Genomic DNA, 144,179 nt, shown 5'->3' on the forward strand with positions numbered 1-144,179 from the left:
AATTGTTCTCTAACTGCATTTCACACATAACTCAAATCCCCACTTAGCCAGGAAGCTTGCTAGATGACTTTGAGCCTACTCCATAGGGTTGTTTTGAGAATAAAAAACAGGGAGGAAAGAACATCACCTTGAGCTCATTGGAAGAAAGGGAGGATATAAATGCAATAAATAAATATGTATATGAAAAGATACAATAACTATATGTAAAATGCCTATCAGTATTATGAGGAAAGTGGGGTGCCACAGCAGTTCTGCGGGCTGGTCCAAGACCTTGCAAGATCCTGGGCTGGCAACACAGCAAGAAGGGGCAGTGCCGTCCAACCTGATGCCTGCGCTCATAAAGAGCCAGGTAGCCATTGGGAGAGGTTGCTCCTCTCCTAGCAGCTGAAGTTCTGGGAGGACAGCCACACAGGGCAGTAGCCTCATCCCGCCCTTACCCACCCCTTTCCCGCCCCACCCTTACCAAAGAGGCCCCGAGCCAGGGCATTGGGAACTGGACCAAGGAGATCACGGGACCTAAGGACAAGTTGGCCAGAGTGCAGCAGGTACAATAGAGACCAATGGGTTAGATGTTGGGTGGTCAAGGGCTACAGAGTCAAAATGGTGACTTGAGGCAGCGGAGAAAAACCCTCACCTTCCTTTCAGGATTTTCTATGCTGCTTTGACAACCAGCTGTATAGAAGCACATGCTTGACACATTAAATTGGTATTGATCATTTGTCCATGTGTTGTTGTGAATCAATTTTAGTAAGACCAAACTCAATCTAAGGAAAGAATGACTATTAGGCACAGGGTCTTATCTTGAAACATCCCTTATTATACCATACTGTGACCGTCAGAAGCAAAATGGTGTCATTCATCCTCTGATCTAATGAAGGTTCCCCCCATGATTTGAATTCATGCAGGATTGTCAATGGTAAAACTCCACAGAGCTGTGCTCCCCCCAAGAAAGAAGCAGCGAAGTTGCTAGGATTGCTAGATCAATTTTTTTCAGATAAAGGCTACTATGGAGATCTGGCATGTCCTTTGAGGCTGCAATGTTCAGGAATAAGGGACAATCCTTTAAAACAAGAAAGGTCAGACAACACTGGCAGCTGAACAATGGTTCTTTTGTCGTGTGTGTTCGTGATGCCACTAACCTGCCTGCACTTTGCCATGCCATCTGCTTAATTAGGATATTTTTATCTTCCCTAGGGAGTTCCTCAAAGGCTTAACTGAAAAGCCTTGCCTAGATAGAAAGTGCTACATGAATGCAAAGTCTTTATTATTTTCTCATCATTAAAGCAACGAAACTCAAGGGAATCTACCAATATTCCTAATCATCAAGGTAATGAAATCATTAGTCTGGACAGTTGTGGAGACTTGTAAGGCAATTTTGCTCACTCTGATATTACACGGTGTGATCAGACTCCTTAAATCTGTTTCATTTGGACGTTGCTTTCATAATTTTTCATAGAAAATGTTTCATATGAAAATTAATTAGGGAAGAAGGCTTCATATATCAACAGGAGCCCTGCCCAGAACTGTGGTACAGACACAGCCACAAGCTTCAATGGGCTGTACTAATGCTCCATGACAGCACCATCACAGACCACTGATACATGATGACACACTACTTCACTGGCATGGGTGCTACCACTTCTGTGGCTCTTATGCCTCTCCAGTGAGGCATACAACCTGCACACATGTGCTGCCTGATGAGGTTTGACAACACATTCAGACTCCATACAGGTTTTGATATCATAGCAGCAATGTTGATGAATTGGATTAGACCACTTCCTGGTAGGCCCTAACCATGGGCCTGCAGCAGCTTTCTCTTAGTCTAAGGTAGGGATTTTCAACCTTTTTCAACTCACAGTACACAAATGGTCAATGCACACCACCAGTTTTTTTAAAATTGCATTATTATATTACGTTACAATTAATAAATACAATTAATTTGATTGATATTAAATTATTTGATGTAATTAAATGATTCATCTAACTTTGGTTTTTTAATTACAAATCTATCTCTGCTCTCAGGCCTCCAAGTGGTTGCTACAAGAACTGCAGTGCTTCTGGGGAGGACAGTAGGAATGGGAAGCAGGTACATGCCAAGCGCAGCACTAAGCCCAGCATGAGGCTCAAAGCAGCTTCCAGCTGCCTCTTCTAAGCATGCCACAGCATGAGGCACAAAGCTGCCACTTCCGGCCCGTTTGCTGGCTGCTTCTTTCACTTGTGCGGCTGCATGAAGCTCCAGGCAGCCACTTCTTCCCCCATGTGGCTTCTCTCTGTCTCCTCTGGCCCCAGGGCACACCTGAGGCCTATTTGCAGCATACCAATATGCCATGGCACACTGGTTTGCCACACATGGCAAAACGGCTGGTCTAAGGAAAGAGAGGATGGGGAAGCCCAGAGGGTGGGTTAAACTTAAGGGGGCAGTGTACATTTCATTCAATGTATTGAACACAAAATAACTCACACAGTTAGGATGGATTGTATGGTTACATACCACACAATGCTCCCCTGTTTTCTCAGTGAACACTAGGTATATTCAGACTCAACTATTGTGAGCAACCAAATGAGGCATAGCAAACACACCATTTACGTAACATGTGTAAAGCAACCTGAATTTCCCTCATGCAGTCTCTCCCTTCCTTTCTAGTTTGAAATATCATGAAGTTTTTGTCCAAGAAGCAGGATACAAAAGTTTAAAACTAAAGGATTTAGAAGGGGAGATAAACTAAGCAGGCAGCCAAGTTATTGAGCCAGCAGGGCACCAAATCTTCTGTCTCTTGTGGCATTGTACTGTGCCATAACGGGTACAGGTGTTGAGGAAGAGATGCATCAGGTCTGTACGTTTTGTGATTCCTCAGACTGAACACAGCCCACAACTGTGTCCAAATCCCCTTTTCCCAGCTCCAGATAGGCCACAAAAATATGGGCTTCATGATATGGTTGATGGGGCTGACTTCCCAGTGATGAATCACCAGTTGTGCAGACCTGAGTTACAACACCCCCTGCATAACTTCACCTTAGCATTCTTGAGATGTCAACAAACCTGGCTGAGTAAATACATGGAAAGCCTGGCTACACAGTAACCTTTAATGGTACATATTGGGGTTTGCTCCAGATTGCAGGGGCAGTCTTGGTCTGGCTGCCCATGGTTTACATGCAAATGACTCACACGATTTTAAGTATGCATGCCCAGACCCTACAAAAAGACACACAAAAAAACAATAGTTTAAATAGGGCTGGTGACTTCACCTGCCATTCCGCTTATTCTGTTTATTCAAAGCAAGCCTGAAATGGGAGAATGAAGCTGGTGTTCCCTCAGTGTTCCTGCGCTTTTAGTTCTTAAAGGGAGAGCAAGCATTTATTGACTTTAAGAGAGTTTTGACAACATGTGACTTTGGCTTTAGGCTGTGACCTCAGAACGTAACCCTCGCATAAGATATGGGCTGCCTGTATACTATTAATGAGGGTGGATTAGAAATAATTCTAGGAATTTGTGGGATCTGTTAGATTTTAGCACATTTTACTTCACATACAGTTATTCTCCTAGGTGTGCATTTCCCAGCCCGTATTTTCAGCTTTGTTTCAAATGTCACAAACAAAGAGTCCTTTAGAAGCAATTTTAAAAAACCCAAAAAATAAAATATTGCAAATAGAAACTTTGCTGAGCCTTCCATAAAAAGGCCTTTATCAAAGTTCACTGGAGTTAGGCAGACTATATTGGCATTTGAGAGGTGAAACTATAGTCTGTACCCTTTAGAAAAGCAGCATTCTTCTCTGCTGATGGTTGTAATTGTTCCTCTCCGAGTTTCAGCATCTCTGTTTATAAAAGGTCTTCTGATTGAGCTTCAGTGGCAAAGTGTTCCAAACAAGCAAGATAAAAGAGGTTCTTAACTTCACATGGCATTTTTCTTTTGATATATGTATCTTCCAGAATGCAGCTTTAAAAAAAAAAAAAGACACCCTTCCGTCAGATTTTATTTAAAAAAATTGCTGTCAGATGCTATTTTTATATAGACGGCTGTCATCACATTCAATCTAGAGAATAAAGTGATGCTTTGGTGTGCTCCAAAGCTGAATATTTGTCTTTCTAAAAGGCATTGTATTTAGACAAGATTCAAGTATACCAGCCAGTGGGTAGGGAAGGGCCTGTGCCTCAATGATAGGCTGCATGTTTTGCATGCAGAAGGTCCTGGATTCAATCCCTGATATCTCCAAGGATAGCTGAGAAAGATACCTGAAGTGGCTGAAGAGCTGCTGCCAGCCACTGATCTAGATACTGTAGAAGGCCATTTGAAATGCTCACCAAGACTTTAAGCAAGTCTAACTTTGCAGTTGAAATGACAGTTCTCCCAATTATAGAATTTGAATCTTTCCTTTCAAATGCTGGTTCTGAAATTTCAGCTTGAGGACTACTGCACAATGTACTCCCGTATCCGCAGTTTCAGTAATCTGCAGTTCCACAGATACCAGGAACGCACTTGCAAAAGGTAGGGAAAGTAAAGTAAATAGCTCTGCCTACCCTTGTGTAGAGAAACTGCTGCATTTGGAGGACTCCAGGTAGTCTTCGCAGCTGCCAGCAGCCTCTTCCTGGTCATGCGATGCTCCACCATTCAGCCAGTGTCACCAGAATGCATTGCGTGATCCAGACCACACCTGCTGCACTTCCCGAGTACACAGAAATGCCAAAGATGATACAGTACTTACATAAGCTAAAAACCCAGTTTTTTAAAAAGTCTGAAAAATAGAACTTTTTCCTTCAAACTGCACAAAGCAGGTCAAATGCTGAGTTTGGGCTGTTCGAAACCACCTTGAAAGGTGGGAAGAGAGGCTGAAGGGGGCAAGCCATATAACATAGAACATCCCCCTTTTTTTGCCCTTCACTGTGGTCAAAAAGTTCCATGACAAGACGCACTCATTCCAGGTCATTCGTGCGGACCCTCCCTACTGATGTGAGCCCATTTCTTTCTGCACAAACGAAGAGACAAGGAACATTGCGACTGGATATTATACAGCACTGCAGCAATGAGAATGGCTGTCTTGGCTGATTCTACCACCAGGAGTCGGTTCTATAAAAACTCTTGGCAATTTATCTTTGCTTTCCTTTGCAGCAATGAATTCAACCAGGAATGTATTTGCATAACACTGTCTGGCAGTCAGAAAGATGCATGGCTGTACATTCAGAAATGCAAATCAGCAAGTTCCACAAAAAAAAAAAAAGTCTTACAGAAATGATGCTGCGTAATTACTGGCAAATTTTACTCTCTAGTAGTGTGTACTTCCAAATCTGGCAATTTTCAATGGAGATACATTGTCATAGGAACATAGCAAGCCTCCTGGCAGTACAATCTTATGCATATCTACCGTAAACTAAACCTACTGAGTTGAATGGAACTGTCACATGAGTGTGTATAGGACTGCAGCCTTAGACTATGTCAGATCTTTGACCCTTTGACTGCAATCCTATCCACACTTTTCTGGGAGTAAGACTTATTGAACACAGTGGAACTTACTTCTGAGTAGACATACACAGGCTTGCACTGTTAGTTTGTGTCTAGTCCAGTATTTTCTGCTCTGACTGGCCAGGGTTCTTTAGCATTTCAGGGAATGGTCTTTTCTAACCCTACTACCTGAGATTCTTCAACTGAAGATGCCAGGAATTAAATCTGGACCAGATGCACATTAAAAATATGCCCTGTTGTTGGACAACAGCCCTTCCCCAATAGATTCTTGTCCTCTAGAAACAAAATAAGTCTGGCCATCTCAGTAATTCAGCTTCATGGTTTATGACACTTCAAATGCAAGGGGGATGGAATTGGTGCCTAAACCAAAGCTTTCAATTTCCTGATGTACTGAGTCACCCGGTGCACCCTGAAATGTCATGCCTCTTGCCTTTTCTGCCCTGTTTGTTCTAGAGACAAGTGACATGTGATAATGGACAAGGAAGGGGAAAACTGCAGCACATCAAGCATCACTGAAAAATCCCTCAAAGCTTTTCAGGATATTAGCTGATGTTATCTTTGATTGTGGGGGTTGCATGTCCTTTTATCTAGGAATCATTCAAGTTAATTAACACAGCTTAAGGAATATGGAAGATGCAAATCTCTTTCCTTCCCAGATGATGAGTAAATATATATTGATGTATGCCCTGTTTTCCAAGACACTGCAGGCCAGGCCAGCATTTTAGTGAAGAACAAAAAAAAAAAAAAAAAAAAACACAGTAGGCCATTTTTGCACATTATCAGAAGTTGTTTTTATTTTTAAAGCACCAACATTCACTAGGTATAATAGAAAAATTGAAATCAAGACAGACCCTTCCTCAGGCTTACAATGGTATTGATCTGTTTTAGATCAGCTTGTACTAGCCTTTATTTAGGATTATTGTTTTATGACATGAATATTGCTATATTTCATAATGCTCCCATTCACCACCTTATCTCACTGGAAAGGTGGGGTATAAATATATGAATGAATGAATGAAAGAATGAATGAATGAAAGGTTGATTTGGTGACAGCTGTCACCTAGCTGTCAACTAGCTGCTCATGACACATGCACATCCTGGCCCCTCCCTTTGCTTCCCTGTCAGCCTTTTTAGTTGCATGGGAGGAACATGGTTCATCTAAATCATTCTTCTACATGTGCTGCTAAATCTAAATTTGTAGTAAGTTTAGCAGTGCATGTACAGTAGTGGAACTGTTCACACAACCACCACCCCCAACCCGGTGGTTAAAGAAACTATCCCACAAGCACAGGGAGGGACAAGGATACATATGTGTCACAAGCACACTCACATCCATAATCACATAAAGTTGGTCAGACAGGTGGAGAGAAAATGCATATGAGTTACATCAATTTGACAATGCTAGAACAAGCAGGAGAGTTTAACAAGCAATTAATAGTGCAGTCCGATGAATGATTACGATAACCGTTGAGAATACAGTGGAACCTCTGTATCCGCAGATTTGACTTACTGTGGATTTGACTTACCGTGGATGCCGGTGGATACCAGGGTCCCAATATAAAGGGGTTCAAAAATAAAAAAGGACCAAAACCAACATTCCTACCTTGGCGTGGCGAAACTGAAATTTGAGACCGAAACTTAAATTATTCCATTACATTCAGCCTCAACTGGTAGCTGAACGTGGTACAGCATCTATACTGATGCATTCTGGGGTGATGATGGGAGAAGAGAAGACACTCCATGTGACCCAGAAGTGGGTCTTTAAAGCTATTTTCAGCCTTGAGAGCCTGGGAAATGGAGTGGTTTTGCCATGCCAATGTAGGAACACCTGTTTTGGCGCTTTAAAAAAAAATAATAACATTTTCACTGTGTATCCATGGTTTTCAGTATCTGCAGGGGATTCTGGAATGGATCTCATATGAATACCAAGGTCCCATTGAATTTATAAACCCCTTTTCAACAAAAAATATCACAAACAGCCCAATCCTATCCTGTGCTGGCCCATGGCAGGTAGCCCTTTCACTACTCGGACCCTTGACTGGGTGTTTTTCTTCCTGTAACTTCAACGAAACATCAGCGTTTTCATGGGCAAGCATGAGGGATTCCTGGCACTGCTCCTTCTCCAGTTAATGACTAAGCCCAGACAGGATGATCTCCCTGCTAGTGTAAATAGGCAATTCAGAAGGTAACTTTTTATGCAAAAAAAAAAAAAAAAAAATGCCTGTAATGTTTTCAAGGTCTGGCGGTCAATCCTGGGGGGTGGGGGGGGGTCAAAAGGAATGGTGGTGGCAAGTTGCAAACTTGGGCTCTCCTCTTCTGACAATGGACAACAGAGGGGAGGAACATCTCTACCCTCTTTCCTCCTCCTCCTCTTCAGGCAGAGAAATCCTCAGATCAGCACTCTTGACTTCTGCTACCAACTGTCTAGGGTCAGCCTCCTCACACTGGCAATCGTGTTGCCATTCTTAAAGCCCTTGCATCAGTGCTTTCATCCCTTCTGCTGCATTTTCTGCATTGTTGTGCAGAAAATTCTGATTAGGCTGCCTCCCAGTATTCCACTACAGGGGCTGTTGACTTGACCCGCTGGTCCTGGAACTGATCAAGTGGGGTGGACATTCACGCACTATGTTGGTCCCTGACAATGCTCCTTTGCCTCACACCTGTGCGGCTTACTGAACAACCAATCTTCTTTCTATCAGTCAGAATTTATGAGGGTTCTGTTACTGCACTGGCAGGAAACCACAACAATAGCAAAGACATTGAAGGAGGAGGAGGCAGTTTGTTTACAATTCATATTGCCTCTTGGCACTGATCATTCCATGGACAAAAATACCAACCATGCAACTTAACATAATGGACCATTAGCTTTTTGTCCTGTTATGCCATGTAGTGTGGAGTGGCACTCACTTAAAGATAGCTCAGATCATAGTACAGGCATGCGCCGCTTAACAACTGCCCTCTCAATGACGGACCGCATATTCAACAGTGGTCAAAGCACAATGAAGAGGCTCTTAATGAGACAGTCAGGACTGCCATAGCCTGCAGCAGAGTGTCTGTTTACACAACAAAGGCACTAAATTGAGTTGAATGTTCAATGACCTCATCACAGAACAACATGGATTAGGGAACATATCCCCATCTTTAAGTGATGCACACCTGTATACAAGTTTAGCTCAACTGGAGCCCACAGTGATGGTCCAAGGTGTCCACTGCAAATCTGGCCCAAATGAGGAATTCAGTACACACGTCGGAGGACCAGTTGCAAGCAGAGATATGAATGAATATTTAAACAACACAAATATTAACTTGCAGTGTTTTCTTGACAAACACAGCCAATAACAGGAAAAGTTAATTATTTTATTTACTTCTCTCTGCAGATTGCAGAAACTGTGTATACACCCCTCTCCAATACCCCTACCCAGATAAGCATAGAATGGAAAGCAGCATCTCCCTCTTAGGGGGGAGGAGAAGAGCTTTTTTAATGAGTCTGAACCTTTTTGCTACAGGGGTCAGCTGATATTACTGGAAGAGACTGTATACTTCCATGAATGGAACTCCACTAATCTTGGGCATTTCATTCTCAGTTCACAGTAATATTACGGCCTTTAGGTTTTTGTTTTTTTTTAATATATTTGCATCTGCACAATTGGAAGAACTATTTTCACATCCCTCTTTGACCATCACTATGCCATTCCAGTATTTTACACTCTCTAAACACATAGAGATGTCCTGATCTTCAAAGAACTTTTAAGCAGAAGACTGGGTGACTAGCATCTGGTCTGTATTGCATCTGGTGAAAGTTAACGATCTCATGAGATTTTGCAAAGACATAGTGCTTATAATAGGAGGCCTTATTTTAAGAACTGGAAAAGTTCTATAGCCACTACTGGAATGAATTAAACTGCCTTTTGATATATTGTCATTCTGATATATTAGAATTTCTAGTTAACAAAGGTTTTGATGTCCCTTATCTCTCTTTCCTTGTGGTTGTAACATGAACTCTTGTTGTCATCTGCTTTTTTTTCCTTTTTAAAAAATCCAAAGCAAAACTCACTAACACATTTTAAATATGTGCCTCACGTGGTACCAGCTGAAGTGATGCATATGGCTGCAACTATCCAATGGTACCCAAAGTTGGCTAGGATGTGTGGGAGAACATTCTACAAGGCGGTGCCAAGGATGTGGAACTCCCTGCTCCAGGAGATTGTGAATAAGAACCAGACACTGGTTGAAGATCTGGTTGTTTCACCAAGTCTCTGGCCTTGCTAGCTAAGGGTGTTATCCCTCTTAAGATTTCATTCTGTTTTATCACAGGTATTTTTATTTATTGTTTTAATTTTCATGATTTTATAACTGTATAGTCAGGCCACATTTTATGCACTACTTGCTCATACAAATTTAAGTATATGCACTCACCCCCCTCACAAAAAAAGGACAAAGGAAAGCAATAATACTGGCGACTCACTCACCACTCCACTTTCACTATTTATCTCCTGCAGAGAGCAGGGAATGAGAGAATCAAGTTGCTGTTCCCTTGGTCCCCACATGACTCTCAGACTGTGCTTTTAGTTCTTAAAGAATCAGTATGCATTTGTTGGCTCTAATTGATTGTTGACTCTATAGCACATGGTTTTGGCTTTAGGCTCTGACTTCAGAATGTAACCCTTTCATTTCAGATGTGTAAGATGTGAGGCGACAATATAAAATATATTTCAGTAACACGGCATCATTGTTGTATGGCCCAATCCTATCCCCCACTAGTTTACGCTATGGAGCTGGATCACACACTGCATGTTATGATAGGAGGCACGACCCTGGCTATTTGAACGGCCTGAGCTGCCCCTGCTACTAACATACCTTCCCTGGCTGAGCGACCACAATCTGCTGGCAGGCCCATGTAGTCCATGGCCATTTGCACTGGTGGCTCTGGAATACACTACAGTGGAGGTATCCTACCTTGGGCACCTAGCAAATAAAGTGCAAAGGTGGGATATATTTTGAAAAATAAACATTGGCTATAATACTCTAAATAGCATAACAGTGAGAAAGCAGCTTGAAGGAGTTCAATGGGATTTATACATCAGCAGGTAAAAGAGAGGGATAAAAATGGATATAAAAAAATACAGGGAATATCATAAAACTCTATTTAAAAAAAACCAAAAACTAGTGTTCACAACTCGAGGCAAGAAATGTAAAGTACAACTGGAAATCATTGCCATAAGATGGGGCCAATTGTTAAGGCCTGGAACAGACTTTCCTCCAAACGTCTTTAATTGGTTGTTGTTGGAGACAGGATATTTGGCTATATCGACAATTGGTCTGAGGCAAGGCAGCTACTCTTAAAGTTCTTGTTTGTTCCTTAGTAGGTCATGTGAAACTACGTATATGAAATACTTGATTATGTCAAGATATATTACATTGGCATGGTGAACATGAGCCATTTCAACAGAGTCAGAAGATTCTATTCACTTCTTTCCTGATTGTATGCCTGAAACATTTTGAATAGTGAATAGTCATTGACAGACACTTAGTTACATGAATGGGATCCCAGGGGATCTCATGAACTGAGTAAAGAACTTTGTTTTGCTAACAGAGATAATCAATCACTGTTTTACGATTTTTTAATGATTTCTCAAGGTTCACTTTCTTTCCTAGGATATTTATCTTTTTTTTACTCCGAGTTTCAGATGGATGCTTTACTATACATCTAAATGAATAAAACAAAAAAATATCTATCCTTAGATTTTGATGCATCTCCAGAGGCTGACACAGGTACTATGGAAATGACTTATCAGACAGATACAGGAAGTAAAATGCCACAATAGCCTATGTTGATTTGTGTGCACAACAGAAAATTGCTACATGATGCAAGGCATGATTGTATTTATGTTAAACTACTGTACACTGTACACTCCAGAGATGCCTATTACTATAGACCAGGAGTCTTCAAACTTTTTGGCAAGAGGGCCACATCAAATATCTGGCGTAGTGTGGAGGGCCGGAAAAAAAATTGAAATATAAAATTGAAATAAATAAATAAGAGATGGAACTTGTGTGAATAAATGAATGAATGGGCTCATTCATTCAACCTCTCTGGCCCTCAGAACACCCTCCAGACACAATCAGAGCACAGTTCTGGTCATGTTCAGTTGAGCGGGCCAGAGGCTTTCAGGGGACAAGAGGTTGGCCGTGGGCCGGAAAGAGGCTTGCTGCAGGCCGCATCTGGCCCCCAGGCCAGGGTTTGGAGACCCCTACTATAGACCATTACAATATTTTGGCCCCCGTCCCTGGGAGAATACTGGCCCTATTTTGTTTCTCATTTGTCTTTTGGGCGTGTCTAGAAATTCCAAAAATGCTGCTTTAAAATGTTGCTATCTGATATTTATCATGCCCTTCCTCCTAAGGGTTCAAGGCAGTTTAGCAAGTCTTTCCTTATCCTTACAACAACCCTGTGAGATAGATTAGGCTGCCCTAAGCTCACCCACAATGCTTTGTGAGTGTTCATATATACCTATATGAACCCAGCTCTTTCCAATCAAACACTCTAACCACAATACCACACAGGACCTCTAGAGTTACTGTTCTTCATATTTAAGCCCTGCTTTCCCGTATTTCACAAAATTAAAAGGAGATATTTTTGTCTCTAGGGCAGTGATTTTCAACCTTTTTCATCTCATGGCACACTGACAAGGTGTTTAAATGGTCAAGGCACACTATCAGCTTTTTGACCACTGACAAGGTACACCATGCTGTTGGAAGGGAGCTCACATCCCCCAATGGCCCTACTAATAAATGACCCTCCCCTAAACTCCCATAGCACACCTGCAGACCTTTTGCAGCACACCAGTGAGCCACGGCACAGTGGTTGAAAATGGCTGCTCTAGGCATACATAGGTGTATTTTCATGGGTATTTAAAACACCATGCAGTGCACCTTCTACCATGTCAACTGTCTAGCTGCTGAACTTAATTGGGAACTACTGCTAATGTATTACAGGATGGATTTGTTTCCCAAATGATATATTTACTCCACAATATAGGCAGCTATTTGGCTTTTAAATAAATACGTTATACAAGAGACAGCTTCACCAATCTGTAATGATGCCTGGTGTGTTTCACACTCAATGTGGTAGTGGCAGTTCTTGTGTGTTCATACATGGAACTTTTCCAGACATGTCAAAAAAGAGTGATCCAGTCTTTAAAAAAAGGGGGGGGTGCACAGGTGAGGAGCGAAAAAGACTCCTTTGATCTCCGCTTTTTTCTTGTATTGTCTTTCTCCAGGTTGTGACCCTCCCCAGCTGAGACTCCAATACACAAAGTTAAAAATAGACAAACTGTTAAATAAGCGGTTCTCAAACTCTCCCCAAATTTGAGAACTGTGATAAGTCTTTGCGGGGGCAATAGAATGGCAGCAACATGATAGCCAGGATCGCACCACCACCGGGGACAGAGGGCTTTTGTTTTACTTACCTCTGTCTGCACTGGCCTCTAGGGGGTGCAGGGAGCCCCATGGACCCTTCTGTGGGACTCCCTGTGCTTCAAAACACTGAAAAAATGTGATCCTGACCCACTTCCTGTTTTGCAACTGCAACCCAAAAGTGGGTAGTGATTGCATTTAAGGGGGCAGAGACAAGTCTTCTTGGACTGGAGGGTCACAGCCCACCAGTTTGAGAACCACTGTGTTAAATGCATCACTGCATTTCCATCTGAGCAGTTGAGTTAACATCTGTGGTCCCTTCCAATTAACATTGTATAATTCTATGATTTTGTGTGTTTTCAAATTGGACCAGCTCCAGCCGCCTGAAGTGGTGTAGTCGCCCATGAAATACTGCTCTTTCACTGTCTCTTTAAGGCAGGAACATCTTTGCCCTGTCTCCTCTACATGCAAAGTAGGGGCAGGCTATTGGAGGCATTGGGGTGGAGCTAAGGCAGCCATTCACTCTGCTTGCCTGTACTAGGCTCAGTCTGCCCAAAGACTGGTTTGGCCTTGAGATGTCAGGCTTGTAGGGATCTTGCTATCCTTCAGGAATGGATTCCAGGAGTTTGGGATATAGGGTCCAATCTCTTGTAGGTAGGCTAGTAGTGGGACTGGATAAGGTGCATAGAGCTAGGAGAAAAGTAAGCTGCCTGAAGCCTGGGGAGGGTGGTAGTTGAGTCTGGTAAGGCAGACGTTGCCCACCCTATCACGTTTTCAGACCCCACATTGTTTCATGGGGATGGGGTCCAATGTTTGCCCTGGATGTTGACATTTATTCAAGGGACTTGCACTGGGGCAGCTAAGCTACAGGCTAGTCCCCTGTCTGGCAGGTGTATTATTGGACAGAGAGTAAGAATAGAGAATACTGGTGTGCAACCTAAGGTAAGCAAGAGTCAGTGGGGGAGTCAAGGTTATCTGGCTCAGAGATGCTCAGGCTTAGATTGCAAAGTGCCTCAAAGGGAGGTGGTGCAGTTTAACTACCTCAGTCCCTTCAGGGATTTGTGTTGAGAATCAGAGATCATCAACAGAGAGTCCCCAGCTGTGAGTTAGGGTAGGAAATCTCCAAGTGTGGGCACTGTAGTTTGCTTAGGTGGGGAAAGGAGTGTACTGCAGGGTTTTGACAGTCCATTGTTAATTGGCATTGATTGAATAAATATGGCTCAGTTTTAATCCATAACCCAGTCTCATATGCTTATTGGGGAGCACTGGGGCAAGCTCTTTTTGTCCCAGGAGAGAAATTGCAAGGTCTCATCAGGCTCAGCCCATTCATGAGTTCAGCAGACAGGCCACTGGTGCAGTTGTAGTAGCAGTGGGGATTGATCAGGCCAGGCTGAGGGCAGAAATCAGGGGCAGTGGATGGGGCAAATCTCAGCAGCCACAACATCCATCAGGTCAGGAATACCTGTCCCAGGCCTGACTTGCCACCTATGGCGGAACAGATCTACACAAGCAAAAGAGCTGACAGAGATCTGGGCAGGCCCGTAGAAAACTAGACAGCAGCAGAAGAGGTAAGTAAAATTAAAGTTAGACATGGCATCTCCCACCTCCAGATTCAGTGGCCAGATGCCTCTGAATGTCAATTGCAGGGAGCAAGGTTTGCCTTTCTCTTCTGCTTGTGGGCCTCCCAGAGGCAGCTGGTGGGCAATAGTGGGAAACAGAATGCTGAACTAGATGGGCCTTTGGCCTGATCGAGCAGGGCTTTTCTTATGTTCTTCTGCCATAAGATGAAAGGTAGCACATAAGTAAACAAATTATTGAAACTTAGTTCAAATGTGATTTTGTGAATCAGTCCAGCTATTGGCTGAGGATGCATTTCCCATTGCTCATTTCTAAGCGTAAGGGGCTTTTTTGTTATGATCAAGAGTCTGTGCTTCTGCCAAAACCTTGGACTAGGCAAAGCAGGCTGGAGTGTGATTTTCTAATTTACAATGAGCAGGCTGGGGCCTATTCCCCCAAGACAGAATGTAAAATAATTGCCAAGTCTGGAAGAGAAGGAAATCACACTGCCTTGTAATCGTGGACCACTCCAGCTAGGCTAGATAAAACCAGAAACAAAAGTAAACTTGAGTTGCAATCACAGTAGCCTAACAGCTGCAATTTGTCAGCTGGTGTCACATTGGGAGATCCATTCCCACCAACACCTGCAGAAAAAGCTGTCAGGGAATACAGAAAGACTCTTTCTCCTGCAAAATCCACTGCACTGACTTGCAAAAACATCTGAATAAGTTGCCTTTCTCTTCTTCCTTTCATTTAAGGCGCATGCAGTGGTCTTAGTTGAGTGGGGACAGAGGGAAATGATGATGGGGTGGAAGAAGAAAAATAGATGAATTTCTAGCCCATCTCCAATTTTATATGTCTTCATGGTCCTTCTTAGTAATGGTCTAAATTGGAAACATGTATAAAATATTAACCACTACTTAAAATCAATCTTAAAGTGATGTGGCTCAGGAAAAATGAACGTGAAATATTGGCTAGAGCAGGGGTGTCCAAACTTCTTGGCAGGAGGGCCACATCATCTCTGGGCCAGAAAAAAACAGATTTACTTTCAAAATTTGAATAAATTTACATAAATGAATTTATTAGAGATGGAACTTATATGAATGGATGAAGGTCTCATGATAGCTCAAGGTGTGTAAAAGGACTTGCTCAAAACAAGGCCGGCCCCTCCTTTGCTGCCGCTGCTGCTTCACAGACATGAAACAGCAAGCAGCGGAGGGAGCCCTTGGCTTGCAGCTCACATGAGAGGTCAAGCAGTTGGCCCTCATGCTGAGTGTAGTCACATTGAACCAGCATGGGCTCCAGCAAGTCTCCAGTGGGCCAGAGGCTCCCTGCGGGCCGGATTGGGGGTCCCTGAGGGCCACAAATGGTCTCAGGCCGGGGTTTGGGCACCCCTGGGCTAAGTAACATCTAGCATCCCCCATGTTCCTTCTCTCATTCAAATAATGGCTGCTTCTCACATGCATGATTTCGTGACACCTGATTATTGTACACTGGGAGCCATATGGACTCCCTGTCCCAGGCCTGACTTGCCACCTATAACCAGATCTGCCCTCTTATGCATTGTGGGAAGCAAGTGCATAATTTCTCGTCCTGCCCATCCAGCACCCCTATTCTACTGTCAGCACTATCATAAGATCTGCCTCTATAAGTCCTTGGCAGAATTGGGCCATTAGCCCACTAAGTTAATTGTTCATCCCTGTATGTGCAGCCACTGTACATAAATGGAATGTAAGTTAGTCACACTTGGATTGTACACATGTGTGAACTGGACCTTTTTTTTTTTTTAAAGACTGATGATATTCTCATTGGTGACAACAGTATTGGGACAGGACTTAGGGTCAGTATTATCACTGCATTTCTTTATTTCAGTTTACCCACCCTTCCTCCAAGGAGCTCTGGCTGTGTTATTTGGGTTGTATCACGTGAGTAAAATAAGGTGTAAGAAAAGACATGTTCAAACACAGCCGGAGTCAGTTAAAAATTATCACAACAGATGCAGCGTTTTATGTGTGCAGAAATTTGAAAACAGATTGGAATGTATGGGAAGGTGATACGGCTGTAATAATATGTTTATAGTGCTGCCTGTGACTTTATTGGCACAGCATAAAAAAAAAAAAGAAATTGGCCACATGTAAATAGACTCATCATCATCATCATCATTTCCTCCAAGCATGTGAAAAAATATGGCCTTCACTGTCTGCACAGGCAATCTGAAACACAAAAGGAATCACAGGGCTTGTCTCTATGCTCTCAAGCAACAGAAGTCCTATCTTCAAAACCACAGGACTGAGAATGATGCTAAACCAGGCTGCCCAGTCCTCCAGACCAGCTTTAGCTGTCACAGTACAAGTGCCTATTTGCAGTGTGGTTAAATCATTAATTGAAACATAGGCCACAGACATCTTGCTTTATCCCACTTGTCTTAAAATGTACTTCATAAAGGAAAATAGTGGATTAAGGGCCATATCCTATCAGACTGATGTAGCTGTGCCAATGGGTTGGGTGCTGCATTCTGCTGTGGGGGGACAGCCATGGAGACCTCCTCAAGGTGCAGGAATATTTGTTTGCTGCATTGAGGTTGCATTGGGGCTGCATTGAGGCTGCATCCGCACTGGAAAGTTGGATAGGATTGGGCCCTAAGTTGGCACAGATGTTTTTGACTCCTATTCTACCCACAGAATTAAAGGATGCCTTTGGTCCTTCCACAAGAGCCATGGATGTGCTGCCTGATGGAAGCAATCATTTTTCTAGGTATAGTTTTCTGTAAGATGAGTGCTGGAAAGATGTGATGCCCCCCTCAATAGAAATGAATTCTTGAGAATAGATGCCAGGCCTGGCAGAATGAATGGGGTGCAAGTGTTATTTCCTTACACAACAAGCTGATAATGCGGGACAGTCTGAGATACAATAAACAGGTTAGTATTACATGCCTTACAAGGTGGAGGGGGCAGGATATAAACCTTTAAAATTAGTAAATAACTATTATTAGCTCACTGTTGCAGAGACCAAGCAAGGAAGGAATGAACACTTCCTGCAGAAATGCAATGCAAATTTGTGGTCAGGCTGGTGCCAGATGTGGATTTAGAGCCTAAAGCAGAGGCAGGAAACGGAAAAGAATGAAATCTGAGCAAAGTAGGAACATGGAACCTCAGGGTATTGGGATTCTAGGCAGGTGGGAGGCACCTGACAGTTGGCTTTCCACCACTAATCATACACTGTGCATGCTGGTGAAGTGCTTAGAAGAGATCGCTGTACACTCTGTTTTGCCTTAACAGGTCACTCTAGTGGCAGGACAAAGTTCCTAACAACACAGTCCTGGAACGTGCTGGAATCCCTAGCATGTATGCACTGCTGAAACAGAGACGCCTGCGTTGGCTTGGTCATGTCGTGAGAATGGATGGTGGCCTGATCCCAAAGGATCTCCTCTATGGAGAATTCGTGCAAGGAAAGTGCCCTACAGGTAGACCACAGCTGCGATACAAGGACATCTGCAAGAGGGATCTGAAGGCCTTAGGAGTGGACCTCAACAAGTGGGAAACCCTGGCCTCTGAGCGGCCCACTTGGAGGCAGGCTGTGCAGCATGGCCTCTTTTGAAGAGACACTTGGCCAACAGTCTGAGGCAAAGAGGCAAAGAAGGAAGGCCCATAGCCAGGGAGACAGACCAGGGACAGACTGCACTTGCTCCCGGTGTGGAAGGGATTGTCACTCCCGGATTGGCCTTTTCAGCCACACTAGACGCTGTGCCAGAACCACCTTTCAGAGCGAGATACCATAGTCTTTCGAGACTGAAGGTTGCCAATACAAAAAAAGTGGGTTTGAAAGGATTCCCGGTAGCCAATGATATTAGACAGATCTTATTATGAAGTAACCTTGCCTCACATGTTTTTGGCATGCATCTCTTGCTTGACTTGGGTGCACATCCACACGAAGCATTCATGTGCCACAATGGAAACCATGTTGCCCAATGTGGTCAATCAGCTCTTATAGGAGTTCTGCTGGCAGGTCTAAGTTTTGGAAGGATTTCTTTAAGGTGGGGTTTTCTTTATTAAGATCCACATCACATCAGCATCACACTTCTAATCTTGAGTTGTCTTTTCTTTCAGAATTGCTTGGAATCCAGTAAAATTTAAAATAAGCAAGACCTTTTCAGGAGTGGGGAGGGAGAAAGAAGGGGGGGCTGTCTCCTAATGTGGAGATGGCAGCTGTTCTTTTTATAAACATTGGTCTCCACTGCCTGGCACAATATTCTTCCAGGACTGCTGTAAATGGATACTGCACATGTAGTTCTGAAAAAAGACATACTCCCAACTGAGAGTGTTTTACCACTGTTTAATGGGTTTATAATTGGATTCTGGGTTCCAACTGGAAAGCAAGATCAGAAAGTGTGACATTTCCCCTTTGGGAATTATTAAGCAGCATTATGCAGAGAACAAGAGAGAGAGGTGGGCATTTGAAAAGGAGTGTGTGAAGGGGGTGGGGGTGAGCAACCAAATACCTAGAGAAATACGTATGGGGGGAATCACAGTACAGTAATTCTGTGGAACAAAAATTCAGGCACATTTTCTGCATATTAAAAACATTGCTCTTTCCACCTATGGTCAAGTCATTATATTGTCATTAACGTAAAAATATTACAAGTTGTTGTGATGTCGTCTATGGCTGTAAAGGGATAAATGGCAACCCCATGTCCTTGATTGGCAGGAGCTCCTACTTGCCTCCCAAAGAAAAGAGCCACGATCTGGAGGAAAATGCAGATCTGTACAGCAGGTTGCAGGTGCATGTCTCAGAGGCCACACCACATTCTCTGCAAGGACAGAGAAGGACTAGACATGATGGCAGGGGTAAGAAATCGTTGCCCCTCAGATATGCAGCAGATGTGTTCAACATCTTAGAGATTTGGGGGAGCGGGTTGGAGGGTCAGAAGCCCTGCTAGGGTGTATCTGAAGCACACAATGTGCATGTACAGGTTGATGCAACCCACACTGGTTCTTGCCATTCATTTCATCCCCTTTCCTCCTCATCCATAATATTATGTCTGAGCCATAATCTCTACAGTGGTAATGGGCACAATTATAAGACCATCCAGGCTTTGCAATCTGCTTAGCTGTGTTTTTACTTTCTGCATGGTTTCCAGAATCCCAGGAGATAAGATGCTTTGTGTTTCTTAGAAGGCTTATCGTGGTCTGGATGCAAAGACCAGCAGAACTTAGGTTCAGAGGAAGAGAGAGTCCTATACATCCTATACATCCTATAAAGCAACGATGTACTGTACCTATCACACATCTGAATTCTGTTCTTTTCCAGGCACAAATGCAACCTAGAACATGGGTCCAGTTTTGTAGTAATTCCTATGCATTAAAACGTCCTATCTCTGTTCCCATTCCCCTCCTCTATCTCTTGTCATGTCAATCACTGTAAACAGCTTGGGGCAGAAATCTCTCCTCTCATCCCTTGCAAAGCATCATATTCATGAATTGTGCCATATAAATAATTGCAGACAGACATTATTGTATGTGCATAGCTGCATTAAAGTCAGCAGGCAAACCTCCAAATCAGTGGTATAACTAGGGTTTGCATCATCTAGTGCAAAAACTCACTGCATCACCCCCATGATGGATCTCTTCCTGTATCATAAAGTTAGGCCTGCAGCCTAAGTTAGGCTGCAGTCCCAACCAACGTTCCAGCACTGACATAAGGGCAATGCAACTCTGAGGTAAGGGAACAAATATTACCTTCCCTCAGTGGTTCTCGAACTTTTCCGGCCCGCAGCTCCCCTGATCCTTGTGGACATTGGCCATGGCTCCCCATTACATCACCTCACATCAGTTACCCCCAAAATGGGGATGAAGATGTTAGAATTATACACTAGAAACAAACAAACAAAAAAAGAGGTCAAATCTTGCAGCACACCTGGAAAGTGATGAAATCTGCTGTGGGAGGGAAAGACTTCGTTTTGTGTGTATCTGCTAATTGCAAACTGATGTGAAACTGAGACCCAGAGACTGTTTGGCTGCAATCCTAACCTCACTTTCCTGGGAGTAAGTCCCATTGAACACAATAGGACTTACTTCTGAGTAGACCTAGCTAGGGTTGTGTTTTTTGTCTTATAATAGCAGCCAATGTGGGAAGTACCCCCCCCCCAAAGGAGGCAGGAGGAAAAAGGAATGGGTACTTTTATTTTTTAATCAATTTTTTGAGACAAAGCTTGACTGATCAAGAGCGACTTTTTTTTCTTTTTGAAGGGGGAGGAAAAAGAGAAAGGTGAAGATCCTTGGTTAAGCTGACACAGACCCCAAGCCTACGTAGGTCTACTCACAAATAAGTCCCATTTGAGGCAATGGGGCTTACTACCAGGAAAGTGTGGCTAGGACTGCAGCCACACAGAGCAAGATTACAACTCACCCCCAAAGTAGATGGGTGTCTGTGCTCACACACAGACACCCCAACATGCAGATGCCACCCCTGTTCCCCCCAGGCAAGACGGAGGAATGCAGGCTGGGGCATTTGGATACCCCTCCCCCCAAGAGCAGACTGGGCTCCCTCCTGCCCAAGCGGAGGAAAGCGATGCGCTGCTCTCTCTAGGTCAGGCTTGCCTCCCAGTTTGAAGCCTGCCTGGAGTGCACCCTGTGCTGATGAGATGCAGCACCTCTGCTGCTGCCCAGCTAGCCTTCTCTCCCACTTCTCCCCACCATGTTTCACAGCCCTCCCCACCTCACACTGCCCCACCCACCTCGTTCTCAGCCACAGAAAAGCAGCAAGTAGGGAGGCAGCCAGTGCAGCTGAGCTGAGAAGAGCAGCTGTGGCCACCTCTCTCCCCAAGATGCCTCATGACACCCCTGGAGGCCAGCCACAACTCCCTAGGGAAGCCCAACACACAGATTGAATACCTCAGCCTTACCTTGAGAAGGCCTCCATGACTGCTCACCAACTGCAGAATGCAGCACATGCCCCATTGGCACAGCTCTGTCAGTGCTGGAAAGTTGGTTAGGATTGCGCCCTTAATCTTATAACAACCTGACAAGGTACATAAGAAAATAAGAAAAGCCCTATTAGATCAAGCCAAAGGTTCATCGTGTCCAGTATCCTGTTTCTCATCATTGTGGCCCACCTGCTCCTCTGAGAAACCCACAAGCAGAAGAGAAAGGCTTACTTCTCTTCTACCACTGAGTCCCTGCAGAGGCAAGGTACCTTAGTTCAGTATTTTTGTCCACGTATCGCACTGAGGCAAGGCTGAAGCTGACAGAATGGTGACTTGCCTGTGGCCAGCTAATAAGGTCACGACAGGGCCAACATTTTAAAAAAGGCTTTCCGAGCTCCCAGAATGCTGTCCGGTGCCCCACACAACACCCTCTCCACATTGACTAGAAACAGGAAGAACAACAACTTCAGTCTGCCAGAAACTTAATTAGAAGTGGCAGGGAGAGAGAAACACATAAGCTATGATGAAGGTGTTTTTCAGTGGTGTTTGGGTTGTACAATCCTTGTCAAAAACCCTCTGCAGTCTACAAGATCAATTGCTACCTCACAATACTTCGCAAAAGAAGATTAATTATCGTCAGTCCACTGGCTCAGCAATCGGCACAAGCAGATTCAGGGAGTGACCTAGAAGAAATCTTTGCTCAGATGGTAGTGAGGGGAGGGGGCGAGTGGGGGGAGACAGAGAGAGTGTTGGCAGAGGCTCCGGGCATTCGGTGGTCTGTTTTCTTTTCCGTAGCCATTCCCTCCCTGCATGTGTCAGATGCATGTCATGACACGGCAGATGCAAGGTGTTTTCCTCATTGGTGCTGAGTGTGCGCAGCTGCTCCGTAGCGGACTGAGCTCCTAACAAACACATTCTCCAGCCAGACAAAACAGAAATCCAGGAAGAAGCTTGCCTAATTCTTTGAGTCTCACATTTGCACTAAATGTAACCATGCGGCCTTTGCGAGGTGAGAATTGAGCTGAGAGGACGGGTTGCCTCTTTAAGAGCTTGCTTGATGGCTCTGCTTCCCGTTCCCCAGAGAGACTTCTTGCCCCCAGCCTGGATGTTCCTTCTTTGTGAGCTATAAGGTGATACATTTTGAATGAAGTGAGAAAGGTAGCAGGTTCTTCTTTCTCTCTCTCCTTTTCATAGTGGTGGCCCTCATAATACATGAGAAATGCTTAGCGTTTCTCTTCAACGGAGAGCGGTTGAAGAACGAGGGGAGGTATTGCCAGATTTTTGTAGGTTACTTTTTTTCAGTGAACCATTTATCTGTTTCTAGGTGGCTGGTTTTATTTTATTTTACTTTATTGTTTTATACCCATTCATGCTATTTTACTGTTAGAAACCACCTTGTGCTTGTTTTACAGGGAAAGGCAGGGTGTATGTTTTAGAAAATAAATAATAAAATAATGAAGTGCCCCCCTTCCCGGATCCTGAGGATTGTTTGGATCTGGAGAAAGTGACTGACAGCCCAGTCCTAACTTGCACTGTTCAGTCTAACTTTTATAGACTGAAACTTTTATAGACTTTTTTAGTCCTGGCTCAACACCCAGATCATTAGTGTAGCTAGAGGGGGGCAGTGCGGTAAGTACTGCAGGCATTGCAAAGCACTGTGTAAGCAGCCTCTTCCACTTACGGTCAGAACCATTCTGGGCAGTAATGGCAAGTTGGAGGGACCCATTGCACAGTGTGGCACCTGCAGTAATTACTATGCCGAACCCTTCCAGCTATGCTACTGACCAGGACTGGAATAGTTAGCAGAGCTAAGGGCCCAATCCTATCCAATTTTCCAGGACCGGTGTAGCTATGCCAATGGGGTGTGCACTGCAGTCACAGTGGGCACTGTGGGGAGGCAGTCACAGAGGTCTCCTCAAAGTATAGGGACATTTGTTCTCTAACCTCGGGGCTGCATTTCAGTACTGGAAAGTCGGATAGGATTGGACCTTCAGAGATTAAAGCAGAACTAAAGAAACCGACTTTAATAAGATCTTTACTGGGCAAAGAAAGAACTGCAGCCATTGATAAAAACAGGCAGAAACAACAAAACAGTCAAAGGAGAGGTCTAGCAGGAGAGAGACCCCACAAGTTTTTAAACAACAAACTCCATCTTCTGCTGGAGGCCAACACTGACACACTTGCTGATCCTCAGCTCACATGTTGTTGCTCCTCAAACAGGCATAATGGCTCCAGATTCTGGTAAATAACACCTACTGGAAAAACAAAATGCCTACTCATTACTGCCTGCACAATTAGTGAGACACCAGCAGCAAGCCAAGTGCAGCCTGCAGCAATGCAGAAGTCTCCCCAAAGTGTAATGTCTTAGGTCCTCTTAGGACCTCTTAGGTTCTCCTTTTTTTTTTTTTTTTTTGTCATGGCACAAACTGTGGCAGGTAGCAGTCTACTTGATGCACTCAGGAACAGAATGCTTGCATGGGTTTATTCATTTGAATGCCCTCATATTTTTACACATAGCTTGTGCGTGCGCATGTATGCACGTGTACAGCACTGATTATAGGAAAATTCCAGTAGGTTCACTGGAAGTACTGGCTAAGAGAAGAATCATGTTTAAACAGCTATCTTCAATTGCGGTGTAATTACTGGAATCCCAGTAATGGCAGTGCCACTTGGTGGAAGGGTGCCATAGCCCTAGACACCAAAGTGTTATGGTTCCTTGCTAATTTTTTCAAAATACAAGTACGTAATATGTAGGCAGGGTTACTAAAATTTCTCACTGAGTGCTACTTTGTATGTCACCAAGATTAATCAATGGACTGGTGTAACATTATGATAGCAAGGACTTTGGTTGCTGAACAGCTCCAAACCAAGCAAGTGCAGATGGAGCATCTGCTGCTATGTGCATGTAGCCATTTAAAACTGAAAACACACCATCAGATTTGGTGGAGTGGGAGAACTGATTCCATACCCCCACTTCTTCCAAATAGGGGACTGGTGGGATTGAAGCTGTTAGATAAGGCTTAAGAATCACTCACACAGAATCTGTTGACACAGCATTACACACACAGCATGAGATTCCCCACAAAGCTATCTTCATGGGGAAATGGTCCCATGCTCATATGGCTCCCAGCTGGATCTGGGTGAGTATGTTCACAAGCCTGCTAATGTTATACAACCAAATAAAAAATAAAGTTTAAAACACTTGTAAGTCGAGTCAATACTGTATAGCAGTGGTTCCCAAACTTTTAAGCACCGGGACCCACTTTTTAAAAAGACAATATATCAGAACCCACCTAGGTTTACCAGACTTTAAAAAAGAGATCTAGAAAGAAATAATATTTATAAGTAATAATAACCAGAAAAAGACCCTCCAGTATTTATCTCTGTATATTTACACATGCTTGCAAAGTGCAGGAGCTGAACTCTTTGCAGGGTGATCAGCAGCTGTAGTAACTGATCATTCTGTCGTTTGGCAACCCTCCAAAAATCAGGTCCTGACCCACAGTTTGGGAACCACTGCTGTATAGGCATTACCTACCCAAGTCATACCCATGTATTGGAAAAGATACAAGTGTTATCTATCCTGGGTACAATATGCATGCTCTTTTCCTATGTAGAAAAAAGGCAATCTTGAAGTGGTCTTTAGGGAATTATTTATATTAAGTGATTTTTTTTTTCCCCACTGTCCAAGGCAGTGGCTTTTGCATCATGTCTTCAAGCACTGAAGTAATCACATTATTATTTTTATTTTAAAGATTTACCTTGCAATTTCCATAACTAGGCATGATGACTTACACTGTAGCTTTAAAGCAACAAAACCTTCAGAACCACTTGGTTAGCTGGAAGTAACCAGAGCATGTTCAGTTCTGGTAAGATCAAGCTTTCCCCCAAAAGACAAACTGGTGTACCAGCCAAAGTGGGGCAAAAGCCCTCCTCATGGACTTATCTGTCTCCTTTCAGGAACAGGATTCTAATATGTGCAGAGATAAACAGAAGGTTTTTCTGCAGTACAGTGAGAATGTGTGTCTCTGTATGTGGGTGAACCTCAGGATAACAAGACAGTGTAAGAACCACAGGTCTATCACAAAACATAAGGCAAACAATTTAAGGTTAATATTGCTGGTGTATTGAACATAAGAACAGCCCCACTGGATCAGGCAATAGGCGCATCTAGTCCAGCTTCCTGTATCTCAAAGCGGCCCACCAAATGCCCCAGGGAGCACCCCAGATAACAAGAGACCTGTATCCTGGTGCCCTCCCTTGCATCTGACATAGCCCATTTCTAAAATCAAAAATAAAATAAAATAATTAAAATAAAATAAAATTGAAAACATCTGATACTTTTGATACAACATCTGATACTTCTTGTAGCTCATATTTGATTCTCTCTTGTTATTTCATTGAAAAAAAATGTTGGTTATTGTAACTTCTATTTTTTAAGTGTGAAGGCCCCGGTTTTAAATGAAAATTACTAAATGCATAGAGACATTCAGTTAAATCACAAGTTTTTATTCAGGGAGCCAGAGAGAAGTTAGGAAGCTGAAACTTGTCCCGAAACCCCCTTGAGCACTACAGGAAACACAATTTTTTTTTTCAACAAACTGGATCTGTGTGTTTTGTGGGGGAAGGCTAAGTATGCCTAGAGGGGTAACTGTAGCCAACACACTCCTGAAGTGCATCCTCCTTGTTCTTGTAACGTTTAGATCAGTGATTTTCAGCACTTTTCATCTCACATCACACTGAGAAAGTGCTAAAATCATCAAGACACACCATCAGGTTTTTGACAATTGACAGGGCACATCACACTGCTGACAGGGGGCTCATATCCCCCAATGGCCCTACTAATATGTAGCCCTTCCCCAAACTCCCGCGGCACACCTGCTGACCATTCGCAGCACAGCAGTGTGCCGCAGCACAGTGGTTGAAAATAGCTGGTTTAGAAAAACACGTTTCTAGTTACCTCAATTATTGCTAAGTGATTTCTTTCGTTTCATAGGCATGAAGAACACAGTTTGATAAATTGTGGTGACCTGTCAAGACATAAGAACAGCCCCACTGGATCAGGCCATAGGCCCATCAAGTCCAGGTTCCTGTATCTCACAGCAGCCCACTAAATGTCCCAGGGAGCACACCTGATAACAAGAGACCTCATCCTGATACCCTCCCTTGCATCTGGCATTCTGACATAGCCCATTTCTAAAATCAGGAGGTTGCACATCCACATCATGGCTTGTAACCTGTAATGGATTTTTCCTCCAGAAACTTGTCCAATCCCCTTTTAAAGGCGTCCAGGCCAGATGCCGTCACCACATCCTGTGGCAAGGAGTTCCACAGACCAACCACACGCCGCAAGGAGTTCCACAGACCAACCACATGCCCAATGAGTCCAAAGACGAGCGCAAAGACGAGCTCGTCGCCCAAAGACGAGCACAATGAGTCCATGCTAGAGGTGGGTTGAGAAAAATTTGCTACCCATCCAATCAGTGGTTTTAAAACTGTGTTCCAGGAAATGGTGGCATTCTCCAAAGCTTCCCAAGCATTATTCTAAAAGACCTAAACCAGTCAACAAGCTTCTGAGGAAAATAGTTTGTCTGCCATTAGTGATCTGATCCTGCAATGTTGATGGAGGAAGAGAGTTAGATGTATTCTAGGGCAAACTTTTAAATTTATGTGGGGTCACAATGGGGCCACAGGATCAAAACACATGCTTTTGGAAACATAAGAAGAGCCCTGCTGGATCAGGTCAAAGGCCCATCTAGTCCAGCTTCCTGAATCACACCGTGGCCTACCACATGTCTCAGGGAGCACACAAAACATCAAGATACCTGTATCCTGTTGCCACTCCCTTGCATCTGGCATTCAGAGATAGGCTACTTCTAAATCCAGGAGGCTGCGTATACCGATTTTGGCGTGTAATCTGTGACAAACATTTCATCCACAAATCTGTCCAATCCCCTTTTAAAAGCATCTAGGCCAGATGCCAGCACCACATCTTGTGGTGAGGAGCAGTGGCATCACTAGCATTTGCATCACCCGGTGCGGGAGGCCAGCATGTCAACCCCTAGCAGTGGGCGGGGCAGCACTCTAGGTGGTGGGCGTGATCTACCATCGCCCCGCCCCCACTGGTTTTTTTGGCTGCACCTATTGATAGAATAAAGATATTTCAATGTAGTTTGTTTCATCGCATTCTGCATGAAATTACACATTGATATATAACATGATGGTATTATTCCTCCAAAGTCTGATTTTAGTGATTTTGGTCACTAGTGGTGTCACCTCCCCCCAGGGTGTCAACTTACTTATTGGAACAGTTCTCAGACTTTTAGCACTGGGACCCACTTCTCAGAATGACAATCTGTCCAGGACCCATCATAAAGCAAATTAAAATAAATAATTATAAATAAATTAAAGTAAAATCAATAAATAAGGGAAAGCCAGCCCTGTTCCACCAAGTGAATTTTCTCTGTAGCCTGCCTGCAATAACACCCCCCCCCCCCCAAAAAAAAAGAATCAGTAAGATTTTCACCCCTACCCAGTACCCAGTTCAATTTAAGTTCTTATATTTCAAGCATATCACTATCAGGACCCACCTGGCTTTGCAAGAGCCCAATCCTATGCCTGTCTACTCAAAAGTAAGTCACATTATAGTCAGTGGGGCTTACTCCTAGGAAAGTGTGGATAGGACTGCAGCCTAAAACATTTCACCTTACCCTGTTAAGCCTGTTTCATTCTTTTTATGGGGGGGGGGGAGCTGCCTTCTGGAGCATTTGTTGAGCTCCAGTTGCATCAAATCAGGACCATCCTGCTGGCCTCACATTTCCCTTTGCCTGACCTGCCCAGGAGCCAAGGCATATTTGCTTACTCACGAGTAAATGTGACCATGTGGCTTAGTTTTGCTTTCCATAGGGCTCAATACATTCGCCAGCTTGTAGGGAGGGACCTCCTTCTCGAGTGTTTTTGGGGGGCTACATTCACTGGATCAGGACCATTCTGATGTTGTTGGATTCCTCTCAGCCTGCCCTTTCAGATGGACTAAGGCATGTTCACCTACTCACGAGTAAACGTGCAATACCCCTTGGTTTCTCTTTCCATTGGACTCCATGCATTTTTTGTTTTCTGGTTTTTTGCCAATAACTTTTGATAGAAATGAGATATTTCACTCCTATTTTTCTGCTCAAAATTCCACAACCAACGGTATATAACATGCTGGTATTACTCCTAACCACCACAATTTTAGTGCGTCACCCTCCCAGTGCACGTCACCCCCCTCTTGTGCATCACCCGGTGCAGCCCGCACCCCCCGCACCTCCTAGCGACGCCACTGGTGAGAAGTCCCACAGATTAATTACACACTGGGTAAAGAAATATTTTCTTTGTTCTAACTCTCTCGCCACTTAATTAATTGGATGTCGCACTAAAGAGAGAGAATATTTGAAAACAACAATGGCTTATATATATCATAGATACACGAGATCCTTATAGACATAACTACTATCATAAACGACCATTAAAAAGTATCATTGATTTACTGCTGAGTGCATTACTTTCAGCAGTCACAATGATGGTGACTCTGTTCCTTTGAATATGAATGTACTGAGGAATGTACACCTTCTGGTATTCCTCTCTGGCACCAATCCAACACCTATGTTAGTACATTGCTTCATCACAAATCTGCAGATATAAAATCAGGAAGAGGCTGCCTTCTCACCACAGAGACTACTCATCCTGTACTAATATCACATTTCTCCAAAGAAGGTGGCTGCAGTTAAATATTATAGCTACTGGAAAGGCAACAGATAAGATGGTACCTTTTATTGGACCATCATCTGCTTCTGAAGGAGAGCAATATTTGGAGCTTCACAAAGTTAAGAAAGCATTAAGGAAAGGACATTTTGGTTTCTGTCAGGCACTGCTCAGGTATTGTGGGAAATGTACAGAAGAACAGAATCATTTCCACAGACTCCTTTCACTTAGTTTCTGTCTCTCTGGGCCTTTTAACTATGTTCCCATATACTGCTCGCTAACAGTCAAGAAGGAAGCCATTTTCTGTCACTGAGTGGCTGCCTACGTATAATATTTTAATCTAATCAAGGCAAGTCCTCTTTAAACTTTAGAATATATTTGCACATTTTCTAAAACAATAGTTTTAGGAGGTTAATGTGACATTTACTGATAAATAATGACTCATTACCTTATGCAACTGAAGGGAGTCTGTTTGGAACTAAGGGAGCACTGATTAAAGAATGTTTAATTTGATTAATCATCTGCCTTTAAACAGATTAATTGATTAGCCAATTAAATTTTAATAAATCTGCATATCACCCAAAGGATATAGGTATCCTTTCAAACTATTGAAGGATGCTCAATAAATAGCACTGAAAAAACAAAAGCTGCCTCTCATAGTTAAGCCATCTTTTACTCTTTTCTTTTGTATTCCCTTTGAGAGGAATACACAAGAACCAGAATAGCCTCAGAGAATTAAAAAATACACCTTTAACTTGCCAGTCCTACTAGTTAAAATGGTTCTACCTTGGTGGTTGGGGAGAGACAGTGGCTCAGAGATACAGTCCCTGTTCTGTTGGTAAAGGTCCTGGGTTCGGTCCCCTGGCATCTGCTATTAAAAAGGGTCTCAGTTACACTGGAGTATAGCCATGCCTGCAGCCTTGGAGAATCACTGTCACAGCAGATAATATAGGGCTAGATGGACAAATAGTTTGGCCTAGTATGAGGCAGCTTCCTATGTTTCTAATCAGCTAAAGCTTTCGTTGATTCATCTCCCAATTAAAGCTTGAAGTGCTAATTAAACAGAGGATACTTATTAGTTATATGATCATTTAAATTAAGACATCATTAGTGTCAACAGTGTTTTACACAGAGTTCTGTGTAAAATTTAAAAAATGTCTTCAGACATGATGGCATAATTCCCCTCTTGCCCTTGCTAAGGTTGCCAACACTCTTGGAGTCTAAGACTCAGCAGTGCTCCCCCCCCCCCAGACCAATCAGAGCAATGCAAGAGACTTTCAAGCCGCCCCCAGTGCCTGCATTTCATTCCCGAGATTCAGTCCTGAGTCTTCTGTCCATCTCTCTCTCTGCAGATGGTTTTAGAGACAGAGGGAAGTGAACATCAGCTCCACACCTGCACCTCTTCCCCAGCACCTGGGACACTGAGCAGGCAGGGACCATAAGGCACAGAAAACAGCAGCAAGATTGGAGGGGAGTGAGTTGGAAACTGGATATCTGGCTGAGTGGGGAGGGTTAAGGGAGCTCACAGGCACCATCAAGGATGAAAGAGGAAGAATTTCAACAATAAGTTAAGTCAACTGAAAAATCTACAAGTTGCTACTACACTAAACAGCCCGAAAGGGATGCAAAAATGCCTGGAACTACACCCCATTCCATCTCCTTGCCCCAGGCTTCATCGCTATGCCCCCAATTCTTTTTTTCTTTTTTTAACTGGTGTTCTGGCACAGATTTTAAAAAATGGAGCTGCCCCTCCCATGTATTAAAAATGCATGAAGCAGTCCCCCCTCCCTGCAAGCTTGGCACTCACTGATCTTTTAAAGAATATTTTAAAAAACTGAGGTACATAAGCAATAAATGTTACCATGTAGAGAGGTTTAAAGGATGTCATCGTATTTTAAAAAAAAAACAGGATTCCATTCTGTGATCAAGGGTTTAAGAAAAAATATAACAGTGAAACTTTAGTCTCACTATGTTCACGATTCCAACCTTAATTAATTAATTTACATTGAAGGGAAAAATATCTCTGGAAATCATTTTCATCAGGTTTGGCAACCCTGAGAGTTTTGAGCAACAAAGGGCCCAATCCTATCCAGCTTTCCAGCACTGATGCAGCCATGCCAATGGGGTGTGCACTGCATCCTGTGGTGGGAGGGCAGTCACAGAGGCCTCTTCATGAAAAAGCAACATCAGCATAAGCCCTGTTCTGGTGCTGCAAAAGCCACTCTGCCATCATATACTTCACAACTGCCACTGCAAACTTCTGGAGGCCTTGTGAGCGTGTCAGCAGCTTTTTGGACACCCCACTGGAGCAGGTAAGTTGGCAACAGGGGTGGTTTGGGGCAGGATTGAGGTGGGAAAATACCCTGGTCAAATCAGGAGCAATTCTGGGAGACAGGGGGGTCTCCCTGGGGCAGCAGTGCACACCAATATCCTATCTGCCTTTTATCCGAGGAGACCCTTTGGAGGTCAAGTGGTCTATGGGAAGGTTAGTAAAAAAGATTTCTATTTATCTCTTCCACCCCCTGGCTATCCTTCCCCACCAGAGCATGCAGGCTATACAATTCACTGAAGGTCCATGTTGAATGTTTACTCAGGATTGATTCTGTGTACACAGGTCCCCCCATATCCAAGGATCCCACATCCACAGATTCACTTATCCACCCCCGCATGCCCATTCCTTATCTATTTTCCTTTGCCGTGGCAACTAGCACTTTTGTCTCTTCCTTTGCAGCCTGTTATAGCATGCTGGAAGAGGAATGAAAGAAGCACTAAGCTGAAATGCTAGGGGAGACAGCCAGAATGCTAACAGGAAGCTTCCAGTTAGCATTCTCTTAGTCTACTTCCTCTAGTGACCCGGATGGCTACTTCTTTAGTTCCTCTTCCAGCATTCTATAACAGGCTGTAAAAGAAGAGACAGGAGTGCTTGATGCCACAGTAAGTGCAGGGCTCCCTTTTATCTGAGGTTTCAGTATTCTGTGGAGAGGGGGCAGGGACATATCCCCCTCTGGGGATGGGGGGGGCACCTGTATCATATGACATAAACCTGTGTTACCTTCACTGCGCTTCCACTTTTCAGGTTTGTTGTGAGCAAGATCTAAACAGGCATTGCAGGAAACAGACACTGCAAACTTGAAGTGAAAAGGCCAGGGCATCTGTTCATATGGTCAGCACCTCAGGCTATTGTTACAAGTGAAAGCTGTGGTGCTCAGCCAGAAGTGAATCTATGCCCAAGGTACGTACCCACCTGCCTCAAACAGATCCAGAGATATTCCAGAGATTATTCCAGGCTACCTCTTGCTCTTGGAGCCCTTTCTGCCAGTGTAACTCTGTGTGTGAGCACCCTGGCTAGTCAAAGGCTAGTCAAAGGCACAGCAGGTTGGTAGATTTCCTCCCAGATCATTCCTGGGCTCCTGTCTTCCTTTTGGTCTCAGATGCTCTAGAACAGGGGTCTCCAAACCCCAGCCCGGGGGCCAGATGTGGCCCATGGTGAGCCTCTATCTGGCCCATGGCCAGCCTCTTGTCCCCTGAAAGTCCCTGGCCCACTTTGCCAAACATGACTGGAACTATGCTCTGGTTGCATCTGGAGGGTGTTCTAAGGGCCAGAGAGGTTGACTGAATGAGCCCATTCATTCATTTATTCACACATCTAAGTTCCATCTCTAATTTATTTATATAAATTTTATATTTAAAATTTTTTTCTGGCTCTCAAAACCATGCCAGACATTTGATGTGGCCCTCTGGCCAAAACGTTTGGAGACCCCCTGCTCTAGAACAAGGAAGGGACAGTTCTCTTTGTTTCAGGAACAATGCCATTGTTTTGGAGACAACCAGGGCTGGCCTAGCGATCAGTCACTTGCTTCAAGCAGTGATTTGGCAGGAACGGGACAGCACACCCCACATCTGCTTGCCGTCACTCATGATGCCACTTTAGTGAGCTCTCAAATTCCCTTCCAACTCAGTGAGAGCCAGCAGGAAAAAGAATGGGACAGCTCCAGCTCTGCACATTGCTCCAGCATGCCTGGAGCTCCTGGAGAAGGAGGTGGTGACAGTGATGGTGGGGTGCTGTGAAAGATTTTTTCCCGAATATTTTTGTTGCGGGGGTAGCAGAGTTGGCATCTTTGCTGCCCCCAAATCAAACAGTGCTCAGGTGGCTCCTGGTCGCAGCCTGCCTAATAAGGAAATAGCCATTTCATTGCGTGTGTGCCAAATATGATCAGTTATTAAATTACTCAAGAGCATACATAACACTGAAAACAGGAGTCGGTAGAAATTACAAAAATAATTCATATCACCAGGAAAATTCTGAGATATCCCAGAGTAAAACCTCTCTCCCATCAACCCCCACCTTTCCATTTACCTCTACTTAGTTTCATCCTATCTGAACAGGGGCGTGGCAAAACTATCTTTACCTTGTGCTTAAAATTCAGGATACAAACTTTTAAGTTACACAACATTCTCCCACATTTTCTTTACTTTATTTCACTTAGAAGTAGTCCTTAACAGACAGATTTGGTGTAACTTTTTTCTTGAATATCAGCTAATTACCTGCTGTTTCATGACATTCCCTTTTTCTTTTCCTCATATGATTTCACCCTAGGATCCTATTGAAACAAACAGTTCCTTGTTCAGGTTTTTACGTGTAGCTTTCTAGAATATGTGGATGACTGCAATAAAGTTTCAATACAAAGGTGGCTCTTGTTCTCAGCGGATGCAGTCATTGCTGCAGCCGCAATTAATACTGATTTGGAGCACACTAATGGGACTAAAGTGGGTAAACCTGAAATTATCCACTTGTAGCCCTACTCATAATGATGGTGTGTGTGTGTGTGTGTGTGAGAGAGAGAGGCAGGCAGGCAGGCAGGCAGGCGCGGGGGCTTTCACCAGGGTTCATGATGAATGAAAAGGTGGGATGGCAACAATGAACCATTTCTGAGGAAATATTCGAATAATTTTCAAGTCAATTTCAGCTGCAGAGCTATGGAATTTTTTTCTTCTTCAACCCAACATTTTATTTTACAATTGCCAGGCAGGGCAAAATAAGCATGAATTAACTTCAACTTCAACTTCAACTTCTTCTTCTTCTTTTTTAAAAAAAGGATTTCAATAAAATATTTTAACATATTTTTAAAGGAAAAATATACTCTGGCTTTTATTAGCAATCTGTTTCAATCAAATATTTACAATAGGACTTTTCCATTTAAATTGAATTGGAAAACAGAAATATATACAACAGCATGTGCAGCATAGAATAATTCCTTGGTTCCTAAGATTATAAAAAGCCCTATCTCTGGTTCATTTTCAGCACAATCTTATTCATGTCTACTCAGAAGTGAGCACCACTGAGTTCAATGGAAAATACTTCCAGAGAGGTGTGTGTAGGATTGCAGCCTTATCATCCAATCCTGGTGTGGTATAGAAGTACAGCAAGGTCCCCTGGTGAACCACAGCCTGTCAGCTGCTCTATGGAAAGCCACATGCCATCAACAGCACTAGGTGGACCAGCCACCAGCAGGATTCTGCCCGCAGAGGGGAGGGAATCAGGCGGGATGGAGGTTTATCAGGATAGGATGGGGGGGTGGGATGGGAAAGGTCATGGCAGTACTCGTGTCTGCCAAACCCGATACCCACATCTGGGCCCAGAAAAGGTCCACCCCCTGCAGGATCCTTAGAGCTATGGCAGCAAAAGAGCTAGTGTCGATCAGAGCGATCCCGTTGGGGACCATTGGGCAGCTGGGAAGGTAAGCAAAGTTCTTCATTTCTTACTTCTCCTGTCTGGCTGATCAGTATTATGGATGCAGTGGATGCTGCACCAGTGGCCTTGCGGCAAGTACACTAGCTAAGGATAGGATTGGGCCCTTACAGCATAAGCCTATGCATGTCTACTCAGATGTCAGTTCCATTATGCTCAATGGCACTTACTCCCAGGAAAGTGTGTATAGCATTGCAGCCTTAAAGCTCAATCCTATCCTCAGCAGGGTTGCTGGATGCAATGGCACCAGTGACCCCATGGAGACCGCCAGAGGTTATTTCACTAGTGCAGACTTGAGAACCTCTGTGTCAGGCTTTGCAACCCACCACTGACAATAGGATCCGGCACAGTGTGGAATACATGATAGGGGAGGGGCAGGTTTTACTCCCCTCTTTTCTGTGTTCCTCTGGCATAAAATTAGACCCTCGACTTTATAACTGATGGGAACAAGGATGCCCCTAATGTCTAATTTGGCCCTTAATGATGGCTCCATAGTTCAGAATTGAAGAATTAAAAAAATGAACTCCCCTAGTTCAAAAGAAGTAGCCATTACAAGCTGAGCCCAAACTTCTTGCCTCCCTCTCCCATGCCACTATTTTCTGCCACCACACATGCCAAGAGACATGAATGGGTTGGAAGCTCTATTTCTCAGGCTCCCTGGAAGCAACAGAAGCATGAACATCCAGTTCTTAAAGCTGCAGTCTCTGCTGTCATTGATGCCATCTATATCATCTCCAGTCTTCACAGTGATAAGTTCTGAGCAGGGAGTAACCACTAGGGAAAGTTAGCAGGGCACCCCAGACCTTGGACTTTCCAAGAGTTCTTCAAGAAAACTTTCACCAGGTGCTCTCCAAGAAAGCTCAGAAAGACCGAGTTAATTTTGAAACAATCCAGTCTGAGGGAAGGAGTTGGGAAGAAACTTGTCCATCACTAGCTACAACCTGTTTTCCATTTGCATGCAGTCACTCTGGGGCAAGAAAGCAGCTCCCATCACAGGCACTGCAAATAATATACTACTGGTATATACTAATGATATACTATTGGCGGTCCACTCTGTGGGTCTGTGAACCAATGGGAAGCCTGCAAAAGTGGGCAGAGGCCTGATAGTGAAAGATCAGGATCAGAGCCATGCGAACGACTACTTGATTTGACTTTTATACACAAAGAATATGATTCACACAGAAAAAGAACTCTCCACATTTCAAGAATATAGGCCCTGGGGGCTTGTGTACATTGAGCTCTCTTTACAGCTCTCTATGCCGGCATTGTTTCTGGAAGATCAATTGCATATCTTGTCAGTTCAACATTCACATACCAATCCAATCTTCAAAATTATACTTCCCAAATGTCTTCATTTTCCCTTATTAAATATATTAATTACACCAATCACTGGATGACATGGAGACTTTCTATAGGTAAAAAAAAAAAAAATGCATGAGCTGTCAAACATCTGTGAATTGTGGGATAATACACCTGCAGGAAATTTTAAGAATAATTTAATGTGATAGAAAAAAAGAATAAAATAAGATCACCCTGCAAACCAGTTCCTTTTTTCAGTCTCCTCAATTTAAATTGTAAATTTGAAAATGAAGACACCATTCCATACCATTTCCATTGATTTTTCTAACAGGTGTGCTGAAATCTAAATTGTAGTTCATTGTTTTTGCCTAGCATGTGTTTTCATTTTTTAAAGATCATTTTTGAAGAAGACATTTCTCATTGATTTTTTTCTTCCCATTTTTTTTGTTTCCTATGCTACAACTTTGATAGCTTTACATGTCTACAAATAAACCACACAAGACAAATAAACAAACAGAAAAGTTGGGGGAATTAACACAAACCCCATGGAGAAAATAATGCTTCATTTCATCTCTACATTGTAACTGACATAGCTACTATTGATTTTACGAGGCAGGGAAGGGGTTGGTAGCTGTTGTTGGTGGTTTGTTTTCTGGCAGTTAATGAAATGAGATGCTGAAGCAAAGAAGAGAAAATCATTGAGTTTCAGTGTATCTTATTGACTCAGCTAAGAAAGCCTTGGAAAAAATTAAGAGAGTCACTGTGCACGCACCCAAACCTTTTATTGTGTACATGCAACACCACAGGCATATCTTGTCCATGTGCTTGAAAGGGAATTAATGCACACCCAGATTAATGCACACCTAGAATCAATGCACACTGAAAGCAGTGATGAAGGTGAGGAAAGGGGACTGTGACATTACCAGGAAGAAGAAGTGCATTGCATACCCTCAAGGTGCTTGCACATAGGGGGACAGTCAAGTAGGTGGTGCAGGATCTCAAAGGTAGATTTTTCTGTGGGTCTCTAATATATCATTACATTTATTTAGGTGTCTGCATGAAGGGAAGGTGGCTGGAGAATTAGACAGTGACCCTTTTGGGGGGGCAAGGAGTCATTCACTTATCTGATTTTCTCTGAAACCCACTTGTGAACTTTATTGTTGAAAAGAGGTGTATAAATATTTGTCCTCCACCTCTATTGTCGTAAGACAGCAATGGGCTGATTTTGGGGAAGAAAAATCTCTTTGAGGTCTCCAAGGCCTTTACAAATTGGTGAGGAGCAAACACGAAAACACTGAAGATGTCTCCCAAAGACACTGAATGTGTGGAGAAAGGAAGAACAGTTGTGCATGTTACCCCTAATGTCCCTGCATTCAGCTTAATTGTGCATTGACCCTATGCGTGCACAACTGTGCATGTGTATAGAGCTCTTTCTAAGTGATCAGGAATCCTGGGAGAGAGATCTAGCCTTCCACAGGAGTATGTACATAGCAGCTTTGCACATATTATTCTACCTGTAATGCATAAAGGTTGCAAGTGGGAAAGCTACACATGACTGTGACCTTCCCTCCACAAATTCAGTGTAATATATGCAAAGTGTTAAAGTATGGGCACAAACAATGTTAAATATAGATTAGAAAAGCATTGTAGTACCATTTCCATGGCCACAGATGGGGATTCCGAATTGGGGGGGGGGGGGAACTGAGGTCAGAAGGTCTGATATATAACTAGAGGGAGCCTGAATATAAATAACCAGGCCCAGATCCTGTTATCAGCCCATATTGAATCCACGTCGTCAGTGAGGACATGCATTCCAAAACTTGGACTGGGTATCATCCACATAAAGACTGGTTCTGCAACTGAATTTTTAATTTTTCTGTAACTGCACACTATCCAAATGTCATTTTCTCAGCAGACAGATAGGCAAAGAACATCTCAAGAGGAAATGGACACAGCTCCTTCAGACTTTAAAAAGAGGAGAAGATGAAGAAAAGAGATCAGGTCTACTGGCGTCACTAGCAGGGTGCGGGCCTCACCGGTGACGCGCCCTGGAGGAGTGATGCTCCCGGGGGGAGGACGTGTGAACATCACGGCGTTAGGTGCTACCCTGTCATGCCATACATTGTTGGATGCGGAATGGCCAGCAGAATGCAAAGCAAGAAACAGAACTGAAATAGCTCCTTTCCTTCAAAAGTTATAGCTGGAAAACCAGAAGGAAAAAATGCATGGAGCCCTATGGAAAGTGATAGTGAGCTGTATCGCATGTTTACTCGTGAGTAGGCATACTTGCCATAGTCTATCGGAAAGGGCAGGCTGTGAGGAATCCAACAACACCACAATGGTCCAGATCCAATGAATGCAGCCTGCAAAAAACACCCGAGAAACTCCCCCCTCCCAGCTGCGAGTCTGAGCCCGAAAGGAAGCCACACGGCCACGGTTACTTGCAAGTAGGTGAACTTGACTTAGTCGAGGCAGGCTGAGAGGACTTCAAAGATGTCAGAATGGTCCTGATTCAATGAATGCACCCCCAAAAAACACTGAGAAGGAGGTCCCCCCTCCCAGCTGCGAGTCTATGGAGCTCTATGGAAAGTGAAGCAGCCTCTTGTCGCATTAACTCACGAGTAGGCAGATGTGCCTTGGCTGGTGGTCAGGCCAGGCAAAGGGGAATGTGAGGACACCAGAATGGTCCCAATCCGATGGAGCTGGAGTGCAACAAATGCTCCAGAAGGCAGCCCCCCCCCCCACTAAAAAGACAAAAAAAGAGGCTTCAACTGGTAAGGGGGAGTTTTCTATTTTGCACTTGCAAAGCCAGGTGGGTCTTTATCTTGATATGCTTGAAGTAGAAGAACTTCAAACTGGGCACTGGGAGGTCTGGAAATCTCACTGATTCTTTTTGGGGGGTTGTTATTGCAGGCAGACTACAGAGTCAGCTCCATTGACCACTATGGGACTTACTTCAGAGTAGACATGCATAGGATTGGGCTCACAGGCTGCAATCCTACCCACACTTTCCTGAGAGTAAGCCCCATTGACCACTATTGGACTTACTTCAGAGTAGTCATGCATAGGATTGGGCTCACAGGCTGCAATCCTACCCACACTTTCCTGGAGTAAGCCCCATTGACCACTATGGGACTTACTTCAGAGTAGATTCACTTGGTGGAACATGACTGGCTCCCCCTTCTTTAATTATTTTATTTTAATTTAATTATTTATAATTATTTATTTTAATTTGCTTGATGATGTCACTTCTGGCCATGACATCACTTCGAATGGGTCCTGAACAAATTGACATTCTAAAAAGTGGGTCCCAGTGCTAAAAGTTTGAGAACTGCTGCAGTAAGGTGTTAGTAAGTTGACACAGGGGTGTGAGAGAGAGAGACTCTACAAGTTTTCAAAATCACTAAAATCAGAATTTGGAGGAATAAGCCCATCATGTTATATATCAATCAATGTGTACTTTCATGCAGAATGCAATGAAACAAACAACATTGAAATATCTGTGTTATAACAAAAGGCACAGCCAAAAAACCAGTGGGGGCGAGGTGATGGTACACCACCACGCCCACCTGGGGCATTGCCCTGCCCACTACATGGGGTGATGCACAGGCCTCCCGCACCAGGTGATGCGAATCCTAGTGACACCACTGGTCAGGTTCCAATGAATCAAGAGGTAGTGGGTTTCTCATTCATGGTGAATCAAGCTTCAAATTTCAGATTCACCAAATTGGCTGGGTTGGCTGGGTTGAAACAGAAAGACTGGGTTAGTTTGACCTTGTGGTCCTTAGATCTCTAAGGACCTGGGAAGTTTCAAAGTTTAACGTGCAGTTTTGCTACCAAAGAAATTATTCTGCAGACTTGAATCTTAAGCAGTTCCGTACAGAAATGGAGTTCACCCAGTTTACCCAAGAGCAAGGGTGAACTGGGTGCCCAGTTCCCCCAAGGGCAAGGGTAGTATCAGTGGTCAGCCATATCAGGCACTGTTTGAGGACCCTTGCCCATCAGAGAGTCCACCAAGTGGACCCCTGAACTCTCAGGTGACAGTGACATTGCACCATAGGGGGCAGCAGGGGAGTGGGGGGGGGGTTCAGGGCTCTACCCCAGAGTCCCCAGTGACTACAGCTGTATTTTCTAGCTCAATTCTGTCTTAAATTGGAAACATGTTAACAATCACTTAGAGTTTTTATAGCATTTTAGGCTACAATCCTAACCACACTTTCCTGAGAGTAAGATCCATTGAACAAAATAGGACTTACTTCTGAGTAGACCTGGTTAGGATTATGTCCTTAGAGTACTCAAAGTACTTTACATACAAAGTTTTGTTGTAATCAAGAAGCAGCAAGGGAAGAAATCTCAGATATGCCCTGGAAACATGATTGAAATATACCCATCTTGTTTTGAGTTAGGGACTTGCCGCAAAAGGCACTGGTTCAACAAAGCAGTCTCAATAACACCTCAGAGTAAGAAAAAGAGAAGACACTATAGAAGATTGTGGGACAAATGGTGGAGAAAGTAGGGCTGACTTGAGGGAAGCCATTTTGAATTGGTGGTGATGTCATGTTCTCCTATTTAGTTGTTACCTGTTTGAACCTACTTGAATCTATTTAAGCTAGGTTGCGTTGGTGTGACTGACTTAGCTCTCCTTGGTGATATGTGCTGTAAGAAGCAGACTGGCTGAGTGATGTGAAGGGAGGAGGAAGTGATTGGTAAACATTAGTGTCATAAAAGGATTACATGAAAACTTGTCAGACCCCATACTGAGGTGTGGGCTCTGTCCGAGAGCTCAATAAACCTGACTCAATTCCAGTTTCAGTCCCACGTACGTGTGTGTGTGTGTATTTTATGCTACATTTTAATTATTTATGATATTGATTTATATTTTAAGCCGTCTTAGGTGCAGTGTGATTGAGTGGATACAAATTAAATTGTTATATTTATTATTTTCAACAACGAAGTCCATCACAGATTACAAGCCATGATGACTGTAAGCAGCCTCCAGGTTGTAGCCTATCTCTGAATGCCAGATGCAAGGGAGTGGAAACAGGTATCTTGTTGTCTGTGTGCTTCCTGAGGCATCTCATGGACCACTGGGAGATACAGGAAGCTGGATCAGATGAGCCTTTGGCCTGATTCAGCAGGGCTCTTCTCATGTCCTTTTAGGTATCCAGAAGCCTGTCCCTCTCCAAACGCCGACATGCAGGCTACTCATGCTCTGTGTGCAAGCAGACTCTTCTACACTGTCACTGAAAAGCGCAAGGAGAAAATGAACAAATAGGAATAGGGAACCTGGATCGGTTCCCCCTCTCTCCAGAAAATGTCTCTGAAAGTGAAATCCTTACAAACGGCTTCCCTCTCTTTTGTTGTGTATAAGGCTTAGTCGCGTGTATTTTTCAAGGGTCAAATCTTGTAAGACCCTGGGGTTGCCATTAGTCAAGCAAATGCCTGATTGCAGGATATTAAATGGAAAAGAGGTGACAATAGTTATTAGCACCACATTGTCGCAATGTTGATTCTCCTCTGTGCAGATTTACTGCAATTTGAGGCCTGATAAAAATCTTGGATACTTGTGCACTGCCTTAGCGCTTGTCAAGGCAGACTTTGTCAACACTGCCAGTTGCATCTAGCATGCTAATGGAGTTTTCCTTTGCTAGCTTAGGATTTTTTTATTCTTATTATTTTACTTGTCACTTGCCTGCATCTTTTTTTTTCTTCCTTTTGTCCATTCTCATCATGTGAAGAGGATAACGCCACAGAAGAATGTAACTTGTCATCTCTGATGCTGGGTTTTATGTCTCAGCATAATGAGATGCCATATTGTTACATTTTAATGAGACTGTCTATGATTTTACATCTGTTCCTTTCAAATCTTTGGGGGAAATGGAGCCACCACAGAGGCAGATAGAGTTATTTTTCCTAGGAAAACATCATTTCTCTCAAAGCTGCACTGCACTTTAATGCTGCCAGTTCGACCTGGAAATGCATCGGCGTACAAATTTCCTAAATGTTAACCAGGTGCTAAATATAGCTGCTCTTCATCAGGGAATGGGTTCTCTTTGGCTTCCCACCACTTTATGTCAAAACAATCCACCTCTTCTTCATTGGGTTCCTCCCCCCCAACCATAATTTCACCTTCTAAATTATAACTATATCAGGAAGTTTGGAAAGGAATTCTGCCAATTTGACAAATAAGGTGTACTATGAAGAGCCAATTCCAAACACCTGTTCTCTACATAGCTACATTTTTAAAAAGTCTCATTTTAAAAAAAAAATCTGCAGTCACCTTTTCAGAAGTGGTTGCCCAACTTGATGTACGATGAAGCACTATGCAACTATGCACTATGCAACAACAGTGCATGAGTGATGTGTAAAATAAAAAACACTATAGCAAAGCAAAATAGAAGAAAAAGAACAAACCACCAAAGCAGGTAGCAGCTCAGTTTATAAGCCAAAAGTCAGCTTGAAAAGAAAACAGTGTTTATTCTTTGAACATCACCTAAAAATCACAGGAAGAGGCACAGTAAGATAGTCACTCAGTAAGAATGCCACTCGTATTGACAAAATTTGGGAAATAATTCCAGAAGATAGTTGCCACAATGGAGGAAGTCACTGAAACCTGCTTGATCAGATCCTCATTTGGTATCAATCATCTCAGATGTATGTATCATGTTTCATTTGCCAAATGCAGCCTAAAGTCACAGCCAAGAGCTGCTTAGGCAGTGGTGGACCTCCCATTATATTCAATGGGGCAAATGCCCTGCGCACAAGCCTTTAGGACCCCACAGAAGCCTCTCTGAGGCCCCCAACAGAGTCGGAAACTGTGCTTCTGTTTTTCTGGAAGCATGGTTTATAGCAGGGGTGCTCAATAGGTGGATTGCGATCTACCGGTAGGTCGCGAGGCAAAATGAGTAGATCGCGGAGCCCTGTCTCTCCAAACTGTTAATATGTCAGTTTCGTCTAGTGACTAGACGAAACTGACATATTTAGCTGACACTAAACTGACACTGAAACTGACACTTTAGCTGCTCTTCAGGCATGCAGCAACAAAACTGACGAAACTGACTAGACTCCAGCAGGGGCTCCATACATTAAAGGGGGTGTCTGTCAGACACTTCCTTCCCCCCTGGTAGATCTCCGGGCCTTGCTGGGTTTCAAAGTAGCTCTCGAGCCAAAAAAAGTGTGAGCACCCCTGGTTTATAGTGTCGGAGAAGCCTCAGGAAGCTTCCCTGATTAGCCTGCGGTCGCGCAAGGCTCTGTGAGTCTCAGGTGAGTGGGGAGAGGCGACAGCCCGCAGGTGGTGCCATTATGGACCTTTGCCCTAGGGAAAGGATAGGATTGGACTGTTAATCAGCTGTTGTTAGCTAGGTGGAGTGCTGGAGGCCACCACTGTTAGTTTAGTGGTTGCTAAAACTCATGTGCTGTCAACAGTTGCCTCCAATCCCAGTTACACAGGCAAGTTACTGATTTGTCATCACAATACAAATGGAAATAATATATATGGGCCCATGGCAGTGCCATTGGTCATAAAATATTGGCTCAGTTCTGAGGTCCTTGCATGTGGCATGAGTCTCTCCTCCTCCCCCCCAATAAAACTTGTAAGACCCATGTTCAGCCTCTCTCAAATAATTTTCAGAGAAAGCGCATACAGTGTACATTTATTCATTGACCTGCTCTCACCATAACAGCTTTTCTCTTACTCAAATGATTATTTGCAAAATGCACCTTGTAGCTCTCCACTTCTGCTGGACGATGAGCACTGCACACTCTGACAAAGCACTTTAAAAAGCTGCCCCTCAACATATGCAGAAAGAACTGCACATGTGGCTCGAAAAAAAGCCCACCTTTATACTGGGTGCCTGTGACAAACCAGATAATAAACTGTGCACTTTCGGTCAAATTCTGCTCTCACTCATGCCTGTAAGTGGTAGGTGATGAGTGTGAATAGCATGTGGCTTTTGATTTCAAGCTGCACTTCAGCTCCTGCTATATCCATCACCAAAACAACCAGAAGAGATTTGCACCTGTTGAATATTAGCGCTTAACTGTGTCACTTAGCTGAGCGGTGTTACCATGTTGCTAGGGCTACGATACATTATTTAAAGCGGTTTGCTAAAGAATCCCAGAACATAATCATTCAGCTACTGAGCAGCTTTACCAGCCTGTGAAAATTACGTTTCTACAAGTTGTTAATGAATGGGAGCCCTATCCTATCCAATTTTCCAGTGCTGGTGTCGTTGTGCTAGTGGGGTGTGCACTGTATCCTGTGGTGGAGGGGCAGTCACTGGTACCTGCTCAAGGTATGGGAACATGTGTTCCCTTACCATGAGGTTGCACTGTGGCTACACCGGAGTTGGAAAGTTGGATAGGATTGGGCCCTGAATAGATAACTGGAATTTAAGGATCTATTCTGCAGCATTGTTTTAGGATTAGTCCCTCCCTTAAGAGCTGCCAACTAATGTTTGCAACAATTCTGTTCCCTGGATGGGCTCCTACGGGTGGAGCTTGAAAAGTCAGAGGCCTGAGCCTGGTGCACTCTGGCAAGCATTCAACAGCAAAGCCTTGTTGTTTCTCCTTAGGACTAGTAGCTGCTCATACAATGGGCTGAGCCAGGACTTAGGTTCTACTATGGAGTGCATGAGTGAACTGCACAGGAAAAGGGGCTTAAGTGCATTGTCGTGGCTGCTGCCAAACCACCACATTGCTCTGCTCCCCATCTCGCCGCCTTCTGCTCAACAGAGCCTGCTGGGGGCAGTTTGGAAAGAAACACATACCCAGAAACCTCTCATGCAGCAACAATACCTGAGTTTAAAAGCCTTGCTGTGTATACTTCGGCTACACTATCTAAGGAAAATTACACTGCTGACTTTTGCTCAACAACTGCCAGCTTTGCTCAAGAAATCTGAGCAGCTGCCCCCAAATTCAGGTGCTTGCCAATAAAATGCTGGCAACTGCCTTCAAGGCCCAACCTACCTTACAGGGTTGTTGTGAGGATAAAACAGGGAAAACAAGGTACAGCCTCTAAAATTCTCAAGGGAAGAGCAGGATATAAAGGTGCTAAAAGTACCTCAGACAATAAATTTTCTAATGATTGATGATGGCAAATGGTGGAGCTACCTGGTGCCTGGATGTAATAGAAATTCTACATTTTAGTTATGACTCATACATTTTTCCTATATAATTTTGGCACATAATGCTTCTTCGTTATAGCATTGTTTAAAAGGTGCTTTAAGAGGATAACTGCAGGGGTCTGATTCTGTGTTCATAGTTCTGTGTGCCCAAGGGGGTCTCTTGACTCGTGTACAGTATCCTAACCACCACGGCTATGTTTGTCCACCCCTTTGGGCACACTATATTAAAATGGAAGAGTCTGAAGCAGTTTGTAATGCAGTAGGTGGGGGAGATCTCGTCTTCAAAGAAAAAGAAAAGAAAAGGTCACATGACAAGCACAATTCTAAAGCACTTCTTGGATTCCTTTTGGAGTTCATGTAGCATAACTGCATGAAATATTTCAGTCTTGGTAAAAATATTTAAATACAAATGATTTTTTTCTCAAATCTAACCACCAATGCTCTTTAAAAAAAAAAAATCAAGAACTTCTTTTCTTTGGATGCATGATATACACCAGCTCCACACTCTGGCTTGTACCTACCAATTATTACCCAATTATAATCTGTGCTGTCTCATCAGGCCAGCTGTCTCTTGCTAGTTAGCCAGCAGAAACAACCACAGCCTGAGCATATAACCCCAGGTCAAAAGGTGTTGTCACAACCTACAGACATTTCAATATATGCCCATTACCTTGTACCAGGATGGAACCGGAGCAGAGCAGAGAGTGGGGTGTCCTTACTCGTTTAAGAAAGAAGAATTCATCAGTCAGAAAAAGGAAACAATTTTATTTTGTTTTATTGAGTTTAACAACATATTCCCAATTCAGTGCCTTAACTTCTGGTCAAACCAAACGTGAGTCCACTAGCTTGCCAATGATATGGACACAATAAATGAAGGCCTCCAACACTCCATCTCCCTAACATAGCTTCTGCATCCTGGCTCTTCCATTGGCACCCAGGCACAAACACCACACTCAAATACAAATGGTTTGCACCTTTGAACTCAACCAGCCTTCTTTTCTCTGATTCACAAAGCCATTCTGTCCCAGTAAGCTCTTTGATGCCTGCTCCCAAAGAGAGGAGAACCCTTTGAAAATAACTTCTTCCTGGAGCAAGCACATTGGGGGTTTAATATTTGCCCCTAACGACGGGTTCACTTGGCTAAGCACCACTGAGCATCAATGTATAAATTGGGCACTGTCTTTTGAGAGCTGCTGTATTTCTACACTGTGAGCGCATGGGACCATATGCTGACATTCTTCACAAAAGTCACTTGTTATTTAAATCAGAGCTGCAAAGCTACTCCTGCACTGCTCCCCTACCTCAATAGCCCCTGACAGAGCTTATTCTCATTTACATAATGTTAATTGGAATTACATGTGCACATCAAAAAGTGAATATATCTCCAGATGTGATATTTGCAAGCTTTGTATTAAAGCAGCTTTGCATTCAAATAAAAACATGTCTCTTAATGGATCTTATTAAATCTATACCGCATTAAAAAGAAAATATTGACCTATCTATCATATAGCCAAGCAAACAGCACCATGCTGATGTATTCAGAGATTTTATTCTGACTTATGAAATACTCAGGACAGGTTATGAAAATTTAAAAAGCAGAAATATAAATCAGGCAATTCAAATTCTGCCAAATTGATGGGAATGTCACCATGGACTTCAGTGGAATATAGATTGCACCCAAAAACAAAAATATGACTATGTACTGGGTGCAATCTACTAGCACATTTTAATCCTGCCCTTCCACAAAAAAGCACAGAGTAGTATGTGTGTCCTCCTCCCGCTTGAGCCTCATAATAAGCTGATGAGACAAGTTTGGCTGAGATATGCTGACTGACCCAAGGTAAATGTTGTGGCAAAGCAGAGATTTGAACTTGGTCTCCCCAGTCTAAGTTCAACACTTTACCCACAACATCACATGGATTTTCTAGCAGAGCTCTTTACATGCATTTTTTTTTAAAAAAAGGAGCTCATGCATCCTATGCAACTTCTTTCTTACTGGTTGAAGACCAGGAAACAAATCATTGCTGTCAATGGGCAATTTTCACAATGGAGAAAGGTGAAAAGTGATGTGCCCCAAAGATCTGTGGTGGGACCAGTGTTTTTCAACTTGTTCATAAATTACCTGGAGACAGGGTTAAGCGGTGAGGTGGCCAAGTTTGTAGATGACACTAAACTTTTCTGGGTATTGAACACCAGAAGGGATTGTGAAGAGCTCCAGAAGGGACTGTGAAGGATTTCTCCAAACTGGGAGAATGGGCAGCAAAATGGCAGATGCATTTCAATGTAAGTAAGTGCAAAGTTAATGCACACTGGGGCAAAAATTCAAAACTTCATATATAGGCTAATCCATGGTTCTGAGCTGTCTCTGATGGATCAGGAGAGAGATTATGGGGTGCTGATGGACAGCTTGATGAAAGTATCAACCCAGTGTGTGGCAGAGGTGAAGGCCAATTCGATGCTCAGGATCAATAAAAAAGGGATTGAGAATAAAACAGCCAATATTATAAAGTCATTGCGTAAAGTTTTGGACGTCACCTCTCAAAAGGGATATAGTGGAACTAGAAAAGGTGCAGAAGAGAGTGACCAAAATGATTACTGGGCTGGGGCACCTCTCTTATAAGGAAAGGCTATGGTGTTTGGGGCTCTCAGTCTAAAAAAAAAGGCAGCTGAGAAGACATGAATGAGACAATCAAAATTATTCTAGGGATGGACAGAGGGATGTTCTTTTCCCTCTCACACAACACGAGAACCAGGGAACATCCACTAAAATTGAATGTTGGGAGAGTTAGAACAAACACAAGAAAATATTTCTTTACCCAGCGTGTCATTAATCTGTAGAACTTCCTGCTACATGATGTGGTGATTGTGTCCGGCCTAAGTACCTTTAAAAGGGAATTGGACAGATTTCTGGAGGAAATTCTATCACAGGTTACAAGACATGATGGGAATGTGCAACCTCTTGATTTTAGAAGTAGGCAATCTCAGAATGCCAGATGCAAGGGAGTGGCAACAGGATGCAGTTATCTGTTGTCTTGTTGTGCTCCCTGAGGTATCTGGTGGGTCACTGTGAGATACAGGAAGTTGGACTATAAGGCCCTTTGGCCTGATCCTGCAGGGCTCTTCTTATCTTCTTATAAGGAAGTTATCCAGTGCTGTCCAAGACTATTCAAATAAATGGGAACTGTGGAAAGGTGGAATGGCTCTCTTGGGTTTAAAAAGTCATGCAGCTCGGTCAGCTACAAAGACACTGTCACAAAAAAAAAGTAAAATAAAATGGGAGGAGACCCATCAGTACACCTATAATACTCATTTAACCCATTTTTGCCCAGCCCACATGGGATCCCTATTGTGCATATGCAACTTTGGGCAGAAATGGCTTAATGGAGTGGGTAAAATTATGATTTCAACAGGATGTAAAGACAGATTGCTGTTTTCCATTAAAAACGATGAGACTGAAGAAGCCTTCTCTCTGGCTAGAGGCGTTCTGTGGCTTGGAATGGTTGTATCAAGGAAAGATTACTGGATCAGGGTGCTGATGCATAGATGTTTGGTATAAAATTGAAGGACAAATTCTACTCAGGGCCTGAGCCAGCAGAATGTGTGTTCCACTGGCGCATGCTGTCACAAAAGCACTTCCTGCCCACACCAGCAGTCATTGCAAAGCCCACCAGACCAAGTAGGTCTGGTGCAAGGACGGGGGAGGGGAGAGAGCAGATGGAACAGGGAGAAGATGGGGTGGAGGATGGGCAAATCAGCCCAGGAGGTGGGGGGATTGGCAGCTCTACGTATCCCATCCCCTTTCCCAGGAATGATCTGCCTGCACGGATTGACTGCACAAATCTATTAGAACTTGTGCCAGCAATATGCCAGGTATGAGTTGACCCATAGTCATTAGACATAGTAAATGTCCCCTTATCCCAAGGAGACTTCAAGTAGCCAAAAATCCCTGGCAGGATGCTGTGTAGCTGCATCGCTGCACAGGGATTTCGTTAGGATTGGGCTATAACACATTTAAATGCAAGAAGCTCCCCAAACCAATTTAATCTCAACCACCAAAAACTAACAAAATCTTTTCTGCCTACTTTTAGAAACTGGTTATGCTCAAATATGACTGTACCATTAGAGCTGACCTACACATTCAGAATACTCATATGGTACAATCCTTTTGAGACTGTGTAACTTGAGATGGGATTATGAAATGTCTGGAGTAAAGAAAAACACTTCTATGCTGCCTCTTCCCAGGGAGTGTTAAATTACAATCTTTCTCCCTGATGTGCTAGATGTAGATTTAAACCTGGAATCCCCACCTGCAGCCTGAAGTTGTAAGGCCCAAACAGGATTGTACCATATGAGAATGTTGAAGGTTGGCTTTTCAGTCATGCACACTGCCCGCACATGATTTTTAAGCTTAATTTTTTAAAATCTCATTAACAAAAATAAATAATATTTATATATTATCAGCAAAAAGTAGTTCACAAAGTGGTCACAATTAAGGTGTCAAGATAGTAACAGAAAAGAAGAACATCACCAAACATTTTCCTTTAGGGTTCAGGAAAGGCTTAGGGTGGAAGGCAACTTGCATCAAGTTCTTGTGCCCATCCAAAATGCGGTGGGGAGACAAACTCTTATTGTTTGATGTATCTAACGTCAGTAGAAACAGGTGGCTTCCACAACACTGAATTTAAAATACTCTGGCCCAACCCTTTTTATTCTTTGCCATTTTAGAATGTTTTAGAATTTCAGAATCAGGTAGCAAGTCACTCATATAATCACATGACTCATCTGTGTCTGAAACGTACCACATCAGAATTCAGGGGTGGGATCACAGGAGGAAATAAAAACATGTTAATTACAGATACCACAAGAATAATAATCTCTAGTGAGTTGTGATGCTAACCTCTGCCACATTGGAAATACATATGCATTGAAATAAGCCATTTTATTCAGTCATAATGGGGAATTATTTTTTATCGATAGGGTTTTATTTTTAAAATGCTTCATAATGACACAAAAACGCTGATTACACACACGCACACACACACACAAATTCACAGTTATCAGATAATTCCTTCAAATTACGTATGCAAATTAAAAAAGAAACAAAGTCGGCCATCTGCTCCACTTCTCTGCTACATTTCCTAGGCACTCCCTTTTTCTATTTTTACATTTCTTTTTTGCATCTGCTCCCCAACTCTGCTGATTTTTGTCCTTTAGACTTCAAAGAGCAGTCAGCGAAACATTACTATGATTTTTTCTGAGCAGCAAAATCATCATTTCTTCACATTTTTTTTTTTACCTACAAAACTGCAAACATTCTTGAGGATACATTTGCTTAGAATAATCTGCTCTAATGTCACAGAATAGAATAATCACAGTCTAATGCATCATCCCCCCCCCCCAAAAGAAAACACCACTGTGGGCTCCACAAGCACTACCCACCTCTTTGCATAGGAATAGATGGGTCATGCTCAGAGCAGAATGTTTTAGGCCCGTCAAACAATGCAAATATGCCCGTCAAACAATGCTGGCAAATGCCGAACCCAAGTCGCCTAATTTTTGGAAAAGTCGCTTATCTGACCACAATTACATAACAGGCAGAAAACTCCAAAGTGCTAAAACTTAAACAATTCTATTAGGTATAATCGTTATTTTATTAGCATTATTCTCCAAGGATTTTTCCCTTCTGATTATGAGCACTTTGCAATTTTTCGACAGTATGATGGATGCGCCTCTCCTATGACAAGAATTTTAACAGCCCTTCTTCAGCACTCAATGCACACCCAATTATGCATCTGAGCTAGTAACCTTGAATTTATGTTGCCATGGCGACAAACTGGTCATGCATTATGGATTATCATTGAAATTCTACACTCCTACCTAGCATAATGAGAGTTGGGGACTTAATCAAATCAGCCATTCTGTGTGACACAAAGTGAAGAACTCGCTCTTATTGTTCCACGTCTAGAAAGGGAAGCAGGCCTGATCGAGTGGCAGCTGCAGGACTGCAAGTCTGATAGATTGCCCTTATATACATTTGTGAATGTATAGACAGATGGTTTTCAATGCCTGGAATTTCTAGCTTAGGAAGCAGCTGTTCAGATAACCTCTGCCGTCTCACCTTGTTGTCATGGAACATTGAGCAGAGACTGAGAATGTGGATGGGATACATTGACAATCTGACATGAATTTACTCCTTGCATGGTACCCTTCTTTTATCATACAACTGCAGGGCTGCAATGAAGATGGGGTTAAGGTGATATCAGGGGGGGAGGGGGAGAATAGCTCCTGAAAGCTGGAAGTGGATCTTTGAGCGACTCTCATTCCTGTTTCTACATGAATGAGAGAGGAGTGGGGGTTGGGGAGATAGGTATGGTAAATCATCCCCTTTGATTAATATGGTTTGCATTTTCTCCACAGTTTAAAAAATGAGAGCTATAAAACTGCTGCCCAGTCTCCAGCAATTCAGACACCTCGAAAGGCACCCAGGATTCCGCTTATCCATACAGGCATCTTTCTCATGTCCTTCAGCCTCTGTGAGACAAAATGCTGGCTTTGCTGAAGGTCACAGTGAAAGATTGTTTGGATAAAACCAAGCCAATTAGTAATCACCACCCATTGTACACATGCGAGTCCTTTTCTAAATGTTCATTCCAACATTCTAAGGTCTAAAGAGATTCTTACCGCAAAATGCTGGCAAAGGAAAGGTGTAAACAATCTAGAAATCATCGTGGACTAAAAGGGTTGCAGGTCCCAGGAAAACTGCAATGGAATAGAAGCCATATTAAACACAGTTATTGATGAAATCGAAACAGCTGCACAAATAACGCCTGAGCATCATGCTATATCAAAACATGCATTACAGACCCATCTGTGATTAAGACACATGACCGATGACGAGTTCTAGAGTAATATAATTTCATTGTACACGTTATGAATTTGGTCTGTGGTGCGCAACCTTGGCTCTGGGATTTGGATTTTAACCCCAAGTCATACACACAGAGCACCCATTCAATTGTGCATTTCCTTCTCTTGAATAGGGACAAATGCCTGACCATTTTTACTGCTCATCAGCATTCAAAATTGTTGACAGCTTTTCCAAAATTGTTAGTATATTTATTTATGCACTAATTGCAGACCAAAGCAGATGACAATAAAAACAGAAACCACAAACTACAGCAAAAGCAATATTTTGGATTTCTTATGCCTTGACACTACAGTTTTTTTCAGCTATTAAAAAATTTTCTATATGCAATTTATCCCTTAGCTGTCAAATACTGAAAAAGAGAGAGGAGAGATAAGAGAACTCTTTTTTTTCCAGTACTCAATCATTATAATTAGCCAGCCTTCAGTCATCAAACCTGTGCTTGCAAGACCTTCTAAGATTCTCCAGTCAGTATACAATAATTTCTATCAGGCCATATGCATTATTTCTGAACTCTAATTCTCCATAAATAGTAATTCACATGCAGAATTGAGATAAATAATTCTGTAATATAGAATTCTATTGAAACGTTTGTTTAAAACACACACACACACACACACACACACACACACACACACACACACACACACACACACACACACACACACAGGCTCTTTCATGGTGCAAACTTTCTGCACCCAGAAAATTGACACTGTTTTGGTACATATACACCAGTCCTAATAATGGCAGCTTTGGAATGCCAAGCCCAAACTGAACTGGCACCAGGGTCCTCCGACATGCTTTGAAGAAGTAGATGCAGCTACACTAAGGGGTGCTGCCAAAATTTTCTCTTGGTAGGAGAATGACTGGAGGTGTGATTGTAGCAGCCCCTTCAAGTCTTGGCAGTGGCACTGCAGGAGGAAGAGGAGGAGGAGGAATAAGAAGATTGCTGCTTCCCTAAAGGAGACCAAGCAAGAACTGAACTGGGTGGTAGCAGGGTGAAATGGGCATGCTGGTCTAATAATAATAATAATAAAAATAATAAAAATAAAAATAATAATAACAACTCAGTATTTATATACCGCCTTTCTGGTCATTGGATTACTCCTCTGACTTTATTCAAAGCGGTTTACATAGGCAGGCATTTCTAAACCCCTCAAGGGGATTTTTACAATCATAGAGGTTATTTCTTTCAAGAACCAACAACATTTCAGAATGGATCTTTCTGGTTTGGTCTCACTTCTGGCCTCCGGTTCTCCCACGCAGGCTGGCAAGCAGCTCCGTCTCTCACGTGGAGGGCAGCCAAGACGCTTCTTGCTCACCCCAAGAGCAGGTGGAATCACTCAGCTGGGCTTGTCAGCTGCTTCAAGGTCTCGCCATTCTCAGCCATTCAGGGAGCTGCTGGTGTCCTCAAACTGGCAACCTTCTGATGTTATCTTCAGGCTAACGGAGGCTCTACCCTCTAGACCAGACCTCCTGCCCTGGTCTACTGCACCTCCTTTCATGGCCTGCCTCTCAAAGCCTCTTAGGTGGGCCAGCCCTAATTCTGAAGGTCTTCCCAGTGTATTAGAAACATTGTGTCTGGAGGTGCCACATCAGATGCAGCCACAAATCTGAGATTGCAGAGGCAAGGCCTGGTGATGTCACAAAGTGGGCCCAGAGAGTAGCACAAGATGGCCAACGTCTAAAACATAAGAGAAAAGGTCTGATGCCAAGGTGAAGCCAAGCAGTAGAAGGGAAAGACCCAGTTATTAAAAGGGAGAGGTCTTCTGTGAAGGAGAGAAACTGACCAGTGGTCTGAGATTTGTTTGTTTTAAAAATTATAGCCTGCTTTTCCCATGCTGAAGCAAATGCCCAAGGTGGTTTATAATTTCTTTACTAAAATGTACAATATGTAAAAACAATGAATAAAATCACTAATAAAAATAATAAAAACCATTGGAGGGAGGGCAACTATGTGGACCAAAGCATTATTATTACATTATTACAAATATTCCTGCCCATCTGGCTGACAAATAGAAAAGAGCTTGAGAAACGGTTATTTTTTGTTCTTTACAAACTGGCAACCCTAATAGCTTTACTGGTGCATTCCATGTCAGCAGGATTACACTTGTAGTAGGCTCCTAGTTATAACACGTACATTTTGTAGCAAGTGTAAACAGAACTCATCTGTGCAAGCAGAAAACTTTCACTGACACAGACGACTGGGCCCATTCTCTCACCCCACGATGAATGGGTCATACAAAACGGCCTCTGCAAAACGGGAAGCAGAGCGTGATCATCCCACTCTCACTTTCCCTGACTTGAGGAGCCCTGCAGGCGCTTGCGCCTGGCTCCCTGCAGCCAGGAACGGCTGCTGCAGGAACTGGAGGGTGCACCCCAGCCCCTGCAGCCCGGTTAAAAAGGGAAGTGGGGCGATCGCGCACCGCTTCCGGTTTAGCGGAGCAGGCGCGATCGCTCCTCTGTCACCTTCCCTGACCCGGGGAGCCATGCAGAAGGTCGTGCAGGGCTCCCTGCACCCCCGGGGGGCTGCAGGGGGCTTGGGCAAGTGCACCAAGCCCCTGCAGCCCCCTTGAGCAGCGCAATCCTGGGGATCGCGCCGCTGCCTCCTCCCTGCCTCCTGCCTGCCCCCGCCCCTTAAGGGGAAAGGGACCAAGACCCTCATGCTGGGGCGTCACAACGCCCCAGTTTGAATACCACTGGCATAAGGAGTAGAATGGTCATTGTCTTTGAACTCCTGTAGGCTTTGAGGGTTGATGAAGCTTCCTCCCAGGCCCTGAGGTTGTGGTGTTCTCATATCCTATCATCTAGCCATCTGAATGCTTAGGAGTCTGTATTTTTTAAAGCCTGTCTGCTACAGTATTTCGAATTTCCTTGGGTTCACAGGTTTACTTGGAAATAACAAAACTGATTGCACTGGAGCTACAGCAATGTGGACTAAAGTTATATCACATTAGCCAAAGAAAATAATGGTACATGACTTGCATTTAAAAGCTATTTTTAAAAGCTAATAAACTAGGGAAAATGTTTGGTGTTTTGTTTTTTTCTTTCCTTTTTGAAAAAAGCATCTGTGAGAAAAATTTGTAAATTGAAATCAGGGTAGTACTTACTTGGCACTTACATTTCTTTGATTCACAGTGAGTCAAATACACCTTTATTAACATCATTGGGACCATTTTGCTCACTTATTTGAATTGATCTCAGGATGAATTCAGGGAACAGAGTTTTGGATAATGGAGAATCCAGAAGCAGAGAATTATGTAATAAGGATGTTTTAAAAAAAAAAAATAGTTCCTGATTCGTTTGGTTGACTTAGTCCAACAATTTGATTCATTTTGTGCCTGATTTGGATAACAGCTTCATTTCAACTTTGATTTTTTTTCTTTAATTGCTTCCCATTGATTTCAATAGCTGGCTTTCTTCACTGAATTAGATGGCATTTACAGAGATGGAAGTCCTCCACAAGAAAACAAAACCAGCTAAATTTCATCCAAATAGGTCTTGAAGTTTTCGTTCTAGGGGCAATTGAAGTTTGATAATTTTCAAAGGTTTCCATTGGTTCTGCCATGTACTTTTGTGCGAATTTAAATTCGCAAGAAATTCACAGGGAATGAAGGTATGTCTCTGATAAATTTCAAAAAGATAGGTGCAAGTGTTCAAGAGTTATATACATTTAAAAAAAAAACAGTACTAAAGGTTTAAGTATATAATTATTTTTACCCCTGGGGGCTGGGGATAAGAATAGGCCCTCAGTTTGGCTGTACTTGTCGTAAGAGGCGACTAAACAGCCACCGGGTAGATGGGACTCGTCAGCCTGGGAAGGCAGCTCATCTGAGAGAAGGAAAACTCTGATCCCAAACCTCCACTGCCTTGTGGCTACATCCAGTTATGAAAAAGGCTTCAGGAGACAACCTCGAGGCAAAATCCGGAGCCGGAGTCCCTGAGGCAGTTCATGGCTGAACACAGTCACGTTCTGGCAACTCCTGCGATGCTGCTGGAACCAACTGTATTGGCTTCTGCCTTTCCATTGAACCATTTCAGCGACGTGGAGAGGGGGGATTTGCTGCATGGGTAACAGCCTATCCTCCATACCTACTTTACCCAGGCTTCGCGCTCTGGAGAGGACACTCTGTTCCAGAACCACCATTCAGAGCGTGATACCATAGTCTTTCGAGACTGAAGGATGCCAACAACAACAATTATTTGTTTTGTGCCCAATATGCTCCAAAGTCACAGGAAATGGAGAACTGACCCTATGAAAATTCTTTGAAATTTTTTGGGAAGATTGGTGCTTGAGTTTGCAAGGAAATTCATTACTTTTGTGCACTGTACTTCAAGGGCTGGGCCTAAACAAAACCAATATAGGCACAGAGATGAGGAATAATCTGGGGTGGTTAGGTTGAACAAACTATTTGAAGAATGACAGCCCAATCCTCTCCCACACCACCAGCACTGACACAGCTGTGGCAAAAAGTTGCATGCTGCATCCTATGGTGGAGAGGGGGCAATCAGCTGGCAGGAGGTAGGTGAAAACATTTTGCACATACTTCCTGATAGGCTGCCCAATCCCCACTGTGTCTCCTTAGTCACACACTACTATTTTGTCCAAGAAGGATGTCCTTGGACAGTATGCCCAAAAAGAGAAGAGGACCTAGGAGGAGGAGGAGGAGGAGAAGAATGTATGTATGTATGTATGTATGTATGTATGTCCAAGAAGAGAAAAGGGGCAGGGAAGATTAAAAAGAGGGGATAAGATCCAGTGTGTGTCACTGCTCTCAGATCCAACCCCTTCCTCCTCACTCCAAGTTCCTCCACTTTCCCCACTCAGAAACACCGACATTCCTCCCACTCCCTCTCCATGCATTGCTTGTCTAATCTCAACCCGCTTCTCCTTAGCCCTAGTCCAACATGCTAACAGATGTCCCACACTGGCTTTCATGATGAAAGATAGATGATGAAGTATAGTCTTCATACGTATGATCTCTAGCTGGGTGCAGGGGTCCACAGAGTTGTAGCAGAGATTCCACCAATACCAAGCCAGTTTATGGCTGGCAGTGAAGGGGTGGGACTGGGACTGGCCTTTTTACATCAGCCCCCCCCCCCCCCAAGCAGGGAAAAATGAGGGCTGAAGGAAAGGACAGAGGGAAAACTAGTAAAGGAGGAAAAGGAAGAGAGGAGAAACTAAGAGAGAGAGAGAGAGAGAGAGAGAGAGAGAGAGAGAACTGGGGAGAATTAAGAAGGAGAAGGCAACAGTTCCACTGGAGCAGTGGGGTGGCAGGCTGCCAGGAGAGTCAGAGGCAGCCAGCTTAGGCACCTTTCCAACAGGGAGATACTAAGGGAGGGGGTCAATCCAGAGGGAGCAGCAATCTAGCCCCTGTAAGGCCTTGGCAGATCTGTAAGTGAGCAGGTAACTTGGGGCCTTCAATATCCTCAGAGGCCACACTCCAGCTTGCCTTTTGAGAGAGGGCCTCTAAATAACCCTGGGATCAAGGAAATACCTCCAAAGTGGGTAAGAGTAACCTTGCAGGAAGGCATACCTGCCTGACGTTTTTTGTTGACCTTTTTGTTGGATTAAAGACCCAAGACTTGGTCATCTTGTTCATGGAGTGCAAAAATCCCTGGAGATAGAATTACCTCCCTGGGAAAAGATGACAACATGTCCCAAAATCATTCCAAAATAGATCATAATAGGACATTGTTCAGTACAGGATACACATTGTAGAATCCTCATCGAGAATGTTAGTGACAGACAGTTGCTCTTGCGATGAAACTACATTTGGAGGGGTTATGGGAAAGGCACTGAAAGCAACTCAGATCATCTACCAACCTAAACTTGCATAAAATCATCAATTTAAAAAGTCACCAACAGACCATATACAGTGTGAACCCAATCCAGGATATGCTGCTTGAGGTGTGTGCAAGAGCTTCTACATACCAAGTGGGGATTTTTAGTTTTGTAAAAGGTCCTCTAGGCAAATGGAGATAATAGTCACATCATGGTACTCTGAGACTGTGGCTGTTGATGTTATCAGATAACTAGGTACGTTCACATTATGAATGACAGCCAAATTGTTACCTTTCAAATGTAAGAAATTAAATGCCTTGAAAGCTTAGAAGAAGTTTCAGTTAAATTGCAGAAAACAAAACACATGCATTTTAGCTGTCTCATACCAAAAGGATTAAAAGAGTACTGTGTATATAACACGACTGAAGAAAATTTCTGTGATATTTCTAGGATCCATGAAAATTAGTGCAATAATTAAGAGAGAGCTTTCCAAGGATGCAACCTTAATCTGCAGAAAACCTGCCTGACCTCTCTCTTTTGGACACAGAAAATCCACCCATGGCATCACTGCTGTTGCAAGGACCAGGTAATATTCCGGTTGTCTTCTGGTGCAAAGTTAATTTAATTCTACAGGTAAAATGTCTGAAGACTCATAAGTATGTTGCTATAATCTGACATACCCAGCTCTTTACATCCAGATTTTGGCTTTTTAGCTAATCCATTTGCTGCCATACTGGGTTGATATTTCTTTTCTGAATTAGAGAGCCGATTGTCAGTACCTTCAAAATGGTTATTAAAATGCTCTAACACTGTTAATACTAATAAAATGATGCGTTTGGTGGGGCGAGGATGAGATTGTAAAACAAAAATGATTACAATTGGATGAAGACTCTGTGTTCAGGCTGATCATCTTAAAAATAGGACTAAAGTTTTTTAATCTGATTGGTAGATGAATTACTAATTAGTAACTGCTCATTGATTGGTCAATGGGGACCAATTTTGAATGAAGGGGCTACAAATGAAAGACATGCTTGTGTATTTTTTGAGGCTATTTTATAAAGTTGTGTTCCTGTAACTAGAGAGAGAAAATGTATATTAAAACAGGTATTTCCTTCTAACTATAAGGAACAGCTTGTTCCTTATAAGTTGTAAGTTATTTCCCACTTCCTTCAATGTAGCAAAAAGACCCCTACATTGAGGCTTTTGTAATATAATATTTACAGAGTTGAAATCAATTAACTGATTAAAAAGCAGATGATGAATCAACCTAATGGTTTAATAGGAATGACAGCTCTGCTAAGAGCACTATTTTCTATCATCTTGAATATAGTAGCAGGCCTCCCATTTACTGAACAGGGTTAATGCCCTGGGCGCAGAACTTGTGTGCCTCCAGGACCACGCAGGAGCCTTAATGAGACTCCCGACATGGTTGAAAACTGTGCTTCCAGTTTGCTGGAAGCACAGTTGAAGACCATGGGGAAGCCTCAGACAGCTTCTCTAGTCGGTCCTGGAGCCGCGTGAGGTTCCGTGTCGCTCCAGGTGAGGGGGGGTGGCTTCACGCGGGGGGATGGCTTCACAGACCTTTGTCCCACGGTGCCTTGAGAGGAGGTCTGCCATTGCTTGAATACAATTATACTTCCATTTCTAGGAACAAATTCCAGAACGGTTGGCCAGGTTAGTCTGCTGATTCATCATGAGCTTTAAGAAGGCTACAAATATACAGCCCAATCTTATACATGCAGCAAGGAACCATGTGTCCTCGGCTGATGGCACTGACTGCTGTAAAGCAGACAGCACCTATCGCAAAAGGCACTCCAACAGCACTTGACTTAGCCCACTGACAGCAGATCTGGTGGGAAGGCCTCTGCCTTCCTGCTTGCATTATTGTCCATTCCCCCTGTTGCTGGAGGACGTAGGATGACATGGGAGGCAGGAGGGGGTGGCAGAAGAGTGGAACAGGGGTGGGGAGGGGGGAAATGGGTATATCAGGTCCCAGGACAGAAGATCCGTGCTGCCAGCACCACCTACATCCTAACCCCCTTCTGGGGTTCAATCATGGAGCGTGGGTCAAGGCAGACCTGTGCCAGCAAAATAATTGTTGTAGGTCTGAGTAGACTGCCCCCCCATGCCATGGAGGCTTGTTTCCTTACCTAGAGGAGACCTGTGCAGCCAAACCCCCACCTGAGGATGCAGCAGTTGGCAGTCGCCATTTGGGCACCACTGCATTGACAGGTGGCAGAAAGGATAGGATTGTGCTCTTATTGTGACCAGTACTTGTGCTGGGTTACTGGGGCAAAGGACTGCACTTGATGATGCATTGGCTGCTACAACAGCAATCTATACTGAGGGTTCAGGGGTTGATCCAGCCAGGTAAACCCTCTAATAGGCACACACCATCAGGCAGTATCCAACCTGGCTGATCCCTGATTGTGACATAATAATTTTGTGGGTGACAGTCCAGTATGGGCCCACCAGCGCGCACGGTTGCAAATGTGCCACTGGCGGCGGATCCGACACCACCATAGAATCGCTGTAGGCTAAATTACCAGGCCTGTGGAGCGACGTAATACTGAGGGCATGCTATTGTCCTCCAGACCAGAAACCAGAAGGGGACATTGACATGAGGAAACAGATCAGGGAGGTGTCGAGGAGGGACAGGGTTGTAATCATGGAGGACTTCAATTATCCTCACATCGACTGGATCGATTTGTGTTCTGGTCACAAAAAAGAGACCAGATTTCTTGACATGCTAAATGACTGTGCTTTAGAGCAGCTAGTCATGGAGCCCACCAGAGGACAGGTGACTCTGGATTTAATATTATGCGGTACTCAGGACTTGGTTAGAGATGTCAATGTTACTGAGCTATTGGGGAACAGTGATCATGCTGCAATCCGTTTCAACATGCACATCGGGGGAAGAATACCGGGCAAATCTGTCACAAAAACTCTTGACTTCCAACAAGCGGACTTCCCTCAAATGAGGAGGCTGGTTAGAAGGAGGTTGAAAGGTAGGGTAACAAGAGTCCAATCTCTCCAGAGTGCATGGAGGCTGCTTAAAACAACAGTAATAGAGGCCCAGCAGAAGCATATACCACAAAGGAAGAAGGGCTCGACTAAGTCCAGGAGGGTGCCTGCATGGCTAACCAGCCAAGTTAGAGAGGTTGTAAAGGGCAAGGAAGCTTCCCTCCATAAATGGAAGTCTTGCCCTAATGAGGAGAATAAAAAGGAACATAAACTGTGGCAAAAGAAATGTAAGAAGGTGATACGGGAGGCCAAGCGAGACTATGAGGAACGCATGGTCAGCAACATTAAGGGGAATAATAAAAGCTTCTTCAAATATGTTAGAAGCAGGAACCCGCCAGAGAAGCGGTTGGCTCTCTGGATGGTGAGGGAGGGAAAGGGGAAATAAAAGGAGACTTAGAGATGGCAGAGAAATTGATTGAGTTCTTTGCATCTGTTCTCATGGCAGAAGACCTTGGGCAGATACTACTGCCCGAACGGCCCCTCCTGACCAAGGAATTAAGTAGGATAGAGGTGAAAAGAGAAGATGTTTCAGACCTCATTGATAAAGATCAATAAGTTGCTGATCTCTTGACTAGAATATGCAACTTGTCTCTTATAATGGCCATGGTACCAAAGGATTGGAGGGTAGAGAATGTCACACCGATCTTTAAAAGGGAAGGAGAGGGGACCCAGGAAACTATAGGCCAGTAAGCCTAACGTCTATTCCAGGTAAGATGGTGGAATGCCTCATCAAAGATAGAATCTCAAAACACATAGAAGAACAAGTCTTTGTGAGGGAGAATCAGCATGGCTTCTGTATGGGTAAGTCCTGCCTCATGAACCTTTTAGAATTCTTTGAAAAGGTCAACAGGCATATGGATGCAGGAGAACCAGTGGACATTATATATCTGGACTTTCAGAAGGCGTTTTACACAGTCCCTCATCAAAGGCTGCTGAGAAAACTCCACAGTCAGGAAATTAGAGGGCAGGTCATCTCATGGATTGTGAACTGGTTAAGACCAGGAAACAGAGAGTTGGTGTCAATGGGCAATTTTCACAACGGAGAGAGGTGAAAGTGGTGTGCCCCAAGGATCTGTCCTGGGACCAGTGCTTTTCAACCTGTTCAGAAATGACCTGGAGAAAGGGCTGAGTAGCAAGATGGCTAAGTTTGCAGACGACACCAAACTTTTCCAAGTGGTGAAGACCAAAAGCGATTGTGAGGAGCTCCAGAAGGATCTCTCCAAACTGGGACAATGGGCAGAAAAATGGCAGATGCATTTCAGTGTAAGTAAGTGTAACGTAATGCACATTGGAGCAAAAAAATCAAAACTTCATATATAGGCTAATGGGTTCTGAGCTGTCTGTGAAAGATCAGGAGAGAGATCTTGGGGTGGTGGCGGAAATCTCGATGAAAGTGTCGACCCATTGTGCAGCGGCAGTGAAGAAGGCCAATTCTATGCTTGGGATCATTAGAAAAGGTATTGAGAACAAAACGGCTAATATTATAATACCATTGTACAAATCGATGGTAAAGCCACACCTGGAGTATTGTGTCCAGCTCTGGTCACCACATCTCAAAAAGGACATAGTGGAAATGGAAAAGGTGCAAAAGAGAGCGACTAAAATGATTACTGGGCTGGGGCACCTTCCTTATGAGGAAAGGCTATGGCGTTTGGGCCTCATCAACCTAGAAAAGAGGCGCCTGAGGGAGGACATCATTGAGACATACAAAATTATGCAGGGGATGGACAGAGTGGATAGAGAGATGCTCTTTACACTCTCACATAACACCAGAACTAGGGGACATCCACTAAAATTGAATGTTGGGAGAGTTAGGACAGACAAAAGAAAGTATTTCTTTACTCAGCATGTGGTTGGTCTGTGGAACTCCTTGCCACAGGATGTGGTGACGGCATCTGGCCTGGACGCCTTTAAAAGGGGATTGAACAAGTTTCTGGAGGAAAAATCCATTATGGGTTACAAGCCATGATGCGTATGTGCAACCTCCTGATTTTAGAAATGGGCTGTGTCAGAATGCCAGATGCAAGGGAGGGCACCAGGATGAGGTCTCTTGTTTGCTCCCTGGGGCATTTGGTGGGGCTGCTGTGAGATACAGGAAGCTGGACTAGATGGGCCTATGGCCTGATCCAGTGGGGCTGTAATAATAATAATAATAATAATAATAATAATAATAATAATAATAATAATAATAATAATAATAATAACAGGTATTTATATACTGCCTTTCTTGGTCTTTATTCAAGACTTTATTCAAGGCGGTTTACATAGGCAGGCTTATTTAAATCCCTTATTAAATAGGGATTTTTACAATTGAAGAAGGTTCTTTCTTTCAAGAACCACAACATTTCAGATGGATCTTTTATGATCTGGCATCACATTCTGGCCTCCATCCTCCCACGCTCAGAGCAGATGGAACAGCTCAGCTGCAGCTTGCCAGCTGCTTCAAGGTCGCACGGTGCTGGTGGCCTCGAACTGGCGACCTTGTGGATGTTATCTTCAGGCAGACGGAGGCTCTACCCTCTAGACCAGACCTCCTGTTCTTATGTTCTTATGTACCGTAAGGCACGTTTGCGGGCCCTAGCGCAAATGTTCTGCTGGTGCTAGCCCAGTGCTGGCTGGTGCTGGGCTAGTGCCAGTGGAGCACTGGAGTTCCACTGCTCGGCAGTTGCGCGGACCGCTGAGCAGCAGAGAGGTAGGTGGGTGTGTGGGGGAAGGCAGGGAGGAGGTGTTTCAGGGTGGGGGGAGGCAGAGGGAGGACAGGGAAAGGGTGGGGAGGAGGTATTCTAGGGGGAGGGAGTGGGGCAGGAGCCATTGCAGGGCTACTTGCTTTACCTGGGCGTAGGGGACGAAAGTCCCCTTCTCCCGAAGAGGAGGCGGCTGCCTGGAGCAGCAGGATGCAGCTGGCAGCCATTTTCAGCGCTGCTGCAGCCCTGTGCGCTGGATAGCTCACAATTGGGCTATATGTCAGATGCAACATGAAGACATGGGTTGAATTATCAGGATTGCTTGCCTCTTGGTTTGTTGCTTAAGAAGTAGCCATCAGTGATATTAATCTGTCCTCAAGTCATCCCGTCATTTATTGATATAAAGTGGTATACAATTAGGTTACCATCGGAAGCAGGCATAAACCTAATGAGTATGAAAATGCACATCATATGCATGCAGATCGAAAGGATACACATTTCACCAAATATAGCTGGATGCTTGGTGGCGATGCCCTCATTGTGCGTGCTCTTTCAGGCATTAGACTTATGCAATTATTTGGAAATAAGGCAAGATACCTTCCAGTATGCGCAAGAGTGAAAGAAAAATGCAGTTAATGTTTGTCTTGGTAATCAAAAATGTTGCTTTCCGTCCCTGTGTAATACCTGTTCTTCCAGTAGGGGGTGCCTAGTAAATGCATAGCAGAGCAAACAAAATAAAGCATGCAGCCCAAGTCAGTTTTAACACGGTGATAGCTATTTTGCATTTTTTCTTGGAAGACAAGAAAGAAGTCATAAACTCAGACTGTTGGAGAGCAGGCCAGAGGAATGTAACACACGTTCATTGCACAAGTTCATACCTAATAGACTTCTGTTTTTTTTATAAAAAAAAAAACAACAGATCAGATCACTATGAAGCATCACCTAGGCTGAAATAAATGTTACTGGTCCCTTGCATAAGCAAGAGGAGACCAGGTGTCCAACTATGAACCCAGGAGTTACTGAAACTGTGGAGAAAGGGAAAAAATAGTACATTTTATATTTGTGCTACTGCAACCACTTTCTACTGAAAGCGGTTGCAGTAGCACAAATATAAAATGTACTGTTTTTCCCCTTGCTCCACAATTGCAGTAACTCCTGGGTTACCTTATCATCAGTTGGATTATGAGGAAAAAATTTAGGCATACACTCAGAAAATATTGGACTTTGTTTTTTGCATAACACTAGTCAACATGACAATTTATGCCATGAAAAGAACATTTTCAATGATTCAGAGAAACTCTTCTGAATCTTGACTAAAGTTCCCAATATTTAGTTTATTTTCACTACTTTTATATCTTATATATATTCTCGCACACGTGTTCTCTCTCTCTCACACACACACATACACAAATGTATAATCTTATCCAATCATAGCACTAATGGGCTGTCTTAAGGTAAGAAATAACTTGTACTAGACTTCTGATTAAAATGCAGTCATAAGAAAATGCAGTGTTCAGATATTTACCTTTACTTGGGGAAGTATGCAGTTTGTATAAAAAGCATCAGAAAGTATCCTTCTTCACAATGGCCAAAGAATACAGAAGGATTATTGTTTCACATGAATAGGCAATTAAATACTGTGATGGAATGAATGAACATAGATACCAAAATGTGACTTATCTGGCTCTCTCTGCCCCCTATATGTAAGATGATACAATAAAAGCTCTCATTTCGTATACATTTACCATGACTGAAACTGCTAGACTGCCTGTGTGTTCTGACAACTTACAGAAGAATGTGAATGCCCTTCATCGTATCTCCCTGAAGTTATGATCAAAATGTCAATTGATTTTAATGAACTCCCTCCTCAACTCAAGGAACTGCTATTTAACTGTCTTTTAGACAGAAAAATTTGCATTCTTGTTCTAACAATGGGAAGGCTACAGCTGCAGTTTTCAATTTCAGTGAGTGGGAGTTATATATGTGCTTAATTAATTAATTACAATATGTGCTTAATTCTTAATTCATACGTGCTTAATTCTCCCACTGTGAACCAATGGAGCATAAAGGTGTTTTACATTGGCTGGATCATGTCCTATATTTATTCAGAAGTAAGTCCTACTGAATGGTCCAGGAGGACTTATTTCTAGAAAAGTACATAAGAATGCAGCCTATTATGATTTCCTTGCACATTTAACCATGAAATCCTATATAGGACGCAATCCTAACCCCTTATGTCAGTGCTTTCTAGCACTGGCATAGCGGTGACAATGGGACATGTGCTGCATCCTGCAGTTGGGTGTCACTCACAGAGGCCTCCTCAAAGTAAGGGAATGTTTGTTCTCTTACCTCAGAGCTGCATTACTGGAAAGCACTGACATAAGGGGTTAGGATTGCACCCATAGTTGTTTACTTGGAGTCAGGTCCCATTGTGTTGTGTGGGATTTATTTCCAGGCAAATGTGCATAGAATTGCTTTCTAAGTGGAAAAGTGGGCACTTGGCATCCGTGGGGATTCCATTTCCGGAACCCCCACAGATGCTAAAATCCACAAATGATGTTCGAGGATTTGGTAACCTGAAATTCTTTGAATGCAACCAGAGCTGCTCTCTGGTTGCATCTGGAGGACCTTCTGAGGCCTCCAGAAGGCCAAAAATCATGACTTCCCGTTTTTGGCTAAAAACCAGTTGTAATTACAAAAGAAAGTTGTAATGTTCAGCCTTCTGGAGGCCTCAGAAAGCCAAAAATCGCAGTTTCAGTTTTTTGGCTGAAAACTGGAAGTCACAATTTTGAGCCTTCCAGAGCCCTCGGAAGGCCTTCTAAGGGTTGGGAAGGTCTCCTTGGTCCTCTCCTTGGTCCTCCAGAGGTGATGATAACACTGCCTTCAGAGGTTATAGGTTGACACCACCCCATGGGTTCGGAACATGCAGATGATCAAATCCGCTGGTCCCAAATCCATGGGTAATGTGGGCCATCTGTACTTTGTATAGCAGTGATTGAATTTAAAATTAGAACTTCTTGAATTTACAATATGTCAAAAACTGGAGTGCGTGGTGGGGAAGCAAATTGTCATTGGAAGCTGGGCTAGCCAGCATCCCCCTGTCACCTTTCCACACACTGACTGTGGCTTTTTGCATTATATTGGAATAGGACTATAGCAGATGATTACATCAGTGAGCCTTGCCCCCAGGGCCTATGAGAGGAATTTTATGGGGTGGGTGGGTACAAAGTTTCTTTTGGGCCCCTTCTCAAAGGGGAAGGAGGCAAAATAGGGCAGGGGGAGGATACTAACTGCCACAATAGTCTTTGGGGCCCACGTCTACTAGGCTTCTTGATGCAGAGCCCAGGTCTACCCAACTATGCAGCACTGGCAGCCAGGTAAAGTAATATAGAAAACCAAACACACTCCTAAGTCTCTCTAAAATCTTTGAAATATATAAGATCCATTGCAGAAAATTAGCATCATCTTATTTAGGCTGGCACTAGAAAGGACCAAAATGTACTTTTGCAGCAGCTGTAGCCCCACGGCTGGGTCCCTGAGCTTCTATATACTCCTTCATGGTTATGGGATCCACAAGCCAAAGAGCTACTGAGGCAGGCTAGTTTCCTCCCAGATTTGACACTGTCTTAAGGAGGGTCATGGATTTATTCCTGAGCCCCATATGTATGGCTTGCTGCATCAGTAAACACTCACTGCATGCATGTGGTTGTGCCCCAGCATCATGCACAGGCAGCGAGTTCAGGTGAGATAGGAAAATGTCAGATCCCAGGAACTTCCTGGGCCCCCTCCTTTGGCTCCTGGGTCCCCTTTCTGACCCTAGGCCCGGGTACAAATTACCCCCTTGACCCCCTCTCCTAGGCCCTGCTTGCTCCCATGTCAATATGCTCCAGGATCTCTGCTTCATGCTCTCCCAACATTCTGCATATTTTCTGCAAAGGCAAAGTGCTGAATACTGGGGAAGTTTCTCCCTGCGTTCCACATCCCTGTGGCCAAGGCTCTGGAATATGGGGAGAATCTTTCTTTGTGGTCAACACTTGCTCTGCAGACAAGCAATATATGGAGACGGAAAGCTGGAGTGAATAGCAAGAACAAATTGGCATGGGGGCAGGGCTAGATGACCCAGTCCTATTCCACACATTGACTGTTGCCTCATTCACAATATCAGTGTAGGGCTATAACAAATGGGACTGATGGAGAAACTGGAATTAAGCTTTAATTAAAAAAGAAGACCTCTGTGCATTTTGTTCAGATATTAGCCAGTGTTGGGAAAACCCAGTGTGGCTTGACTCTAGTCGAGTCATCAAGTCACCACCCCCTGTGACTCGACTCAAAAAAGCGTCTTAACAGGGGCACTTTCCGAGCTCGGAGTCACTCTTTAGTGACTCTAATGGACTCGAATCGAGTCACCTTCCCTTTTAAAAGCCAGCTGAGGATAAAAGGGGCTGCTGCTGGGCTGTGTGTGTGTGTGTCAGAGTTTTCTTTACTCACTCCCCTGCTGTCCCCACCCATCTGTAAGCAGGGCAGGAGGGGTGGGAGGGACTGCAAGACATCAGGGAAGGAAGCTGCAAGAGGGAGGAGAAGGGTCACGAGCAGCAGCTGGGAGGCTTACCAGGAGGACCCGATCCTTGGCAGCCCTACTCAGAAGTAGTCCCACTGCAGCCAGTCATTCATGCAGCCAGTCATTCACAGAAAAGTGACAGCTAAGAATGGTCTTACATTTCCAGAAAACACTGTCTGTTGATAAACCAATCCTGGGAATTAGGCAGTCTCACCAGGCTTAGATTTACGTACTTTTCTTTGGAGGATACTATTAAGTAGGTTGTTTGGTGGACCCAGAGCAGGGGATGGTAGTGGACAAAAGCTTGAGACATGGAAAGAGAACACATTAACCATTTTTCAGTTCCAGTTACTGTTGGTCTTATGGCTCAATCCTATCTCCTGCCAGCCCACAGCACACAATGCTGCTGATAGAGAGTAATCTGTATGCTATGGTGGGAGGAGGGAAACAGGTGGCCCAACAGAGGTTAGTAAATATCTTTTAAATTTTCCTCCTTGCAGGCTGCCTGCTCTCCAGTAAGTCTCCTTGGACTTATGTCAGCTATTTAGCTGGTGTAAGTCTAAGGCGCATCAGGGAGCTTGCTGCACCAAAAAGAGGGGGAGCGGATCTTGGCATGCACTGCTACCACCAAGATCCATACCCTCTCACCCCCACTCCCAAACCTGTTCTCCACCCCAAACCCTTCCCTGTTGTGTATCCCCCCTGCTGACTTACTGGTGGCAGTACTGGACTGAGGAGGTTCAGTGAACCATTCCCACCCATATGCAGCCTCCAACTATTTGCTATGGCAGCCGTGACCCACAAAATGACGGAGTGACTTTCGTGCTGTTGTTCCAGGACTTACTCTGATGGATTGCGAGATCTGCCAGCATAAGCCCTGCATAGGATTGGGCTGTCCATATAATATTTAATGTAACTGGAGTATACTGTATATTGATTTTATAACGTCTCTCTTCAGTTTTCCTTCCTGCATTAACAGTCATTCATTGTGCACAAATAGCACAAGAGAAGTATAGAGGCACTTTTAGTGTCATACATAAAATCAGAAGAAGAAAAAAACACTTCTAGACATAAATTTCATTGTTGTTATAGGAACATGGAATAGTTGAATTGAAAATCTCATCCGCTCACTCCCCAAGCTCTTTCTTTGCAGATTCAACTTGCAATATGCAGAGCTCATGTCTTTTCCCCACCTACCCTTTCTTTCCATAATCACAACTACTCACTAAAAACCTTATAGAGATTCTTCAAAACTGTTTTCAGGGAAGCAGAGACAGAACATTTATGTGGCACCAAGCAGTCAAAGGAAGTTTGGGCTTTCTGCCTTATGTTAAGCTGAGTATAAGACTCATATTCCTGTCATTGTTTCGCTGCGTGACTTGCTTAACTGTAGTCATAGCTTACAGTCTCTGGTTACAGTAAATGCTGATGCCACGGTGAGATTCTGCTCAATATTTTCATTGCTGAGGTGATGCAATCCTGCCTATATCTTAAGTCCATTACTCACAGTTCCTGTGAATCAGCATCATCAGATCTGAATGAACTCATCTATTAAAGAAACTTATAAACTCTATTGGTTTTTCTGGGAAGCAAGAAGAAAAAACAAAACTCCTGATAAGGAATCTCATTTTATTCTGCTATGTGATATCCGATAGCCCTATTTGGGCCCTACTGCTGGTTTGTCTATCCGGCCTTTCCAAGAAAATGGCCTTTGGGTAAAGAGGGGACTGAGATTTTGCTCTTCAGGCACTTCATAGATTGTGAACATTGCATCTTTTTTCTCACAGGTCTCCTATTATCCAAACCTGTTGAGATTGATTACCCGCAGGAGTTAGTATGTGACCTGACACAATTAGGAGGAGGATATGGAAATAATAGCTCTTTAACACACTAGGCATGGCAAAAGCTGAGCTGCAGTCTCAGCTCTGTTTGAATTTATTTGATGGAATAGATTTCCACTGCCAAAAGGAATTCACACAAAAATATCCCTCATGGTGGCTCTAATCCTACTGAGAGCTGGCCATTTCTATGCTGTAGCCACAAGGGGAGCTTGTAAGTTACTACGCTCTTGTAAGTTTCAGGAGGTGACACTTTTGCAGAGGTGATACTTTTGCTTGTGAAATTGTAGCCATTTCCATTTCTAATTTTGTTTTCCCAACCTCAAGTATGATTTGCACAGAAATTCCAATGTCTGATTTGAATGTTACCTGGTTCTGGATGAGCTGTCTTTCTTGAACATTATAGGATTTCACTGGCCTTAGTTCAATTGATGTTTTTACACACACATGCTTCCCCCCTCCACAAGCACAATGCACCATGGGACTCGTAATCTTAAACTGGTACAAACACTGAATAGTTTTCATGCATATTCTTTGTCATACACAATATCACATGATATAGTGAAATTAGAAGAAAGAATTTAAATTACACAAGATGGAATATGCTTACCAGGAATATAAACAATCTGGGAACAAATTTGCCGACAATGACTCTCAGAACCTTTAGAAGGGGATTCAGAATTGTGGGAACTGGAGGTTTTGACTAGAATTGAGGGTTTTTGAAATGTGGACAGCAGGTCTAATTTGCAATTGGAGATCATGGTAAGTGATTATTTCCACTCCAAGGAACACATTCAGCCTCTTGTAACTCACACTACAAAGTGCCTTGCACAGGGAGATGCCCCTGTTTATTTAGTTTGATAACTTCCAAGGACATGTTTTGTAAATGATCTCGGCACAAATCACCCAAGGCAAGAATCATACCTCCCATATACATGCTTGAAAAAAAGAAAATGAACTTGGGTAATACTGGCTAGCTTGCTCAGAGCACTTGAAAATGGCTCCTTTGTTTTGGTACATAGTTGAGCTCTTTTGGAAATGTGGCTTTGTATTACAGCTCACATTGATAAGACTGGTAGAATTTATTCATGAGTCGCAGAAAACCTCACTCTAGATATACGAGCTCCCTTCAGACAACTGAAGCTGCTGTAGTCTGCTTATCAGATGGCAGCCAAACAGCACACAGTTTCCTGGAAGGATTACCTGTGAAGGGGGGGGGGGGAAATCTTCTGAAGACATGAGTAGTTTATTTTTTCCTCAAAAGAAATTCAGAAACATGCCATGACTGGGGGAATGCTAATTTTTCCTATGCATATTTACTACTTGTAGTGTGACAAATTGAAAGCCCGAAAAAGGAGGCCTGGAGAGAAATTTCAACGTCCATTTCAAGCGCGTAGAAATAAAGCCGTTCTGCTGCTGTGACTTGCTTTAAAATGCTTTCTCTTTCCAGGATCTTTGTAAATTAGGTATTTAAATCTGGTCATGCTGCATGAACATGATACCATTCAAAGTTATATTACTTATGACTGTATAATATTTGCTCCTAACCGTGTCTTTCTTATCCTTACACTTTGCCTCCCTGCCTCTTCATTTGTAATTCCAAGGGCTGGTCTGTTTTATATTCTGTGGAGTGCCCAGTGATGAGTGGCACCTGCTCAAGAAAAATACACAGGCAGCTTCGACATACTTCCAAAACTCCATGCTAGGCCCAGTTTGGAGGGACCACTGGCAAGGTGCTCTCCATGGGCCTCCCTCCTTTGGACTGCCACTCCTCACTGCTGCTGCCTCTTTTTCCTTCTCATTGCCATTTTCCCTGTTCTCATAGAGCATAAGAAGAGCCCCCCTGGATCAGGCCATAGGCCCATCTAGTCCAGCTTCCTGTGTCTCACCGTGGCCCACCAAATGCCTCAGAGAGCATACAAGACAGCAAGAGACCTGAATCCTGGTCAGAATGCCTTGCATCTGGCATTCTGAGGTAGCTCACTTCTCAAATCAGGAAGTTGTACATTGCACATCATGGCTTGTAACCCATGATGGACTTTTCCTCCAGCAATTTTGGGTCAGAAGCAAGCGAACAGAAGACCAAAATGTTGAGCGACAGGTGGCAAGGGGCTCTTGCTGGTCAACCCTCTACAGAGGCATAGTCCTCAGCAGGCCTCTCCCCAAAAAATACTAGTCCTGAAAATTTCCAGATGATTATATTTTCATAGTAAGACTCTCAATTTTCTCTTTCTTTTTCACATCTTCCAGTCCACTAGACTCTATGGGGCTTACGCCACACATGACTGGATCACACTGTTATGCTACTACAGTACTCACTCTCATTCCAGTCTTTCTGGCTCTTTTCCTTCCTTTCTCTCTCCTCTTGCCATCCCCTTTTCCCAAAGGCAGGTTTCCAGCATGCCATGCAAAAATTCTCTTGCCTGGTCTTGCCCTGTGCCTGAGCAGGAAGTGGGTGTTCCAAGCCCTGTGCAGCCTCTCTGGGAATACAGATTCCTGTAAATTTCTAGAGTTCAGTAAGTACCCAGAAGCCTCCATCTTCTTTAGCTACAATCTGATTGGCACCTGATTTTGCTATTCAGGGAAGAGATGGAGAACTCTAGGCAGAATGTTTATATGACCTCACACATGATGCTTTTCAGCAGGGTCAGCTGACACATTGAGCTGCCAGACATCAAGGTTTGGTTATATAATCACTTGATTTCCTGCAGTTGATGACTGTATACAAAGGGGATAGCATACTGCTGAACATGTGAATTGATTGCTCTGAAAATTCTTATTTGTTGTAGTATGAGGTGATATGGAAAATTTCTACAGGAATGTTAAATCCTGTGAGGGTTTGTTCGCACATGCAAGTCATTTGATGGCTGATGATTTGATGAGTACTCATCTGTGAACTACCCTATGGGGACTATCATCTATATGTGTGAAGTGAAAAACATGGCATTGAGCCTGTCATGCCACAGCCCTTTGCAGACCTTTGCCGGTGAGGAGATGGGCAGATCAGGCCCAGGAGGGGTTAGGACTGGTGGCACCAGTGCATGCCGTATCCTTACGCCTTACCAGGCCTGATCGATGAGATTGCTTCAGTCCATAACACCAGAGAACTGCTGTTGTTTCTAACACAAACAGCAACACAGAGCATTGCTACCTCTCGCAGGATGCATGCACACACAGAAAACTCTTATTCACTGACTATTTTTCAGGCTGCACAGATCAACTTGCACCAGGAATATTGCTGATATAGGTCTAAGTTGACCCATTGTGTCTAACAGGGCTTATTCTGGGCAAGGGGACAAATGTCCTTTTACCCCAAGGAGACCTCTATCAGCCAAAATTCCCCTGCAGGACACTGCACAGCCAGCAGCAGGACTGGTGCCACTGCATTGCCACTTAGGAATTTAGAGAGGATTGGGCTGCTAGTCTTGTATGAGAATTAAAAAGGCCTGAAAAATAGTCAGTGAATAAGAGTTTTCTGTGTGTGCAAGCATCCTTCCTTTGAGATGCAACAATGCTCTATGTTGCCATTTGTGTTAGAAACAACAGCCGTTCCCTGGTGTTGTGGACTGAAGCAATCTCATCATTCTGAAAGAAGCAATGTGCCATCCTACTGCGGAGAGAACAGGAGTTGCACATTGAGTTCAATGGGCAAGCCAAAGTGCACTGCTGGAAGGAGACTGCGCTTCCCACTGACAATGCTTGATAATAATAGTTCTAAGTGTTGATTGACATCTGAAAGTGAGGGCGGAAAAGCACTTGTTAACTAATAAGCACTTCACGGGATGCATCCACAGTCTGCTTCAATGTACTGATTTATATTCCTGGGTCTAACAGGATGAATTTCCTCACACCATGCAGATGTGGTAGTTGAGAAAACTCAAGACTCGGTGGATTTGAAGAAGAGTGACAGCTTGGGCTTTTCTTCCACATCCTGTCTCTGCCAGACATGCAGAAATGTCTGCATGGTACAATCCTATGCACAAGTCCCACCATGCATTTGAATCTGCAGCCTAAGAGCAGAAGAACTGCTTTGCTGGAGAGGACCAAAATTCATACATATATAGTTCATACACATATAGTAGCCCCCCTCCCCCCATCCACGGGTCCCAGGTCTGTGGTTTCACTTATCCACAGTTCTAAAATTCCTCCCATTGTGCTCATGATACTCTTCTCTTCATTTGCAAATGCTTTGCAAAAGGAAGGTGTGTTTCCTTTTGTTTTGGAACACTATGAAAAAAGAAGCAAACAGTAAGAACCTAGACTCATAGGTGCTGGAGGAACACTAGATGAAGCAACAGTGAGTGCAATCCTAACATGCGCTGGAACAGGCAGGCCAGCTGGCCTGCGCTATATCCAGTACAGGTTTGGTGTTAGGCTGGGCTGCAGCTTAGAGTAAGGGGAATAATTTTCCCATGGCCAAGGTTTGCTGGGTAGGTAGATCTGAGCTTCTGCCTGGCCTTGCAGCCCATGTCTACTGACTGGGTATACTTGAGATCCCGTTCCAGTCAATCTTGTGGGCACCCGCTCAGTGGACATTCCCCTCATGCCCGATTTTGCTCTCCAGCCCAGTGGGTGCCCCGCCTGCTGGGAGACAGTTTGGGGGGGGGCAACGCACTCATGGATACACCCCTGCCTGTACTCCAAAAGTTGCCAGGATTCTCTGAGCACCCAGGCAAGGCAGAATGATGCCTTTCTTCTGCTGTCTGTTCCCAGCATTTAGTATGCAGGGATATTCTGTATATGCAGGTTATGTTGAACTATTGTAGCAGGCAATTCTAATATATGCTAGGTGGTTGACCGTAGTCCAGTTTTTCCATGCCAGAGATCTGTAACACTTCAGAGAATGTACTTCCTTCAACCACATGAGGAAACATTCCTGGTCTAATCATTTGCTCCTCATATTGGAAAATCATCTATTTCAGAAACCTTTTCTTTTTAAACCTTCGATTCAGTGCCATGTAATGTGAGCATCTCTTTGGCTGCACATCAATTTCATGGATTTTTTTTTTGTAACCAGCTAGAATATTTCAAATTACCATTATGGCATTATCTTAATTTAAAGAACTGGGCATGCTTGCCGTTGAATTTAGGTATTTATATTATGTTTGTCAACAGGCATCTAAGCATTTTGCACCACACATAGATACAACATACAGCCTAATAAGTCTCTAGAGCAAAATGCTGACAGAAGAGGTAATTGCTTCTTCAGTGGAAGCACAGCTACTCAGACATGATCACACACTCTTCTAAGGTGATTGGGAGCAACTCTGATGAATATCTACACCGGATCCACCCTCACGAGGACAGGCACATTCCACAGACTGTGGGCCCAATCCTATCCAACATTCCAGCACTGATGCAGCCACAACGTAAGGGAACAAACATTCCCTTACCTTGAGGAGGCCTCTGTGGCTGTTCCCCCACCACAACTGCATCAGTGTTGGAAAGCTGGATAGGACTGAACCCAAAGTCAACTTCATGACTGACTTCAACTGCTTGCCAATTTATATTATAGTCACAGCAAAACTTGTGACTCAACAAACTGCATGCAGCTCTCCAAGGCTCAATAACGCCTGTTGTTGCTTCCTGCCTGGTGTTGTAAAGAATATGCAACAATAGTACTATCTGGTGAATTTAGAGCCATAAAGTGGGGATGGGGGAAGGGGAATGGTCCTGTCTCAAGTACCACTACACCAATCCAAATTGGAGTCTTTTACAGCTGCTTTAAGCCATTTATGCCCAACATTGCATATACACAACAGGGACCAAATGTGTACACTTGTGGGCCGAGCAAAAATGGGTAAGTATTTTTTAAAAACCCTCAGGAAATGCACTTAAAGATTTTCCATATTACATGTGATTTGGTTCTCAAATTACTAGTACTAAGGTGCTCTTCAAAGTATGTTATGAACAAAAGGACTATTCTGCAGGCATGATGAAGGGAAAGAAGGACTCTCTCTCTCTCTCTCTCTCTCTCTCTCTCTCTCTCTCTCTCTCTCTCTCTCTGGTTATATTCATTCCTTTAAAATGCCACATCTCTTAATACCAAAATAATATGCATCATACCATCTGCCAGCTGTGAACAAAAATAAAATTGCAGGCACAGGTACTGTAATGTACAACCTAATTAGTGTACTAAAGCTTAATATATCTGAGATTTTGTAAATATAAAAACAATTGTAGCGGAACAAACCCATTCGTGTGACACAATAATGATGGAGATTCTGATGCTGCCATAATGAAGGGCTTTATTATACAGGCTTTCATTACCTCACAGCACGCCTTACTTAATGTGTTATATGACTGCATGCAAAGCAATTAAACCGATAATACACTGAAAGAAACATACAGGATCCGAAAATAATCATATGATTTGTGGTGTGATCTACAGATTTTATTTCGGGTGCTGTTCTTGTTATGGCCCTTTTACCAGTTAATGATTCTGACATGCTTCAAATATGTGTGGTTTATCCCTCTTCAGGTTAATGCAAGTGAGACTGTGAATATCTATCCCCTCATTTCAAGGATTTCTGTATGACAGAAGAGAACACAAAAAGCCATAGATAAGGCTGTACTAGTAGATCTCTGGGTGATTTGCAATAACAACTGCCTCCTAAATTGGGATGCTGAAATGAAGAAAGCTTTGGGGAAAACTGGAAGTGATTTTTTGTATAAAAGGATTGTGAACTTACTTCTGATGCTAGGGATGCTTACACGTCTCCCTTGGGCCAAATGGGTTTGATGCTTGCAAGTGTGATCCATCATGGCCTTGTGTGTAATCCTGAAAGGACCCAGCTCCTGGTACCTTTGCTGTCGCTTCCCATTCTCTGCTTAATGATGTCACTTCCTGCTTAATGATGTCACTTCCAGCCCTCAGCAGGTGCCATGAATGCTATTGGCCCACTGCATGAAATGAGCTTGCTCCCCATCTAGACTATGAAACAGAACCCATCTGCTGCCTTTAAGTTCTCCCCTTGGTGAAAGGATTCTGTAGTTGCCATTGACAACAACCACTGCACTTTCTTTTACCAATGCTCTGAGGATGACAAGTCTAGTAAGGACGTCTATACATGTGCCTTTGTGTGTGTGTACATACCTGAGAGGACAGACATTTGGACTTGGAGAAATCACCAGTTTTGAGTTGTTTTTTAATCAGTTCCCATATATACGTACATTTCTTTTCCATTGCTACTTGTCCACAGACGCTCGTCCATCTTCCAGCTTGCAGAACAGGAAGAACAAGGCAGGTGCTAATATAGCTAACACATTTCAGCAGTCAGCAAGTGACACTGTCTGTCAGATAGGAGGGAGAGCTTGCTTTACGTTCCACTTACCATCTGCTAAGGCTCATTTTGTGTCCTACCGGCAAGACAGGCAGCATTTGATGATGTGGAATGAGTGCACAGTCCTCTACGTTGAAAATGGCTGTTGCCTGCGTTTGTTGCACAGTGACAGATGCACTGTATAAGAGAAGAGCCCCTTTCTTACAAAGAGATCTGAAATACATTTTAAGAGAAGTAAAAAATGCTGTAAGGAGTTACGTGCATTCTATAAGCAATTTGTCAGCAATGAAATGCAGTAGCTGGGGGAGACAGACACATACATGGAAGTCTGAGAAAGCCACATGGATTAATTTGAAACATGGATAGGGGTATATACCCCTGTTGCCCCAGTCCAGCGGCACATGCACATAGACTCAAAAAATGATTTTCAAGAGGTGTGCCCAGCTCAAATGGCCTGGAGGTGTGCTACAGGAGTTTGGGGGAGGATCATATATTAGTAGGGCCATTAGGGGATATGATCCCCCAGCTGACAGTGTGGTGTGCCTTGTCAATTGTGGGGGAAAAAAACTGATGGTGTGCCTTGACAAATTCAATGACTTCTTAGTGTGCCATGAGATGAAAAACATTGAAAATCATTGCCCTAGAATCATAACATTGGAAGGGACCTGCAAGATTTGGTCCTGAACCATTATCTGCCTCTCAGACACCATCACTTTTAGAAATACTCCTAAATGAACAAAAAAGAAGCCTGCAATATTTGTTACATATATCTGATGTCACTTAACAAATAAGGGCGCAATCCAAACCTGTGCTGGAGCAGGCAAGCCAGGAGGCTTGCGCTGCATCCAACGCGGGTTTGTTGGCTGCAACGGCTCAGCCAGAGGCAAGGGGAAGCTCTTCCCCTTACCCCTGGGTAAGGGCTGTGTGCCCCAATGGGTCTCCTCAGACTTGCGCCACCTCTGGAGGTGGTGCAAGTCTGAGGAGAATGGAGCAGCTTGAAGTTGCTCCGTTCTCCCCGGGGGCAGGGGTTGGGATCCGGCATAACCGCCAGATCCCAGCCCCACCCCCAGTTCCCCGTACACCCGCCCCTGGGGCTGCCCATCGCTCGCCCTCCCCCCACCCAGAAATGCCCCCCTCCCGCCTCCTCCCCACCCCCCATGCCTACCTTTGCCGCTTGTGTCAGCACAGGTGTGCTGGCACAAACAGCGGGGAGGAAGCCACTGTTGAGGCTTTTGCCGGCCTCCATTCACTGGCACATCTAGATGCACCAATGCAGCTTCCTCCCACGGAGGCGCAAACATGCTTTTACGGCACGTCTGCGACCCTCCCAGGGCTCCTATGCCGGCATAAGTGCCGACTAGGATTGCGCCCTAAGATACTCAACAATTTAGAGTAAGATGGAATGTAGAGCTCAGCCATCCTATCTTGTATAACCAATGGAAAATTGTTTTAAATAAAATAATAGCATTATCTATGAATCTTAAGCTGTGTTTAATTCAGCCAAAAAAAATATGTTAGGGATTATTGGACACAGCATCTTTACAGTAAAGGATTAATTAAGGAATATAAATGCTGGTGTTGTATACCTCAAATGCCCTTCTAATGCATATGCTTTGGTCATGTTCAGAAATACCTTTTTTTTTGGGGGGGGGGGAAGAAGTTATTAACAGTATTGATGTTGTACTACAACAATTATTGACATTTACCAATACCCAAGTCTTTTTGAATGGTTTGCCGGTATCATGGAAATTAACAGTGGGACAGCAGAAATGGACTCCCTGTGCCCTTATGGTAGCTAAAGGACTGATACTGCAAAAGTGGAAGGCTATGTGCTGCCCTTCTATTTGTCAATGGACTGAAGACCTTTTGACTTTATTGACTTTTAAGTGAATGGCTTACAGATGACAATTGCAAACGGATATATCTGTGGATATTTGGAAGCCTTTCCTAGACATAGACATATAGTGTGTGAATTATGCAATTCTATAGATTGCTTAATTATTTTTATATTTCCTCTTTTCCCCCCTTTTTCTCCCCCCTTTTCTGTTGTGTTTGAAAAAAATAGATATATCTTAATGTTTCCTTGATTTTCCTTGAGGTTGATATCAGCACTGATCTTTGTTTGCAATGAAAACTTAAAAATCTAACAGTTGGAGAGATGCTGATTTGCTTTAAACAGAGCCGCACAAACTGCAGCCCAGGGCCAGATCTGGGGGTTTGGGTGGACCAGTGACCAAATGTTTCCATGCCGCCTGGGCGCCATGCAAAGTCCTTCTCATTCAGGGGACAAGAATACTCTGGGCAGTCGCATCTGTCCAGACGTCCTGTTGCACAGCCTTCTGGGACGCCAGGCACGCAACATGACTGCCCAGAGCATCCCTGTCCCCTGATCGAGGGGGACTTCACGCAGTGCCCAAGCAAAACGCTGAGATACAGTTCAGATAAGGACTCCATTCTGGGTGGCAGCGGTCACAACTTTGTGCGCTGCTGGCTTAAAGACATCCAGGTGGCTTAAAATATGGGGACTTCTGATCTCACAGCCTGTACTCTAAAAAAATCACTGCTCTACAGTGGTCTTAGCTAAATGCATGTAAGTGTTATTGGGGGGAGGGAGAAGAGATCAGCTTCTACTTTAGATTCTAATTGTAATAATAGATTCTAATGACGTGCTCTGAAATGGCATCACTGGAAAAAGATATATGCTTTATGTGGCTAGCATTATTGGCCTCACTATAGTAATGCTGATTTTTTTCCGGCTCCCAGCTAAATAGGATCTGTAACATTATTCAGCCCCAATTAAATTAGGCATATGCACATGTTGCCAACCTGAGCACATCTAGCCTTCTTTGTATTCAGATGTTTGAGGTGCAAACCACATACCAGATGGAGGTAGGGTGCTTAGATGAGACCTATTATGCCTAGACATCTGAATATGAACATGAACCACTCATCTGTGTCAGCACAAATGCTATCTATCTACCATATAATGGATGACATTAACATTTCCCTTTGTTTGAAACGACTTTGCTCAAGTCATATCTTTATGCAATTTTGTTAATGAAAATAACCATTTTTTTCAAACATGTTAGAAATAAACAGTAGATAACATTGCAAAGGGAGAAAAGCCACACACAAAAAAAACATGTGCACAAAATATGAGGGTTAGAGCACATGACCTGTGTATGTGTGCCGTGCAGCGCAATCCTATCTTGTATCCAGTGCAAGATTGGGACCAGAATCAGCTCAGCCAGAGGCAAGGGGAAATTCTTCCCCTTACCCCTGGGAAGCCACCACAGTCCTATTGGGTCTCCTCGAAGCTGCACCACCTCAGGAGGTGGCACAAGTCCAAAGAAAACGGAGCTGCTTAGAGCCGCTTCGCACTGCTCGGGAATTGGGATCCGGCATAGTTGCAAGGTCCCAGCCCTGCCTCCCACTCCCCGCCCACCCCCTGGAATGCCCTCTGCCTGCCCTCCCCCTACCCTGGAACGCCTTCCTGGCACAAGCCACCACAGAGGCTGGATGCAGCTTCTGCGCTCCAGCACACCTCTGTGCGCTGGCGCAGCTTGCTCCCAAGGAGGCGCAGACATGCTTTACGGCATGTTTGCGACCCTCCTAGGTTTGTACAAGAGACTTGTGCCAGCCTAACACAAGGTTAGGATTGCGCCCTTAGAGTGTTTGGGGACAGTGGTAAATAATCTTGTCATTCACTGTGCAAAATTAGCACATTGCTTTCTTTTGGTTATGTTCTTTGCATTGGGCCACTCCTTGAAGTTTCATCATGTTTCATATTTATGTTGGGGTTGGGCAAGGTTAAAAAGATACCCCCAAATCTTTCAGGACCTGACCTGCTAGTTCAGTATGATGTCTGCAGAGAAATATCTCTTTTCCTGCATTGGACTGGGATGCAGCAAACAGTACAAGTGCGTGCACAGATGGAGCTCGATGTGGCTTTTGCCTATATTTGAAACTAATATAGTATCATGTAATGAAACAATTTAATGAAATAGGTGTTTGTAGTGCACGCAGCTGGTGCTAAGGATGGATGATCTGCATAAAATCTAATAAAATGTGATCTGACACACAATCTATTTAACATTGTTATTAAACTGGGGAAGAAGCAGACATGAAGAGAAAGAAACGGTGGATTCCTAAAGCAGCCGCAGAATCAACGAAGCCTTCCAGTGCTTGTCAAATGAGAGGAGGAAGAGGCAAAGATAAATAGGAAAAGAGTGAGAAAGTTCCATACCAAGAAGCCCTGTTCAGTCATTCAAAGAGCATTGTTGGTATGTGGAAGGGCTCTGTTGAAGTGTCCGGTAAATGCCTGGAGCTTGGAGCAAAGTCTGCCACCGAGATTCTGCCACCAAAATTACAGCTGAACTTTGCAAAGACTCAGCTGGTCACTGACTGGGCCAGTTCAGAACATACTCCCAAACCAGACCCACCCATGTATGATATGGGACATTAGCATGCCTGTCCCATTCCCCCTCCCAGATCCAAGTGTAGTTCCTCATCACTCCCCACTTCTGCTCATGTCTAGAATGTGCAAGATGCCCTTTGCCGATAAAGGCATTCTGAAGTAGAAGAAGATGGAAAGTGTGTGGGAGATGTGGGGAGTAATTTAACAGTTCAACCCTATCCAAATCCCCATGCGGTGATGCTTTGCAACAGTGTGGATACTGCTATATCTTGCAGGGGAATTTTGGGTGTTGGAGGTCTCCTTGGGGTTAAAGGGGTTAATTTGTTCCCTTGCCCAAGGGTAAACCCCAGCAGTCACATCTGGTCAACTTGAACCTGCACCAGCAATATCACTGGTGCAAGTCTGTAATGATCCATGCAAGTAGATCCTGCACTTGAAGAGGTTTGAATATGGTGCATACCAGTGCCACAGATCCTGCCCCCTCCTGACCCTTATCCACCCATTCTTGCCCCATCTCCTTCCTGTTCCACCTCTACCTGCCATTCCCCACGCCTGCATGAGACTTACCTGGTCCAGCAGACATCACATCCGTGGAACCCCCCATGGATACCAAAAACTGCAGATTATGAAATCTGCAGTTTTAGCACCTTTAAACCCTCCAAAGTTTCCCCAGGGTTTCCCTGGGCCTCAGAATACCTTATAATAGGGGTGCCCAAACCCTGGCCCATGGGCCACTTGCAGATCGCTGCGGGTCCCCATCCAGCCCCCAGAGGGGCCTCCCATCTCAAATGGGCACTCGGCCCTCATCCCAGCCCGCGCGAGCTCCACGCCTTGCTTTCCCTCGCTACCAGTTAGCTCAATGGCAGCGAAGGAAAGACAAGCCCAGTGCGTGTGCAGGGCCTTTTATAGTGGGACGGTAACGTGAGACTTGTCTCCTTCCTACTATTCCTCACTAGGTAACGTGAGGCTTGCAGGTTACTTCCTACTATGAAAGACCCTGCGTGCTTGCTGGCTGGTCTCTTCCTGCCTTGCCCTTCCCATGGGCTGGGCTGGGCTCTGCTCGGCTGGGCTTGGCTCCCCTCCCCTCCTGCAACCTGAGCCAGGGGAGTGCAGGGGAGAGAGAGAGAGAGAGAGAGAGAGAGAGATCCCCTGAGGGGGAGGGAATGTCTCGCCCTGCCTTGCCCTTCCCATGGGCTGGGTTGGGCTCCGCTCAGCTGGGCTCAGCTCCCCTCCCCTCCTGCAACCTGAGCCAGCAGAGTGCAGGGGAGAGAGAGAGAGAGAGAGAGAGAGAGATCCCCCATGAGGGAGGGCAGCCCACAGCACATGTCTCCAAGGGTGGGAGGGCTGGTTGGCTGGCCGGCAGGCAGGCAGGCAGGCAGCAGCAGCAGCAGCACATGCCGCCCTAGCTAGCGAGGAAGGCAGGCAGGTAGGAATGCAGATGGGCAAGCAGGCAGGCAGCCAAATGGGCAGCCAGGCAGGAGCACATACCGCCCAAGCAAACAAGGGAGGGAAGGAGGGAGGGCGAGGGGGTAGGTGAGCAGGCGGGTGTATGTGTGTGAAAGTGTGGAAGATCCCCCCTCCATTTGTGTGTGTGTGAATGGGATCATAAACTGGCATGAAGATCCCTCCCCTTCTTAGGGTGGATGGGATCATAAACTGGCATGAAGATCCCTCCCCTTCTTAGGGTGGATGGGATCATAAACTGGCATGAAGATCCCCCTTCTTAGGGTGAATGGGTTCATAAACTGGTATAAAGACCCCCCCCCCCATATTAGGGTGAATGGAATCATAAACTGGATTGAATTCATTCATTCATTTTCTGTCTCTAATATAATCATTTATGCAAATTTATTCAAATTTGAAATGTAAATTAATTCTTTTTGTTTTCTGGCCCCCAATACATTGTCAGAGAGATGTTGTGGCCCTCCTGCCAAAAACTTTGAGCACCCTTGCCTTATAAAGACAAAAAACATCACATTCAGTTTCCTGAGGGAAACTGGAAATCACATTTTTTCATGCTCCGGGGCCATTCTGAAGCCTGCAGAGGACTTGGGTGGAAGAACATGGCCGCTGCGGGTTTCAGAAAACTCTAGGGAGATTATCAAAGCACAGATTGGGTTGCCTACAGAAGGTTCCAGTTGTGCTAAATCTGGTTCAATGTGGGTCTGGGGGACATGAGTTGATATTGATATTTACCCCTTTCCCATTTGGGCTCCAGTTCATTCACATGCACAGAATTCACCTAACTAATATATCTTCAGAGTAAAATAAGGCCGCTTAACTATTTCTAAAGCCCATACAATGTCTTTTATAGAGTGGTTTTATTAAAAGTATGACAGTTTTGCTCTGAATATCTTAATGATATGATGGCCTCTGGGTAGCACTTTAATCTCTCTTTTTGGAGCCAAGTAACAAGAACATTACTCCTCTATTATTAGAAACAATATAATGAGTCATTTTAGACTGCCCTTTCCTTACCAATATTTAATAGTAAAGTTGACCTTAAAAGAACTCTTGCATTCTCCAGGTGGGAGCATTTTGTAACTGGTAGTATAACAGGGTATTAAGGAGTTCATACACTGCAGCAAAGAAATTATAAGGCCATGATCCCGGTGGTTGGTTACTCACTTGCTTACTGAGGAAATGGTCTGGGGACCCTGCATTTTCTGGAGCATTTAATTTCTACTGATTAAAACCACAATAAGAAAATCCTTTTAAAATGGCCATTTATTTAAAACAGACATTTAAAATTCATGACAGTAACAGCTCAATCTTTCTCTCGCCACCCGATGGCTGCCCAACTTTGATCACCACTTGATGCTGAAGCTCCTAAGCCTGTCAAAAAAGACCGCCTGACAATGTGCAAGTTAGCATGCTGCTGGGAGCGCTGGGTGGGAAGACCTGCGTGTTCCTGCCTATGCCATAGCCGAGATTCCCGCTCGCCAGAGCTTGTAAGACATCTGGAGAAGAGGGAGGAGTGGCAGGAGGGTGTAACAGAGGAAGGGAGGGGGCAAAACCAGATGGGGAGGGGGCGTAACAGGGGTGGGCAGGCCATGGGAGGGGGAGGATCTGTCCCAGATGGCTCATGCCGGATTGTATCCCGTCCTGCAGAAGCACTCCCGACCCCTTTCTCTCTTCAGTCGTACGCTGGCAAATTTGCTGGTGCAGGCCCAAGGAAATCCATTGTGGGTTGGGGGACTTACATGGGGGTAAGGGAATTTAAAATTCTCTTTCCCCACTGAAACCTCCATGGAATGCAATGTTCACCAATTTACCGTCACTGCTATGGTTGGGGGGGGAGGGAGAATAATATGATTGGGCTCTAAGACTGTACACTTCCCTGAGAGTAAGCCTAAATGAAGGCACTGGGACTTACTTTTGAGTAGACAAGCATGGGATTGTGCTCTAAATGCAATTTCTATTTGCCTTATCCAGGAAGGGAAAACTGCCACAGGAACAGGAGGTACTGTGTTCGCATGTACCATTTTATTGGTTGTATCATATCAAAAATGACGGTTTTTTTGTAGAAGGGATGTAGATGTCTTTCCCTTACAATTTACATAAGAACAGCCCCACTGGATCAGGCCATAGGCCCATCTAGTCCAGCTTCCTGTATCTCACAGCGGCCCACCAAATGCCCCAGGGAGCACACCAGATAACAAGAGACCTCATCCTGGTGCCCTCCCTTGCATCTGGCATTCTGACATAACCCATTTCTAAAATCAGGAGGTTGCGCGTACACATCATGGCTTGTACCCCATAATGGATTTTTCCTCCAGAAACTTGTCCAATCCCCTTTTAAAGGCGTCTAGGCTAGACGCCAGCACCACATCCTGTGGCAAGGAGTTCCACAGACCGACCACACGCTGAGTAAAGAAATATTTTCTTTTGTCTGTCCTAACCCGCCCAACACTCAATTTTAGTGGATGTCCCCTGGTTCTGGTATTATGTGAGAGTGTAAAGAGCATCTCCCTATCCACTCTGTCCATTCCCTGCATAATTTTGTATGTCTCAATCATGTCCCCCCTCAAGCGTCTCTTTTCTAGGCTGAAGAGGCCCAAACGCGTAGCCTTTCCTCATAAGGAAGGTGCCCCAGCCCCGTAATCATCTTAGTCCCTCTCTTTTGCACCTTTTCCATTTCCACTATATCTTTTTTGAGATGCGGCGACCAGAACTGGACACAATACTCCAGGTGTGGCCTTACCATAGATTTGTACAACGGCATTATAATACTAGCGGTTTTGTTCTCAATACCCTTCCTAATGATCCCAAGCATAGAATTTGACATACAAAATTATGCATAGAATTTAGCTCTGCCTCATAAAAATGTAAAACAAATATAAACTGATGCAATCAGATGTGGTGTCAGAGGCTGGGCACTGAGGGCTCCTACCTATCAGAGGGGCCCACCTGGCCAGACTGACTCCTTAACCCTCAGTACTGGTGGCAGTGGAGGTGTCTAATGCGCCATTGAACAAGTGGGAGTGCAATGGGGGGTTTAGGGCTTTGCTCCAGATTCCCTTTGTAATCCGGCACCAGCACTGGCAACAATAGCTGCTGAAATCTACACAGTGCAAAATATGACACAGTACTATATGAAGCATATTAATCCAGACATTTAACTGTTACAGGTATCACATTCATGTGCCTCTTCTCCAGCAGGTGGACCTGGGGATGGTTTACATCAGGGATCTCCAAACCCCGGCCCGGGGGCCAGATGCAGCCCACAACAAGCCTCTATCCAGCCCGCAGCCAGCCTCCTGTCCCGTGAAAGCCTCTGGCCCACTCAACTGTACATGACCAGAGCTGTGCTCTGGTTGTGTCTGGAGGGTGTTCTGAGGGCCAGAGAAGTTGAATGAATGAGCCCATTCATTCATTTATTCACTCATCTAAGTTTCATCTCTAATTTATTTATTTAAATTTTTATATTTAAATTTTTTTCCTGGCCCTCAACACCACTCCAGATATTTGATGCGGCCCTCTGGTCAAAAAGTTTGGAGACCCCTGGTTTACATGCATAGCACCCTACTGTGAACTTGTCTCCTCATCTAGTTAGTGATGCACACGCAGAAATCTTGTGTCACAAAATCATGTCTCCTAGCAGATTTGGAGAGAATATATTTTAAGGTCTAAGTAGGAGAGGTTTTACCCAGCAAGTCACACTTTAACACAGTGGTTCTCAAACTCATGGGTTGTGACCCACCTGCTTGTGTAAAGCTTCCCCCATCCCTTTAAGGGGCAGGAGAAGGGGGAGGTAGCAACGTGATCCCCAGGATCATGTCGCTAACAGGGGTGAAAGGGGCTAATTTTTCTCTGAGTATCACAGAACTTAATGACTGAAGAAATGATGTAGAAATCATGAATTCAAGTGAGATCTTGACTTCGGAACATTAGAGAGAAGCCAAAGGGCTAAGGGCCTAATCCTACGCCTTCCCAGTGCCAGTGCTAAGCTCCAGCGGCAGTGCTAGGTGCCATAAACATGGCATAAAGCACATTTATGGTACAGGGAGAGCAAGAAGTGCCAGTGCCAGGCCCATGTCAGACAGCACTGGGCCCAGCACCGGGAGGCCAACACCAGAGGAGCGTCCGCAGTAAAACGCACTGAAAGGTGGTGGTATGAAGTTTCTGGGTGGGAGGGAGGCATTCCAGGTGAGGAGAGGGTGGAGTGGGGGGAGGAACTGGGCAGGAAGGGGGTGGGCCTGAATCCAATGCTCTGTGTAGTGCTAAAAAGCCCGGCATGGAGCTCCTCCAGTCTGCACTGACAAAATTGCAACCACTGCACCCTTAATGGGGGAAAAGGGACAAAAGTCTCCTTCCCCAGAAGAGACTTCCAGCGGCCCAAACTTGCAATGGTCTGGGTATGCATTAGTAACCATTTTGGCTCCTCTGCACCCAGCAGAAGTGCCAGCTTCAGGATTCGGCTGTAAATCTATCCAACTTTTCCATAGCAGCAGCAATGCAGCCCCAAGGTTAGGAAACAATTGTTACTTTGTGGAAGCCTCCATGACTGCAGTGGCGGACCTGCCATTAAATCAAAGGGGCAAATGCCCCAGGTGCGGAGCTCTGCGCACCTCTAAGTCTGTGTGGAAGCCTGATGTGGTTCGAAACTGTGCTTCCAGTTTGCTGAAAGCACAGTTTAAAGCATCAGAGAAGCTCCAGGAGGCTTCCCCGATACATCCTGGAGTCGCGTGAGGCTCTGTGTACTCCAGGTAAGTGGGGTGGGGGGTTGGATTTGCATGTGGGGGAGTGGTGGCATTGTGTGGGGGAAGTCATCGCAGACCTCAGGTGTGGGCCTGGGGAGGTGCACCACTGTGTGACTGCCCCTCCCTCTGCAGGGAGTACACATCCCATTGGCACAGTTGCAACAGTGCTGGAAAGTTGGGTAGGACTGGGCCCACAGTACTTGAATCTTGGAGCGTAAGGAACCGAACAGCTGAAAGTCCTCTTTTGTGACAGGAGAATAGAAGCACATGTGGAATAGAAGAGACACTGACTACTAGTGGTCAGCAGCAGCAATGCAAGAGAAAAGAGATAATGAGACTAATCTGGATGAGATGAAAGAGTATGCAGAAGTAGCAAATTTCCAAGGCCACCAGATCCCCAAAAAGGCATTATCACAATTCAGAGAAACCTGATGTGCATATTTAATCTTCCTTGAAATTGGGTGATTATGCAAGTACTGTGTGCCTGGGAAACATCTTGCTCTGGGGGCTTCTAAAAGTAAACATGTCATCTAGCCTGTCATAACCCAAATTCATAGCATTGAATTCTACCTCTCCCTCTCTTTCCCCTTCTTTCTAGTTTTATTTGGCTTATCCTGACAAGCCGGTGAAACTGAAAGTACCTTATGTGCAAACTAACTGCCAAGGTGCTCTTGTGGTCTGTTACGAGTTAAAGCTCGAAAGCAGGAATATAAGTTGTTCCTGCAGCCCATCCCTGAACGTATGGTTAATGGTTTTGATGACACAGAGGAGAATTGTTTATAGGATTTCTTTTTAGTGCGCGGTATATTAGCATCTCACATTTTAATGCATTCCATAAATAAAAAATGATGAAATGCCAATGTTTTGCAAACTGCGTGCAGTTAACTTTGTTCTGAAATCTGGCTTTAAATGCACAGTTTGTGACACAAGTCATTTTTTGGTCCTCTATCTTGTGCTCATTTTTTTTTTTTTTAAGAAAAAGAAAGCATTTTTTTCCTAAGCAAGTTAGCCAGCCATATACCATTTTTGATGCCCAAAATCAAGGGTCTCCAAATCCTGGCCTGGGGACCAGCTGCTGCCCACGGCCAGCCTCTTGTCCCCTCAAAGCCCCTGGCCCATTTTGCCAAACATGACTGAAACAATGCTCTGGTTGCATCTGGAGGGTGTTCTAAGGGCCAGAGAGGTTGAATGAATGAGCCCATTCAATCATTTATTCACCCATCTAAGTTCCATCTCTAATGTATTTATATAAATTTTATACTTAAATTTTTTTTCCGGCCCTCAAAACCATGCCAGACATTTGATGCAGCCTTCTGGCCAAAAGGTTTGGAGACCCCTGCCCAAAATAAAATACCAGACTAGTATGTAGCAATAGCAACTGATCTATGCTGAAAAATTGAGGCTGCCCCTGTGCGTAGACAGACTGAGAGGGACCAGCTATTGCTCTATTGGAGACATAAGACATCATCTGTGAAAGTGTAGAGCTGCCAAGTCAAACACAGCCCACCACTCGTGGATAGGACTTAACAGATACCTCCACTTTTCTCCTTCAGGCCTAGAAGTGCAAATTAAGGAGTCTGTTAAGCATTCAGCAGGCTATAATTCCTGACTAGTGGGTCACTTTCGTCTTGGTGGGCCACAAGTTGTGCAGGCCTGGGGTAATGATTTTCTATTTTGTGTTCTGATATTACACATTAGCTAACAGACTAGCTAATAATATTAGAGCTCGTCTCATCGTATGATTTCTTGAAAAGGCAAGATAGACAGAGTCATCAGGAAGCTATTTGTCATATTTTAAAAGCGTAGTTTTTTGTGCAGTGCAATCCTGTGCATGACTACTCAGAAGTCAGTTCCATTGTTTTTCAGGGGGCTTACTCCCAGAAATGTGTGTATAGGGTTGCAGCTCGAGGGACTGAGCTGTGGCTCAGGTTTGGATCCCCTCTGCCATTAACTCATGTGCAGACCAATCCTATCCTCTCTGGAGCCACCGGTTACAGTGGCAACAAAATGGCTACCAGCAGGGCTAGGGAGGCTGCTGGAGGTCTCCTCAGGAGAAGGGGACTTTCACAGAAAGCTCCAGGCCCCACAATGGGGCTACTCGAGTCTGGGATAAGATCCCAGTGAGCTTTCAGATTGGGCTCTAAGTGGCCTTAGGCATGTAACACCCTTTCAGCCTTGAATATGACTAAAATATGATGACCATAATACTTACTCATCTTACTTACCTTGCAGAGCTGTTGTATGGACAACATCAAGATAATACATATGCAGTGCTTTGCCTGCTCAGGAAGCACTAATCAAATACTAAGTATTTTTAGAGTATCCAACCCAGATAATGCTTTCAAGTGCTGATAAGTCCCTTCTTGATCTTCTTGAACAAAGGGTAGGGCCATTTCAGTGAGATGATTCCCTTGTGGAGGCTACTGAAAGGCCTTTCACTGCTTTGGTACTCCAGCCATTAGGCATAATGCTTTAGACTGTGCAGGGGTCTATACATATGAAGCACACGTGCGCCAAAACTGAATGGTGAAAATGGGGTGTTTTTGGTGCATAGTTGCTGCGTTAAAATATCTTTAAAGTTGCGCAATCATATAAAGCTTATATCATATAAACACAAAGTAAGTGTTTGGCTGTGTGGAATTCTCCATATCTAGTTAGCCCTAAGACACTGATCAGGGATGAATGAGGTTTTCAGAATGGGGTTCCAAAAGCAGCAATCAAAATCAAGGTTAAAAGCAGAAAGGGTATGAAGTCGGAATGATAGCTGAAATCATATTGCAGTGTTTGGATTTTGTTATATTTTATGCTGTTGTTAGCCAGCTTGAGCTTTTATTGTAAAGGGGGAAAGGCAGGGTGAAGACAAATAAAATGATAGGGAAGAACAGAGATTAAAAAAAAAAAGGACTGATCTCAAAAAGTGACATAAAGTAGCAGAAGATTTGGCATAACACACGAGAGAAGTTGTAGATACAGCGGAACAAAAATAATAGTAGTGATCTCCACTGAATAGAACAAATGCCATATCGAAAGCACTCTAAACTTGCTGACTAAACCTCCGGCAAACACATTACCAGTTAATCTGTCATACCCAGCAGTGATTCCACTTGTGCTGGCTGCTCCTACATTACCATTAAGCAACCTCTACAAACAAGCATGGAGAGGTAAACAACACAAGAGCAGGAGATTCTTTTCAGAAAAGGACCATTATTGAACAAACAAAGGATCACGGAGGGGTCAAATGGGACTTTGTTTTTCCTACTTTGTTTGAACCCTGTGTTTCCACCCATCAAGACTGAGAGGAAAAGGAAATACACTGGAGAAGGATATGGTCGAGTCAATAGAACAGTATCTGATGAAACCTCCACAAACAGGCCTGCTCATCTTCTGATCCACCAAGCTGACTCCAGCATGCCAGACATACATTGGGGTTTACCGGGAACCGGACAACCTTCCTCATTTTCCAAAGTGGTTCACAAAGTGGTTTACACAGTAAAATCAATCAATCAGATGGATATGCAGATGACTATAGTACTCCAAGGTGAAACCTCACATTGTCTTCTGGTGCCTTAAAGACTAGCAGATGTATGGTGGCCTAAGCTATATTGCAGCACAACTAGAGACAGTGGATGACAAACGGATGAAAAAGGCCCGTTGTGATTAATTAAATCAAAATTAATGTCGCAACTGCTACATGCAAAACACTGCTGATTGCGCGACATTGTACAACATATTGATTAATGTGGTAATCTGCATTTGTGCATTTGAGATGAAGTTTGCCTGTTTTCCTTCAGTTAGCACCTGTTTGGGTTTGTACACTTTTAAACCATTTCAAACCATTATGGGGTGGACTTCAACTTTTAATCAATAATTGACTGGGTCAATTCATGTTCCAGTCATGAAAGTGAGACCAGATTTCTCTTTGTGCCTTAGAACAGCTAATCATAGAGTCAGCTAGGTGACAGGTGACTCTGGATTTGATATTATGTGGTGCCCAGGTCTTTCTGAGTAGACCCATGCAGGTAGCAAGAGCTTACTCCCGGGCAAGGGAACAAATGTTCCCTTACCCAGAGGATACCTTTGGCATCCCCACCACCACCCCTACAGGATGCAGTGTATGCTCCAGCAGTGCATTTATATAGACTGAGGAGAAGACATTTGATAGGATTGGGCTGTTTGGCTGCAATCCTATCCACACTTACTTAGGAGTAAGTCCCACTGAATATAATGAGACTTACTCCTGAGTAGACAAGCCTAGGATTGGGCTGTGAGGCTCAAGGATGCTCATGTTTAAGTAGATACGATGTGCGTATCACTGTGGTCGGCAATTTATTCATGAAGAGGTCCTTGCCTAATTCTGAATATGCATCAAGTGTTGTGTTGGATGCAATATCATCCAGATTACTGGGTGGTGCATTTTGGTTGAGAGGCAGATGTGTGCATTTCCCAAATTCAATCATTCATTTCACTAGCATACTTCTGTGAATCAGAAGAGTTTGTATTTGCTTTTTCCCAGGAGGGTTGTCTATCCAAAGAGTAATATTCTCTTTTAAAGAGCATTTCTCTGTTTTGCTCCCCCAGGGAACAAGAGGGTACTCATGTTCTGCAGGAGAGTTATTCTGGACTCTGTCTGTAGAGCAGAGTGGAAGTGCACAGACATGCCATTTAACCTGTGTCTCCTGGGCTTCTTCAGTGCCTGGAAGAGATGTGGTAACTCACCCTCCATTCAATTCCTGCTTCACTTCATATTCACTTTAAACCTGCTTGATCACCTTCCTTTTATCTTGTCTCTTCTAATAACATCCAGGCTGTACCACTACCTTATTCTCTGGTCAATCTATCTCTGTTGATAAAACCATGCACCAAATCTCTATATTCTTTGCAGATCTAGTAGCTCAATCCTGCCTAAATTTCCCTGTGCTGATGCAGCTGTGCCAACGCAGCTTCTGCAATCCTGCAGGAGAATTTCAAGAGAGACAGTGACATTGCTCCTGTAGTACATTTCCCTGAAGGGCTGACCAATTCTGGGCCAACAATTCCACTTCTAGATTTAAAGATTTAAAGTTTGTTCGACTTTTATTCTCATAAAAGTCAAATATTTTATTTATTTATTTATTTATTTATTTATTTATTTATTTAACTAATACTTTATATTAAAAGAGTTGACAGGTCCCTTCATTGAGGGGCTCACAATCTAAATCTTCAGTCCATCCTACATGTCTCTCTTTTACAGTCCATAAATGCTTAATCAATTATATAAGCCCAGAGTAATAATTACTAATAAGCTGGATTTTAGTAGTCTTAATTTTCACATGTGAAACAATCTCCAGCATGTTTTGCATCAGAAATATGTTTGTTTAAGTGGCTTCCTTTGGACTGGCATACAAACACTCAGAGTTCCCTTTAAGTCAGTGCTTCTAAAACTCCTCCAAGGGAGTTGGGAGCACTGTAAATGTGTGCAGGGGAGGGGCAAGGCAACAATGTGATCCCCAGGATTGTACTGCTGGGGGGGGGGGTTCCAACTTACCAGATGGAGTGCTGGCCTCTGGGGAAGGGGGTGCAGGGAGCCCTGCAGGTGCCTCTTTCTGTTTGATTGAAAGCCACTTCCTCTTCTTGATGGAAAACTGGAAGTAGTTTTCAATTGAGTTTTGTTTTTTTTTACTATTACAGAGGCCAGGGCCTCTGAGAGGAATTTTATCAGGGGGTACAAAGTTTCTTTTGGACCCCTTTGCAAAGGGGGAGGGGTAAAACAGAACGGGGGAAGGTGGAGACGGGCAAGCAGAGTAGGGGCAGGGAGGGGCGAAGCAGGGTGACAGGAGGGTAGAGACAACTGGAAAAGTCTTTGGAGCCCAGGTCTACCCACCCATCTGGCATCTGTAGTGTCCCCGGCATCCCCAGTCATGGTAGTGTCCCCAGCATCCCATACAGGCAACAAGTCTGAGTAGATCGGAAAATGTCAGATCCCAGGAAATTTCTGGGCCCCCTCCTTTGGATCCTGGGCCCCCCCCTTTTGACCTTGGGCCCAGGTACAAATTACCCCCTTTACCCCCCTCTCCTAGGCCCCGACAGAGGCTTTGGGAGCCCTGCAGACGTGTCTGCAGGACACCTCGCACCTCCCCAGAGGCTGGCATCCCCTTAGGTAAGTGGAAAAACCCCTCTCCCCCACCCCACCCCGCCCGGCAGCCCATCTAGTCCAGCTTCCTGTATCTCACAGCAGCCCACCCAATGCCCCAGGGTCAGAGCTACATGCTTCCCAGACTGGTGGGTTGCAACCCACCAGTTTGGGAACCACTGCCTTAGTCAGTGCGAAGGAGATAGCATCAAATTACTTTAACTATGGGAATATGACTTCATGCCTATCAGTGGCAGACCTCCCATTAAGAATGATGGGCAAATGTCTCAGGTACAAGCCTTTAGGACCCCGTGGAAGCCTCTCTGAGGCTCCCAATAGGGTCGGAAACTGCTTCCGGAAAAACAGAAGCACAGTTTAAAGCCTCGGAGAAGCCTCAGGAAGCTTCCCAGAGGAAGTCTGCAGTCGTGTGAGGTTCCATGAGTGTCAGGTGAGTTGGAGGAGCAGATTTGCGTGTGGGGAGGGTGGCAGCATTCCACGGGGAGCTGCCATCTTGGACCTTTGCCCTGGGGCACGGGGCCAGGGAGGTCCGCCACTGACGCCTATTTCATTCTAATCAAATTCAAAGCTGCCTTTGGTATGCCAGAAGGACCTTAAGTGTACTTAAGATACTGATCACTATCCAATTACTATAGAGACTAATTATCTATTGCTGATAAACTTCTTATAAATGAAAAGTCAGAAGGTGATGTTAAAAATCATTGAATTTGTATTTGTTAGTCTCACCTAACTTGTTTTTATTATCTATGTATGCCAATTAAATTAATATATTATGTGTAATACCACTGTCAGAATTACTGAACAGTTTTGTAAAAGGAGGACAGACAATGGGATAATCAGTAGAGTCACCATTTCATTGGTATGTCATCAGGTGGTACAGTGATGATGCAAATTATATCGAGTGGAAATACAAGGCAAATACTGTAATTAGAAGGTCTGAAGTAGGACCCAAAATGAAAAGATTCATAAGCTATACACATGAATGGTTTTTTTTTTAAACACACACACACACTGCATGTCACCTTTTGGCCTTTTCAAGTTTTTTTTCTCAAGGCCATGTTCAAATGCTTTATCAATATTATTTAGATTTCACCAATCCTGTCTAGATGCCCATTTCAAATTAGAAGTGGCATTTGGATGACAGGAGGATGCGAAATTCAAAATTGCTTTGGTGTTTGTAAACATTAATCTTTGTCCAAAGGATTCTGTCACTTGCAAGCAGAACTCATTCTGTGATCATTCTTTGGTATTTAGTGTTTCTCTGAATTCTTTGCACTTAACAGAAAGCATAATTAGGAGGATTATTTAATGTGATTATTGAACTAAAACATTGAACACTTGTCACTGAACTGATCTACCCAGTTCTTCCCATGGGGCAAGGCACAGACTACTTCTCTCCTACATGGGTTCATATCCAGTACAAGTCCTATAAAAACTTATTACTGTAACTTTCAAAGTGCTTCATGGCTTCCTATTTATTTTTAGCCATTGACAGCCCAATCCTATCCACGCTGATGCAGCAGGGCTGCTGGGCCCATGCTGTATTCAACGTTTGATTAAAACAGACAGGAGGTCTCCTTGGGGTAAGGGAACATTTGTTTGTAGTGCCCTAGCTTCCTCAATGGGGTTACTCAGATCTCAGAACCAAATATTCCCTGGTAGAGCTATCAGACCCAGGATGGGAGTTTGGATGCAGTGGAGGCCTACTCATTGGGCTTTCCTCCAGGCACCAAGAATCATAAGATTCGGCTGTTACTCCCTTGTGTGTATAGGACTGCAGCCAAAGTGGCTGAACTACAGACACATGTCACCCTCTATTATATCCTCACAACAACTCTGTGTTAGGCCAAGAGGTAGTGTCTCATCTCTAAGGTCAGCCAGTGAGGTTCTTGGCTAAGTAATTATTTGAACCCAAACTCCCCAACTCCTACCTCGCATTGTAACAGCTTCATTGAACTGGCTTTTCCCACTACACACACATTTTTGTTCTTGGGATATTTATTTGGTATCCTGATTTTTTTTTTAAAATGTGCCTAATTCATACCTTGGGGAAGCAGCAGGGGCAATCGACTGGAGATGATCTTGGAATGAAATCATTTCTGAGTGAAACTGTAAATTACACGCAAAGCAAAAACCATGATAGAAAAGAGCGGTTCCATGACTCAGCAGCTGAAAAAGCAACACCTGCCTGGCAAACCTCAGAGGGAAGCCTGGGCTGGGATTTGCATTAGACAACAAACCTGAGAATGGTTGGACTGGTACTGCGGCCCAGCTTCCCATCCATTTCCCTAAAAGTCTCCCTAATGAGATGATCTTGCTGGGCCTTGAATCTGAGCCAAAGGGACTCGGCGTCTTGGGAGAAAGGCAGAGTTGGGGCACAGATGGGGCTTGATGGATGCTAAAAGGGAGGCATTACCTGCTGAAGTCATGGAGCAGCCACAATTGTTACAGGTCTCCGGGTTCATTGTCAATTAGAGTGGCAGTTAAAGCGAGCAGCAGCTGTGGCAGATGGCTGAGCTCCAACAACGTCCGTCCTGGTAATGGGAGCAGAGCCAACTTGAATCCTTTTATTTCTCTTCCCTCCGCCCCCTCCCCAAAAAGAAATAAATAAAATGTTGACAGAGTTGTCACTGAGTCCCGACGCACAGAGGGAAGTGTTGCATTCATAAAGCGGTTGTTTCTCTTAGTGCTTTTGTGGTTGTTGTTTTGTGGTTGTGGTTGTTCGTCATGTAGATATGGGGTTTATTTATTCCTTATGCCAAACACCTTTAACCCACTTGACATTTGATGCTACATCTTTGTTCGGTAAGAATTTACAAGATGCTCCGCTCCTTCTGGAGCCAATTACAATGAAGATTTAATTAGAGATACCTACAAGGGACCACCACCTTTGCTCTTGCATATTGTTGCTGTTGTGGTATAATGTCAGCACATCACAGCTCTATGCTGGGCTGGTTATAGTCTGCAATTCAGGAACTATCCAAAATCTTGGGAATCAAAGACGTATCATTGTAGGATTCTTGCCATTCCAAGAAATGTTGATTTCTGGAGCTGAACTAATGTAATTTGCTCAAGGCCAAAAATGTTGAGGTGTTGTCAACATTCTAGGCTCTGCTCCTTCTTGGCACTTGTTACAAGGGCTCCAATGACAACTGACACAATATTGACCTTCTCCCAAGGATCCCCAAGTTTTTTCTCACAGGTCTTGATATCTTGTGCTCTTCTCTTGTTCCTTATCTTCAATTCTACTGTGACCTGGGATTGCAATATCATTGATTCAAACTGGATTTTTCTTTGAGTCAACTACTGTTATATCTGGTGCATTCTAGATGTTTATCTGTCCTTAATCTGTAGTCCCAAAGAATCCTTATTTGGTTGTTCTTAGTGATTTTATCAGGTTTATGATCCTAGGAATTTGGGTGTTAAGATAAATTGTTTTGTTTGCAGTAAACCATAGCTGCAACTCTCGCATGATGTTCTTCATAGTCATTTTGGGCCATCTTACTACAGGCACTGACCAAGTGGTTGGCTGTTTCATCTTTCATCTTATGAGGTCAACGTTTGCTATTTTCACTGCTCTTCTGAATCTTTGCATTGATATTATCTGTTGCAAGTGCCTGTTCCTGTGCAGCCAAGATGAGATCTTCCCTTTCCTTCTTCGTGTCCATTCTGCAGTCCTTTCCAGGTGCTTTCTTTATCAATTTATTATTTATGCCTTTCAAATATTGACCATGAAGTTGTTTCTCTCTGCAGTTTTCTAGGTATATTTGAACTTCAGCTGCTCTGTAGTCTTCATTACTTTCTGTCACTTTCAATAGGCTACCATTAGAGACTTTGACCAGTAGTCCTTTTTTGCTCTTCTTGATGCTCAGTGCTCGTTTTTCTTTTCCAACTCTTTGTTTAGCTTGCAAAAGACCTCTTCCACCCGATTTTCTTGGCAGGCAAAGTCTAGCAACATCACTTATAGGATGTAGGGGTGTGATGCATTGTCATAATTATTATCCGGTTAATTGCAGCCCACCTGGCAATGGGTGGTATTTTCTAAATACGAGTCCTTTCCAAGGACATAGGATATTTCGAGGTGTTTTCATAGAATATGAACAGTTCCAAGTAGAGTTGCCTTTTGCAGCTCATATGGAGAAATTTCATTTACAACCAGGTGTTTTTCCAAGCTTTAGATATAGCATCTAAAGCACTTACTACTGTCGGTATAATTTTTGCCTCTTTTTTTTGGGGGGGGGGGGCAGAGTTGTTCTATCTCAATCTGAAGAACTTTATACTTGGTAACTTTTTCATGTTCTTTCTCTTCAATTTGCACACCTGCAGGTATTGCTACATCTATAAGCCAGAACCTTTTCTTCACCACTGCCATATTTCTTCTCCAGTTTTAGTATTATTATTAACAGTATATGCCGCTTTTAAATGAAAAGTTCACAAAGCAGTTTACAGAGAAAAATCAAACAACTAATGGCTCCCTGTCCCAAAAGGGGTCACAATCTAGAAGATGCAAAAGACAACCAGCAGGCAGCCACTAGAAAAGACACTGCTGGGGTGAGGAGGGCCAGTTACTCTCCCCCTGCTAAATAAAAGAGGAGCACCCACTTGAAAAAGTGCCTCTTACCCACTTAGCACTGCCATATTTACTATTAAATATGGTGTTTTATACTCTGTTTGGATGCACAGATATTATATTATAATTATTATTTAGTAGTAGTAGTAGTAGTAGTAGTAGTAGTAGTAGTAGTAGTAGTAAGAATATCTATATGCTGCTTTTCAATAAAAAAGTTCACCAAGCAGTTTACAGAGAAAAACACAGAACAAAGTGGCTCCCTGTTCCCAATGTGGTCATAGTCTAAAAAGAGGCGCAGAGGAGACATCCGCAACAGCCACTGGAAAAGGAGCCATGCTGGGGTAAAGAGGGCAGTCCCTCCCCCCCGCTGAATGCCACTTGAAAAGTGTTTCTTTGCCCAGTTAGCAGCACATGCCATGTAAACATCAAAACCGCGTCTGTTTTGCTATCTGTGAGTCTGAGCCATGGTGCTTCTTAAGTACCTGTTCCCTGGCCTGCTCTAGCTTCGAGTGTTGTTTTAAAGCCAAATGCTCAACCTTTCACATGACTCAGATTTAGTAGGTACAATAATATATTTGATTGCACCTATGGAGATCAGTCATTAAAGATTTTAGAGGAGGCATCCCCTTTGACACTAACTTTATGGCTTCCATTGGCAGTAGATAAAGATGGTGAAGTGGCTATTATCCAGCGTTATGCAAATGACTTCTCTCAGGCTACATAGGAAGGGGGGAAGGGAGAGTGGGCGAGAGGAAGAAGGAAACAGAACGAGCAAAATCACATTGTAACTCTGGGTTTTAGTAAAAGAGCCCAGAGTTACAATGTATATTGTATATATTACAATATACACTGTATATTAAAATGTATATATTACAATGTAATATATTATTTATGTATTTGCTTATCATTTATACCCTGCTTTAGTATTTTTTTTAACTCTCAAAGTAGCTTGCAGTTAATGGCACACAGGATATGCAGGAGCATATTTATGGCAGAGTCTTCTGGTCTTGGGCAGGTGATGACACAGTCTAAGTTTTGAGACCTTCCCTTTGTGGGGAGGGGACAGAAAGAACTGCAGATGGACCCAGGGGCTGATTGATTGCACAGATGTCCATCCACAGAAGCAATCTAACTTTTAACTGGGGATAATGCTGCACTTGAGAACAGAGCCAGTGTTATGTACTGGATGAAATATTGGACTTCAATTCAAATCCCTACTCAAGTCTTGAAATTCCCTAGTTGGGTTGACAAGATCCATCATTCAGTTTAACATTTTGCATCATATGTTTCAACTTGACAAGAGAATATGAAGGGCAGATTAACTGACCTTGTTTTATACTTGCTTGTCATATGCAAAATGGGATTTAGCATCTCCCATACATTGCTTACGTGGTAGTGGAATCACATAGTGGAACTCAAGCATGTTGCACCACCATTATCTTAAAGCACAATTCAAGCAGTTGCTATGGACATATAAAATCCAAAGAGGCACAAGCCCAGCCTACTAGAGAGGCTGCATCGTCCCTTAGCACTTGGGCCTCTGAAGTATTTTCATGAGAAGACCCCAACCAAAGGATCAAACCTTAACACTTCCTTTTCTGTCTTTGTATATTATAGCATTTCACTATATAACATTTTCAGATGAGCTAGCCTATTAAAAATGATTTACCTAAGAAGAGGACATCCCATTTGGGTAGCCTAATAAATATGGAAATTAAAAAGCATGTGAAGCAGAATACAATAGAATCATAGAGGAGGAAGTGATCTACAAGATCATTGAGTCCAACCCCCTCCATTGCAGGCAGGCAGTCCAAATAAAACATCCCTAAGAGATACTATCCTGCCTCTGCCTAAAGATCTCCAATGACAGCGAGTCTACCACATGTCAAGACAGAGTGTTCTACAGCCAAGCAGTACTTAGTATCAGGAAGGTCTTAACAATTTGTCAGAATCTTCTTGTGTAATTTCAACCCATTTCTCCAGGTTCTACCCTCCACTGCAATTGGGAAAAAAAATCCATCTTCCAGGTTGTTATCACGTCCTCTTGAGAATCTCTTCTATAAACTAAACTTGTCAACTCCTTCAACCTTTCCCCATAGGATGTGGTCTCCAGCTCCCACCATGCTAGTCACTCTCCTCTGGACCCAATCTCTGTGATGACTGTCCCTTATTTTTTTGCTTACTTTCCAAAATTTTAACCCCTCTGGAGCTCCTGTGCAGGTTCAGCAGCCCTAGAGTTGTTAGAAAATGCTCCTACAGCATTCTTGCCCTTTTTTCTGGAAACTATTTTTCCCCAGTCATGTGCTGAATGTGGATTCGGGGCGCATCTTCCCATCTGTGGCAACTATTCTGCTTAGAAACAGAGCTTCTTTGCCCATTGGGTAGCAAACCTGCCTGTTGAAGTTCAAGGATAGGAAGGGATAAGCCAGATGAATTCCACTTCTTCAATCAGGTACCTTAATATCATCATCCAGCAAGATAATATGTTCCCCAATACCCAAGAAATCATTGTCATTCTCTGCCATTCTCTGAGTGACCCATTTGTTGGAAACTCAGAGAAGAATGCCAACTTACTCAGTGGCGGACCTCCCCAGCCCTGCGCCCAGGGCAAGGTTTGCGATGGTGCCCCCCGTGAGCTGTCACCCCCCTACTCACCTGAGGCTCAGGCAACATGAGCCCGTGTCGGGGAACCCTCTCTGAGATTCCCCAATGCTATAAATTGTGCTTCCGTAGGGTCCTAGAGTTTTGCACCTGGGGCATTTGTCCCTCCACCTGTCCCTCCAACAGATGCATAGACTGAGGCTTTCTTGGGCAATATTAGTAGCTTAAGCTAGTCACCGTCTAGCTAGGTGTGATTACAAAATCACCTTTTCCTCTTGGTTTTCTAAGTTACTCCAGTCAGTTTGCAACTTTTCAGCGTTTCACACTTCCAAGTGTCAAACAGGGCTAGTTCACATCCACACTTTGTCACTGCAACTGTGTGTGCCTCTTCTCTCCCATAGCTGTTCCTGAATGTTGAAGATCCTGTCAGAGTGGAATCTGATGTGGTACAAATGGCTAAACCTGGAAGAACAATAGGCAACCCCCGAAGTAGAAGCAGTTTCAGCTCATGCAGATAGCCATTTAGTGTTGGAGTTGGCGCAACTCCGTCTGCTATCCAGAAGAGGTCAAGCTATGGCCTAGTGACTCTGACCTTTCTACCTGTTCTCTCTGTGATCATTGTGGGGTGTGGCCCTAACCCTTTATCCTCCTCTGAGCACTTCCTCTTGTCCTCTAACCACCGACCTGTTAAGATGGCATACACCAGGGCTCTGATGCCCAGGCCATCTTGAGCACAAGGCATGCAGGGCGAGGCAGCTCCATGGCCTTGCTATCTAAGTGTTAGCTGAACCTCTGATCCTAATCAGATGCTGTAAATATACAGTCAATGGAACTGTATGTAAATAACTTCTTTTTTGCAACTTTAACAAGCCATTGCCTCTTTGTCTTTCATTGAATAGAAGTCAGCCGGGTGAGGGAGGTTCCCTGGGGTAATACCCAAAGGGGGGGGGGTCTGCTGCTTAAGCTACTCTGCTTGCCCCCCAAAGATGAAACTATTTTTAATTTCCTCCAACATTTAGATCCTAGACCAAAATTTTGCACCTTAGCTTTCCAAGGTATGAATGCTGCAAGCTCTATTTCTTAATGAATGAAACCTAAATTGTTGGCTCAGTGGCAGGACTCAAAGAAGGGGCATTTATCTCAGAAAGGCACAACAAAGTCCCATCATTTTTATGCTTCTAAGCTCATCTACTTTTAGTGGAAGAATAAGTCAAGTTACTTTAATGAAGGTATTTCTACAGTTGTTTCATTGAGGATTAAGCTGGTGATCACAACAATTGGAATGACACAAAGGAAAACATATTCTGAAATGTGTGTGCAGAAACCCTGAAATAAGGTAGCAAAGAGCAATGCGATAGTGTTGTATTGTGTGAGGGTTTTGGATGTTTCTGGTATGCATGATGGTGCACCAATCATAATCTGCAGTTATTAATAAAGAAAGAATAATCATTGCATTGCTCCCATTCAAGTTGTTCTCAAGTCTGATGAGTTCAGAAGTTCAAGTTTTCTAAACAATCTCCTAGAACAGCAATTTTCAACCAGTGAGCCACGGCAAATTGGTGTGCTGCGAATGGTCTGCAGGTGTGCCACAGGAGTTTGGGGGAGGGCCATTTATTAGTAGGGCCATTGAGAGATGTAAGCCCCCTTCCAGTAGCATGGTGTGCCTTGTCAATTATCAGAAAATTGGTGGTGTGCCTTGGCCATTTTAGAACCTTGTCAGTGTGCCATAAGATGAAAAAGGTTGAAAATCGCTGTCCTAGAAAAATCTGGCTCACAAAAAGTCATCTTTCTATCTGTCCAGTACAATGATGAGAATGTTCCTGAAGAAATAATTCAGAAATGACTCATTTTGCCAGTCCAGCGAGAGGTGTAATGTTACCAAGAGGACACTGGAAAAAAGAGGACACTGGAAAAAAGAGGAATCTATGAAATAAAATATTCAGCTTTGACTAGTTTACGTTTATGGCGTGCTAATAATGTTCTAAAGAGAGTCTGTCTGCCAAATCAGAGGCTGTGGGACATTTTATTTGAAAACTGAGTGAAAAACAAGATTGTGTTATAAGACTGTAATGCAATATACATTTACCTGGGAGTAACGCCACTGAACACAATGGGACATTTCTGAGTAGGCATACGTAGGATTGTGCTGGGGGGGGAAACTACAGCTTTGAAGAAATGGATTTTTGAAACATATTTTTGCTTTCCTATGAAAAAGAGAAGGGGAAGGAAAGCATTTTCAAAGGTTTCAAAGACAAGCATAAAAGCTTTTAACTATCTGAATTTCTTCAATTCTAATGTTCATCTTTTATTATGTGGGCAGTAGCTTCATCTATTATATATTGTAATAGTTCAATGAACAGAATAGATCAGTGCTGAATTATTCCAAGGAATGTCTTGTGAAAATTTAATAACAACCTTTGGGTTATATCCTAACTGCCTCTTGTGTGAACAGAAGGCACTTCCATTTGTGCAAGAAGGGTGATATTTATTGATTTCCACTTACCCCTGCAGTTCTTGGCACCCCATAAAATTCACTTGCAGAGGATCCCCTGAATCTCAAGAGTGGATTTTCAAGGGTGGAAGAAGTTACTGTGCTGAAGAAGAAGTTTGTATGAGCTTCCTTCTACACATCCTCCTAAGGATACAACACAGCATTTCATGTGGTGCAATCCTAATAATGTTTACTCAGAAGCCAGTCCAACTGATTTCAGAGAGACAGTCCTTTAGCATTGTAGCCTTTTGATCATTCCATGCAAAAGATAATAAAGTAAATGAAATACAACAACAGCGACAAAAACTATCACTCTTAAACCAACTGGAACTGATTAAAGAAACAAGTTAAATGTGAAACTGGTTAAATGTGAGCACTAGTATGGCCTTTAGAAAAAGGACATCTGAGGACATCACAGCAACATTTAAAATGAAGGATGTTTGAAACAGGTATACAACATGGGAACAAGACATTATTCCTTGGGAGCTGAAGGCAATGGTATGGGGAGTAACGGCATCATCACACAACATCATTGGCCCCCTTCAAACATTTGCTAGGCCAAATGGAAAGCCACCACATGAAACTCGGGACTGTCCAACTAGCATCAGAACCAAATGTTATGGCTTAGAACTAAAAGGAAGATAACAGTGAGATTTGGGCTATCCCAGTCTAATATAAACAAACAATGCTGAGAATTACAACATGTGGTGCTTTTGAAATGTCAGAGTGCTCCATGTATATTACCTGACTGCATCCCTGACAGCAAACCTGTAAAGCAGCTGAGTTTACAGGTGAGCACCTGTAAAGCAGCTGTGGCTTGCCCAAAGTCACTTCCAGCCCAATCCTAGGTGTCCATTCTGCCACCAGAACTCACATTCAACAGTGCAGCGTATTTTACAGTGGTTGCAAACTATGACTCAACATTCTGCACAGCAGGGATTCCTCCACCAGCAATGTGGGGTGGTAACCAAGTGAAAAAGCTCCCTAGAGCTCTGAGCACTGGAAAGGCCATGGTGGGAGCAGGTATAGGTGGGGGGGTGGGAGTGGGAGGACCGGGGACATTTCTGGGTGGGGAGAGGAATCTGGGTGGGAAGGAGATGGGAGAGGATAGATCTGGTGGCAATGGTATCTTCTGGATCGTATCAACTGCTTTTTAAACCTCCCCAGCCCTTTCCTTTCCTTGGGCATACACCACCAAAAGGAGGTGGCACGTGTCTGAGGAGACCCATTGGGGATTGGGTAGCCTACCAGGAGGGAAATGAAAAATATTTTCACTTACCTGCTGCAGGCTATCTGATTGCCTCCTCTACCATAGGATGCAGTGCACACTTTTTTTAGCATGGCTTCATCACCGCTGGTTACTGGGACAGTATCTGGCTGCTAGTGAGTTCACAGCAGTGGCGAGAAGAAAGTACAACAGCCTTCCAAGTTTTATTTCTCTAGTCCAGTGTTTCTCCAACTGTGGGTTGGGACCCAGTAGGTGGATCATGAACCAGTTTCAGGTAGGTCCCCATTCATTTCAATATTTTATTTTTAATTTACTAGATTTGATGCTTCCATGGTATGTGACTGCATTTGGGAACATATTACAGGTCTTTACTTTTAACAGGCTAATATGCATACGCTTTGAACAAGGATGGACAGTGGGGCTTACTCCTGGGTAGGTTTGGATAGGATTGCAGTCTTGGATTGTTAAAAATTTTCCTGCTTGATGATGTCAGTTCCAGCCATGACATCACTTCAAGATTAATGACATCACTTCTGGTGGGTCCTGACTGTCATTCTAAAAAGTGGGTCCTGGTGCTAAAAAGTTTGAGAACCACTGCTCTGGTCAATTCAAAGAAATAAAACATTAGGAAGCTTTTATTAAGTCAGAATTTGTTATGATTGCTCCTGTTCCAAAGACATAACTACACTATGTTTTGTTAATACATACCATTTTGCACATTAACATGCATGTTGGAAAAGCATAAATGCCACAAAGACTGGCAAAAATGATCACCTGTTTTTCTATAGGCAAGCAAACTTCCATGCTCAGAAAAGTGGCCTGTAAAGGAACCAAAGTTAATGCTCCTGATTAGAATCATATAATGCAGGAATTGGAAGGGACTGTGAAGGTCATCTAGTCCAAGCCTCAGGTCAGATCAAGCAATTCACATCCCAAGCAGCAATGCCCAATGCACGGGCACGCACACACACACAGATCCCCACTATGTGTATACTTCTGCCTCTGCCCTAGAAGTGAATGGAGAAACCCTTGCAGGTGAGAGAACATAACATAAGAGCATAAGAAAAGCCCCACTGGATCAGGCCATAAGCCCATCTAGTCCAGCTTCCTGTATCTCACAGCGGCCCACCAAATGCCCCAGGGAGCACACCAGATAACAAGAGACCTCATCCTGGTGCCCTCCCTTGCATCTGGCATTCTGACATAACCCATTTCAAAAATCAGGAGGTTGCGCATACACATCATGGCTTGTACCCCGTAATGGATTTTTCCTCCAGAAACTTGTCCAATCCCCTTTTAAAGGCGTCTAGGCTAGACGCCAGCACCACATCCTGTGGCAAGGAGTTCCACAGACTGACCACACGCTGAGTAAAGAAATATTTTCTTTTGTCTGTCCTAACCCGCCCAACATTCAATTTTAGTGGATGTCCCCTGGTTCTGGTATTATGTGAGAGTGTAAAGAGCATCTCTCTATCCACTCTGTCCATCCCCTGCATAATTTTGTATGTCTCAATCATGTCCCCCCTCAGGCGTCTCTTTTCTAGGCTGAAGAGGCCCAAATGCTGTAGCCTTTCCTCATAAGGAAGGTGCCCCAGCCCCGTAATCATCTTAGTCGCTCTCTTTTGCACCTTTTCCATTTCCACTATGTCTTTTTTGAGATGCGGCGACCAGAACTGGACACAGTACTCCAGGTGTGGCCTTACGATAGATTTGTACAACGGCATTATAATATTAGCTGTTTTGTTCTCAATACCCTTCCTAATGATCCCAAGCATAGAATTGGCCTTCTTCACTGCCGCCGCACATTGGGTCGACACTTTCATCAACGTGTCCACCACCACCCCAAGATCTCTCTCCTGATCTGTCACAGACAGCTCAGAACCCATCAGCCTATATCTAAAGTTTTGATTTTTTGCCCCAATGTGCATGACTTTACACTTACTGACATTGAAGCGCATCTGCCATTTTGCTGCCCATTCTGCCAGTCTGGAGAGATCCTTCTGGAGCTCCTCACAATCACTTCTGGTCTTCACCACTCGGAAAAGTTTGGTGTCATCTGCAAACTTAGCTACCTCACTGCTCAACCCTGTCTCCAGGTCATTTATGAAGAGGTTGAAAAGCACCGGTCCCAGGACAGATCCTTGGGGCACACCGCTTTTCACCTCTCTCCATTGTGAAAACTGCCCATTGACACCAACTCTCTGCTTCCTGGCCTCCAACCAGTTCTCAATCCATGAGAGGACCTGTCCTCTAATTCCCTGACTGTGGAGTTTTTTCAGTAGCCTTTGGTGAGGGACCGTGTCGAACGCCTTCGGAAAGTCCAGATATATAATGTCCACGGGTTCTCCCACATCCACATGCCTGTTGACCTTTTCAAAGAATTCTGTAAGGTTGGTGAGGCAAGACTTACCCTTACAGAAGCCATGCTGACTCTCCCTCAGCAAGGCCTGTTCATCTAAGTGTTTTGAGATCCTATCTTTGATGAGGCTTTCCACCATCTTACCCGGTATGGATGTTAGGCTGACCAGCCTATAGTTTCCCGGGTCCCCCCTCTTTCCCTTTTTAAAGATAGGCGTGACATTTGCTATCCTCCAATCGTCTGGCACCGTGGCCATTTTGAGGGACAAGTTGTATACCTTAGTCAAGAGATCTGCAACTTCATTCTTCAGTTCCTTAATAACTCTTGGGTGGATGCCATCAGGGCCCAGTGACTTATTGATCTTTAATTTATCAATGAGGTCTGAAACATCTTCTCTTTTAATCTCTATCTGACTTAACTCCTCGGTCAGGAGGGGCCGTTCGGGCAGCGGTATCTGCCCGAGGTCTTCTGCCATGAAGACAGATGCAAAGAACTCATTTAATTTCTCTGCCATGTCTAAGTCTCCTTTTATCTCCCCTTTCCCTCCCTCACCATCCAGAGGGCCAACCTACAGAGACTACAGAGAGACTACAGAGAGACTTCTGTAACTGCATCAGAATTCCTGCCTTCCCAAGAAATGCTGTGAGGTAGAAAAGAAGCATCATTCAATTGCTGAACTCAAAAATTCCCTTGTGCCTACTATTCCCTAGTGGGCATCTCACAGCAGATTTGGAGGGAACCTCAGAATGCTGCCACCTTAGAGCCCCTCTGGCTGCTCCAGACAAGTCTCTCCTTCTCCAGATCAAACTTCAGTTTGCACACCTGATTTCTTGAAAACGCTGAATATCCTATGTGGACTCTGCAGAGCCTTGAAGGCTGATAACCCAAAAGGCTGGGATAATCTCTTATTTTAATGAAATGTTTAATTAATTTGAATAAGTTTCCTTAATCAGCTTAGGTTGTTTAAACAGGGGCCAAGGGGGAAAATATTGGTCCTGAACATGACAGAAATAGTCAGACTGTAAAAAACAGGCCACATGAACTTCTTCTGTTCCTACCAGTCTGCCTCCAGTATGGTTACTTCTGAGATTCGTATTGGTGTAAACAAGGAAATAATCAAGCCCACAGCAAACATTTCATGTTTCCATTTAATTCCACTCTTTGTTTGTTTGTGGCCCATGTGAATACTTTATGCAACAATGCACTTTTGTGTGACTTTGTTCTTTTTTTATATATTCTTAGAACTCAGTAAAAAGCACTTATAGTTTTTCCAGCAGAATAAAATTAAAAGAAATCTGTTATGTTTGTGCTTTTCATTTAACATTGGTTAGGACATCTGCCAAGCTAATATAGGCACTTCTCTGCACCCTGAAAAACCCAATTAGGAATTGTTCTGAGTTTGATTATCAGTCAGAAACATGCATACAGAATTATTCACTGGAGACCTACTGAGAGCAGTGATAAAGCACCAGACAGCTGAATTATAGAGTCTGTCAGTACCCACACAAGCAAATTTTACATTTGCTTCATAAAGGATGACTAACGAAATCTCTAAGATGTAATTTGGTGCCCGCTGGAACTATACTTCACTATGGCAGATATTGTTCCAACTCTATTTAAGAGACTGGTGAGTGTTTTATGACATGATGTTGTGCACAAATATAAACTACCAGGTTAGAAGTTACATCGCATTGACTGCTGTCAAATTTACAGGAATAATTTTGGAGAATCTCTCACCATCATACATAAGGAACCAAAGATTGGGGTTCTTGGCTGCTGGGGGGGGGGGGGCGGAACAGATGGAAACATTAGGGAAAGCCATCAGAGAGCAGAAGCTGTGGATGGGCAGTGATGGGAGAGCTGTAACAGACAATCCCATTCTGCATATTTCCTGGGAACCAATCTGAAATGGCACAGCTTTTTTCCTGAATTAAAATTGGAAGCACAGTTCATGCAGTCTGTCCAAAAGGACAGATAATGCATATAAGGACTATGAGAATGCATATAAAAGCAGCATTGCCCAAAGGTCTGGTATAGAGTACAATTTTGTCTCGCTCATGAAGTTTGGATGTACTGATGTGCATCACTTAATGACAGGGATACATTCTCCCATCCCAGTTGTTATGTGATTAGGTCATTAAGCGAACATTCAACCCAATCTAGTGCCTTTGTTGTGTAAACAGGCACTCCTTGCCAGGGACTAGCTGGCTTCACAGGCTACTAGAGATAGATTGGCTCTTCTTTGCATTAAGAGTGTTAACAGACACTCTGCTGCAGGCTATGGGAGTCCTGACTACCTCATTAAGAGTCTCTTTGTTGTGCTTTGAACACCCTTGTATATGCAGTCCATTGTTAAGCGAAAGGTAATAAAGCAACACACACCTGTACTTCAATATGAGCCTCATCTCTCCCCCCCCCCCCCATTCCACAAGAAGTTGTTTTTTGACTCATAATTTAGCACATGGGCCTTGACAGCAGCATTCGGTGCCTTGTGCTTGCATGTGCAAAAATTTGCCAAATTAGGGAGACCCATTCCTGATCCAGCTAGTCAAGATGCACAGAATAGAAAGTGCCATTCTTGAGTTTTAGTCCATTTTTCATTCATATCCCAAACTCTTCTCTGCAGCCATCACGCAGAGATTATGCTCTATATTAGTATTCCCATTCCTTTATTTTGGGCCAAACAGGCAACCAACCAACCAACCAATACAGGAAATTGTCTTTTCATCACTCCACTGATAACCTGGAGGAGAGGCTGCTCTGAAGTGGCCCAACATAAATAATAATAATTACAGGTATTTATATACCGCCTTTCTTGGTCGTCAGATTTCTCCTCAGACTTTAATTCAAGATGGTTTACATAGGCAGGCAATACTAAATCCCAATAGGGATTTTTACAATTGAAGAAGGTTCTGTCTTTCAAGAACCACAACATTTCAGATGGATCTTTTATGATCTGGTATCACATTCTGGCCTCCATTTTCCTCCCACACAGGCTGGCAGCAGCCGAAGAGCAGGTGGAATGACTCAGCATAACTTGGCTCAGCTTATCAGCTGCTTCAAGGTCTCGCCGTTCACGGTGCCAGTGGCCTCGAACTGGCAACCTTCTGATGTTATCTTCAGGCAAACGGAGGCTCTACCCTCTAGACCAGACCTCCCGCCCAGTTCTGTTATTTCCTTCATGGTGTGGGAAGAAACCAGGGTTTCCAGGCTGGATGCATTGAAAGCCTGACATTTCTGAAGTGGAGGCTGGACATAAGACTTCCTAACCCTTGAATACCAGAAAAAAATCTGGCACTAGGACAGGGCCCATTGGTAAAGGGGTATCATTCAGCTACACAGGGTCAGAGCACAGCGGCAGGCCTAAAATGGTCTGAAATCAATCATTGCTGCCAATTTGCCTGAGAGAATAACAATAATATTTATATACCAACTTTCTGGTCATAGGATTACTCCTCTGACTTCATTCAAGGTGGTTCACATAGGCAGGCTATCTCTAAACCCCCAAGGGATTTTTACAGAAAGATTCTATCTTTCAAGAACCACACAACATTTCAGGTGGATCTTTCACAGTCTGGTATCACTTCTGGCCCCCAGTTGCCTCCCACACCAGCTGACAAGCAGCTCCTTCATCTCTCATTTGAAGGGCAGCCAAGACACTTCTTCGCTCACACCAAAGAGCAGGTAGAATAACTCAGCTTGTTCAGCTGCTTCAAGGTCTCACCATTCACAGAGCTGCCAGTGGCCTCAAACTGGCGACCTTCAGATGTTATCTTCGGGCTAACGGAGGCTCTACCCTCTAGACCAGACCTCCTGCCGGTGCTGGGGGGTGACAGGGCCTTGGGAAGCAGGACTGGGGCTGGGCGTACATGGGGGGCTGCAAGGAGGGCCCTGGGTGGGTGTGGAACTGGTCCCCTGCAGCTGTTCCAGTGGCCCTGCTGAGGGCTGGGGGCTCTTTCACCCTGCTGTATGTTTAATTCATATACTGTCCTTAAGGTACCGCCCCAGGTTGTCCTTACGTATGCCTTGCAACTGCCCTCTGTAGATCCAGGTATGTGCGGTGGGTGGGGAGGCAGGTGGGGCAGAGCCTCCCCTCCGGAGTCCTTCAGAAAGGAGCAATGCGACAACCAAGGAAGACCATGAGGTCCTAGAGCAACAGGGAGGTGGGGAGGCAGGTGAGGCAGAGCCTCCCCTCTGGAGTCTCTTGTGGATTGGACAAGTTTCTGGAGGAAAAATCCATTACGGGGTACAAGCCATGATGTGTATGCGCAACCTCCTGATTTTAGAAATGGGCTATGTCAGAAGGCCAGATGCAAGGGAGGGCACCAGGATGAGGTCTCTTGTTATCTGGTGTGCTCCCTGGGGCATTTGGTGGGCCGCTGTGAGATACAGGAAGCTGGACTAGATGGGCCCATGGCCTGATCCAGTGGGGCTGTTCTTATGTTCTTAAATAGGACTATTGGAGCCAATTAGAAACACTGGCAGTAATGGCTCTGAAAGAAATCCCACACTGACAGCACAATCCTATGCACAATTGTGCATAGAAATTACTCAGAAATAAATCTCATTGAATTCAATGGGGCTTACTCCCAGGTAAATGTGTATAGCATGACAACCAGAATGTGAAAAGAAGCCTGCCCCTGTGTTTGCAGTGAGGCAGGAAGCTAGACAAAGCAGGAGCAGCCTTCCATAATAACATCGAGGGGTGCACAGCCAGCTGCATCCACCCCCTTTTCCCTGCTGCTTATATTTTATGGTTATCTGGACCTTGGCATCATGAAGAACTGAGCTGTACACTGAGAAGAACACAGCTGTACATGTGAAAGAGATGTACACTTTCCCCCTCTTTCTAACTGGATAGTAGCAAATTTAGCTTGATTATTGGGAGAAAAGTATTTAAACATTCAAGTACAATTTATGCTTTACAAAAGGTTTCTGCTTAAATCACCGGATCGGTCCACTCAATAAAACCATCTGTTGCTTTCCACCTCTTCTCATAACCAGAGACACATACATTTCAATGTACGGAGAGATGTGAGTTATTCTGAGCGTTTGGGAAGTCCCTGACTCACTTACCCATAAATATACCATAAGTTCTGTGATGTAAACTCCAAAGTACTGAAAGGTGGCCCTCAAAAAGTTTTTTGCTACCAATTCAAAACAAACAGGAAATTCTGATGTAAGGTACAGAAACGACACCAACATTGATTTTAAGAACTGCAGCTCAGTTCTAATCAATGATGGACCAGATACATTTTAAAACAGTGATGAATCATTTGCAGTCGATATTTCTCACTGCAGAAAGCAGTCTGATGCATATGATCAGATCTGTCTTCCGTGCAAAGTCCTGTTAATGAATGGAAGTTGTGGAAGAACAGAACAGCAGCCTGAGAGTGGCTTGAAACATACCAACCAATGGCATATGTGGGCAGGAATAATTTGAGAAACCAACTGGAATAAGCCTGAATGCAGGTAGAAGCCATCAGGCGTTGATTGAGTTGGGCACTGGCCAAGAGCTGACACCCATCAGAAGGCCCAGCTGGCTTAGCTGAATCCTTAGTACTGACTGCATTGATAGCACCCAGTGTTCCATCAGGGATGGATGGGAGGCCCGGTGCAGGACTTTGCTCCAGGGTTTCCAACATCCTGGTGCTTGCAGTCACCTCTATGAATGGAGCAGCTGGAACAGAAATCCTTCCGCAGTCTCAGTAATGGCTGTTGGTCAGTGTAATCTGTATTTGTGTTTGGCTTGGTGTTCACTGATGTTTCTCTTCACATTCCTGCAAGAGGCTTTGCAGTAAGCAGTGAGGACACATGGGAACCAGCACAGTCTGTAACCTATCACATTATCTACCAAAATGGTTTCTGGAAGATATGTGTATTGAACTAACCGCATGAGCTCCAGGCTCCTTTCCACAGTATCTGCAGTACATCTTTAACAGCTGGCTATCTCTCGATTAGGTGTTCTGTGGTGCTCCCAGCTGTCTCCAGCATCGTCTGCAACCGGGTCTTGGCACGCTGACATTTAGGCATGTATGAGATGCCACAGCCATTGTGAGTTGGGGTTAAGTCTGGGAATCCACACGGGGTCTCCTAATGGGGCCGTACAAATAAATGATTGTAAAAGAAAAAGATTCAGCAATGTCTTCAGTGAAATAAAAAGCCTTTCTGTATCTGAACTTTCCTACTGACATCAGCTTTTAGGCCTGGAATTTTAATTAGCTTCCCCATGATGCTAAATTTATATGTCCTTAAGTAGAAGGGGGCCGACTACATGCAGGCTAGAGTTTCACTCTGAAAATAAGGACAGTGGGCTACACTCTGGCCCTGGGAACCTCTTTTAGGCCTGCTCTAGTCACCTAAAAGGACTAAAATTGGCAAGAAGTTGGGAATTGGTTCCTGGTAATGTACAGAGTGACATAAAGCAGTGGGAGAGGAAGAAGGAAGAAGTTCATGGCTGAGTTAACATAACAGCAGCTGTGTTTTAATTCCAGTGTGGAAGATGGATCTTCTACATATTCTCAATAGGTCAGAAAGAAATGCTCCACAGTCTGTAGCAGTGACCTTAAAATTGTTTCAAATAACAGAAAAGTCTTATTGGATGCCGTGTAGCCTGGATTTGGGACTGTTATTCTTTGGAAAGACCTAATCCTGTGACTGTTTCAGCATCAGAACTTGAAATAGGAATAGCCACTGAGCATATGCAGAGAGCCCTGTCATCACTACCAAGTGACGACAACTTGTCTCACTGCATATAGCATGCGGTGAAGCGTTTCCATTTAAGGGATGTGACTTCCAACTTTTTTACTCAACAGCAGAAAGTGGGCATGTGATGAAATGCATTTTTAAGAAAACCAACAAGGGAGGGGAAAAATAGAACACACCCTTACTTTAACTCTTGCCTCCTGCCATTCTGACCCAGTACTCATCACAAACATACCAGAGAACTCTGACTCATGACCTCCGAGGTATCTATTTAAAAAAAAAAAATTCCCTGTTTGAATATGTGCGTTCTGCTTTAAAAATCTTGAGAGGTGCCCCACTCAAATGTATTGCCTTATGTCAGTATTGGCAAATTAGTGATTAATTATCTCACTACAGTGTGTGGCTTTAAAGAATCTAATGGGATGGGATCTATGAGCTGATTGGGAGAAGAGCCTGTCATGGAGAATCAAGTCTTGCAGAGCCTCCCTGTCACACTCATCAATGACAGCCTAAGTAAGTGGGTCACTGGAGTGGCTGGCCTCTCTTAATTTTTTTTTTTTTTTCAGGCATGCTATACATATTCATGGTATCCTGCTGCTTGCCTGTCACCTCAAAGAAACTCTCCATATCCTCAGAGTTATAATTTTAAAAAAATGCACACAGGCTTGGGGGCTTGCAGACAAAGATATTGGAATTATGTTTCCAGGTCCCTTACAAAGTATTGGCATCAGCAGTTATTTGCCCATGTGATTATTTAAATACTGCTTTGTCTTGTGGATAGCATGTTCCCTCAGCTGTCATGCAGTTGTAAAAGTAGAAAAGTAAAAAGAAAACAAATGAGCCACACTGCAGAAACCCGACATGCAAAGATTTTTCACTGCAGTACTAAAGAAACACAGATCCTTCTGGGAAGGTGGAGAGGTCATCCTAGAAAACAAAATTCCACTTTTTGTATGCTTTTCTTAAGAGCGTTTATATCCACCACTGTCTACAGTACTGGCAGCCCAATCCTATCCTTCTCCCTTCCCCTGCCCCGCTGGTGCCGCTGCACCAAAAACCAAATGCTATATCCAGCATGCTATGGTGGAGGACGGGAGATGACTGGAAGGCTTGGGAGAGGTAAAGGAAAATAAAATCCCCATAAGTCTACCAATCACCAATGGGTCTCCTTGGATCTGCACTGGCCCTTTAGCTGGCACAAGTCTGAGGAGATAAAGTGCTGTGTATTGGAAGGCAAGGAAGGGGATAGCCATACTGGCTCAGGTAGCAGGCACCAGGACACACCCTTCCCACCCCAGATACATCTCCTCCCCAGTCCTCTGCCCCGTTCCACCCTCCTCACCTGCTGATCTGCACTCCCATGTGGAGCCAAATGCTGGTGCAGGCCACCACCACTACAGCCACTTCAGATGACAGATCCAAAATGGCCACTGATGGGATGGATGGAATGGGGCCTTACAGCACAGTAAGATGCTGTAAGGCCTTTGCAATGTCATAACTAGCCTTCCAACGTCTCACCGGCCTGCTAGGCTTGGACCATCTGTATTAAGGTCCTCAAATTATCCCTACTGTTGAGACACTGTGATATTTATTTGAACTGATTACTGTGGCAATCCCCAGGACAGTAAAATTGAGTTTTAAAAAGGAAATTAATTCACTTCTCTACAGATGTCAGGTCTGATTTTGGGGTTTGTTTTTTTTTTTTTGTTGGCATTGTTTTTTTAAGACTCCATTTACTCTCAAACTCTTGGTATGCAAGCAGCTATGATAACAAATCACACTTAGGAGAGATGGCTTTCACCAACAGAGTGCTTTGAAGATAAGACTTTATCTGGGAAACAGCAAGTTCTCAACATAGCAGAAGCTTTGTAAGATCATGGCGGCTTTGCTGCACGTGTAGCATCTGTAAATAACACATGAAGATGTCAAAGTTTTTGCAGGATGCATTTGGGATGACACATGCAACTTACTTGTGGCTCCATCACTCTTGAATAATGCAGTGATCTCCAGCGCATGCCACTAAAACATTTATATCGCCCCCATCATGTATGTTGTATAAATATTTATTATGATAAATTATTAAATGGATCACATGAATATTGATTATTATTGCTGCACAATGGCCTCTGTGTGCGCATGTATCAATGGCTGTAAGCTTTTCATCACTTATTCAGTGTGTTGGTCCTAACAACAGTCCGTGGGACTACTCTGGAGTGAAGCGGCCTGAAGACCGTAGTGTTTGCTCCTTGCAGGATGTATGCACATATCCTCATGCAAACAGCTGCCGTTTTGTAAAATGAGTTCACATACAAGGTCTGCAGTTACATTATTTATAAACACGGTGTGCATTCTAGGCTCCAGCTCTTGCGTATATATCTTGGCCATTTTGCCAAGAATATGATTGAAGTTGACGGAAATGTAGAAGGGCTTCAGTGGTCAGAGGTGAACCAGAACAGAGAATTCTGTCAGGCTGTACCTTTATTGTCTAGGAACACAAAAATCTTACACTGAGGGTGGTTTACAAGATAGGTCTATAGTTTCAGCAGCTGTTTTCATACACAATCTCAAAAGTATAATGACAGATAATTTTTGGGGGGAAAACCCAATGTGTTGCTGAATTTTTAGTATATCAAAGGGAAACTATCTTAGGCCATGATCTAGTTGAAGTGTTAATTCCTATTGACTTCAGTGGACGAGATATAAGCACATGAGTGACTGAAAAGGGCCTTGAAGTGCTTAACGATGTCCACAAATCTAGCCATCGCTCACTAGAGGTTGAGCCTCCATTTGCCTGAAGATAACATCTGAAGGTCGCCAGTTCGAGGCCACCGGCACCATGTGACCTTGAAGCAGCTGACAAGCTGAGCCGAGCTATTCCATCTGCTCTGAGCGTGGGAGGATGGAGGCCAGAATGTGTGACCAGATCAAGAAAGAAACACCTGAATGTTGTGGTTTATTGAAAGATAGAACCTTCTTTCAAATTGTAAAAATCCCTACGGGGATTTAAATTGCCTGCCTATGTAAACCGCCTTGAATAAAGTCTAAGGAGAACTCTGAGGACCAAGAAAGGTGGTATAGAAATACCTGTATTATTATTATTATTATCTATCCTTATAAAGTTCAAGACAGAAGATATGCTGGAATAGCATTTGGGAAACACTTCAGCAATTCATTCGTAGTCTCGCCAGGGCCAAGGGAGGGGTGGCTGGGCCTTGGCATGACCCAGAAGTAGTATCTAGGAGTGCAGGAGACTGCCCTATAGCCAGCACAGGTTGTGCTTAGTTACTAAGGTAAGGAACACTTTTCAAAACATTTTTTTACATTTTAGAACTCTTTTAATGCAGACCCCAGTATATGCAAATATCAGTATCTGTGGGCGGTTCAGAAATGAATCCTCCACAGATACAAAGGGACTAGTGTACCAGGGACATGCGCTGCAGGTGTGGCAGAACCACCCCCTCGTAGCCCATGGAAAAGCACCACAGTTGCCCTGCCTACTTATACCTCAGGAGGCTCTCCTTACACCTGAGAAAGCTGGTGTAAAGAGAGCCTCATTGGGTGTAAGGAATTGGGGCAGCTGAGGTGCTTTTCCATAGACAAAGACTGAAGTACACCTGTAGTGTACTTATCACTATATTGCTTCAGATTCCTCACCACTAACATAGCATGCAACGTGCACCTTTTTGCCATGGACCCATGCTATAGTGTGGCAGAAGGTGGAACTGCTAATCTTCCCCAGCAGAGTGCACTGTGTGTACACAAGAGTCAGTCCCAGCAAGACTTAGGGTGCAATTCTAACCCCTTATGCCAGTGCTTTCCAGCACTGACATAAGGGCAATGCAGCTCTGAGGTAAGGGAACAAACATTCCCTTACTTTGAGGAGGCCTCCATGAGTGACACTCAACTGCAGGATGCAGCACACGTCCCACTGGCACCGCTATGCCAGTGCTGGAAAGCACTGACATAAGGGGTTAGGATTGCACCCTTAGCATCTCCACTTCACTCAGTTCAGGCTCTATCAAATATGTCTGGAATGTTCTGCTGTCTTCCATAGCAGACCTGTAGACTCATTCTTAGGAATGAGTCAATGTGAAAAGGGGGTTTGTTAAAAGGTAGAAAATCTGAAAACCACTGATGGACTGAAAAATATCTTACACTTTTTGTGGGGTGTGAGCCATCAGAAAGTCATAAAGAAAGTGAACTGGGGAAACAAAAACAAAAATATGTGTTGTGGAGAGGAGACAAAGAGTAAGACTGGAAGAAAGACAGATGGCAGAAAATTCAAAACACATTATCCAGTATTTGACAAACTCTTCCCATATATGAAGCACATTCCCATTTGTAAACATCCCACCATTCTATGCTGTTTCAAATATTAATGAAAATGTATCCTGCTTCGCGAGTAGTGTTGTGAGTCTCTCCCCACCTGCCACATCCTCATCCCAATGTGCTCTGTGCAAAGCAAGATTAACTGCACTGGTAATATTTGTGTCAGGACCATACTGATTAATTTAATATTCTGATTGGATGAACTGCAAAGCTGTAATGGCTGCTACTTTCTCTGGCAAGCAGCTCTGAGAAGGTGATAATGAGATTAACATCCGGAGGACCTGATTTGCGTTGGGCTGTATTTAATTACAACTTTGACACCCCGTCGTATGCATTACAGATTGGGCAAAGAGGTTACTGTTTATCTGTTACCTGTAGAAGCTATAAAATTAATTTGTCATGAATATAATTTGTTAAGGTGTTCTTTAAAGCGTGCATTATGATAGCTTATCCTGAAATTATCTAAGATCCTGGTATCAGAACCATGCAGCGCAGCGAATTTAATATGAAAATGAAAAGCACAATCAATTGGAAGGCTCTCACACCCATGGCTCCCTTGTGGGAAGGGTGCATGAACCTCTTGTGCAGCTTCCACTTGCTACAAGAGAGCACACATGAGACAATTTCTTAGCGAATAGTGTCCTGAAACAGTTAGACAAGCATACATGGACAAAACATACCTTTGAGCCTTTTGATAACAAAAAAAATCACACAAAAAAATAAACAGACGTCCATTTGTAAGTCATGTTCCAGGATTCATAATAATTAATACATAAGCCAGTGGTTCTCAAACTGGGGCGTCACGATGCCCCAACCTGAGGACTGCAGCCTCTACCCCCTTAAAGGGTGTTGGAAGGCAGCAATGTGATCCCCAGGATTGTGCCACTGAGGGGGCAGGGGAGCTTTTTAAAACATGAGTTACCTGCTGCTGGGGACCGGGGGAGGTGCGGGGAGCCCTGCAGAGCGCTCTGCAGGGCTCCTTGCAAGTTGTAGAATATAAACAAAATTATTGCAACCCACTTCCAGGTAGCAATCAGGAAACCTAAAGTGGATTGCAATAGCTATTTTCACTTTCTGCAAGCTGTGGGGGGGGGGGGGGAGTCCTGCAGAGTGCTCTGCAGGGCTCCTCACACCCCAGCAGCAGATAAGTTATGTTTAAAAAGCCCCCTGCCTGCCCCCACAGTGGCATGATCCTGGGGATCATGTCACTGCCTTTTCCCACACCCCCGTACAAATTTACCTCTGGAGTTTTACTCCCAAGTAAACACAAATGTGTAGCTTAGTTTCATTTTCCTTAAGGCTCAATGCATTCATCAGCTTGGAGAGAGGGACTTCCTTCTTGGGTGTTGTGGGGGGGGCAGGCTGTGTTCATCAAATCAGGACCATTCTGGTGGCGTTGGATTCCTCTCAGTCTGCCTTTGCAATGGACCAAGACACATTTGTTTACTCATGAGTAAACATGCAGCATGACTCAGTTTCCCTTTCCATAGGGTTGCATGCATTTTCTTGTCTGCTATCAGACACTTGGTCAGTTGCAGCTTTGCAATCCACCAACAATCAGGCCACAACTGACCAAGTGGGTCATGACCCACTGTTTGAGAAACCTTGCCCTAGGAAATACATTTGGAAACCTAGACCACTAGAAACCATTTCTCACCAACGTCATTGACCATAGTATCCTTCTGGATTACATGACTGGGATATGATTAGGAGGCACAATTTTAGGGTAATTCTAATTCTTCCTCAAGAGTAGATTCCACAAAATTGCTGCTGAGGGACTTCCGATCAATATCTTGGCCTATGGTGCCCTGCAAATATTTGGATGCAAGTCAAAGTGAGGGTGATTACCACTGAAGTCCTAAATGGCTTGGGATCAGGATCTTTAAAAGTATGCCTCATTATCCCATATGATTCTGCCCATCCACTACAGTCAGCAGACACATCTGCATGTTCTCCCAGTGTCAGAAGTCATGGTTAGAAGGAACAAGGGAAAAAGATTTTCTCCTTTGCAGTGCTCAGGATCTAGATCTTTCCATCCCAGGAGAGCTCTATCCCCCCCCCCCCCCAAGCCACTGGTTTTCTGTCTTTTCTGTGTGTCAGCAGGGCTTTAGCCCGATTCCTATATGACTTCCTTCCTTCCAGAATTTAAGTAGTTCTTTGTTTCAGTTTTACAAATTCTTACACAGGAGTTGTTTATAATTTATTATGTTGGCCTCTTTGTGTATTTTGTCCTGAAGTGGAAAGGCTAACTATGAATCTCTTAATAAGGCTCAAATTAGATGTCCATACAAACCAGGGCTCTTGACTTTTTATTAATTTTCTTCTTTTACAAATAGCACCAGAGAGACTGTGCAAAATGGTCCAAAATCACAGCAGGGGGTGGGCAGCTTTAACACTTGGCTTCCACTGCAGTTTTGTGCCCAATTGAATGCAATCTATTGGCTTTCACGAGAAGCTATTTTAAAAAAATAAATAGTATGCAGTGTGCAATCAAGCAGGAGATCACAGTGGGAGCTAAGTGCTAACGCCCCCCACCCCCCAGCTTCCCTACCATGTTTTCAGGCTGTTTTGTATGCCCTTCTCTCCAGCATCTCTCCCCAGAAAAGCAAAATAAATACAAGGTCAAAAGCATGTATTTGCATACATGTCTGATATGACCCTAAATAAATACATACAACTAGCCAGGGAGGATATGCACAGGAAAAGTTTTGAGCACCTACAGCAAACACTGTTTGAGAATCCCATGTTTACTACCAAACGTCTGGGTCTTGCCTGTATCCTGTCTAGAAGGCAGTTATACTTGAGTTGTACTCATGGTATATAGATCTGTCACATAGAACTAAGAAACAGTTATTTATATCTGTTTACTTCTTGAGCATGTGCTACGACTCCAGTTTCAGTTTCTGATGTTTGCATGCTAGCAGCGTAAGGGGAAAAAGCCTGACTTGCTGGCCTTTCATCTTCTCCATGGAGCCATTAAATATTTTTCAGGAGTATGGCAAAAAGCCAACTTTGTCAGCTCCACTGGGTTCTTCCCAGATGTTTTAGGCAGAGAGAAGTTGTAACATGATGCTATGCAAATACTGCACAGTGTTACTCATCACCATATCTGTGACCTCTGCATTTTGGATGCACAACCTGGGGGATAGTTTTCAAATATCTACTTTTAGCAGCTGTCCAGGTTCTTGAGTTCCATTCTGCATCAGACATCAACAGGGTTACCACTCATTTTACAACTTCAGAATCCTCCTTGGTGAGGATGAAAGATGCAGGCATTTCTCAGCTGCCTAGTTTGGTCCACAGTTGAATGTACAACGGCTACTCTCAGAAACTGACTTGTGCAGTGGGCCCTTGGTATCCGTGGGGGATCCATTCCAGGACTCACCTCAGATACCAAATTCCACAGATAATGAAATCCACGGGGGCTCCAGCCCAATGTTGTAATTACTTCCCTGTGGGCCATACCCAGCCCCTCGGAGGTTTGCTTCCTGCGCCTCATAACACCTCTGGATGCAACCAGAAGTTACTGGTGCAGACCAGAGGTGCCACTCACAGCCTCCCCATGCCTCAGAACATCTCTGGGTGTGACCGGGAATCACCGGAGTGAACTGGAAGGGCCTTCTGATCATGACTGGGAGGTGTTCTGAGGCCCTCCAGCTGTGGGCTCAGCATCTGCAGACAGTCAAATCTGTGGATATTGAACTCGCAGATAAGGCAGGGCTACTGCAAAGTGCAGTTATAGCACCATCATATACATGTCTGCTCAAGAAGTAAGTCCCATTGTATTCAGGCAGGCTGACTTTCACATAAACGTATATAAAGTGCAGCCTTTGTGACATAGATAAAATGAAAAGCTCCCAAATGCAACACTACCATAGCGAGAGTTGCATTTTAAAGTTGTTTGGCATTTGCCAAGGTCAGTGAGGTCTTTCTTCCTTCCTCAAACACACTAAGAGGCACTGTGAGGACTGCATACGTGCCTGCATTGAGCAGCCTCAGTTGGAAGTACTAATACTTGAGTATATGGTAAAACAGAGGTGTACAACCTCCATAAATGGCAGTACAAAGGAACCCCCTATCCATAGATTCACTTATCCATGAATCAGGTCTACATCCCCCCGTGTGCCCTCCCCCACACACACCCCTTCTGAAGGGTTCTCTGAGCACAGTCCTCCGTGCAAGTCCATCAGCAGCCTCTGCCAGACTCATTCCTTTGCCAAGCTCCCAGTGCCTTGTAAGGCATTAAAAATGTCACTTCTAGTTTTATGAAAAGACCAGAAGTGACTTTTTTTACTCTCAGTCTGAGCTTGCCAGAGACTGTAGATGGACATGCATGGCCTCATCATGCTCACAGGACCCTCCAGAGGCCTGGGGAGGATGGGGGGCACTCCCTGGTATCCACGGTTTCATTAACTGCAGGAGGTTCTGGAACAGATACTGGGGTATGCCCAAATATGTATTTATACTTACCTGATCTAGTCTGGCCCCAACTCCTCCAATGAGCTTATAGAGTTGACTAGGAATTTGAGTTCCCCCAATTCCAAACCAGCCCTCCAGCTAACACTTTCTATAGGCCATATAGATGTGACCATAAAGCAGGGATAGGTGAGTCAAGTGCAGCTTGAGTCAAGTCATGAGTCTCTGGCCCCCATGACTCAAGTCAAAAATGAGTCCTAACAGGGGACTTTCCAAGTCACCCAGAGCATTTTGGAGACTCAAAAAGACTCGAGTCACAAGTCTTTCCCTTTGAAAAGCCAGCCGTGGCTCCATGGGGAAAAAAGGACTGCTGTTGGGGTTTGTGTGTGTTTCAGTGTTCTCTTTAAATGCTCCCCTGCTGTCCCCATCCCATCTGTAAACAAGGTGAGAGGGGGTGGGACGGACTGTGTGAGAGTGGGGACAGAAGTGGCAAGAGGGAGGAGGGTCACGTGCAGCAGCTGGGAGGCTTACCAGGATGACCCAATCTTTTGCAGTTCTATTCAGAAGTTATTCCTTTTTTGCAGGTCATTTACTGAGGCTTCTTCTTTCCAAGTAACAACAGAGCCATGAAATTGGAAAGTGTGATTGCTACAAATCACCTTCCCCTCCCTGGGCTTCTCTAGCCAATTCTAAGGCAAGAACCCCCTTGGGCTCATCCTTTTGCCCTCCCTCATCCAAAGGAAAAAAAAAATCAGACTGCCCATCCTTCATCCAATGACCATCGGTTCTTTCAGAGACGGACAAGAGAGCTTGCTCCCGCCTCCCCCCCTCACTTGATGCAAAAGAAAAACATTAACCATTTCAATTAACCATTCCTGGCTGGAACTTCCCTGCTGCTCGCCCAGTCTGAATGATGGCTCCACAAGGTCTTTCACACCACAAAAACAGTAAGCAAGCACATCCAGACAAACGGACTCAAGTCTGCATGCATGGGCATTAAGTGCCAAGTCAGTGGCTTCAGACTCAAGTCAATGCCCGAGTCATTGACATGGGTGATTTGAGTGCAAACGAGTCAGCAAAAAACAGATGTTTTGCGACTTGGACTCAAGTCACCGGACTCAAGTCTCCATCCCTGCCATAAAGTCAGGAACTGATAGAAGGCATAAGGCAATGCCATCCACTGCTTATTTCAAAATGGGTTAATAGCCAATAGCCAACAGATGTGCATCTATTCCATTGATTAGTATTGTTTGTGTGGGGCAAAGTCTTCTGTGCCTCAGATTTATGGACTCTATAATGCTTCCCAGTCACACCCTAGGCATTATACATCTGCCTGCACAACATAAGCCATTTTCTTCTGTTGTTGTTGTGTGTGTTTGTTTTAAAATGTTGTTAGAAATCCAGGGCATCTTGATTATTAAACTGTAGAGACCTGGCAGTTACTATCATACAGTCAGAGCTAATTGCCTGAGACTATTTACATCCATCAGAGCAATGTTTTATGGCTTTCGGACTCAGTGTAAAATGAATAAATAACATGACTCCAATCACTATTCAGCTTTATTACAGGAGATGTGCTGGATAATCTGAAAATGATGTGCAGACTAAAGTACCATCAAATAACAGACATCTGTCAAACTACAGGTTCAGCGTGATCATTCACAATCTGTGCCATTCAGAACATCTCTTGTCCCTAGTACTATAGCAAACGATATCTTTGTTTGTAGAACTTCTCTAGAATTTTGATTATTTTAATGATCTACAGATGGGTTGTTTTTTTTTAATGTGGGGAAGGATAGGAATTTTTTAAGGCTGGTTCAAATGACTACTTTTCTGCTTAATATCTGCATAACAATCCTCAAGCAGCAGCATCAAAAGAACTAGTCTTTATTTCAACACTGAGTGCCATACCATCACAGTAATTTCCACCTCTTTCTGTTTACACCCACTAAACCACAGGCAGTCAGAACAGATGCATATAGTCAGGCCCATCTTCTTGCCTGCTTGTCCAGACTCCAGACAAAACCATGCCAGGACACATGGCTGGTGACTGCATGCACACCATTGTGCACACTGGAACTGTACTTCGTCCTGACTTGTGGCATGTTTGCCCAAAAACGATTGGCCACCGCTGTGCTAAATGGCACACACAACTGAGTGATCATAGGCATAGAAGAGTTGTTCTAACCTGAACAACACTGTCACAGTTCTTGGATTCTGACCAGTCATAGGCACTCCTGGTTTACTGGCCCAACACTCCCCAGTGAGTCAGAAACGCACTTTGCCAATTGTTCTTGTGTGTCCTACAGCTATTTGAAAGGTCTTAACACTGCGAGAAAGCAGGGCACAGTTCCCAGACAAATAAGCCTTACACTGAGTACAAGTTCTTGCACACTTCCACCTGCTTAACCAAATATCTCAATCAGGCTGGACTCAATCTAAGTCCTCAGGGGAACCTTCCTACAGTAGGTGCTACCACCCCTATTAACAGTCAGTCCTCCAGCCAATGGGAAGCTGAAATCCTTCAGGAGAATGCCCCAGCTCTTGCAGTCTCTGAGCTCTTCCAAACTGCAGGGACTCAAGGCTTGGGTTCATTTCACAGTAGTAGACTGAATGTCCTAGACCAGACATAGATGGAACAGTTCCTCTGTACTCACATAAACACAAACCCATAATAAGTTGTTTATTTAAAGAATAGAATTGTGGTTAACACATTAATTCAGAGGTTCCTAAACTTGAGCATTGCCATGCCCCCGCCAGGGAACCACTGATGTTGCCCCCTTAAGGGGTAGGGCACATTCATGCTGCTACCAGGGAGGAAAGGGGTTTTTCAACTTATGTGGGGGGTCACTATGGCTCTCCAGAGGATTTGGAGAGCCAGTAACCCCCTCTCATGTCTCCAAACTGTAAAAAATGGCCATTTCTGATTTTCACCCTGAAACCAGAAGTGACTTCTGTGGGCCGCTGTGAGATACAGGAAGCTGGACTAGATGGGCCTATGGCCTGATCCAGTGGGGCTGTTCTTATGACTTTCTTTCCTCTAATTACAGCAGTTTGGAAGTGTGGGGAGGCCTACAGAGGGGGTCAGACCCTCCAGAGACACACAGCAATCTCCTTTCCTCTCTGGAGGTAGCACAATTGTGGCAATCCACACCACCACTACCACCACCACCAGGTCCCAAACTCCAGGTTTGCATTACCTGAAAGGCATTTAGGGAAAATAAATACACCTAAACAGAATGCTGAAACTAGCTCCTGAAAGCTAAACTCCTAAGCCCCCTTGTTCTTAACATTCACCTTGATCTTTCCAACTCCTGCACACAAGTAAAGGGTAGTTCTACTATCTGTTGCACCATGACTGATGGGCAGATGTCCACGATGGAAGGAGCAACTCACTCTCTCTTTAGCAACAGACATTTTTATACCTTGAAGTTAAGTCCTGTCCAACCAGAGATCCCCCTTCAACCTTCTGGCAAATGGTGGCAGTAACAGCTGGTGTTACTGCCAGTCACTCACTCTGGCCCCTCCCAACTGGAGAGTCACAGCTGCAACTTATTACTCCAATTAGCATGAACTTGGTACCAGCGCTCCCATCACACTCCTAGCCTGGCCGTGGCAAGGATCCTGATAAGAAGCAGTTCTCGGCCTGCTAACAAGCTCTTTTCCCACAGCTGCTTCAAAATGGCTTCTAGTCTACAAGATGAAGTGAGACCTAAGCCAGTAATTTTAACATTTTTCAAAGGCACATTTAAGGAAAAAGTACAACATCACCAGAGGACTAGGTGGAGGGATCAAGAGAGAATCTTTGAAAGACATTTCAAACGGGTAGAAGGCTGCAAAGTGGAAGGCAAATTAATCTAATGAAATGAAAATATTGGGAAGGGGGAAGCTAGGCTTTTCTCATTTGAGTGCCTAGAGTTTATTTATGAGCCTGTCTACCGCTTCATTTCATCACCAGGTTGAACTACTAATGAAGACATTAGTGTAAGCATGTGATTTGGGCTAGGGTGCCTCTTTTTTATACAGTGACTAGCTGCTGGATCTGACCCCTTGAGGATCAGGACCCTAGCTTCACTGTCTGCCCCTTGTAGCTAGGATTTGTCCTGGAGAGAAAGTTCCCATTGGTAGAGTTCCCAAAGTAGAGCAAAAAGGAAATTTATACATCTGTGACTATGTGGAAAATATTTGTTTGGGGTATTCATTTACACTTCCATCACAAGCCTTATTCTTAGCATTGACAGCCCATATGAACTGCTTTTATCTATATGCCATAGTCACTATATAGTACCTATTTTTCTAGGTGAACCTTGCCAGAATATATTTTGATTTTTATCATTTGTTAGTTCAAATCAGCACTTCTAATATCAAGATGTATTTTGACATTTCAAAAGTCTGCTTTAAATTCCCTATTCAAACAATATTTTGAAGATGTGGATGAGTTTTAATGAGATCTTATTTCAAATAAATAAATTCAAACCCCAGATACTCAACTTCCAAAGAGCCTTTTAACTGTCTAGACAAAATCACAATCTGTGGTGTACTCTCAATGTTATCCGAAGGCCACAGAATACAGTTGCTGGTCACATGGCATTCTAATGCTCCACAGTGGCTCTAATTCTCAAAGGAGTTTATAAACTTTGAGAGCCCAATCATATCCAACTTTCTAGCACCACTGCATCCACAATGCAGTCCGTAGGTAAGAGAACAAATGTTCCCTTACCTTGAGGAGGCTTCCATAACTGCCACCCCTCACTGCAGGATGTAGTGCACACCCCACTGGCATGGTTGCATCAGCACTGGAAAGTTGGATTGGATTGGGCCCTTAGTTGCATTCAGAAGACCAAGGAGTGGAAAGGAAATACAGGTATGACCAAATTATCTAGGGATTTTTCACCTGCAGTTTTATCTCAACATGATGAGGAAAAATGTCCCATTTAAAAAAGCCTTGCAAACCATTGTAATGGGGGAGAGCTGCCAGGAGACAAACACCCACACTCTCTAGAGGGCACTTCAAAAGGCTCCACTCCGAAGCAAGCGACCCATCCCTTCCCCCAGGAGTGTCTGAAAATGCAAAGCAGAAGTGATTATCACCTCCGCTTTGCATTCTCTTTGCATTCTTTCCCAAGTTCCCAATGAAATGAAGGGAGGGGTCGCTTGCCTTGAAGTGAATCAAGACTTTCTAAGTGCCTGGAGAGAGACCAATCCTGAGCTGCCCAGGCGCGCGGCTGCAGCGGCACCAAAAATGGCTGCCGCCACATCCTGCACTCCTAAGGCAGCTGCAGGAGGCACCTCGGGAGAAGGGGACTTTCGTCTCCTTCCCCCAGGTAAAGGGAGTAGCTCCGCAATGGGGCAACTCACTTCACTGTCAACCCAAAGGGCGGCGGTGAGGTAAAAGCCTCCATGTTGGGCGACAAGCCTGAGGAGGAGGCTCTGGATCTGGTGGAGTGAAGCTCCACAGGTCCCGCCTCCCTCCCCCTGCCACACCTCCCCCAGCCTCTCCCCGCCTTCTGCCTCCCCATCATGCTTCTTCCTGCCCTCTCCCCACCTTCCACCTGCCTCCCCCCTCCCCAAAGCGCCTCCTCCCCGCCTCCCCACATGCCCCCACTTTCCTCTCTGCTGCTTTGCGGTACGTGCGACTGCTGAGCGACGGAGGCCAGGCACCCACCCGGCGCTAGCCCAGCACCAGCCAGCGCTGGGCTAACACAGGCACTTGCCTGACGTTAGGGCTCACAAGCATGCCTTACGGCATGTTTGCGGCAGTGCACGCTGATGACAAGCCAGCGTGCGGAGCTCAGGTTTGGGCTCTGATTGATTATCTCCCTGCTGCCATTCTTGTGCATTACAAAGGTAAGCAAAGCTGTTATTAAATTGCTAAGCAATGGGACATTAAAAAAAAAAAAGAATTTCCTTTAATGCTATTTTTGGCATCTGTGGGGGTTCTGGGAATGGGACCCTCGTGGATACTGAGACTCAACCTGTAGCTGCTAGTGCTACTCAGCAAAGACTTTCGTAAGAGTGCGTTGTTCATGCCGCCTATAATAAGTGAGTTCTGTTGCAGTTTCCATTGTTCTGCTTGATTTGGTGGAATGTATTCCTATCTTGCAGTGTTGCTATTTCCCTTCTTCACAGGGCACCTGGATCCCTTCCAGAAGGGCAGGTTTATTACTCCCCTCCCTCGATTAGAATAGTCAACTCAATAAGTGATATTAGAAGCAATCATAACAGGAGGATATTTGTCTTTTCTGTTTGTGATCCACTATAAACACAGAGTGGAGTTATCAAGAGAAGATAAAATATTATTTTCCTTATTTCATAGAAAGAATAATAGTTGCCGACAAGCACTTGCTCTGAGGTATTTATTTTGAAGAGTGTAAATAGTGATTATTACCAGCTTGTTTTACAAGATCACATTCTTTCAGATATGTAGCTTTCTTCATACCATCAAAAACTGAGATTTTAAATCATGCCATATTTTTACTGACAGTTATGACCTATAAAATTACCTTCAACTGGGCTGTCATTTAAAAACTACTTATACATATACACCATATCCAGCTTATAGTATTTGTATTTCTAGACAAAACCTGACAGAGTGCATTTAGAGTTGATCATCTGTTGATTCATGTCAGGGGTGGGCAAACAGTTTGACAGGAAGGCCACATCGTCTCTCTGATGCTGTGTTGGGGGTTGGGAAAAAAGAATTAATTTACATTTCAAATTTATGTAAATTTACTTAAATTTACATGGTTTGTTTCTATTCATTTATATGAATGAATGGATTTTATTGAGCTTATTTAGAATACACATGAGAACTATAATACAGGCATGTAGAACCACATGAGAACTATGAATTGTTTGCCACACACCTCTTGCACAGTGAAAACATATAGACCAGACCAGACACCTATGGAGACATAAGTTGCTCAGAAGCAATTGTTCAGTTGTTCAGAGGGGGGTAAAATAATGCCCAGGGAAAAGTAGAAAACACATGGAGTTTATAAAAGGCTTTGCTCTAATTTGACCTGCAGCTCGTGTCTGGTGGTCGCAACTGGCGGTCGTGGGCCAGCGTGGGCCCCAGCAGGCCAGGGCTCATTGGAGAATGGCCTGCAGGCCGGGGCTTGCTCATCCTTGATTTACATTCATGCTTCTTATGTCAAGACATGAGTTAACAAGACATTTCCCTGCTTCAAACTGTCCAGTCTAAAGTTTGGGAGATGGCTCAATGGACATATATCTGGAAATGCTAGCATGAGTACAAATATGGGATTACTTTAGGAAGTCATCTCCTGAATCCCAAACTATTACAAACCAGCCCAGGGTTCAGTTAGCCTTTTATCTTATTCCCATCTCTGCATTCTCTTAAGCAGAATGAAGGCCTAAAATGGGACCACTTAATGGTCTGAAGGCACCTACCAGGGCTCCATTGCTAAAGATAAGCAATTATATGCAGTAGTTGAACAATGCTGAGGAATATCATGTATCTTGGAAGGCAAATACAAATGTAAGACAAAATTATGTTGTTTGCTGCATGTTGGCTGAAAACCTTTTTATTTTGTCTTACTGAAACGCAAGATGTGGACACATTGGTGTACATGTGAATGTGGTGCTCGGTAACTGCCAGAAGAGCACAATCCAGGCAAGTACCGTGATTTTAAAGCAGGACTGATGGCAAGAGGCTTCAGATCCCACAAGCCTAAAGGAAGACCACACTTTTACTTGTTGGAGCAATCAAACCCTTCCCCCAACTCTACCAGATTAGCTTGGAGGAAACGTCAGCTATTGAAAAATTCCATGGGCAGCCACAGTCTGCTTGAACAGCACTTTTCACTCTGTGAAGAAAAGCAACATCCTGGGAACTTCTTGCCCTGAAATGTTGCTCGCAACACAACGGGGGTTTCCAATCCAAATTCAAAATTCAAATTCAATGAAGGAGTTCATGCTATTGAAGCAACTGATCTCCACAGCTTGTCGCATATGGTGGCACTCTTGGTAAGGTACAAAAAAATAGCACCACACGTTTAGATCAAGGAAGGACTGACCAAGGGCCATCAGGGCACTAAAGAGGGTTCCTTGCTGAGTTCATCCCACAAAAGATCCTATGGGATTCTATAGACAGGGAGATATAAAAAGTTGGCTCACCAGCACCCCCAAGTCTTTCATCCCTCACTCATCCGTCTGCCCTGCTACTGCTGTGTTGGCTCTTCTGACCCACTGATGCTGCATGAAGCAGCCCCCATTCCAGCCAATGCCCAAGAATCACTGTGCCAAGCCAATACCCAGGATATAATCACCTGTTCCCCTTTTGCTTCCCAACCTTCTTCCCTGCCTCCCTCCTTAAGTTCAACCAAAAATCACATGCCAACACAGGTTGGACAGCTTTCTTTGTGGGTTGCCTTGCAAAATGTCCCCTTCCCCAAGGGAAAGCGGCTTTGGCTCCTCAAAAATCTATGGCTATAGCCCAGCCCCTGGGCCTGCTTCACAGGCCTTTTGTCCTTCATACCCCACTTTTGAACATGAGGATCACTTGGTCTCAGCATTCTAGCCCCCGAACTGCTGCAAGACATTGCACATCAAACAAGAAAAATGGACTGGCATCCTTTGTCCAAAAACTTCCTCTATCTTTTTCGTCTCATGTGCAGTTGAATATATAACACGCTTAATGCCTCTACCTTTTCCCCCCTGTGTGTGTTTGTGTTTATATTAAATTGCTTTTTATTCTCCTTCCCTGTATTTTTATGATTATGCCCAAAATACAAGTGTGTTTGTTGCACTTTCACCTTTGCATCTTTTTTCCCCACTCAACTACTGAACAGTGCCAGTGGCCAGTGTGCAAGGACCCAGCATGCAAAGTAGATTTTTCCAGGTGTACATGTCAACACATGTCTGAAAAGTATATCCTGTAACATGCTACATGGGATATACAACACAGCTTAGAAATAATGCACTGAGTTTTTTCACGTAGTAAGTTGCAGACCAAATAAATGCTCAGAATACGATATGAAAGCTGCTGTAACACTGCCTTCAGAATGCCCAGGTAACTACTATGCATTCCTGTCTTAACCATGGTTAAGGCAGGCAAATATCATCAGTTAGACAAGTACAATTGGTTGCTATTTGAATGGCGTGAAATGTAATGGTCAGCTCTAGCCAAACTTAAGTTTACTGCATTGAATTGTAGCTGTTATTTGCAACCCTCAGGGTTCATTTATTATGAAGCAAATTCTTTGTGCTACATTGCAGTTTTACATGTTCTGTGTTACAAGATTGAAGACATCCCACATACATTCTACCTTGGCTGACACCAGGCAAGGAAATTACAAACAGTAAAACACTGGAAAGGATAAGATGAGAGGACAAGGAGATGAGGGAGAGGTCTTGAATGTTGTATTCCTTCAGCAGGCATAATTAATAAAAATGATTTAAAGGCAAAGGACACACAAATAATAAAGTTTTGACTATGTTCATGATAGGGATGTTATTAAACATAAATCAAGACTTGAAAGAGCTCTTAGTTCATACAAAACTTTCAAATAATGATAGCGTGTAGGTTTGATTATGGTAACACATTAAACTGGAGTAAGACTTCAAGTACATTCCTGTTGGGCTAGTCATAAAAAGAGATCAAAAGAGAAAAGAGACACTGATAGGTATATGTTAATATCAAGATAAATGTATCCACCTGTAAGTTCAGCATCACTTTAAAGCTCTTTTACTATTTTTATGAATTTATTGAGAGCAATGAAAAAAAAGCATACATAGAGAACATTGAAGAAGGTACACCAAATCAACCTGTATTTTATTAAAAACAGGAGGGAGCACAAGTGAAAATGTAACTGGAGTTTGCTGAAAAAAAATATGCTCTACAATTATCTTGAAAACTCACCTTCGTTAAGTTTGATGGTGCATAAGCTTCAAATCTTCAGCTGCTGTTCAGATATTTGAAGAATTTTCATTACCTGAAAGGCATTTAGGGAGAATAAATACACCTAAACAGAATGCTGAAACTAGCTCCTGAAAGCTAAACTCCTAAGCACCCATGTTCCTAACACTCACCTTGATCTTTCCAACTCCTGCACACAAGTAAAGGGTAGTTCTACTATCTGTTGCACCATGACTGATGGACAGATGTCCATGATGGAAGGAGCAACTTCCATAAACATTATAATCACCACATATATTCACTGTAATATAAATATATTAACTATACATTTATATGATACATTTATATTGATGTCATTGATCTGACCAATGAGAGGAATAACATTGTGTGTGTTGATGTCAAATTTTGATATTCTGAAAAGTGAATGTTCACTTCCTAGGTCAATTTTTGACATCTAAGGGCCCAATCCTATCCAGTTTTCCAGCATTGGTGCAGCTGCAATGCAGCCCAAGGTAAGGCAACAAATGTTCCCATACCTTGAGGAGGCCTCTGTGACTGCCTCCCCACCACAGGATGCAGTGCATGCCCCATTGGCACAGCTGCACCAGCACTGGAAAATTAGATAGGATTGGGCTCAAAGTCCAAATTATAAAGTACTGCTTGTTTTCTGCATACTGCAAAGTTGCGCATACATTTTACAATACTTTTTTAAAAGGTAGTGGGGTTCAAATGAAACCAAAATATGTATTTCTTTTCCAATGTGTGGATAAACAGAATAATGCTTTCCAAAACGTTGTATTGCTTGTAAAAAAATGTTGTCATATGAGCATCAGTGTTTTCCTTCTGCTTCTGCATACATTCCTTTTCTTTAGCTTCTAAGTTTTCTTGTGTTTCACTTCTGGCCCATTCCTCCTTAGGCTGGTGCATGAAGCCATCACAACAGCGAAAGGTGCTTTCACTGCTGCAAAATAGCTGCCATGCCAGGTGGCAGTGCTCCAGGACCGTCACTGGAGCTGCCTACATCTGTCAGAGCAGGTAAGAACATAAGAACAGCCCCACTGGATCAGGCCATAGGCCCATCTAGTCCAGCTTCCTGTATCTCACAGCAGCCCACCAAATGCCCCAGGGAGCACACCAGATAACAAGAGACCTCATCCTGGTGCCCTCCCTTGCATCTGGCATTCTGACATAGCCCATTTCTAAAATCAGGAGGTTGCACATACACATCATGGCTTGTAACCCATAATGGATTTTTCCTCCAGAAACTTGTCCAATCCCCTTTTAAAGGGAATTTACCCCTTTTAAAGGTAAGCCAGCAGTGGGTGGGAAGGGGTAAAAATGAGTGGTGTGTGGACTCTGCGGGGAAGGGGGTGGATCCAGCATTGAAGGCGCGTGCCAGATCCTATCCCCTCCAGCAGCAGCCTCCCTGCCCCTCAGTGGCAATACTAGGAGGGTGCAGGGGGGGTGGACCACAGGGGGGGTGGACCACACCAAGTAACATGCACGGGGAGGGTGACACCAGGGCTCACCAAAATTTTTAAAATATTTGTATTTTTGAATAATACCATCATGTTATATATCAATCAATGTGTAATTTCATCCATAACGCAGTGCAACAAACCGTGTCAAAACATCTATCAAACGTTATAGCCAAAAAACCAGCAGAGGCAGGGCAATTGTACATAACCACGCCCACTGCATGGGGCATTGCCCTGCCCAATGCATGGGAGGAGGTCCATCATAGGAGTGATGCACTGGCCTCCTGCATTGGGAAATGCAAACCCTAGTGACACCGCTGCCACCCCTTTCTCTACTTGGATGTGAACTAGTGAAATAACTAGCGTAGGTCTGAGGAGACTCATTGTGGGTTGGGAAGCTTATGCAGGGGGCAGGGGATTTAAACCCCTTTCCCTGCTGAACCTCCTTAATCCCCACTGCTGGATACAGCATGCCCCTTTTTGGCACAACTGCAGCAGTGGGAGTGGGGTGAAGGACAGGATTGGGCTCTTATTCTTCTGCAGTCAGGCTTTTCCCCTCAGTCAGACCTATTCTGTCTTTTCTGCTGTTGTAAAGCACCACATGCATTTATTTTTATTTACTTATTTAACAGAGTTGCATCCTGCTTTTTCCCCCACTGACGTGGACACTCAAAGCAGCTTTATGCACAGAAAGACTAAATAACGATACTAAAGAAATAATGTCTGGGTGTTTGAGCAAGGAATAATATTTAAAATTGCTCATTAAATCAGTGATTCCCAAACTTGGGGTCTGGGACCCACCAGTGACTTGTGACCCAATTTTTGGTGGTTCACAAAACAGGGCAGATTAGGCTATGTGCCTCTAGGGTTTAAACAAAGTGCTATGAGAGGGGGAGAGCTGCCCAGTCACCATTATAGCTGCACCCCTTGGCATTTATAAATCAGGCAGCCTCTATTATTATTATTATTATTATTATTATTATTATTATTATTATTATTATTATTATTATATAACAACAACAACAATAACAGTATTTATATACCTCTTTTCAGTGAAAGTTCACAAAGCAGCTTACAGAGAAAATCAAATAACGAATGGCTCCCTGTCCCAATAGGGCTCACAATCTAAAAAAGATGCAAAAGAACACCAGCGGGCGGCCACTAGAAAAGACAGTGCTGGGGTGAGGAGTTACTCTCCTCAGTTACGCTCCCCCTGCTAAATAAAAGAGCCCCCACTTGAAAAAGTGCCTCTTACCCAGTTAGCAGGGGTCAAGGCCTCTAGGCCTCGAAAAAGTTTGAGAACCATTGCATTAAATAGTAACGCTATGTAGGTAAAATGAGGGAATTTTTTATTAGACAAGATGAGATCTTGTCTAGTTTTTTTTTTTTTTTCCATAAAGTATTCCCTTTGGGAAATCTTTATATGGGGGGCCCCCTTTGCAGCCCAACACGGAGCATAAGTTCTGGTGGAGCATGGCTACCCCTGTCCCGGGCCAGTCCCCCCTCCTGCCCTCCCTAACCCCGAAATACCTGCTGCAAAAACCTGCAACACCACCTGACTGTGTGACTTATGCCTGGCGCTCCTGTGGCGTCTTCTCTTGGCTCTGAGCCAAGTGCCAACAGGCACTGGTCCAGCGCTGGTGGCTCTTCCTCCCTGAGTGCTGCAAATGTGCCTTACGGCAAGTTTGCGACACCCAGCACCGGCGCTGAGCTCCAGTGTTGGCGCGAGAGTCCCTTGGGATTGGGCCCTAAGAATTCTCATTACAAGAAAGGTAACCAAATGCAAAGGAGAACAGAGTGCCATATTTTAGTAATTGCAGAGAAAAGAGAACTTTACCATGTGTGACTTTTCTTACTATTGCATGATCGACTGTTAAAAATGTCCGCTAGCATACCATTTTTCACATATAGAGCCCAAGCTCCTTTGGAGCTGACTAATTAACTATTGGACTTGCCAGACTAAAAGCAGAAACTGCTGATCAAGTGCACCGACTAAACACTATGAATAGCAACCAGTAATATATACAGTAAAAACTAAAAATGTTGGGCACCCGGGTTCCACCGCCAGGCTGTAGAAAGGAAGATGGGGCATGGTTGGGGTGTGGGGGAGGCGTTCCAGGGAGAGGGGAGGCGTGGCCTGGGAGGTAGGGGAGGCATGCCAGGGGGAGGGGGAGAGACTGGTCCGCAGAGCCGAGCTCCGCAGCATCCAAGGCGCTTGGGTAGAGCTGCTCACCCTACACGAGCACCTTTACTTTTGCGGCAACCAAAAGGGGCTCCTTCCTTTACTCGGAGGAAGGGGACAAATGTCCCCTTCTCCTGAGGAGTCTCCCACGGTAGCGCTGGAGGCACAGGATCTGGTGGAAGCCTTCCGTGGAGCCGCCAGTTCCCGGAGCTCTGGGCAGCTCAGGTTTGGTTTGCCCCTCACCTAAGCCAGCACCAGCCTTTAGGGAGGGGTGTAGGGAACCCTGTGGACACCTAAGCAGGGCTCCCCAAGCCTCAGGATGACTAAAAATAGCAATCAGAACCCACTTCTGGTTTTGCAATAAAAAACCAGAAGTGGGTTCCAATTGCTATTTTTTGTCATTCTGAGGCTTGGGGAGCCCTGTGGAGGCAACTACAGGGCCCCCAACACACACACACACTCCTAGACACTGGCACTGGCTTAGGTAAGGAAACCCCGCTTCTGTCCCCAGCAGTGCCGCAATCCTGGGGATCACGTCACTGCCTTTTCCCTACCTCCACAAAGATGTGGTTCCCAACTTCCAAGGAGAAGTTTGGGAACCACTGGCACTTTGGGCCCAATCCTATCCAACTTTCTAACACCAATGTAGCTGTGCCAGCAGGTTATGTGCATCCTGTGGTGGGGAGGCTGTAAGGGAAGACTCCTCAAGGTAAGGGAATGTTTGTTCCATTCCTTCGGGGCTGCATTGCGGCTGCATCAGCACTGGAAAGTTGGACAGGACTGGCCCTTTGTACATCATATTAAAAGAGTTTTGAATGGAGAAAAGACTAACAGCCCAATCCTATCCAACTTTCCAGTGCTGATGCAGCCTTAATGCAATCCTGAAGTAAGGGAACAAACATTCCCTTACCTTGAGGAGTCCTTGAGGACTGCCTGCAGTGCATGTCCCATTGGCATGGTTGCACAGGCCCTGCAAAATTGGATAGGATTGGGCCCTAAGATGCCAAAAAGAGGGTGCAAGACAGGAGCAAAACCCTCCTGCAATACAGAGCTAGACTATCTGTGAGGCAAACAATGGACTTGGATTGATCCTTCTGTAAGGAAACATAAAGGAAGTCCATTCTTTGTGTTTTACTTTCAAGTTCGTTGCTAGAAATGAATTCGGTTGCCAGTCCCTTTACAATTTGAAGGGCCCACTACTTTAGCCTTCCTCCCGTTAATGCAACCTTGGTTTTCATGTCACCCCTTACCATAGCTGTCAATCATCTCTTGCCATTTGAAAAGAGAACAAATATTATACCATAGCAACAGAGAAAATTTCCCAGAATGCAACAGGTAATGATCAGGAGCATTATGTACTTGGACAATTTTGCATATAGGAATGATGAAATGATTTACACCAGCTGATGTGGCTGCTCCCTGTTTTTATCTTCAAAGCACTTGAAAGATTATAACAGGAGCCCCAAAGAGCACTGCTGATTATTTGAAAGCCCAGAATCCCTTTAAGCCACTGACTTTTGCCTGTCAGCAACAGGAAATCCAGAACCATATTTTTTTGCATAGGGGTATTGATGTGTTCAGAAAGCCTTTTGCTGAGCCATTTAAGTGCTTTTGATTAGGCTTGGAGACATGCTGCATTCACTCACTGAGGCATCTTGAATTGCGGATGATCTTAATAGGCTGCCTTCTGATTGCAGCCTTATAATCAGAGTTCTATATTTCACTTATAAATATAGCCCTAGGGAATAGGTCGCAAAATAAGCAAGGTGATGCACATAATAACACCTTATTTACTTGGTGCCTTTCCAAGCACCTCCAAATAAATTGTCTTTCCTTTTCCATAGAATACAGCAACACCTTTATGGTCCTTTCAGAGAGGCATCACTGGAAAGCTGAAGGTTTTGAGCAAGGTAGAATATGAGTAACTGCCTATTCAAATAAGGATAATCAGGTGTTTATTGATCTGGTGCTGCAAATTATTCTCATTTTAACAACCTTGCAGATGTGAAGGTTTGAAAATTCTGTAACCTTTTACTACTAGCTGCGAAATCAGCCACCCCTCGAATAGGTCAGCTAGAGTCTACTTGAGATGAAGCTTCAATAGCTGCTAGAGGAATAGCTAAATGTCCTGGCACATGATGGATCTTACGTATGCATCTTCTGCTCTATTCCAGATATCTTCTTAAAAAACAACTAATTTGGGTATCTCTCCCTGCCAACAGCTCTGCAATATCCCCTTTCAAACGATGTATACAGCCTTAACAGTGGCTGAAAGCAAATGTTTTATCCTGCAGAAATTTAATTTTGCCACTTCAGGGAAAACTTCCATTGATCACGTTCATGGGGGGGGGGGGGGATTGTAATGATACATCATGTCTATACACAAAAAAAGAAACTTGAATGCCACCCACCCTATCCCATGCGAAAGATTGAGACTTTTCCCAATGACAACAAAAATATTTTTTTAGGTACGTGGGCCTGAATTACCACAGCCAGCAATATTCCTGTTGCATTGGCCTTTCGTACGAGTACCCTGCATTTAAAACAGATATATTTCATATTCATATTTCATATGAAATATATTTCATAGCAGAAGCTATGTGCATTCTACAGGATGAGTGGAGGGTAAAGGGAACTTTACCCTCCATGCTTCGTCTCTGAGGACAGCATCTAAATCATTTTCTTGGGGGCAGTTTGCTTCTGCAGAAGGCACCGTTTGTAGCTCTGCTTTGTTGCCTCACGCTACAAAGACACGGACTGTGATACAATCATTACAGCAGTGGAACTACTGCCTGTCTCCATTAGAGGGTGGTCCCTCCTCATCATGGCTGAATTCCATTAGCTGTGTGAGAGACTGGCCTGCAGCTCTGCAGTCACTTGTGTTGCATTTGACATATGAATCACGCAAGGCCTTTCAACATATCAAGAAAGGCCACATTGTTGCTGACCAGCAATAAGAGACCCCATGTGCAAATTCTGTATACACACACACACACACACACACACACACACACACACACACACACACACACAGAGCAAGAGAGAAAGAGAGAGAGAGAGACTACAACATCAATATGACACAATAGGATGATGCCAACTCCGTCTTGTACTGTTTACATCTGGAGTAAGTGCTTATTTAAGACTGAGCTGGCCAGAGGCAGTCGATCAGACAAAAGAAGGTTATCCCTTTTGGTTCCACTTTGGAGGTGCAAAACCCCTCCCTGTTTCAATTCCCCATTGTTGGGGGAAAGTGAGAGAGTTTAATACCTGGTCAGGAGGGCAGGAGGTCTGGTCTAGAGGGTAGAGCCTCCATTTGCCTGAAGATTAACATCCACAAGGTCGCCAGTTCGAGGCCACCGGCACCATGCGACCTTGAAGCAGCTGGCAAGCTGCAGCTGAGCTGTTCCATCTGCTTGGAGCGTGGGAGGATGGAGGTCAGAATGTTAAACCAGATCGGAGTGTAACACCTTGAATGTAGTGGTTCTTGAAAGAAAGAACCTTGTTTCAATTTGTAAAAATCCCTGCGTGGATTTAATAAGCCTGCCTATGTAAACCGCCTTGAATAAAGTCTTGAATAAAGACCAAGAAAGGCGGTATATAAATACTGTATATTATTACCTGTATTGACTTTGAGCTGAATCTTTGGCACTCCAGCCCTTAGGTAAAATGGGGAACAGCTGTCTTCTGGGTAGCAGGGTCATTGGCAGCTGTAAAGGTTGCTCCTTGAGGTGACATTGGGTGACAGATAGGCTTGGGTTCTGAGGGTGCTGGAGGCAGGGTGACCAGATATAATAGAGGACAGGGTGCCTATACTTAGAGGGGGAATTTTGTACAGAAGAGGGAATTTTGGGAGGAGCAGCTCAGCATGGAAGGGTTTAAAAAGCTGCACAGATCTGCCAAAAATTCCCTCTTCCATACAACGGCTCAAAATACAGGCACTCTGTCCTCCACTGTATCTGGTCAACCTGGCTGGAGGGATATCGCCAATGTTTTGAGCATAGGGGGAAGAGGACAATAAGTTGCTGGGAGCTGGACGGACCAGATGAGGGGAAGGAGAAATGGTCTCTTTCTTCTTTATTCCTCCTCACAACCAGGGTTCCCAGGGTTGACATACTAATAATCCATTGAGAGCCAATCCCATTGCTGGGTGGTGCTGGTAAAGACCTGTAAAGTGTAAAGTGGCACCAGAAGGAAGGCCTGAGCCATTCCAGGGGTGCAGTATCCCACCCAATGAATGCTGGAGCAAGTAAGTGCAGTGCCAGGTGGCAGAGAGGTGGGGGAGGGTGTACTAGAGGTAGGGAGGGGGTGCTTTAGGGTAGGGATGCGGTCCAGGTCCAGGTGGGGGCAGGGACGGCAGAAGAAGCCTCCACCGCATCCTAACCCTATCCTGAGCCTGAAAACCCTGCAGGGGCTACTTGGTTCTATGCCAGCGATTTTGGTGGCACAGCACTGAGTAGTTCCATTGAGCAGGCTGGAGCCTGACATGGAGTAAAGGGAGAAATGTTTTTATATTATGATGTTATTGTTTTTATTCTATTATTGTTTCTATTATTGAAGAGAATATTATTGCATTGCTACTTGCATTATTATTAAAAATTCTTTGGGACCTGTCCTAGTACCCATGGAAGAAGTGCAGTGTATAAGGTTTTTTAAAATGAACGTATAAAACGTATAAATGTAGCTTGATGAAAAGGCAAGATAAAACTCTTTTAAAATAAACATATAATAAACAGTCCCCCGGATGTAGAGGAATGTGCAATTAAGCATACCTGCATGCATACCATCAGGGCCACTACTTTACTACTTTTTATAGGTGGTGAAAATAGGGGGCACATTTGATTTTGGAGGTGCAAATACAAAACTTTCAGAAACTTGGAGGAGGGAGCCTTACCACTGTTTCATGTTGGTGACAAGCTATATTTCCTCTTAGGGGTCTGTGCTGGTGTAGGGACCCTTTTTCAGCTACATGGCACTGTGACTGTGTCGTGACAATGTCTCTAGGTGCTCGGCAATGACATCACACATCATTGCCAGCCCTCCCCGTTACTGAGCTCCATGCTGCTTGGAGCTGTGTGGCTGTGCAGCTTACAGGGAATACTGGCGGCAAGTGTTATCTTTTTTTTTCTTTGTAACATGTTTGTCCACTATGACTTGGTGGCAGTAGGGGTAATGGCAATCCTGGAGGCACTGGACTTCTTACTGCCATTTTTTTTTCTCTGGAATGGCTAAGGAATGACATTGCATCATGGTATGGCTTTGTACTGAAGGGGTTTCTGGGGGAATAAATGACAGCTTGTGGTCTATGGTGACTTAGTTGGGCACTGGACTACACAACAGAAAAAGAATAAACAGAGTCCAACTAGACACAATTCTGTGAAGTGAGTTGCATTTTGTCTGATTCACCCAACTTTAAAAAAAGGGGTTGCGCGTATAGGGTTGACATTGGCCAAAGCACATGCGAATCCATTTCACACAAATTGTTTCCCACATGGGACAATCTGCTACCATCTCATTTGTCAAATATATGTATCAGGTTTTTGTTTCATATATTGCAACATGATTAACATCAAAAAAAACCTGCCCATTCAAGAGAACAGTATTAAATAAATGATTTACATTGCTTGCAAATATTCTCTGCTACCAAATACATGCCCAGATCTAAAACATTTCACTCTTTAGAGGCTCTCTCTGCCTCTCTCATGTTGCTGGCATTTTGTTTTGTTTTTCTAAATTGATGCAGCATGGTGTTTCCAGAAATTATTCAGTTTCTCAATACTTTGGTCAATATGGCAAACAGGTACAAGGTTTTTCTCAGTGCACACATAGGATATAAAAGGCCATATGTACCTAAATGTCTGAAATCCCAGGTCCTTTTATAAGCATATCTTTGTGTAACAACTATGGTGTTTCGTTGGCTTGTGTGGCAAGAGCACATTTTCAGCAGTTAAGCAATTACTTCAGGATCATTACTCCCTGCTCCGATTTCAAAGAAGCCCAGAATTTGGGCCTGCTGTTCATCAGATTAGTCTGCCCCTCTGCCAAACATGCACAGACTTTTTCTCAGAAAATACAACAGAACTGTCATAATCTTTGCAAAATACAGAAGTGCCCAAAGCCCAGGATAGCACAATCCCTGCGGCCCCGTATGCAAAGCAGGCTTCTTATTAAACAGAGGGTCTTATTAGAATCCAGGCCTGATTAGAATAAGAGGCAAGAGCTGCTGTCATCAGGCATTGAAAGCCTCACGCAGCTGTTGTGTGTGTGAGAGGCTTAATGCGTCTTCATTTCCCATGCAAGCCTCACTTCACAAGCCATGCCCTGGCTCCCAGTCTCTCTCGCGAGTTCCATTTAAAACTACCTGGAGAGCTTTTTCATGCTGGACTGTGTGTTGCTCATCATACGCATGGTGTGAAGTTCACAGATGAGAAATGCGAGGGCCTAAAATAAATACTACATGAACCCTGAGCTGTGTGGAGGGCCCTGGGGAGTTCAGCAAATGAAATACCTATCAGTCTCTGACACAGCAGACACTCCAAACAATTGGCAGCTTCACGCTTCATTATGCATGGATCAGATATATAGGTATGGCCTCAGGCTAACTCCCCGATATACTGGTGAGATGCATGACGGGAAAAGGCAAATTCTCTTTGCCCATTAGAAACATGAAGGGAAAATGGGGGAGGGGTATATTCGTGCATATGTGCACGTGTGTGCCAAGAAGATGGCTGAAGCCCCTTATCTTTGTTATCTTATGATTAGCTTTATAATGTGTACTGTCCCTCTTGCGCATGGCCTCTTTGGCAGTGTTTCTTGTAAAAAGACTGTTTCTCCTATCCGTATTGGTACGCATGCCAGTCACAAAATAAAAAGCCATTGTTTTCATACATATATACATGCACAAATATCCAAGATGGCCTTAAAAAAAAATATCACACATGCACACACACACACACACATTTCTAGATAAAGAAAGGTCGGATGTTTACAGCAGAGGGTCAGCTGTCAGGGTTTACTGACTATTTGTGAAGTCTGTTAAACATCATTAAAACATACTGTGCTGCTGCCGTAATGAATCAAAATAAATTTGGGGAAACCTAGCTTCGGTCACAGGAGATTCACACATACCCTTAAATGTGAGGAAAATGCACAAGGGTTTGTGCCATATAGAACCAGCAGCTCTGATTAAAGCAGACACTGATAACAGTGAAAGGACCCTGATACCTTCAGAACAGAATGGAAGAGAGCGGTAATCTTTAATGAGAATCTGTTGAGGGGAAAAAATATTGAAATGGATATTAAAAAATAATAAGTAAACTGCCACTCACTGTTTTTTGAGAATATCCTAAAAGGATAAAAAGAAAGGAGAGAGAAAAACAATGTACGTATACATGGCAAGCTTAGCTTTCAGTCTAGAGAATCCCTTTTGAGATTTCAGAACAAACAGATCTATAGTCAACTGAGGTTTAAATTATTATAGGTATGATCTGGCCAAAGTTAAGCCCTTTCAAGCTCCATTAATTGAAATATTTGTTTATTTATTTTAAATTCATTGCCTTTTTAACCATTGCTGGCATTTGGGGTGGTTGGCAAAAATATATGGGATGTACAATCATTTCCCCATGAAAATCAATGGGACTTAAAAGTGCTTCAACATTGGCTAGATCATGCCCCATATCTTTTTGTAACATATCAGTCCACAGCATTACTTTTCAATTCTCTTGGCATGGAGAGTAGAAAATTGTCTGAAGTGAGGATCAAAATAAATTAATGCAATCCTACAAAGCTGAGATATTTAAGAAGTTAAGCCTTCAATGGGCAGTTTTTAAAGCAAG

Source organism: Tiliqua scincoides, chromosome 1 (assembly GCF_035046505.1).
Source record: "Tiliqua scincoides isolate rTilSci1 chromosome 1, rTilSci1.hap2, whole genome shotgun sequence".
Taxonomy (NCBI): Eukaryota; Metazoa; Chordata; class Lepidosauria; order Squamata; family Scincidae; genus Tiliqua; species Tiliqua scincoides.